At 44.8% G+C, this 144179-nt stretch overlaps 5 protein-coding genes across 7 annotated transcripts; 2 read left to right on the plus strand and 3 right to left on the minus strand.

The window, feature by feature from the left end:
- The first annotated feature begins 19839 nt into the window (after positions 1–19839).
- LOC137421869 (protein argonaute-1-like) lies at positions 19840–79821 on the plus strand. The gene is made up of 17 exons (XM_078773178.1): positions 19840–20002; positions 21043–21431; positions 21605–21741; positions 21911–22042; positions 22739–22826; positions 41788–41935; positions 61559–61678; positions 61885–62007; positions 70326–70453; positions 70579–70763; positions 71638–71797; positions 71961–72048; positions 72211–72405; positions 72578–72712; positions 76200–76301; positions 78330–78526; positions 78771–79821. The coding sequence occupies exons 2-17, from the start codon at positions 21232–21234 to the stop codon at positions 78877–78879; spliced, it is 2247 nt and encodes a 748-aa protein (XP_078629304.1). The 5' UTR covers positions 19840–20002; positions 21043–21231; the 3' UTR covers positions 78880–79821.
- Positions 79647–93114, minus strand: LOC137421868 (kelch-like protein 29). The gene is made up of 12 exons (XM_068108351.2): positions 92824–93114; positions 91051–91147; positions 90061–90915; positions 88846–88987; positions 87489–87691; positions 85951–86207; positions 82304–82502; positions 82011–82193; positions 81703–81883; positions 80916–81109; positions 80535–80679; positions 79647–80308 (listed from the first exon to the last, which is right to left on the minus strand). The coding sequence occupies exons 1-12, from the start codon at positions 92965–92967 to the stop codon at positions 80125–80127; spliced, it is 2784 nt and encodes a 927-aa protein (XP_067964452.1). The 5' UTR covers positions 92968–93114; the 3' UTR covers positions 79647–80124.
- Positions 93115–95757: 2643 nt separating this feature from the next.
- On the minus strand, positions 95758–100013 carry LOC144891020 (uncharacterized). The gene is made up of 2 exons (XM_078773180.1): positions 98513–100013; positions 95758–97002 (listed from the first exon to the last, which is right to left on the minus strand). The coding sequence occupies exons 1-2, from the start codon at positions 99745–99747 to the stop codon at positions 96909–96911; spliced, it is 1329 nt and encodes a 442-aa protein (XP_078629306.1). The 5' UTR covers positions 99748–100013; the 3' UTR covers positions 95758–96908.
- A 5192-nt stretch (positions 100014–105205) lies between these two features.
- Positions 105206–116657, plus strand: LDAH (lipid droplet associated hydrolase). 2 transcript variants are annotated; one of them, XM_068108348.2, is made up of 9 exons: positions 105206–105502; positions 106846–106882; positions 107558–107646; positions 110791–111003; positions 111110–111244; positions 112023–112186; positions 112391–112640; positions 114815–114897; positions 115042–116657. In XM_068108348.2, the coding sequence occupies exons 4-9, from the start codon at positions 110829–110831 to the stop codon at positions 115330–115332; spliced, it is 1098 nt and encodes a 365-aa protein (XP_067964449.2). In that variant the 5' UTR covers positions 105206–105502; positions 106846–106882; positions 107558–107646; positions 110791–110828; the 3' UTR covers positions 115333–116657. The 2 variants fall into 2 exon arrangements, with proteins under 2 accessions (XP_067964449.2, XP_067964450.2); XM_068108349.2 differs by lacking the exon at positions 106846–106882 and having other exon boundaries at positions 105214–105502.
- On the minus strand, positions 114475–139009 carry C2H8orf76 (chromosome 2 C8orf76 homolog). Of its 2 annotated transcripts, XM_068108346.2 has the most exons (6): positions 138823–139008; positions 136599–136691; positions 132225–132368; positions 131521–132011; positions 131044–131176; positions 114475–117547 (listed from the first exon to the last, which is right to left on the minus strand). In XM_068108346.2, exons 1-6 carry the CDS (start codon positions 138970–138972, stop codon positions 117353–117355), a joined length of 1206 nt encoding a protein of 401 aa, XP_067964447.1. In that variant the 5' UTR covers positions 138973–139008; the 3' UTR covers positions 114475–117352. The 2 variants fall into 2 exon arrangements, with proteins under 2 accessions (XP_067964447.1, XP_067964448.1); XM_068108347.2 differs by lacking the exon at positions 136599–136691 and having other exon boundaries at positions 138823–139009.
- Between the last annotated feature and the right edge of the window lie 5170 nt (positions 139010–144179).

Below are 144179 nucleotides of genomic sequence, written 5' to 3' on the forward strand. Positions count from 1 at the left end.
TTAATACACATCGTGAAAAGTAAATAATGATGGATGTTTTCTTTCACAATGTCGTGAGATTCCTGGAACTCTACGGACAAAGACCTTATAATGAGATGGGTGTTATGGTCCCTGGTCGAGTCTTTAGCTTCACATAGCATCAACGCCCCGTATGATTATTCATGGGACAATTGAGGGTGGAGTCAGGCCAACTGTCCAACCAATGGGTGAAAAGGAACCTTACGCACGGACGGACAGACGACCAAGCATTATAGAGATGTTGAACAACAAACACAAATGGCCGATGATTTTCTAGTGTTTAATCGGAGTGTATGTCATATACGGATCATTTTATTAGCCCCCTACCTGGGGTGGATATAGGCTTGCTGTCCATCTGTCTGTCCAGCTGTCTATCTATCCGTCTGTCTGTCCTTCCCACCTGTGGTTTTCTGCACATTTTTTCATACCCTTTAGCATATTCAACTGAAACTTGGTACATGGCTTTATTATGATAAGTTACAGAGCAAGTTTGAGATTCGGGGCGCTTCACCAATTTTTCATAGAGTTATTCCCTTTTTGGGCTTGAAAAATATCACATACAATCACGTGAAAAAGTAAGTACACCCCATGTAAAGTTTTGACTTTTTCAACATATTTCAACATACAGCTATTTGATCTTCATTTCAACAATATTGATAGATAAAGGTGATATAATATAACAAATATCATGAAACATTTATATTTTGTAGTCCATTGAATAATTTAAATAAACATAAATGCAAATTTCGCATGTGGAAAAAGTAAGTACACCCTTGGCTCTAATAGGTGGTATTGCCCCCTTTGGCAGAAACAACCTCAAGTAGGCCTTTCTTATAACTGTCTACCAGTCTCTGACATCGAAGGGGAGAAATTTTTGCCCATTCCTCCATGCAGAATTATTTCAGCCGTGCGATGTTTGAGGGGTTTCTTGCATGCACAGCTCGTTTCAAATCTCCCCACAACATCTCGATGGGATTTAGATCCGGGCTTTGACTTGGCCATTCCAGAACCCTCCATTTCTTTCTTTTCAGCCATTCCTTGGTGGATTTACTGGTATGTTTAGGGTCATTGTCATGTTGCAAGGTCCACCTTCGGTTGAGCTCCAACTTTCCGACAGATGGCCTCACATTATCCTCAAGCACCCTCTGGTACAATGAAGAATTCATAGTGGATTCTATGATGGTGAGCTGCCCAGGCCCTGATGCAGCAAAGCTGCCCCAAACCATAATATTTCCACCACCATGCTTTACAGTTGGTATCAGGTTCTTGTGGTCAAATGCTGTCTTTGGTTTTCGCCAAACATGTCTTCTGGTACTGTGGCCAAATAGCTCTACCTTTGACTCATCTGTCCAGAGCACATTGTTCCAGAAGTGCTGGTCTTTGCCGAGGTGTTCATTGGCAAACTTTAGTCTTGCCCTGATGTTCTTTCTGGACAGCAAAGGTTTCCTCCTGGCACACCTCCCATGTAGATCAAATTTGTGCAGCCTCTTTCTAATGGTAGACTCGTGCACTTTGACATCAACAGTGGCAAGAGCTACCTGTAGGTCCCGTGATGACATGCTGGGGTTCTTAGAGACTTCTTTCAGGATCTTGCAGTCTGCTCTCGGGCTGAACTTGCTGGGGCGGCCTGGCCTGAACAAGTTGGCAGTTGTTTGGAATCTTCTCCACTTGTAGATGATCTTCCGGACAGTCGAATGATTGATTTCAAATTGTTTGGAGATCTTTTTAAATCCATTCCCAGACTTGTAGGCATCTCTAACCTTCTTTCTGAAGGCCTCAGAGAGCTCTTTTGATCTCGGCATGGTGACGCCGCACACTTCAACAACAAAGAGCAAACCAAACTAAATGTCTGAGATTTAAATAAGACAGGTTCCTCCAAGATCCTCTCTGATGATGTTCTATTCATTTGCACCTGAGCTGGTGCACCTGATTCTAATTTTAGGTATTTGAAGTAGTAATAAATGTAGGGGTGTACTTACTTATTCCACATGCAAAATTTGCATTTATGTTTATTTAAATTATACAATGGACTACAAAATGTAAATGTTTCATGATATTTGTTATATTATATCACCTTTATATATCAATATTATTGAAATGAAGATAAAATAGCTGTATGTTGAAATATGTTTAAGAAGTCAAAACTTTACATGGGGTGTACTTACTTTTTCACATGACTGTATTATACATGGGTCAGTTTTCCAGACTTTTCCCCCTTACCCTTTGTTGCACATATTGAACTGAAACTTGGTAGGGGACACATACTGCAAAGCAATTCTCCCTCTTGTTCCTATCGCCTCCCAACATTCTCCTTTCTCCATCCTCATGCCCCCAACCACCCACCACATTCCTCCCAGAATAACCTGCTCATGTAATATGGCCAATCTTTCCTACCCTTCCCTCTTGGGGTTAGAGCAAGTGGTGCATCTCCATCTCATGCCATCCCCCATCCACACCGGTGATCTTTTCTAATCCCAATCCTGTTTTCTAACCCCCATCCCCCATCCCCTCTGTGCTTTCCTCACTTTGATGTCTTTCTTGGTCGAGCTGATGTCGGACCCAAGGTACTTGAAGTCGTTCTTGACTGCCAGGGTAGAACCAATGAGTGTCAAGATCCTGACCTCTTCTGTGATGTTGAAAGCCATCACTTCAGTCTTCTTCACATGCAGACTGAGGCCCACCTTCTTAGACTCATGCTCTACATTCAGGAGCAGTTCCTGTGCTTGTTTTATGTACATAGTTGGATACGAGGGCAATGTCATCAGCGAAGTCAAAATCTGTCACTGTCACCGGGCCGACTCGCCTGCTCTTCCTGAGGGTGATTGTAAAGCCACACACTTCCTCTCTTCCTGTGATCGCCTGACGTAGAGCACAATCCAAGACAATTATGAAAAGGTATGGTGCCAGTGTCCCCCTGTAGGACACCCGCTAGGATGGGAAAGGTTTCCCTCTCACCGGCAGGAGACAAGACCCTGGCTGAGGTGTTGGTGTACACATCACTGATGGACTGGACAATGGATGCTGGAATGCCATAAGCTCTGAGTATCCGCATGAGTTTTCCACGGTGAATTGAGTCCAATGCCTTCTTGAAGTCTATAAACGTCATTACAGTGGGTAGATGTTTCCTTTTCACTCCAGCCAGCCAGCACTTGCGAGGTTGTGGTCCTTTTCTCTCTAAACCCGTTTTGGTCGATAGGGAGTAGAGGGTCGAGGATGGAGCGGATTCTATTCAGAATCATCCTGTTGTATACCTTCGCTACAACTGAGCTGAGGCTGATTCCTCGATAGTTGTCAGTTTTACTGAGGTCCCCGGATTTAGGGATGGGTATGACATTAAGGATTGTCCAATGCTCAGGAAGCTCTTGATCCATATGGGCCTTGTTGTTGATGTAAAGTATGAAGTCATCAATTAGTATCCACTTCAACACCTCTGGTATGATACCATCTTCTCCACAACTCTTCCCTGCTTTGAGCGAGCCCATCGCAGCTTGATATTCTTTGTGAGTGAATGGCCCGTCATTGATTGGTAGATCTTCAAAGACTGGTTCTATCTCCTCGTCCTCATTTACTATCACAGGCGGGTTACCCAGAAGGTTCTTGATTTTCTTGGATCACAATGTCGGTGTGACCGCTCGTCAGAGAAGGCGTGATTTAACCATGCATCCCAGCATTCTTCAGCAGTCTTGCCTGCGATCTGACTTGGTTGTGAGGATTTCTTCCCAGATATTTCCTTAACAGTAAAAAAAAGGAATGGGTGGGGTGGGTGGGCTGTGGAGTTATTGCCTTTTATATTGTCATGTCCCGGGGTTAACACACCCTGGGGATGGATAGCCAATCGAGCTTTACACTCCGAAGCGTTCAATCCAATGGCAATGTGAATACGCACGGGGATGAGGGCAGCGAAGGATAGCAAAGTTCTTACCTGTACGGATCGCACTGGACGTCTTTGAACCTGGTAATCAATTCAAACCGACGCGGAAATAAAATGTACAATAAAAAAGGTTGAATAAAATAAAGGCCAGGAAACAAAGAAATGCACAGTAAACTAAAATTCCTAAATGGAGCGCTCCCATACAGACTCATATACAACACAAGGGGATGATAAAATAAACGAAAGTAAAAATGTAGAGCACTCAGCTTTGAGCGGCTCTTGAACCTTGTCGGAGATCATTGGGGCCCTGTGTCCCTGCGTGAGAAAACGCATTAACGCGCAGTTTGTCCACCCGCCAGCCACAGCATGGGTCCCTGAGTCTGTGCGTGGGAAAACAGGCCTAGTCACAGTTTGTTCCTCCAGTTGCCGAGCTTGAAGCGAGCAGGACACGCCCATCCACTCGCCGTCTGCTCCACGCAGCACCTCGGTCTCTCAGCATGGACATCCCCCCGCACCGTCAGCACCAACAAGACAGGGAAAGGAAAATGCGGCCGCTCGAACCGATCGCCTGGACCAAAAAGTGCCAATGTCCGACTGCACGACACCAATGTCCTTGGCTCAAGAGGTTGGAAAATGTAAATGTTCGCAATGAAATCCAGAACCAAGAAGATGACTAACTGTGACTTCTTTTCATCAACTCGGGACCCAAAGAGAGAGATATATAAAATGCCGACTGCACGCAATCAAATCCAGAAGCAGAGAGACACGAACCGTGACCGCCTTTCATCGAACTCCAAAGCCAAGAGATATTAAATGCCGACTGCCCGCGATCAAATCCAGAAGCAGAGAGACAGAGACAAAATGTCCGGACCCCAAATATTTTGTACCCAAGGGTCTTACGTCATCCGATGACCGGGACTGTCTGAAGTCCGTGCACGCTCCTATCAATGAGTGGCATCTCATCGCTCTATGGCCATCCTGACCAATGGTTTTTCGGGGCGTGGCCTCACGGCCACTTGCCGGATTTTGTGATCATCCAGTCAATGGTATCAGCGGTCGTTGAATGTTCGGTCTCCTGCTACTTTTATTTAGTGTCATTTCTAGGTGTGGAGTGCATGGCGGGCGCGGTGCGTGTGTTATAACGAACAAAGGAGAAACAACAGAGGCCATTTACATACAGGGAATTTACCATTAATCCTTAACTAATTAATATAACTCCACCCCTCGTCATGGGGACAATGATACACTTACACGACATCTGGTCTAACGGGTCCGTACTTAGATACATGGGGGGTTTCTTCTTCTTCATCACGACATTCGGACAATTCTACCAATTGTATAGCACACTATACAAAACAATTCTACCTGGACTAAGGTAATCCATTGCCTACCCCCTATAAACGGAACAATATGTTTGAACTAGAACGGCACTCTACCTCCACCAGGTTGAACAGTTTACGTTTAGTATCCCACTGATAGGCCGGATCTGGATTCGGACCTGAACCAAAAGCTAATCGGCTTGTTCTTGTCACCTAACCAACCCATTCACCAAGTTTTGTCATAAGTCTTCTGCAACATTTTGAAATATCATGCTATACATAGTTTTTGGTCCCATCTTTCATGAATGGTGAAGAATCACTTAAAATATTTTAAAATCCCATATCGGGATCTTCACAAAAATCTGACTTATTCGTCCTTGTCACAAACCCAACCTGTCCACCAAGTTTCGTCAGAATCTGTCTATAAACTACCTATGTTGCACGTACTTTACGTATTACCTGCAAAGAAAGTTACCCGCTCCTCCGCCCGTGGGCAGCGTGATCCGCAATGCAGCACCACCGCAGAGTCGCAGCAGAGATGAGTTATCTCTCCATTATTATTGGAAGAAAGGAACTAAAGTTGACATCTGCCCTCATTGATTAATCCCTGTTGTTGTGAATGTTCCATTCATTAAAAGTGTAATTTGGTTTATAATTAAGATGTATCGAGCAATTCAAGCGAACGTCAATAGCAATGCCCCTGGAGCGTCGCAGTGGCTTTAATGGCGATGTATATGTAAAGGGTGGAACCCGTAACAATTAACCCCATTAAGTCATAAAGAGGATCCTAATGGCTGGGCGGACTCGCACGTACCCGTGTTGGCCACACTCACGACCATGTTGGTGCCATTGAGGAGCCTCTCCTGCGCCGCCCGCAGGGGGGGAGCGACCTCACGCGGTGACGACCCCGATGCGCGGTACAAGGTGAGCATGACACCTGGAGGGTCTTGGTGACCCGGAGGGGGACGCGGTCTGCGGGACAAACCCAGAGCCGAGAGCACATCGCGCTGCAGTCGCCGTCTTTCCACCGGTCGCAGAGGACGATGCTCGGGGAGACCGCGACGCAGCGATGATGCGAGAGGGAGCAGGAAGACCATCATGGCGAAATGGGCGGTCCGTGCTGTGGGACAAAGGTCCATGACGACCTCATGAAACGGGGAAATAAGGCAATGATTATTTTACAACTTTGACACAATCTGCGTTCATCATTGTCTCAATATCAATAAGGTCCATGACGACCTCATGAAACAGGGAAATAAAGAAATGATTATTTTAAAACTTTGACACAATCTGCGTTCATCATTGTCTCTATATCAATAAGGTCCATGACGACCTCATGAAACAGGGAAATAAAGAAATGATTATTTTAAAACTTTGACACAATCTGCGTTCATCATTGTCTCTATATCAATAAGGTCCATGACGACCTCATGACACAGGGAAATAAAGAAATGATGATTTTAAAACATTGACCCAATCTGCGTTCATCATTGTCTCTATATCAATAAGGTCCATGACGACCTCATGACACAGGGAAGTAAAGAAATGATGATTTTAAAACTTTGACACAATCTGCGTTCATCATTGTCTCTATATCAATAAGGTCCATGACGACCTCATGACACAGGGAAATAAAGAAATGATGATTTTAAAACTTTGACACAATCTGCGTTCATCATTGTCTCCATATCAATAAGGTCCATGACGACCTCATGACACAGAGAAATAAAGAAATGATGATTTTAAAACTTTGACACAATCTGTGTTCATCATTGTCTCAGTATCAATAAGGTCCATGACGACCTCATGAAACAGGGAAGTAAAGAAATGATGATTTTAAAACTTTGACACAATCTGCGTTCATCATTGTCTCTATATCAATAAGGTCCATGACGACCTCATGACACAGGGAAATAAAGAAATGATGATTTTAAAATTTGACACAATCTGCGTTCATCATTGTCTCAATATCAATAAGGTCCATGACGACCTCATGACACAGGGAAATAAAGAAATGATGATTTTAAAACTTTGACACAATCTGCGTTCATCATTGTCTCAATATCAATAAGGTCCATGACGACCTCATGACACAGGGAAATAAAGAAATGATGATTTTAAAACTTGACACAATCTGCGTTCATCATTGTCTCAATATCAATAAGGTCCATGACGACCTCATGACACAGGGAAATAAAGAAATGATGATTTTAAAACTTGACACAATCTGCGTTCATCATTGTCTCAATATCAATGAGGTCCATGACGACCTCATGACACAGGGAAGTAAAGAAATTATGATTTTAAAACTTTGACACAATCTGCGTTCATCATTGTCTCAATATCAATAAGGTCCATGACGACCTCATGACACAGGGAAATAAAGAAATGATGATTTTAAAACTTTGACACAATCTGTGTTCATCATTGTCTCAGTATCAATAAGGTCCATGACGACCTCATGACACAGGGAAATAAAGAAATGATGATTTTAAAACTTTGACACAATCTGTGTTCATCATTGTCTCAGTATCAATAAGGTCCATGACGACCTCATGAAACAGGGAAGTAAAGAAATGATGATTTTAAAACTTTGACACAATCTGCGTTCATCATTGTCTCTATATCAATAAGGTCCATGACGACCTCATGACACAGGGAAATAAAGAAATGATGATTTTAAAATTTGACACAATCTGCGTTCATCATTGTCTCAATATCAATAAGGTCCATGACGACCTCATGACACAGGGAAATAAAGAAATGATGATTTTAAAACTTTGACACAATCTGCGTTCATCATTGTCTCTATATCAATAAGGTCCATGACGACCTCATGAAACAGGGAAATAAAGAAATGATGATTTTAAAACTTTGACACAATCTGCGTTCATCATTGTCTCAGTATCAATAAGGTCCATGACGACCTCATGAAACAGGGAAGTAAAGAAATGATGATTTTAAAACTTTGACACAATCTGTGTTCATCATTGTCTCAGTATCAATAAGGTCCATGACGACCTCATGAAACAGGGAAGTAAAGAAATGATGATTTTAAAACTTTGACACAATCTGCGTTCATCATTGTCTCTATATCAATAAGGTCCATGACGACCTCATGACACAGGGAAATAAAGAAATGATGATTTTAAAACTTTGACACAATCTGCGTTCATCATCATCTATCTATAATTCCACTAATCTCTGTGTGTATGTTTGTTTGTATGTTTGTATGTTTGTATGTCTGTGACCGCTGTTTCTCGACAACTACCGGTCCGATATACTTTAAACTTGCCAGGTATATTGCTGGGGACCCGAGGATGTGCCTTTTCAAGGTTTGAAATTAATCGGACAAGTAGTTACCGAGCTATGTCCAAAAACGATTCAACCAATCAGAGAGCAGCGAGCTATCACGTGTGCCGAACGTGGCGAACAGACTCTGCCTCGGACGGCACATTTGAGAGCGTATTCATTTATTTCACGTTGGAAAACTATGTTGCCGTTAAACTATGTTTTAAAACTAATAAAAACTAATTTGCGATTCATCGTATTCATCGCTTCACATTTGCGACAGTGAAGACTTCACTTCCGGCAGCCAATCACAGAACGCGTTGTTGCGAGCCCGAGAGCCTGCGCCATTACGGTTCGTAATTCGATTTCTTCCGGAGAAAATAATAATTTCTCGATTTCTTATGCGCATTATTTCTCCCAATTCAGTCAGAGCGAAGGGCGGAAGCGAAGAGCGTTGTTTTTTTTGTTTACGGGCGTACGGGCGTACGGGCGGGGTAGAGCGTACGGGTAGCGTTTTTTTTTTTTTTTGGCAAGGAACGGGCACCCACGTACGGGCATGCCCTAGTTGTCTCAATATCAATAAGGTCCATGACGACCTCATGACACAGGGAAATAAAGAAATGATGATTTTAAAACTTGACACAATCTGCGTTCATCATTGTCTCAATATCAATAAGGTCCATGACGACCTCATGACACAGGGAAATAAAGAAATGATGATTTTAAAACTTTGACACAATCTGCATTCATCATTATCTCAATATCAATAAGTATAACGAAGGTGTGTGTGTGTGTGTGTGTGTGTGTGTGTGTGTGTGTGTGTGTGTGTGTGTGTGTGTGTGTGTGTGTGTGTGAGTGTGTTTGTGTGTGTTTGTGTGTGTGTGTGTGTGTGTGTATGTTTGTGTGTGTTTGTGTGAATGTGTTTGTGTGTGTTTCTGTGTGTGTGTTTGTGTGTATGTGTGTTTGTGTGCGCTTGTGTGTATGTTTTGGTTTTGTGTGTGTATGTGTGTTTGTCTGTGTGTTTGTGTGTGTGTTTGTGTGTGTGTTTGTGTGTGTGTTTGTGTGTTTGTGTGTGTGTGTGTGTGTGTGTGTGTGTGTGTTTGTGTGTTGTGTTTGTGTGTTTGTGTGTGTGTGTGTTTGTGTTTGTGTGTGTGTGTGTGTGTGTGTGTACATGTTTGTGTTTGTGTGTGTCTTTGTGTTTTTGTTTGTGTGTGTGTGTGTGTGTGTGTGTGTGTGTTTCATCCATCTTTTGCAGAACTTTGGAGCCGACACAGGTTGCATTGGGTAGTTTGCCATTGCCTTCAGGGTTAAGAACTAGCAATTTTGCTTTAACTTACCTGCAGACAATATACTTTTAAAGAAAGTTGAGAAAAGCATCTTTACATTATTAACATTGGAGCTTTCATCAACAAAAAATGCGCTCGACCTCTGAACTGCTGCCGAAGCTCAAGGTGTAGGAAACTGTGTTCATACATGAAAACGAAGTTACACCACAAGCACAGCGGTGCTAGAACCAGCACCAACCACCACCAAAGTGAACATTTATCTCCAATGTTAACACACGACTTTTCTGACGCCACCATCTCTCATAAAGCTCACCTGAACGCGCCCGAGTCGCCATTAAAGGCCGTGCTGTGGGGTCACGCAGATCCCTCATATAATTACCCGTGATCGGGTCGCCATGAAATCCGACGCTTTGTCGTTCGCAGGTCGGCAGGAGCGCCCATCTATGTAAACCCGTTCCCATAAAGCGTGCGAAGGATTACAATGGGACGAAGAAAGCACGCGCGAGGCGTTCAAAAAGTTATACAAACGACATGCAATGTCAGCCATGTGTCGTTCGTAGAACTTTTTGAACACACACACACACACACACACACATATATATATATATATACGTTGGTGGTTGGTGCGGCCAAAAGCAGTTTCTTGGCCAGGGTTATATTGGTATACTGGGTGGTTTACCATTGCCTTCCCAGCGTTGTTTTATCTGTGCCCTATTCTTTAAACTCGAGCGTTAAGCTGTAAGGGAACGAGCGTTAAGCAAGAAAGCAGCTCATACCATTTAAAAAAGAGGTCATTGGTAGCCTATAACTCAGTCGGGTTTCGACTGACCTCCCAGACTCAGAGGGACGATATTATATATATATATATATGTATGTATATACAGTACATGTATATATATATTTATATATGTAAACATACTTCCAAACTTTACATGTACATATATAAAAGCTGAGCGAGCGACAGCAGAATTATTTTCCTGCGCTTGAAAACTTGAACAGATTTCCTAGAATCCAGAATTGGAGTGCAGCTGATATAATCCGGGAATTGTAAGTGTGTAAATACACCATGTACAAACTCCCAACACGTTATGCACGTTTTTTTAAAATCCCCTAAATATACGAGGCCCACGTCTCCGCACGTTGTGCATCATGTTATCCCATTGATACTTTCCAATGCATATCCAATAATCCCGGTTGGATGTGAACGCGTTTCTCCCAAGCGCACCCACTGGATACATGGTAAAGACACGAACCGTATCGAATGGCTTCAATGTTTGCGAATACAATTACATTTTACATACAGTGAAGCGTGTTCAAGGCATCAATAGAAAACCCCACGAGAAAATACACGGTTTAGAGCATTAAAATGAAACAGTTGAAATTTGAAACGTTTCTCCATCAGAATATTGATTTTTATTAAAAGTGGAGTATATATGATCAATATATGTGAATAAGAAAGTTGTTTTTTTATATAAATACCAAGTAACTTTTTCTCCAAAAAAATTATCCAATAATTAGATTCTGTAATGTTTTGTAAACACACTCTTGATGATACCACTAGTATATCCCAATAAATGTATCATAGGTGAGCTGTAAGTGTTTAGATATCCATATGTGTGATATACCGGAATGGGAGTGAAAAAGTCCTTCCCTTTTCAGAAAAGTTTCAAAACACCCCCAAAATAACATGGTTTCTGTTCCCATGGCAACAGGAGGACCCACCGTTGGAAGGACCATGTGACTGGCTGTAAGGTGTACAGAAAATGGACTCGCATCCGTGCCGAGTTTCCATGGTGAAGGAGGTCCGCGACCATTCCTTTATGATTGGGGGACCTTTTGACCTCTTGACCCCAGTAGGTTTGAATATTTTTCCCTTAACCTGTCGTGACCGGAATGTGCAGAGGTAGCGTGCTTACCTTTGTGGAGTTGTCTAGTCTGGGTTCGATTACCACCACGACTATAAAGTTGAATTGGTATTTGGCAGGCAAGGTGTTGGTTGCATCATGGAGTATGCCGTTCCTTGTGGGAATGTTAAGCTGGGTGCCCCATCTGCTAGCATTAATTGGTGGACGTCCAAGAAGCCATACCAGGGCGAATTTTATCCAGGACCCTGAACAAATTCCAAATTCCTGCCCAAACTTTAGGGGATACTGCATCAGGTGTTTCATTATTGTGCCCCGAACAAGCCCCCAGACGCAACCTGAGCTCGTAATGAACTCCAACCTAAACACCCGCACGACGAGACTAGACCCAGCGTTTACGATCATACCTGTGAGCAAAACGCGAGAAGGGCTGTTTTCCGTCCCGAAGGTATTCCCGTCTAAAGTGAAAATCGGCCGCACAAATGGCGAATTGATGCAATTAACATGGCCAGATGCAATTACAGGTAATGATAGTGAACGTAAGCGTGTGAACGAGGCAGTTACACCTTGTTTATCGTGTTGGTAAACGCTATGACTTGATGTGCTCGGAATTCCTCCCAAAAAATACACAACCAATGAAAGAAAAAGTCGTTTTTTCTTTCACCGGGAAAGGTGATGGGACTGGTGAATTGAGGAAATTTAATTAAATAAATTAATATATTTAAAGGGAACGAGTTGATTCCTCGAATGTGGCTGGAGCCTGCAGTTTTGTTGTTTTTTGTAGTTTTTGTTAGTCTTTTCTGAAGTTTTGTTGTAGTTTTTAAAAATATTTTATTAGTCTTTCTGAAGTTTTGTTGTAGTTTTTTGTAGTTTTTGTAAAGTCTTTTCTGAAGTTTTGTTGTAGTTTTTATATATTTTGTTAGTCTTCTGAAGTTTTGTGGTAGTTTTTGTTATAGGCTTTTCTGAAGTTTTGTTGTAGTTTTTTTGTGGTGTTTGTTATAGTCTTTGCTGACGTTTTGTTGAAGTTTTTTTTCGTTTTGTTATAGTCTTTCCTGAAGTTTTGTTGTAGTTTTTTGTAGTTTTTGTTATAGTCTTTTCTGATGTTTTGTTGTAGTTTTTGTTATAGGCTTTTCTGAAGTTTTGTTGTAGTTTTTTTTATATTTTGTTAGTCTTCTGAAGTTTTGTGGTAGTTTTTTGTAGTTTTTGTTGTAGTCTTTTCTGAAGTTTTGTGTAGTTTTTGTTATAGACTTTTCTGAAGTTTTGTTGTAGTTTTTTGTTGTGTTTGTTATAGTCTTTTCTGACGTTTTGTTGAAGTTTTTGTAGTTTTTTTTAGTCTTTTCTGAAGTTTTGTTGGTTTTTTTATATTTTGTTAGTCTTTTCTGAAGTTTTGTTGTAGTTTTTTATAGTTTTTGTTATAGTCTTTTCTGAAGTTTTGTTGTAATTTTTTGGGTAGTTTTTTGTAGTTTTTTGTAGTTTTTTGTAGTTTTTGTTGTTCTCTTCTGAAGTTTTGTTGTAGTTTTTTGTAGTTTTTGTTAAAGTCTTTTCTGAAGTTTTGTTGTAGTTTTTTGTATTTTTTGTGGTTTTTGTTATAGTCTTTTCTGAAGTTTTGTTGTAGTTTTTTGTAGTTTTTTTGGTAGTTTTTGTTATAGTCTCCTCTGAAGCTTTGTTGTAGTTTTTGTGGTTTTTGTTAGTGTTTTCTGAAGCTTTGTTGTAGTTTTTTGTAGTTTTTGTTAGTCTTTTCTGACGTTTTGTTGTATTTTTTTGTAGTTTTTGTTAGTCTTTTCTGAAGTTTTGTTGTAGTTTTTTGTAGTTTTTGTTAGTCTTTTCTGACGTTTTGTTGTATTTTTTTGTAGTTTTTGTTAGTCTTTTCTGAAGTTTTGTTGTAGTTTTTTTTATATTTTGTTAGTCTTTTCTGAAGTTTTGTTGTAGTTTTTTGTAGTTTTTGTTATAGTCTTTTCTGAAGTTTTGTTGTAATTTTTTGGGTAGTTTTTTGTAGTTTTTTGTAGTTTTTGTTGTTCTCTTCTGAAGTTTTGTTTTAGTTTTTTGTAGTTTTTGTTAAAGTCTTTTCTGAAGTTTTGTTGTAGTTTTTTATATTTTTTGTAGTTTTTGTTATAGTCTTTTCTGAAGTTTTGTTGTAGTTTTTTGTAGTTTTTGTCATAGTCTCCTCTGAAGCTTTGTTGTAGTTTTTGTGGTTTTTGTTAGTGTTTTCTGAAGCTTTGTTGTAGTTTTTTGTAGTTTTTGTTTGTCTTTTCTGAAGTTTTGTTCTAGTTTTTATATATTTTGTTAGTCTTTTCTGAAGTTTTGTGGTAGTTTTTTGTAGTTTTTGTTAGTCTTTTCTGACGTTTTGTTGTATTTTTTTTGTAGTTTTTTTAGTCTTTTCTGAAGTTTTGTTGTAGTTTTTTATATTTTGTTAGTCTTTTCTGAAGTTTTGTTGTAGTTTTTTGTAGTTTTTGTTATAGTCTTTTCTGAAGTTTTGTTGTAATTTTTTGGGTAGTTTTTTGTCGTTTTTTGTAGTTTTTTGTAGTTTTTGTTGTTCTCTTCTGAAGTTTTGTTGTAGTTTTTTGTAGTTTTTGTTAAAGTCTTTTCTGAAGTTTTGTTGTAGTTTTTTGTATTTTTTGTGGTTTTTGTTATAGTCTTTTCTGAAGTTTTGTTGTAGTTTTTTGTAGTTTTTTGGTAGTTTTTGTTATAGTCTCCTCTGAAGCTTTGTTGTCGTTTTGTGGTTTTTGTTAGTGTTTTCTGAAGCTTTGTTGTAGTTTTTGTAGTTTTTGTTAGTCTTTTCTGAAGTTTTGTTCTTGTTTTTATATATATTGTTAGTCTTTTCTGAAGTTTTGTGGTAGTTTTTTGTAGTTTTTGTTAGTCTTTTCTGACGTTTTGTTGTATTTTTTGTAGTTTTTGTTAGTCTTTTCTGAAGTTTTGTTGTAGTTTTTAATATTTTGTTAGTCTTTTCTGAAGTTTTGTTGTAGTTTTTTGCAGTTTTTGTTATAGTCTTTTCTGAAGTTTTGTTGTAATTTTTTGTAGTTTTTGTTGTTCTCTTCTGAAGCTTTGTTGTAGTTTTTTGTAGTTTTTGTTAAAGTCTTTTCTGAAGTTTTGTTGTAGTTTTTTGTATTTTTTGTAGTTTTTGTTATAGTCTTTTCTGAAGTTTTGTTGTAGTTTTTTGTAGTTTTTGTTATAGTCTCCTCTGAAGCTTTGTTGTAGTTTTTGTGGTTTTTGTTAGTGTTTTCTGAAGCTTTGTTGTAGTTTTTTGTAGTTTTTGTTTGTCTTTTCTGAAGTTTTGTTGTAGTTTTTATATATTTTGTTAGTCTTTTCTGAAGTTTTGTGGTAGTTTTTTGTAGTTTTTGTTAGTCTTTTCTGACGTTTTGTTGTATTTTTTTTGTAGTTTTTGTTCGTCTTTTCTGAAGTTTTGTTGTAGTTTTTTGTAGTTTTTTGGTAGTTTTCGTTATAGTCTTTTCTGAAGTTTTGTGGTAGTTTTTTGTAGTTTTTGTTAGTCTTTTCTGACGTTTTGTTGTATTTTTTTTGTAGTTTTTGTTATTCTTTTCTGAAGTTTTGTTGTAGTTTTTGTAGTTTTGTTATAGTCTTTTCTGAAGTTTTGTTGTCGTTTTTTTGGTAGTTTTTGTTAGTCTCCTCTGAAGCTTTGTTGTAGTTTTTGTAGTTTTTGTTAGTCTTTTCTGACGTTTTGTTGTATTTTTTTTGTAGTTTTTGTTCATCTTTTCTGAAGTTTTGTTGTAGTTTTTTGTAGTTTTTTGGTAGTTTTCGTTATAGTCTTCTGAAGTTTTGTGGTAGTTTTTTGTAGTTTTTGTTAGTCTTTTCTGACGTTTTGTTGTATTTTTTTTGTAGTTTTTGTTATTCTTTTCTGAAGTTTTGTTGTCGTTTTTGTAGTTTGTTATAGTCTTTTCTGAAGTTTTGTTGTCGTTTTTTGGTAGTTTTTGTTAGTCTCCTCTGAAGCTTTGTTTTAGTTTTTGTAGTTTTTGTTAGTCTTTTCTGAAGTTTTGATGTAGTTTTTAGTAGTTATTGTTATAGTCTTTTCTGAAGTTTTGTTGTAGTTTTGTTGTAGTTTTTGCAGTTTTTGTTATAGTCTTTTCTGAAGTTTTATTATAGTTTTTTTTGTAGTTTTTTGTAGTTTCTGTTAGTCTTTTCTGAAGTTTTGTTGTTGCTCTAGTTTTTGTATAGAAAAGTATAGAAAAGAAGGGTCTTTCAAAAAATATCATGTGCATGCTGTACTACCATTGTGTTCTTAGGAGGAACCAAGTAATGCTCAAGAAAAGTTCATATATAAAGGCGCCCTATATCTGGCAAATAAAATACATTTACTTCTTCGTGCAGGTGTATGAATCAAATTGGCGCCACTTTATATGAACTTTTCTAGAGCATTACTTGGTTCCTCCTAAGAACACAAGGGTAGTACAACATGCACATGATATTTTTTGAAAGACCCTTCTTTTCTATACTTTGCCACATGGCACAAACCCTTATATATAGGGGCCTTTTCTATGCCCCTAGCATTTTTCACAAGATACATTTTAAGTACGAACAAAATGCATTTGTTCATCGTGCAATACTTTATTCAAGACGATATAAAAGACTTTAGAAAGTAAGGGGAAAAAAAGTTCAAGCCAGACTGGATTGAAACTCACAATCCCCAGGTTGAGCGTGTGATGCCTTATCCATTAGGCCAGTGGACCAGCACGTTTATATATGTTTAAAAGCCATTAATTAGACCTATTGACCGATGTATATTCCAGGTTTCAGCTAGTTTCAATGTATAGCCTTTGATATATGAGCGCTAACACATTTTTGGCGGATGGACGGACGGGTGGACTGACAGACAGCAACGTTAATTCGAGGGTTTTCTTTATAAAACTCAAGAATACAGAAACAGATGTTGCTGAAATTTGGGACACTAGGGCATGCCCGTACTATATATATGCCCGTACTATATATCTATCTAAAATTATATCCCCCCCCCCTCTATTTACATGAAATGGTTTGGTCCATTCGCAACGCCAAAGCGAACGGCGAACGGCTTGCGAGTACAGTGACAATCCCCCCCCCTCTATTTACATGAAATGGTTTCGTCCATTCGCAACGACCACAGAACCCCCCCCCCCTCTATTTACATGGAATGGTTTGGTCCATTCGCAACGCCGGCACACGCGATCGTTCGCTGCTCTCTGATTGGTTGAATCGTTTTTTGGACATAGCTCGGTAAGTAATTGTCCGATTAATATGAAACCTTGAAAAGGCACATCCTCGGGTCCCCAGCAATATACCTGGCAAGTTAAAAGTATATCGGACCCGTGGTTGTCGAGAAACAGCGGTCACAGACAAACGTACAGACAGAGATTACTGGAATTATAGATAGACTAGGGCATGCCCGTACTATATATATGCCCGTACTATATATCTATCTAAAATTATATCCCCCCCCCCCCTCTATTTACATGAAATGGTTTGGTCCATTCGCAACGCCAAAGCGAACGGCGAACGGCTTGCGAGTACAGTGACAATCCCCCCCCTCTATTTACATGAAATGGTTTCGTCCATTCGCAACGACCACAGAACCCCCCCCCCCCTCTATTTACATGGAATGGTTTGGTCCATTCGCAACGCCGGCACACGCGATCGTTCGCTGCTCTCTGATTGGTTGAATCGTTTTTTGGACATAGCTCGGTAAGTAATTGTCCGATTAATATGAAACCTTGAAAAGGCACATCCTCGGGTCCCCAGCAATATACCTGGCAAGTTAAAAGTATATCGGACCCGTGGTTGTCGAGAAACAGCGGTCACAGACAGACAAACGTACAAACGTACAAACGTACAGAGATTACTGGAATTATAGATAGACTAGGGCATGCCCGTACTATATATATGCCCGTACTATATATCTATCTAAAATTATATCCCCCCCCTCTATTTACATGAAATGGTTTGGTCCATTCGCAACGCCAAAGCGAACGGCGAACGGCTTGCGAGTACAGTGACAATCCCCCCCCCCCCTCTATTTACATGAAATGGTTTCGTCCATTCGCAACGACCACAGAACCCCCCCCTCTATTTACATGGAATGGTTTGGTCCATTCGCAACGCCGGCACACGCGATCGTTCGCTGCTCTCTGATTGGTTGAATCGTTTTTTGGACATAGCTCGGTAAGTAATTGTCCGATTAATTTCAAACCTTGAAAAGGCACATCCTCGGGTCCCCAGCAATATACCTGGCAAGTTTAAAGTATATCGGACCCGTGGTTGTCGAGAAACAGCGGTCACAGACAGACAAACGTACAAACGTACAAACGTACAGAGATTACTGGAATTATAGATAGATAATCGCGACGTACAAAGCATTTACTGCTGAAATTTGCAGCCAATTTCGTCCAGTAGAAGCCGAGAAACGAATTTTTAGTCCCCATGATAAAGTTGCATGAAGAGTAAAGATCCCTTGTATCAAGGGAGGGGTGCTTTGCGCCTCCCTTTGATAAATTTAAAACAAATTTGTGTTTTGATGTTAAAAAGCCGACACTTAGATTCTTCTTCTTTAACAGACACAATTATTCCCCCGTTCTTGTGGGATAGGCCAGGGGGACGTTTCTGCTCCAAGTCTTTCAGGAACCGGCTGGCCAGGCCTGGCACTCGATTAAGTAGTTAGGACAGGAAATAGTAATTTGTTAAGGGTGCCGGCGATAGCTCGCCGACTATTCGTGAAGGACACCGTGGGAACTTTAATGGCAGCCCTGTTAGTATTATATGAAGCAATTATATATTCAATCCACTAGTCTGTATATAATATTGTGTTACAGAGGGGAGACGGTGCTTCAATTAACGGTTTAAAGCAGAGGCGTAGTTGGACTTCTCTATTTGGAGGGGGCATGGGCTTAATATTAATATTAATATTAGTAACTAGCAGAGTTACCCGGCGTTGCCCGGAAAATAAATAGTCAGTCACGTGTGTGTAGCGGCCATTTTATAGTTAGAGGAATCCCCGCCCCTTGGGCACGCCCCGCTACCACGCCACGCCCCTTGGGCACACTCCGAGTCTAAATCTGAAGCGCCCATGTTTTTCTCGTGAAAAGTTACCCCCCATGAACCTCCTCTTCCCTCTCTATGTCATTTCCTTAGGCTGTCCATGAGGCACAACGCACAACCGAACAAACAGACGTTCACAAATAGGGTTATAGATTTCCAATGGTGACAAAGATCTAGGTTGGATAAAACATCCCCTGGCCACGCCTTGATGTGGGCGTGGTTAGAGCGCCGCATGGCTTTAGAGGCGTGGCCAGAGGAGCATGCGCGATCGAAGCGACGGGAATTGGTTGTCACATTATGTGGTTGCCGCGCGAGGTGGGCTGCTTGTGCTACGTCGTGAACGCGGTCTCCGCTTGCGGTCTGCCTTTTTGATCTTTGTTACAGAATCGTGTTTCTCCCAGAGCGACTCACGTGATGTGCTCTCCCATAAACGCGGAATATCTGCCAAAATATCTCAATTAAATCCTCGGATTAAGTTGACTTTTTATCTCCGTCCCAGACATCTATCTATAATTCCAGTAATCTCTGTGTGTGTGTGTGTGTGTCTGTCTGTGTGTTTGTCTGTGACCGCTGTTTCTCGACAACCACGGGTCCGATATACTTTTAACTTGCCAGGTATATTGCTGGGGACCCGAGGATGTGCCTTTTCAAGGTTTCATATTAATCGGACAATTACTTACCGAGATATGTCCAAAAAACGATTCAACCAATCAGAGAGCAGCGAACTAGCGCGTGTGCCGAACGTGGCGGACACACTCTGCCTCGGATGGCACATTTGAGAGCGTATTCATTTATTTCACGTTTGCAAACTATGTTGGCGCTATGTTGGCGTTAAACGATGTTTTAAAACTAATAAAAACGAATTTGCGATTCATTCGCTTTCCTGCGCGTTTGTGTACGCGATGGCGATTTCTTTACCAAACTCCGGAAGCCGTTCGCTTTGGACCGAACCATTTCATGTAAATAGAGGGGGGGGTTCTGTGGTCGTTGCGAATGGACCAAACCATTCATGTAAATAGAGGGGGGGGATTGTCACTGTACTCGCAAGCCGTTCGCCGTTCGCTTTGGCGTTGCGAATGGACCAAACCATTTCATGTAAATAGAGGGGGGGGATATAATTTTAGATAGATATATAGTACGGGCATATATATAGTACGGGCATGCCCTAGTGTGTTCAATCTTGGAGGTGTTCGAGCCCCCGGCAAGACCGAGTGTGGGTGTCCTCGGAAGTAGCATCAGTCTGCGGACGAACCTCTTCCAGCTGGACATCCCCAAAGGCGTCATCCACAACTATGACGTGCAAGTCTGTCCCGAAAAGTGTCCACGGAGACTCAACAGGTCGTGTTGCAATCAAGACTACACCTGGTTAAAAATACCGTTCACATTGTGATACAATCCTAGAATTTGGTAGTGTTCTTTTTATATAGATGCTCTTTAAACATAGTCGATTAGCCAACTGGAAATTCAATAGAGAGACCATTTTATTCAAGATGGCCGCCAAAATTGCTAAAATGTGCCATGAACTCTTTAATATTGTATTTTGGACGTACGAGTATCGTTAGGTAAATGTAAAATTTTAACTACCTCATAGATAATATATAATTCTGTGATTTGTATATTTACACTCGTACATCCTAAATATAATATTACAAAGTTTATGGCACATTTTCCCAATTTTGGCGGCCATTTTGTCTTTTTGTTGCATTTCGAATTGGCTAATCGAGTGGACCTAACGCATGTCTATGGAAGAACATCAATGCAAAATTTTGTGCTTGTATCTCTAAGTGAACGATTCACACTAAGACCATTTCCTCTTATAGTCCATTTCACCATACCACGTGACTAGTTGTGAGATCTGAGGGCAAATTTAACTTGTTGACAAATGTTAACAACGTATAATACAATGGTGTGTTGTCTTTTACCGTGACTTGCGTTCAAGGAAAAAAAAATGTGAAAACTTTTCACCGCAGTGGATTCATTAGTTGTTTTCTTTCCGCTAGTTGGATTCCGGTCGGGTTGAACATCAGGTGTAATAAATATTTTAACAAAGGCAGAAGTATAAATAAACACGTGCTACACTGGGAAAACAAATCTGAGTTTCATAAGTGAGGATCTATTTATTACGTACACAAATATGGTGGAATATTTTGCACTCCACCCCATGCTCCATACATGCCTCTGTTTTTCCTTCCTACTTATTCTTTATTCCTTCCTCCTTCCAACCTTCTTTCTATCCTCCCTCCTGTACGTCATAAATCGATGACGGCCAACAGCACCGGCACACCTCGGATATAAAATATATACATTCATCATGTCACAAAGGGTATAAAATGACCTGTGAGATCTCACTGAACTCGTCCCTGCGGCCTGCTATGCAGAGAGGTCATCCAGCACATGATCAAGTCCTACAAGCAGATATTTGGCGAGACAATTCCCGCCTACGATGGATTCAAAAACCTCTACACTGCCACACCGCTGCCCATTGGATGTGACCATGTAAGTTACCAGAAGGTCGTCGACAGCTTTTACTTTCTCGTGCAGTTGACCGCACTTGCTCTGTGCTGGTGATGTTCTTCAAACAGGTCGAGCTGGAGGTCATCTTGGATGGGCACGTTTGGAGTAGTCGTAAGTTCTTGGTTTCTTTGCGTTGGGTTGCTGCCGTCAACTTTCGCCTCCTGCACAACTCTTTGGTCGGGCAGAGTGCTCCGGTGCCCCGTGACTCGATGATCGCTCTCGATGTCATAATGCAACATCTGCAGTCGATGAGGTTAGCAGTTTTTGCCAACATTTTTGTGCAAGTTCTTTTTTCAATATAATTTTGGCGTTCGAGTTCAGCAAAAGATTTCCTTTTCCCTTTTGCTGAAGCCGTGGAGAAGGTAAAATCATTTTATTTCTATACCCTGCTCCTAACTAGCTCCTCAATTGATTTTTGACCCTCAGGTACACACCTGTGGGGAGATCATTTTTCTCTGAATCCATGCATCATGTCCACCCGCTGGGATTTGGTCGAGAGATCTGGTTCGGCTTCCATCAGTCGTTACGACCAGCGATGTGGAACGTCCTGCTCAATGTCGATGGTGTATAATCCATGGTTTCTTATTCCAAGGGCTATATTTTATTTATCTTTCGTTTGACGGGGTGAGGAGAGATGCCATTGACCTAAGAGTGTGGAGCTAAGACCTGTATGGCCACTCTCTTCCTCTGTTCTTAATCCGACTATCAATTTTTCCCCCCATTTCCATGTAGTATCGGCTACAGCTTTCTACAAAGCACAACCGGTGTTGGACTTTCTTTGTGACGTTCTTGGTCTGTCATCTCCATTTAATCGGGCATTCCTCACAGAAGCTCAGCATGTCACCTTCAGCAGGGAGATTGCAGGTATGCCACCATCACTGTGACAATCTCTGCTGCGCATATCATGTTGATGCCTCTACTCGTTGTCATCGTAGAACGAAGGTTCACCCCCTGTAGATTACAGCAGGAATTTCTAATTTGTTCAGGTTGCCAGTCTCACCTACACTTTGTGAAGGACACATTGGGATCTTTAATACATCCGAGGGTCAGGACACATATTGATGCATCACCCTACCTGCAAAACACCAGGGTGGCAGTTTATAGCTGGTTCAGTATTCAAACTCAGACTAGACAGCTCAGAGGCTGTGCGTTCCTCTAGTCTAGGCTATCCTGCTAACCTGGTGCCCCTACTGCAGTCATGGAAAACAGCTTTCAACCTTGCAATGTCCTCTGTGGGATCAACACTCATTTTTTTTTACAGTTTGAGAAAAATATTGATCTCACTTGGACTGCAAATTACAGTGAGCGCAGTGTCTCTGCGGTTTTTAGCATTAACTGAACCGACTCAGGTAGAACATGTCCTAGGATGACAGACAAAGTGTCTGTAAATGATGCCGAATGTCCCCCCAGTAAAGTTAATGTTCATTTTGCACGTTTCTTCGTCAAATAAATGTTTTTTTTCATGTTTTCTTCATTCACACATGTTATTGTCTACAGAATGCTTTTCCTTGTTTGTTTGTTTCTAATCCTGTTCAATTCCTGTGCATGTTTGATTCTCAGGAATGAAGGTGGAAATTTCACATCGTGGACAGTCTAAGCGCAAATATCGAGTGTGCAGCCTTTCCCACAAATCTGCAGACCTCCAAACGTAGGGAGGGCAAGTCCAGTCGGGCCTCATACCATCAGAAGGGGGGCACACCCACCCTGTCCCCCCACAAATGAAAGAGGCGACAAAAACATTGCCTTCTTCTTCGTTCATCATCGATTAAGGATGCGGCTGTGCTGCTGATGCAATACCCTCTCCGCTGGTTGTCGCAGGAATTTGTAATTTGTTCATGAAGTCGGTGATAGTGCGCCAACTCTTTGCGAAGAACTCCGTGGAATCTTTAACTTCCACCAACTAATGTCGCAGATGGGTCGCTGTGACTCGTCCATCGGAGGAACGGCACACACATTGATGAATCACCCTGCCTCTGAAACCTCAGGATGGCAGCTTATAGGTGGGTCGGGATTGGAACCCAGACTAGACAGCTTAGAGGTGGGTCGGGATTGGAACCCAGACTAGACAGCTTAGAGGTGGGTCGGGATTGGAACCCAGACTAGACAGCTTAGAGGTGGGTCGGGATTGGAACCCAGACTAGACAGCTTAGAGGTGGGTCGGGATTGGAACCCAGACTAGACAGCTTAGAGGTGGGTCGGGATTGGAACCCAGACTAGACAGCTTAGAGGTGGGTCGGGATTGGAACCCAGACTAGACAGCTTATAGGTGGGTCGGGATTGGAACCCAGACTAGACAGCTTAGAGGTGGGTCGGGATTGGAACCCAGACTAGACAGCTTAGAGGTGGGTCGGGATTGGAACCCAGACTAGACAGCTTAGAGGTGGGTCGGGATTGGAACCCAGACTAGACAGCTTATAGGTGGGTCGGGATTGGAACCCAGACTAGACAGCTTAGAGGTGGGTCGGGATTGGAACCCAGACTAGACAGCCTAGAGGTGAGTAAAACATTGCCGATATACAAGGAAGGTTCAAATTTGACTTCGCCTTTTATTCACCCATGTCTGTAGGTCACGAAACCCACATTCGCTTCGCTTTTCAGTCGTTCAGAGTCCAGGTCAAATTGGAACGACCCCTAAAGTTTCACTCTGACTGTTGGAAAACAACTCATTTTGTCTTCCCATTGTGTTTTATTTAACACGTATCAATGACGTAAAGTTCTACAGTTATCCACGGCTAAATATGATCCCGTGCGAATGAGAACTGCATTAGGAATATTTGTGGTCTGGTGATGGCGTCTTTGGTGGCCAAACGCTGATCTGGGACAATCGACTCTTCCAGTCACCCCAAATCTTGCAGGGGGAGGGGGGGCGAGGGGGGGGGGTGGCATAGGGAGAATTGGGTGTTTTACTGTTTTTAAAGAGACTTTGACAACAAATCTGTTTTAACATTTTTCAGGTTTCAGTACTCTCTAATATTGCTCTCCTCATTGACAATGAAGGAAATGATATTTATTTATCTATATTTACCCTCGCCAGAGGAGAGGGTATTGCATTTGAGTCCGTTTGTTACTTGCCGGAAAAGATTCCGGCAAGTATGTTGATCGGTTGGTTTGTCTGTCTGTCTGTTTGTCTGTTTGTTCGCAGTACTACGTGTCTACACCGTTGCACATAGAATCGCCAAACGTTACATACATATTTGTCTTACCCTGGAATAGACTGTGCCCTGTGCCCAATTTATAACTCTCTCGGCCCAAGGCCTCCATTATATTATCATAATTCGATAATTCGACAAGTACAAAACTTCATCCAATCAAGATGCAATTTATTGAGCGACATGACGGCATAAACTGGTGCAGAAAAAAAATTAATGATGACGTCATCTGTCACGTGCTTCGGCCGCCATCTTGGAAAAACCGAAAAACTTTGCACCTCTATATCTCCGAAAGTGCTGAATAGAAAAAATTGAGACATAGCTCATCTATATAATAATACCGTAAGGATTCGACTTTGTTATCCCTTTTACACCGCACCCAGTGACCCGATGCCCACGGCACTAATGGATTTACGATCTACGAACCGTGCTCTTTGTTTATCACGTACAGCCATACTCGAAAAATCTGAATTAGCCGACGTTGGGGCCCAAAAGCATCCGATTAACGGCCGATACGACGCCATCTTACGACGCCATCATATTGGCGTCTGCTGGGTGAAGGCGCAGCAAGCCGTCCGCTGATTGGACAGTCGAAGGCGACAGCAAGCCGTCCACTGAGTGGACAATCCAGAGCATGCATTCCGCCATTTGTGCCGGTGTCATCGATCGCGGTGTACGCTAACCTCATCAGGTGGGTTTACCATAATTTATTCCATATACTGTGATTACGACGAAGTGAAACCGATCAGCAGCCCATCAGTATCATATAAAGCAATAAATACCAAGGCTTCAGCCTCTGAAAGCTTAAAACAAAGTGTACTTCGCCGAGTGACGAAACGTAGGCGTAGGCCTAGGCCCTACCTATCCAGTTGTGTTTCCGTTGTGGCCATGATCTCAACAAATGGCGTAGGCCATGTGGCGTAGGGTAGGTCATGATCAGCCCCCCCCCCCCCTCCCCCCTTCGTTTCACCAACTCCTGCATCTGCCACCGTTCATGATTATCAAAGTAGGCTTTACCCTGTTCACGATAAGGTAGAAATCAGTGAGTTGTATACGAAGAGATAAAAGGATGGCATTGACTTCGAGACGGTACGTGATATTTTCAAAAGTATATCGTAGCGTTGTCATTTAAGTAGATTGCAATAAATACGTTGGTCATATACGCACTCTTCATTCTCATCTTTCTTCCTAACTCTTACTCGGACAAGCAAATCCCCTATGCCATCCATAATGGTACACTCTATCCATACACCACATCCTCCCTTCCGTGGATGTTCCACGGGTTTCGGCTAGTTGTAAAGAACTCTCCATGGGGAATAAAATAGGTTAATGATGATGTCATTGGTGCCTCCATTATCACGTCATAATTCGACAAGTACAAACCTTCATCCAAACAAGATGCAATTTCTTTAGCGCCATGTTGGGAAATAAACTGGTGGAGAAAAAAATAATGATGACGTCATCGGTCACGTGCTTCGGCCGCCATCTTGGAAAAACCAAAAACTTTGCACCTCTATATCTCCGAAAGTGCTGAATAGAAAAAATTGAGACATGGCTCATTGTAAAGAACTCTCCATGGGGAATAAAATATGTTAATGATGATGTCATAGGTGCCTCCATTATGACGTCATAATTCGACAAGTACAAAACTTCATACGATCAAGATGAAATTTCTTGAGCAACATCAAGGAATAAATTAGTTTAGAAAACAAATAATGATGACGTCATAGGTCACGTGGTTCGGCCGCCATATTTGTCCAAAATGGCTGATAAAAAAGTACATTCCGGCAGGTCCTCGGTCTCTGATCGATTTGTCATCCGTTTGTCTGTCTGCCTGTGTGCAACACTACGTCTACACCGTTGCACGGAGAATCGCCAAACTTTACACACATATTTGTCTTGCCCTGGAATAGACTGTGCCCAATTTTTAACTCTCTCGGCCCAAGGCCTCCATTTTGACGTCATAATTTGATAATTTGACAAGTACAAAACTTCATCCAATCAAGATGCAATTTCTTCAGCGACATGTCGGCATAAACTGGTGGAGAAAAAAAACAATGATGATGTCATCGGTCACATGGTTCAGCCACCATCTTGGAAAAAGCGAAAAATTTTGCACCTCTATATCTCCGAAAGTGCTGAGTAGAAAAAAATTGAGACATGGCCCATTGTAAAGAATTCTCCATGGGGAATAAAATATGTTAATGATGATGTCATTGGTGCCTACATTATGACGTCATAATTTGACACGTACAAAACTTCATCCGATCAAGATGCAATTTCTTGAGCGCCATGTCAGCATAAACTGGTGAAGAAAAAAAAAAATGATGACATCATCAGTCACGTGGTTCGGCCGCCATCTTGGAAAAACGGGAAAAATTTGCACCTCTATATCTCCGAAAGTGCTGAATAGAAAAAATTGAGACATGGCTCATTGTAAAGAACTCTCCATGGGGAATAAAATATGTTAATGATGATGTCATAGGTGCCTCCATTATGACGTCATAATTCGACAACTACAAAACTTCATCCGATCAAGATGAAATTTCTTGAGTATAATCTAGGAATAAATTAGTTTAGAAAACAAATAAATATGACGTCATCGGTCACGTGGTTCGGCCGCCATCTTGGAAAAACCGAAAAACTTTGCACTTCTGTATCTCCGAAAGTGCTGAATCGAAATAATTGAGACATGGCTCATTGTAAAGAACTCTCCATGAGGAATAAAATATGTTAATGATGATGTCAAAGGTGCCTCCATTATGACATCAAAATTTGACAAGTACAAAAATCAAGATGAAATTTCTTGAGCATAATCGAGGAATAAATTAGTTTAGAAAACAAATAATGATGACGTCATCGGTCACGTGGTTTGGCTGCCATATTTGTCCAAAATGGCCGATAAAAAGTACATTCCGGCAAGTCTTTGGTCTCTGACCGATTTTTCATCTGTTTGTTACTTGCCAAATCGAAGATTTTTCAAGTATATTGGTCGGTTGCGTTTGTGGTTCTGTCTGTTTGTCTGTTTGTCTGTTTGTCTGTTTGTTTGTTTGTTTGTCTGTTTGTCACCGGCCTACAGGTCTCAATTCTAAACCGATTGTCACGAAACTTCACCAAGTTGTCTAGGTCGTCCCAATTGAGAAGCCTATTGATTTTGAGGTTCAAGATCAAAGGTCATTGGAGGTCAAATTTCTAAAATCGCCATTATAAACCCGATTGACTTGAAAATTTAATAACATTTGTATATTGAGTCAATAAATTGGGAAATGAACTATTTTTGAGGTCAAAAGGTCAAAGGTCAACTCAAGGTCAAGCTACCAAAATCATCAGTTTTCAACTGAAAACCCATCAATTATCATCCGATTGACTTGAAAATAGAACAGGATTTGTGCATTGCCTCACTGAATTGGGAAACCAACTATTTATGAGGTCAAAAGGTCAAAAGTCAACTCAAGGTCAAACTTCTAAAATCATCAATTTTCATCTGAAAACCCATGCATTTTCATCCGATTGACTTGAAAATAGAACTGCATTTGCATGTTGCCTCACTGAATTGGGAAACCAACTACTTATGAGGTCAAAAGGTCAAAGGTCAACTCAAGGTCAAACTTTTAAAATCATCACTTTTCATCCCGTTGACCCGAGCTTTGATCAAGATGGTAAATTTTAATCTTCATGAAATGGACAATTTGCTGTATCAATGGAAAACTTTGGGGGGGGGGGGGGGGGGAGGGCTATTTTGCAAGTATCGTGCTACGCATGACGTCTTCTTGTTTGTCTGTTTGTCCGCACAGAATAAATATGATTTTCTCTGCAACCGTTGGTCCAATCGACAGGAGATTTTCACCATACGTGCAACTCTACGTGTAGAATTTTTAATGATAATTATGACGTCATAGGTCACGTGGTCCAGCCGCCATATTGGAAAAACCGAAAAAGTTTGCACCTCTATATCTCCAAAAGCGCTGCACAGAAAAAATTGAGACATGGCTCCTTGTAAAGAACTCTCCAAGGGGAATAAAATATGTTAATGATGATATCATAGGTGCCTCCATTATGACGTCATAATTCGACAAATACAAAACTTCATCCTATCAAGATGAAATTTATTGACCGTCATGTAGGCATAAATTGGTGGAGAAAAAAAAATGATGATGTCATCGGTCACGTGGTTCGGCCGCCATCTTGGAAAAACCGAAAACATTTGCACCTCTATATCTCTGAAAGTGCTGCATCGAAAAAATTGAGACATGGCTCATTGTAAAGAACTCTCCATGGGGAATAAAATATGTTAATGATGATGTCATAACTGCCTCCATTATGACGTCATGATTCGACAAGTACAAAACTTCATCTGATCAAGATGAAATTTCTTGAGCATAATCTAGGAATAAATTGGTGGAGAAAAAATAATATTGATGACGTCATCGGTCACGTGGTTCGGCCGCCACATTTGTTTTCACACAAAAGCCTTAAACGCCACTGAAAACACATCCTGGCGAGGGTCTGCAATCTCTGATTGCTCTTTCTTGTTCTATTTATTATTTGCTTATCTATATCTATTTTTATTTATCGACAAGCCTGGCGTTGGCTTAACGATTAAAGTTTTAGGGTATTGAGTTTAGGCCCTGTTGTGCCATTAAATAACACCAGGTGGGTTGACTCGGCCTGTCATCCTTTCGAAGTCGGCAAAATGAGTACCAGCTTACTGGAAACTGGGCACTGCATCAGTGGCACAGCCGTACTGTCAGCAATGCTACAGCCCCAGGCTGCATACAAAATGGTGATATTTATCTATTTTGCACATTTCTTTCCATCTTTCTGTACAGGTGCGAGGCTCATGGAAGAGCAAGGTGGAAATGACAGTGGGACAAACATCAAGGGAATGAACGAACAGGAAAAGAAAGGGAGGAAACACTGAACCTAGCAAGTAACATTGTATGATTCGATTCACATGCAATAAAATAAATAAATAATACATTGATCAATACATTGATTATTTACACATTTTTTGGTTTGGAAGTAGATTATTGATGGGAAATAAATTTTGTATGAACAAACGTTGGTTCATGGAGGAGCTAAACAATGGAGAGCAGCAGGTTCGCAGACTTGCAGGGGATTCACTGGGAACAGGGTGACAAAGATGTCTCACATGAGGGTAATGAGTGGTAGGAAGGATTAGGGTGGGGAACGGGGTCAGTGGAGGTAGAAGAGAGCAGGAGGCGGCCATGGGAGAAAGCATGAGGTGACTATTGGCAGCACTCTTAAAAGACTGGAGGAACGGGCACGAGACTGTAGGCACAAGGTGTCGGTTCCACAGATGGGTATTCTCTAGCTTTGGATACCGTAAAATGGGGTGAATAGGGACAGCAAGGTGAATAGGGACACAAACTGAAAAAAAGTTCGGAAACTCTTTTCGCTGAAAATTGATAACCATACTGATTTGTTGATATTTGGGTTGAAAGTGTTCTGTTGTTTTTTTTAAAAGCAACTTATAGTCCCTATTAACCCCATATATGGGGTAAATAGGAATAAATAGGATTTTTATGGCTGTCCCTATTCACCCCGTTTTACAGGTGAATAGGGACAGTCACTAATACAAAAAAATAATAATCAAGAAATAGGGACAGTTTGGAGAAACTTTTTATGCCATTTTTTTTTTCATTGGCACTGTGGTTTATATTATGGGTGCATATTATGTGCATCCATCTGAGCTATCAATTTAGCAATAAGTTGGAAACTCAGGATTGTTTCTTGATTATTATTATTTTTTATTAGTGACTGTCCCTATTCACCCATAAAACGGGGTAAACCCGTAAAACGGGGTGAATAGGAACAGCCATAAAAATCCTATTTATTCCTATTTAACCCATATATGGGGTTAATAGGGACTATAAGTTGCTTTTTAAAAAAACAACAGAACACTTTCAACCCAAATATCAACAAATCAGTTTGGTTATCAATTTTCAGCGAAAAAAGTTTCCGAACTTTTTTTCAGTTTGTGTCCCTATTCACCTTGCTGTCCCCATTCACCCCATTTTACGGTACTTTGATCCAGACACGTCAAATCTAGTTGCTTTAAAATATGAAATGTAAAAATCTCTTATCTTTTTTCACTCTTTTTAGCATCGAGATCAAATTAATTGAGATATTAATCTTTCACTCGATCACCTTCTCCCCCTACTTTCCATCCACTGCGATACCTGTGCATTGTGAATGGATTCGTCGTGCCACAAGACTGAGCACGATGCAAAAGCCGCAGCGAGGCCCTGACGAATCGGGTGTCGCTTGAAACTCGAGCCTTGGCCTGCTCTGGGCTCCGGGCCGTCCTCGGGTTAAACAGACGGGTCATGGTTACAATTTTATTTAATTTTTGGTACAATTATTCATTTGGGCTGAGAATTGTGATCGTAAATCGATAATTTTGTGCGATGCTTGGAATGTTTTTTTTTAACGCGGAACGAGCATTAGGATGGGGTTTGGAAATGGAGCAAAAACACTTTGTGAGGGTGCCTTGAATTCCAGATTCTTCAATCAAAAGAATTTATGCGATCAACCTTTTTGTTTGCGTTGGAATTAGAATGGTCGGCCCCAAAGCTCTTTGGGTTGGTCGGTTCTAGTCTGTGGTTATGGTGGTTGCCAGCGCTTAAGGGTTCATAATCTTACATGAAGTTTAAAGGATGTTATTCCATGCTTGGGGAAACTGAGCTGGTTTCTGGAAAGTAAATGTTGTCCTTGGATTAATTATCAATCATAATTAACCATCTTCAAAGAAGGGGACTGCGGTTTGGTCTACATATGGCTCAAGTCCACAAATTGTGGTTCACTGTCTACCTGGGAATGGGTAAAAAAAATGCCCTCTTGATTCTACACGTGGCCCAAGTCCACACATTGTGGTTCACTGTCGACCTGAGAATGGGCACAAAATGCCCTCTTGATTCTACATGTGGCCCAAGTCCACACATTGTGGTTCACTGTCGACCTGAGAATGGGCAGAAAATGCCCTCTTGATGCTACATGTGGCCCAAGTCCACACATTGTGATTCACTGTCGACCTGAGAATGGGCACAAAATGCCCTCTTGATTCTACATGTGGCCCAAGTCCACACATTGTGGTTCACTGTCGACCTGAGAATGGGCACAAAATGCCCTCTTGATTATACATATGGCCCAAGTCCACACATTGTGATTCACTGTCGACCTGAGAATGGGCACAAAATGCCCTCTTGATTCGACACATGGCCCAAGTCCACACATTGTGATTCACTGTCGACCTGAGAATGGGCACAAAATTCCCTCTTGATTATACATATGGCCCAAGTCCACACATTGTGATACACTGTCGACCTGAGAATGGGCACAAAATGCCCTCTTGATGCTACATGTGGCCCAAGTCCACACATTGTGATTCACTGTCGACCTGAGAATGGGCACAAAATGCCCTCTTGATGCTACATGTGGCCCAAGTCCACACATTGTGATTCACTGTCGACCTGAGAATGGGCACAAAATGCCTTCTTGATGCTACATATGGCCCAAGTCCACACATTGTGATTCACTGTCGACCTGAGAATGGGCACAAAATGCCCTCTTGATTATACACATGGCCCAAGTCCACACATTGTGATTCACTGTAGACCTGAGAATGGGCACAAAATGCCTTCTTGATGCTACATGTGGCCCAAGTCCACACATTGTGATTCACTGTAGACCTGAGAATGGGCACAAAATGCCCTCTTGATTATACATGTGGCCCAAGTCCACACATTGTGATTCACTGTCGACCTGAGAATGGGCACAAAATGCCCTCTTGATTCGACACATGGCCCAAGTCCACACATTGTGATTCACTGTCGACCTGAGAATGGGCACAAAATTCCCTCTTGATTATACATATGGCCCAAGTCCACACATTGTGATTCACTGTCGACCTGAGAATGGGCACAAAATGCCCTCTTGATGCTACATGTGGCCCAAGTCCACACATTGTGATTCACTGTCGACCTGAGAATGGGCACAAAATGCCTTCTTGATGCTACATGTGGCCCAAGTCCACACATTGTGATTCACTGTCGACCTGAGAATGGGCACAAAATGCCCTCTTGATTATACACATGGCCCAAGTCCACACATTGTGATTCACTGTAGACCTGAGAATGGGCACAAAATGCCTTCTTGATGCTACATGTGGCCCAAGTCCACACATTGTGATTCACTGTAGACCTGAGAATGGGCACAAAATGCCCTCTTGATTATACACATGGCCCAAGTCCACACATTGTGATTCACTGTAGACCTGAGAATGGGCACAAAATGCCTTCTTGATGCTACATGTGGCCCAAGTCCACACATTGTGATTCACTGTCGACCTGAGAATGGGCACAAAATGCCCTCTTGATTATACACATGGCCCAAGTCCACACATTGTGATTCACTGTCGACCTGAGAATGGGCACAAAATGCCCTCTTGATTCGACACATGGCCCAAGTCCACACATTGTGATTCACTGTCGACCTGAGAATGGGCACAAAATTCCCTCTTGATTATACATATGGCCCAAGTCCACACATTGTGATACACTGTCGACCTGAGAATGGGCACAAAATGCCCTCTTGATGCTACATATGGCCCAAGTCCACACATTGTGATTCACTGTCGACCTGAGAATGGGCACAAAATGCCCTCTTGATGCTATATATGGCCCAAGTCCACACATTGTGATTCACTGTAGACCTGAGAATGGGCACAAAATGTCCTCTTGATTATACATATGGCCCAAGTCCACACATTGTGATTCACTGTCGACCTGAGAATGGGCACAAAATGCCTTCTTGATGCTATATATGGCCCAAGTCCACACATTGTGATTCACTGTCGACCTGAGAATGGGCAGAAAATGCCCTCTTGATGCTACATATGGCCCAAGTCCACACATTGTGATTCACTGTCGACCTGAGAATGGGCACAAAATGCCTTCTTGATGCTACATGTGGCCCAAGTCCACACATTGTGATTCACTGTCGACCTGAGAATGGGCACAAAATGCCTTCTTGATGCTACATGTGGCCCAAGTCCACACATTGTGATTCACTGTCGACCTGAGAATGGGCACAAAATGTCCTCTTGATGCTACATGTGGCCCAAGTCCATACATTGTGATTCACTGTAGACCTGAGAATGGGCACAAAATGCCTTCTTGATGCTACATGTGGCCCAAGTCCATACATTGTGATTCACTGTAGACCTGAGAATGGGCACAAAATGCCTTCTTGATGCTACATGTGGCCCAAGTCCACACATTGTGATTCACTGTCGACCTGAGAATGGGCACAAAATGCCCTCTTGATTATACATATGGCCCAAGTCCACACATTGTGATTCACTGTAGACCTGAGAATGGGCACAAAATGCCTTCTTGATGCTACATGTGGCCCAAGTCCACACATTGTGATACACTGTCGACCTGAGAATGGGCACAAAATGCCCTCTTGATTATACATGTGGCCCAAGTCCACATATTGTGATTCACTGTAGACCTGAGAATGGGCACAAAATGCCCTCTTGATTATACATGTGGCCCAAGTCCACACATTGTGATTCACTGTCGACCTGAGAATGGGCACAAAATGCCCTCTTGATGCTATATATGGCCCAAGTCCACACATTGTGATTCACTGTAGACCTGAGAATGGGCACAAAATGTCCTCTTGATTATACATATGGCCCAAGTCCACACATTGTGATTCACTGTCGACCTGAGAATGGGCACAAAATGCCTTCTTGATGCTATATATGGCCCAAGTCCACACATTGTGATTCACTGTCGACCTGAGAATGGGCAGAAAATGCCCTCTTGATGCTACATATGGCCCAAGTCCACACATTGTGATTCACTGTCGACCTGAGAATGGGCACAAAATGCCTTCTTGATGCTACATGTGGCCCAAGTCCACACATTGTGATTCACTGTAGACCTGAGAATGGGCACAAAATGCCTTCTTGATGCTACATGTGGCCCAAGTCCACACATTGTGATTCACTGTAGACCTGAAAATGGGCACAAAATGCCTTCTTGATTATACATGTGGCCCAAGTCCACACATTGTGATTCACTGTAGACCTGAGAATGGGCACAAAATGCCTTCTTGATGCTACATGTGGCCCAAGTCCACACATTGTGATTCACTGTCGACCTGAGAATGGGCACAAAATGTCCTCTTGATGCTACATGTGGCCCAAGTCCATACATTGTGATTCACTGTAGACCTGAGAATGGGCACAAAATGCCTTCTTGATGCTACATGTGGCCCAAGTCCATACATTGTGATTCACTGTAGACCTGAGAATGGGCACAAAATGCCTTCTTGATGCTACATGTGGCCCAAGTCCACACATTGTGATTCACTGTCGACCTGAGAATGGGCACAAAATGCCCTCTTGATTATACATATGGCCCAAGTCCACACATTGTGATTCACTGTAGACCTGAGAATGGGCACAAAATGCCTTCTTGATGCTACATGTGGCCCAAGTCCACACATTGTGATACACTGTCGACCTGAGAATGGGCACAAAATGCCCTCTTGATTATACATGTGGCCCAAGTCCACATATTGTGATTCACTGTAGACCTGAGAATGGGCACAAAATGCCCTCTTGATTATACATGTGGCCCAAGTCCACACATTGTGATTCACTGTCGACCTGAGAATGGGCACAAAATGCCCTCTTGATTCGACACATGGCCCAAGTCCACACATTGTGATTCACTGTCGACCTGAGAATGGGCACAAAATTCCCTCTTGATTATACATATGGCCCAAGTCCACACATTGTGATACACTGTCGACCTGAGAATGGGCACAAAATGCCCTCTTGATGCTACATGTGGCCCAAGTCCACACATTGTGATTCACTGTCGACCTGAGAATGGGCACAAAATGCCCTCTTGATGCTACATGTGGCCCAAGTCCACACATTGTGATTCACTGTCGACCTGAGAATGGGCACAAAATGCCTTCTTGATGCTACATATGGCCCAAGTCCACACATTGTGATTCACTGTCGACCTGAGAATGGGCACAAAATGCCCTCTTGATTATACACATGGCCCAAGTCCACACATTGTGATTCACTGTAGACCTGAGAATGGGCACAAAATGCCTTCTTGATGCTACATGTGGCCCAAGTCCACACATTGTGATTCACTGTAGACCTGAGAATGGGCACAAAATGCCCTCTTGATTATACATGTGGCCCAAGTCCACACATTGTGATTCACTGTCGACCTGAGAATGGGCACAAAATGCCCTCTTGATTCGACACATGGCCCAAGTCCACACATTGTGATTCACTGTCGACCTGAGAATGGGCACAAAATTCCCTCTTGATTATACATATGGCCCAAGTCCACACATTGTGATTCACTGTCGACCTGAGAATGGGCACAAAATGCCCTCTTGATGCTACATGTGGCCCAAGTCCACACATTGTGATTCACTGTCGACCTGAGAATGGGCACAAAATGCCTTCTTGATGCTACATGTGGCCCAAGTCCACACATTGTGATTCACTGTCGACCTGAGAATGGGCACAAAATGCCCTCTTGATTATACACATGGCCCAAGTCCACACATTGTGATTCACTGTAGACCTGAGAATGGGCACAAAATGCCTTCTTGATGCTACATGTGGCCCAAGTCCACACATTGTGATTCACTGTAGACCTGAGAATGGGCACAAAATGCCCTCTTGATTATACACATGGCCCAAGTCCACACATTGTGATTCACTGTAGACCTGAGAATGGGCACAAAATGCCTTCTTGATGCTACATGTGGCCCAAGTCCACACATTGTGATTCACTGTCGACCTGAGAATGGGCACAAAATGCCCTCTTGATTATACACATGGCCCAAGTCCACACATTGTGATTCACTGTCGACCTGAGAATGGGCACAAAATGCCCTCTTGATTCGACACATGGCCCAAGTCCACACATTGTGATTCACTGTCGACCTGAGAATGGGCACAAAATTCCCTCTTGATTATACATATGGCCCAAGTCCACACATTGTGATACACTGTCGACCTGAGAATGGGCACAAAATGCCCTCTTGATGCTACATATGGCCCAAGTCCACACATTGTGATTCACTGTCGACCTGAGAATGGGCACAAAATGCCCTCTTGATGCTATATATGGCCCAAGTCCACACATTGTGATTCACTGTAGACCTGAGAATGGGCACAAAATGTCCTCTTGATTATACATATGGCCCAAGTCCACACATTGTGATTCACTGTCGACCTGAGAATGGGCACAAAATGCCTTCTTGATGCTATATATGGCCCAAGTCCACACATTGTGATTCACTGTCGACCTGAGAATGGGCAGAAAATGCCCTCTTGATGCTACATATGGCCCAAGTCCACACATTGTGATTCACTGTCGACCTGAGAATGGGCACAAAATGCCTTCTTGATGCTACATGTGGCCCAAGTCCACACATTGTGATTCACTGTAGACCTGAGAATGGGCACAAAATGCCTTCTTGATGCTACATGTGGCCCAAGTCCACACATTGTGATTCACTGTCGACCTGAGAATGGGCACAAAATGTCCTCTTGATGCTACATGTGGCCCAAGTCCATACATTGTGATTCACTGTAGACCTGAGAATGGGCACAAAATGCCTTCTTGATGCTACATGTGGCCCAAGTCCATACATTGTGATTCACTGTAGACCTGAGAATGGGCACAAAATGCCTTCTTGATGCTACATGTGGCCCAAGTCCACACATTGTGATTCACTGTCGACCTGAGAATGGGCACAAAATGCCCTCTTGATTATACATATGGCCCAAGTCCACACATTGTGATTCACTGTAGACCTGAGAATGGGCACAAAATGCCTTCTTGATGCTACATGTGGCCCAAGTCCACACATTGTGATACACTGTCGACCTGAGAATGGGCACAAAATGCCCTCTTGATTATACATGTGGCCCAAGTCCACATATTGTGATTCACTGTAGACCTGAGAATGGGCACAAAATGCCCTCTTGATTATACATGTGGCCCAAGTCCACACATTGTGATTCACTGTCGACCTGAGAATGGGCACAAAATGCCCTCTTGATGCTATATATGGCCCAAGTCCACACATTGTGATTCACTGTAGACCTGAGAATGGGCACAAAATGTCCTCTTGATTATACATATGGCCCAAGTCCACACATTGTGATTCACTGTCGACCTGAGAATGGGCACAAAATGCCTTCTTGATGCTATATATGGCCCAAGTCCACACATTGTGATTCACTGTCGACCTGAGAATGGGCAGAAAATGCCCTCTTGATGCTACATATGGCCCAAGTCCACACATTGTGATTCACTGTCGACCTGAGAATGGGCACAAAATGCCTTCTTGATGCTACATGTGGCCCAAGTCCACACATTGTGATTCACTGTAGACCTGAGAATGGGCACAAAATGCCTTCTTGATGCTACATGTGGCCCAAGTCCACACATTGTGATTCACTGTAGACCTGAAAATGGGCACAAAATGCCTTCTTGATTATACATGTGGCCCAAGTCCACACATTGTGATTCACTGTAGACCTGAGAATGGGCACAAAATGCCTTCTTGATGCTACATGTGGCCCAAGTCCACACATTGTGATTCACTGTCGACCTGAGAATGGGCACAAAATGTCCTCTTGATGCTACATGTGGCCCAAGTCCATACATTGTGATTCACTGTAGACCTGAGAATGGGCACAAAATGCCTTCTTGATGCTACATGTGGCCCAAGTCCATACATTGTGATTCACTGTAGACCTGAGAATGGGCACAAAATGCCTTCTTGATGCTACATGTGGCCCAAGTCCACACATTGTGATTCACTGTCGACCTGAGAATGGGCACAAAATGCCCTCTTGATTATACATATGGCCCAAGTCCACACATTGTGATTCACTGTAGACCTGAGAATGGGCACAAAATGCCTTCTTGATGCTACATGTGGCCCAAGTCCACACATTGTGATACACTGTCGACCTGAGAATGGGCACAAAATGCCCTCTTGATTATACATGTGGCCCAAGTCCACATATTGTGATTCACTGTAGACCTGAGAATGGGCACAAAATGCCCTCTTGATTATACATGTGGCCCAAGTCCACACATTGTGATTCACTGTCGACCTGAGAATGGGCACAAAATGCCCTCTTGATGCTACATGTGGCCCAAGTCCACACATTGTGATACACTGTCGACCTGAGAATGGGCACAAAATGCCCTCTTGATGCTACATGTGGCCCAAGTCCACACATTGTGATTCACTGTCGACCTGAGAATGGGCACAAAATGCCTTCTTGATGCTACATGTGGCCCAAGTCCACACATTGTGATTCACTGTCGACCTGAGAATGGGCACAAAATGCCTTCTTGATGCTACATGTGGCCCAAGTCCACACATTGTGATTCACTGTCGACCTGAGAATGGGCACAAAATGCCTTCTTGATGCTACATGTGGCCCAAGTCCACACATTGTGATTCACTGTAGACCTGAGAATGGGCACAAAATGCCTTCTTGATTATACATATGGCCCAAGTCCACACATTGTGATTCACTGTAGACCTGAGAATGGGCACAAAATGCCCTCTTGATTATACACATGGCCCAAGTCCACACATTGTGATTCACTGTCGACCTGAGAATGGGCACAAAATGCCTTCTTGATGCTACATGTGGCCCAAGTCCACACATTGTGATTCACTGTAGACCTGAGAATGGGCACAAAATGCCTTCTTGATTATACATATGGCCCAAGTCCACACATTGTGATTCACTGTAGACCTGAGAATGGGCACAAAATGCCTTCTTGATTCTACATATGGCCCAAGTCCACACATTGTGATTCACTGTAGACCTGAGAATGGGCACAAAATGCCCTCTTGATGCTACATGTGGCCCAAGTCCACACATTGTGATTCACTGTAGACCTGAGAATGGGCACAAAATGCCTTCTTGATGCTACATGTGGCCCAAGTCCACACATTGTGATTCACTGTCGACCTGAGAATGGGCACAAAATGCCTTCTTGATTCTACATATGGCCCAAGTCCACACATTGTGATTCACTGTCGACCTGAGAATGGGCACAAAATGCCCTCTTGATTATACATGTGGCCCAAGTCAACACATTGTGATTCACTGTCGACCTGAGAATGGGCACAAAATGCCCTCTTGATGCTACATGTGGCCCAAGTCCAGACATTGTGATTCACTGTAGACCTGAGAATGGGCACAAAATGCCCTCTTGATTATACATATGGCCCAAGTCCACACATTGTGATTCACTGTCGACCTGAGAATGGGCACAAAATGCCCTCTTGATGCTACATGTGGCCCAAGTCCACACATTGTGATTCACTGTAGACCTGAGAATGGGCACAAAATGCCCTCTTGATTATACATGTGGCCCAAGTCCACACATTGTGATTCACTGTCGACCTGAGAATGGGCACAAAATGCCCTCTTGATGCTACATGTGGCCCAAGTCCACACATTGTGATTCACTGTAGACCTGAGAATGGGCACAAAATGCCCTCTTGATTATACATGTGGCCCAAGTCCACACATTGTGATTCACTGTCGACCTGAGAATGGGCACAAAATGCCCTCTTGATTATACATATGGCCCAAGTCCACACATTGTGATACACTGTCGACCTGAGAATGGGCACAAAATGCCCTCTTGATGCTACATGTGGCCCAAGTCCACACATTGTGATTCACTGTCGACCTGAGAATGGGCACAAAATGCCCTCTTGATGCTATATGTGGCCCAAGTCCACACATTGTGATTCACTGTCGACCTGAGAATGGGCACAAAATGCCTTCTTGATGCTACATATGGCCCAAGTCCACACATTGTGATTCACTGTAGACCTGAGAATGGGCACAAAATGCCCTCTTGATTATACACATGGCCCAAGTCCACACATTGTGATTCACTGTAGACCTGAGAATGGGCACAAAATGCCTTCTTGATGCTACATGTGGCCCAAGTCCACACATTGTGATTCACTGTAGACCTGAGAATGGGCACAAAATGCCCTCTTGATTATACATGTGGCCCAAGTCAACACATTGTGATTCACTGTCGACCTGAGAATGGGCACAAAATGCCCTCTTGATGCTACATGTGGCCCAAGTCCACACATTGTGATTCACTGTCGACCTGAGAATGGGCACAAAATGCCCTCTTGATTATACACATGGCCCAAGTCCACACATTGTGATTCACTGTAGACCTGAGAATGGGCACAAAATGCCTTCTTGATGCTACATGTGGCCCAAGTCCACACATTGTGATTCACTGTAGACCTGAGAATGGGCACAAAATGCCCTCTTGATTATACATGTGGCCCAAGTCCACACATTGTGGTTCACTGTAGACCTGAGAATGGGCACAAAATGCCTTCTTGATGCTACATATGGCCCAAGTCCACACATTGTGATTCACTGTAGACCTGAGAATGGGCACAAAATGCCCTCTTGATTATACACATGGCCCAAGTCCACACATTGTGATTCACTGTAGACCTGAGAATGGGCACAAAATGCCTTCTTGATGCTACATGTGGCCCAAGTCCACACATTGTGATTCACTGTAGACCTGAGAATGGGCACAAAATGCCCTCTTGATTATACATGTGGCCCAAGTCCACACATTGTGATTCACTGTCGACCTGAGAATGGGCACAAAATGCCCTCTTGATTCGACACATGGCCCAAGTCCACACATTGTGATTCACTGTCGACCTGAGAATGGGCACAAAATTCCCTCTTGATTATACATATGGCCCAAGTCCACACATTGTGATACACTGTCGACCTGAGAATGGGCACAAAATGCCCTCTTGATGCTACATGTGGCCCAAGTCCACACATTGTGATTCACTGTCGACCTGAGAATGGGCACAAAATGCCTTCTTGATGCTACATATGGCCCAAGTCCACACATTGTGATACACTGTAGACCTGAGAATGGGCACAAAATGCCCTCTTGATTATACACATGGCCCGAGTCCACACATTGTGATTCACTGTCGACCTGAGAATGGGCACAAAATGCCCTCTTGATGCTACATGTGGCCCAAGTCCACACATTGTGATTCACTGTCGACCTGAGAATGGGCACAAAATGCCCTCTTGATTATACATATGGCCCAAGTCCACACATTGTGATTCACTGTAGACCTGAGAATGGGCACAAAATGCCTTCTTGATTGGTATATTACAAACAAAGTACCCTCCCACGCCCGTCCCCGAAGGAATATCTTTATTTAGAAATTTGCAATGTTTGAATGCATTGAATTATAAATTATGGTCTTTTGCAAGTTAAATATGATATGCAGTGTCACAGTTCTCAATGTCCGGTTCAGGTTCCCTCTGCTAATGGCCAACGGACAACGAGTGGAGTGCTCGGTCGCGCGTTACTTCCGTGACAAGCACAAGGTGCAGCTGCGGTTCCCACACCTGCCCTGCTTGCATGTTGGCCACAGGGAAAAGCACACTTTCCTCCCACTCGAGGTAAACAAGGGCTGTTTGCACATCTTCCCTCCACAGAATTCACCTTCATTTACATGATTAAGCTGGGCTCAAAATGGGCTGACAGCAAATGTCGTCTTATTGAAACTATATTGCATCCATAACTATCTAAATGATAGATATTGGGTTTGAGGTCGTGCCTTGCTTTGATTCCCGACCTGGTGATTCATTTACATTTTGTACACAGCACGTGGCTGCTGGTTTGCATCATTATTGGGGGCGAGACTGTTGTCCTGAGCCCGGTTGCTAGAAGTCCGGATAAACACGATCCCGTGGATAAAATTTATCCTCAGGATAGGTTCTGTTGTTCAAGGCCTGAATAACTTTATCTGCTGCACAAATGAGTGACTTTTCCGAATATACTAACTTTATCTGCTGCACAAATGAGTGACTTTTCCGAATATACTAACTTTATCTGCTGGATAAATGAGTGACTTTTCCGAAGATACTAACTTTATCTGCTGCACAAATGAGTGACTTTTCCGAATATACTAACTTTATCTGCTGCACAAATGAGTGACTTTTCCGAATATATACTAACTTTATCTGCTGCACAAATGAGTGACTTTTCCGAATATATACTAACTTTATCTGGTGCACAAATGAGTGACTTTTCCGAATATACTAACTTTATCTGCTGCACAAATGAGTGACTTTTCCGAATATATACTAACTTTATCTGCTGCACAAATGAGTGACTTTTCCTAATATATACTAACTTTATCTGCTGCACAAATGAGTGACTTTTCCGAATATACTAACTTTATCTGCTGCACAATTGAGTGACTTTTCCGAATATACTAACTTTATCTGCTGCACAAATGAGTGACTTTTCCGAATATACTAACTTTATCTGCTGGATAAATGAGTGACTTTTCTGAATATACTAACTTTATCTGCTGCACAAATGAGTGACTTTTCCGAATATACTAACTTTATCTGCTGGATAAATGAGTGACTTTTCCGAATATACTAACTTTATCTGCTGGATAAATGAGTGACTTTTCCGAATATACTAACTTTATCTGCTGCACAAATGAGTGACTTTTCCGAATATACTAACTTTATCTGCTGGATAAATAAGTGACTTTTCCGAATATACTAACTTTATCTGCTGCACAAATGAGTGACTTTTCCGAATATACTAACTTTATCTGCTGCACAAATGAGTGACTTTTCCGAATATACTAACTTTATCTGCTGCACAAAATGAGTGACTTTTCCGAATATACTAACTTTATCTGCTGGATAAATGAGTGACTTTTCCGAATATACTAACTTTATCTGCTGCACAAATGAGTGACTTTTCCGAATATACTAACTTTATGTGCTGGATAAATAAGTGACTTTTCCGAATATACTAACTTTATCTGCTGCACAAATGAGTGACTTTTCCGAATATACTAACTTTATCTGCTGCACCAATGAGTGACTTTTCCGAATATACTAACTTTATCTGCTGCACAAATGAGTGACTTTTCCGAATATACTAACTTTATCTGCTGCACAATTGAGTGACTTTTCCGAATATACTAACTTTATCTGCTGGATAAATAAGTGACTTTTCCGAATATACTAACTTTATCTGCTGGATAAATAAGTGACTTTTCCGAATATACTAACTTTATCTGCTGCACATTTGAGTGACTTTTCCGAATATACTAACTTTATCTGCTGCACAAATGAGTGACTTTTCCGAATATACTAACTTTATCTGCTGGATAAATGAGTGACTTTTCCGAATATACTAACTTTATCTGCTGGATAAATGAGTGACTTTTCCGAATATACTAACTTTATCTGCTGCACAAATGAGTGACTTTTCCGAATATACTAACTTTATCTGCTGCACAAATGAGTGACTTTTCCGAATATACTAACTTTATCTGCTGCACAATTGAGTGACTTTTCCGAATATACTAACTTTATCTACTGCACAAATGAGTGACTTTTCCGAATATACTAAGTTTATCTGCTGCACAAATGAGTGACTTTTCCGAATATACTAACTTTATCTGCTGCACTAATGAGTGACTTTTCCGAATATACTAACTTTATCTGCTGGATAAATGAGTGACTTTTCCGAATATACTAACTTTATCTGCTGCACAAATGAGTGACTTTTCCGAATATACTAACTTTATCTGCTGGATAAATGAGTGACTTTTCCGAATATACTAACTTTATCTGCTGGATAAATGAGTGACTTTTCCGAATATACTAACTTTATCTGCTGCACAAACGAGTGACTTTTCCGAATATACTAACTTTATCTGCTGGATAAATGAGTGACTTTTCCGAATATACTAACTTTATCTGCTGCACAAATGAGTGACTTTTCCGAATATACTAACTTTATCTGCTGCACAAATGAGTGACTTTTCCGAATATACTAACTTTATCTGCGGCACAAACGAGTGACTTTTCCGAATATACTAACTTTATCTGCTGGATAAATGAGTGACTTTTCCGAATATACTAACTTTATCTGCTGCACAAATGAGTGACTTTTCCGAATATACTAACTTTATCTGCTGCACAAATGAGTGACTTTTCCGAATATACTAACTTTATCTGCTGGATAAATGAGTGACTTTTCCGAATATACTAACTTTATCTGCTGGATAAATGAGTGACTTTTCCGAATATACTAACTTTATCTGCTGCACAAATGAGTGACTTTTCCGAATATACTAACTTTATCTGCTGGATAAATGAGTGACTTTTCCGAATATACTAACTTTATCTGCTGGATAAATGAGTGACTTTTCCGAATATACTAACTTTATCTGCTGGATAAATGAGTGACTTTTCCGAATATACTAACTTTATCTGCTGCACAAATGAGTGACTTTTCCGAATATACTAACTTTATCTGCTGGATAAATGAGTGACATTTCCGAATATGCTAACTTTATCTGCTGCACAAATGAGTGACTTTTCCGAATATACTAACTTTATCTGCTGGATAAATGAGTGACTTTTCCGAATATACTAACTTTATCTGCTGCACAAATGAGTGACTTTTCCGAATATACTAACTTTATCTGCTGGATAAATGAGTGACTTTTCCGAATATACTAACTTTATCTGCTGCACAAATGAGTGACATTTCCGAATATGCTAACTTTATCTGCTGCACAAATGAGTGACTTTTCCGAATATACTAACTTTATCTGCTGCACAAATGAGTGACTTTTCCGAATATACTAACTTTATCTGCTGGATAAATGAGTGACTTTTCCGAATATACTAACTTTATCTGCTGGATAAATGAGTGACTTTTCCGAATATACTAACTTTATCTGCTGCACCTATGAGTGACTTTTCCGAATATACTAACTTTATCTGCTGGATAAATGAGTGACTTTTCCGAATATACTAACTTTATCTGCTGGATAAATGAGTGACTTTTCCGAATATACTAACTTTATCTGGTGCACAAATGAGTGACTTTTCCGAATATATACTAACTTTATCTGGTGCACAAATGAGTGACTTTTCCGAATATACTAACTTTATCTGCTGCACAAATGAGTGACTTTTCCGAATATATACTAACTTTATCTGCTGCACAAATGAGTGACTTTTCCGAATATACTAACTTTATCTGTTGCACAAATGAGTGACTTTTCCTAATATATACTAACTTTATCTGCTGCACAATTGAGTGACTTTTCCGAATATACTAACTTTATCTGCTGCACGATTGAGTGACTTTTCCGAATATACTAACTTTATCTGCTGCACAAATGAGTGACTTTTCCGAATATACTAACTTTATCTGCTGGATAAATGAGTGACTTTTCTGAATATACTAACTTTATCTGCTGCACAAATGAGTGACTTTTCCGAATATACTAACTTTATCTGCTGGATAAATGAGTGACTTTTCCGAATATACTAACTTTATCTGCTGGATAAATGAGTGACTTTTCCGAATATACTAACTTTATCTGCTGCACAAATGAGTGACTTTTCCGAATATACTAACTTTATCTGCTGCACAAATGAGTGACTTTTCCGAATATACTAACTTTATCTGCTGGATAAATGAGTGACTTTTCCGAATATACTAACTTTATCTGCTGGATAAATGAGTGACTTTTCCGAATATACTAACTTTATCTGCTGCACAAATGAGTGACTTTTCCGAATATACTAACTTTATCTGCTGCACAAATGAGTGACTTTTCCGAATATACTAACTTTATCTGCTGCACAAATGAGTGACTTTTCCGAATATACTAACTTTATCTACTGCACAAATGAGTGACTTTTCCGAATATACTAACTTTATCTGCTGCACAAATGAGTGACTTTTCCGAATATACTAACTTTATCTGCTGCACAAATGAGTGACTTTTCCGAATATACTAACTTTATCTGCTGGATAAATGAGTGACTTTTCCGAATATACTAACTTTATCTGCTGGATAAATGAGTGACTTTTCCGAATATACTAACTTTATCTGCTGGATAAATGAGTGACTTTTCCGAATATACTAACTTTATCTGCTGCACAAATGAGTGACTTTTCCGAATATACTAACTTTATCTGCTGGATAAATGAGTGACTTTTCCGAATATACTAACTTTATCTGCTGCACAAATGAGTGACTTTTCCGAATATACTAACTTTATCTGCTGCACAAATGAGTGACTTTTCCGAATATACTAACTTTATCTGCTGCACAAATGAGTGACTTTTCCGAATATACTAACTTTATCTGCTGGATAAATGAGTGACTTTTCCGAATATACTAACTTTATCTGCTGCACAAATGAGTGACTTTTCCGAATATACTAACTTTATCTGCTGGATAAATGAGTGACTTTTCCGAATATACTAACTTTATCTGCTGGATAAATGAGTGACTTTTCCGAATATACTAACTTTATCTGCTGCACAAATGAGTGACTTTTCCGAATATACTAACTTTATCTGCTGGATAAATGAGTGACTTTTCCGAATATACTAACTTTATCTGCTGCACAAATGAGTGACTTTTCCGAATATACTAACTTTATCTGCTGCACAAATGAGTGACTTTTCCGAATATACTAACTTTATCTGCTGCACAAATGAGTGACTTTTCCGAATATACTAACTTTATCTGCTGGATAAATGAGTGACTTTTCCGAATATACTAACTTTATCTGCTGGATAAATGAGTGACTTTTCCGAATATACTAACTTTATCTGCTGCACCTATGAGTGACTTTTCCGAATATACTAACTTTATCTGCTGGATAAATGAGTGACTTTTCCGAATATACTAACTTTATCTGCTGGATAAATGAGTGACTTTTCCGAATATACTAACTTTATCTGCTGGATAAATAAGTGACTTTTCCGAATATAATAACTTTATCTGCTGGATAAATGAGTGACTTTTCCGAATATAATAACTTTATCTGCTGGATAAATGAGTGACTTTTCCGAATATACTGTGGGAGCTGTGCTCGCACGATAAAGCCAGACAAAATGGACGACACAGGAACGAAGTTTCACCGAGCTATTTATTTAGCTCAAAACCAAAGAACTCAAAAGCACACTAAAGCTGCCCATCGAACGGGCGGCAATTTATATCGCAAACTCAACACACAAAAGCCACGCCTCTCAGGCGGGGCGTGGTATGCAAAATAGGTAAGTCACGCCTCTCAACGGGGCGTGGTATGCAAGGCAAGTGTTCGCCCGGGAAAGGCAAGTCTGGACATGCCCGGGCGAGTCCGGACACGTGACCGCTCGCTGGTTGCGTCATCGGCCGGTGCACGGTAATTGTGCCATGCTTCCGGTAACCGCTACATGCGCCCCCCCAGAATTAACCTGCACCGGGAGAGTCAGTTTGAGGGGGGTCATGATGACCCGGCCGAAACGACCCCTGGCGATTCGTGTGGGGGTGGTCGGTGGCGTGGCGGTGGATGGTCGGGCGGGGGCTTGGTTGACGGGGGACAGCCCCGTCGTGGAGGAAGGGCCAACCGTGGAGGTTGGTCAAGGTCCAAATGGGCTGGCTTGAGGCGGTCCACGGAGATGCGGTCCGGCTTGCCGCCGATGTCGACGATGAATGACTTGTCGTCCCTCTTCAGGACCCGGAAAGATCCATCGTACGGCGGCCGGAGCGGTCCCCGGTGTGCGTCGTGCCGGATAAAAACGTACTCCGCAGTGCGAAGTGCTTGGGGGACGTGGGGTTGGGGGCAGCCGTGGTGGGACGTGGGCACGGGGGCAAATCTCCTGGCGGCCTCCTGGAGGACCGAGCGTTGGCGAGACGCGGACCAGGGGCCGGTGGCATCAGGGATGAATTTGCCCGGGATGCGCAGTGGCTGGCCATAGACCAGCTCGGCGGTGGAAGCCTGGAGGTCCTCTTTAGGGGCCGTTTGGAGGCCCAATAGGACCCACGGGTGCCTGTCGGCCCAACCGTCATCCTGGAGGCTGGCTCTGAGAGCGGCTCAAGGTAGTAGGCCATGGTGCAGTGAAGCTTGACCCCCAAGGCCTGGGCGACCGCGCCCCAAAGCCCGGAGGTGAATTGCGGGCCTCTGTCGGAGGAGATGTCCGAGGGCGCGCCGAAACGGGCAATCCAAGTGCCAATGAAGGCCTGCGCCATGTCGGCGGATGTTGTTGATGCCAGCGGGATGGCCTCCGGCCACCTGGTGGTCCTGTCCATCATCGTGAGGAGGTGGGTGAAGCCCCGCGAGGAGGGAAGGGGTCCCACCAGGTCCACATTGACGTGGTCGAAGCACCGCGCGGGCACGTCGAATGGTGCCAACGGGGCCTGGGTGTGCCGGTGGACCTGCGCGCGCTGGCAGGTGACACAGGCATTGGCCCAGTCGCGGACGTCCTTACGGAGCCCGTGCCAGACGAACTTTGCTGCCACGAGCTTCTGTGATGCTTTTCGGCCCGGGTGGGAAAGGCCGTGGAGGGCGTCAAAAATGTGCCGCTGCCATCCGGTGGGCACAATGGGGCGAGGTTGGCCCAGGGAAACGTCGCACAGGAGAACTGTGCCTGTGTCCTCGAAGGGGACGTCGGCCAACCGCAGGCCTGTGTCCGCTGTCCGGAGGGCTTGCACCATGGGGTCGGCAGTCTGGTCGGCCGCCATGCGGGCGGAGTCCACACCCAGGTGGACGGCGTTCGCCCCGGACCGGGAGAGGCAATCGACCACAGCGTTGTCCTTGCCCGCGACGTGCCGGATGTCCGTCGTAAATTCGGACACGGCGGAGAGGTTGCGCTGCTGGCGGGCCAACCACGGCTCCGTAACCTTGGCCATAGCGAAGACCAGGGGTTTGTGGTCCACAAACGCCATGAACGGCGGCCCTTCAAAAGATGGCGGAAATGGCGAACAGCCAGGTAAAGGCCGAGGAGCTCACGGTCGAAAGCGCTATACTTGCGCTCGTTAGGGCGAAGCTGCCGGCTGAAGAAGGCCAGCGGTTGCCAAGCCCCGTTCACCCACTGTTCATGCACGGCACCCACCGCGTAGTCGGAAGTGTCCGTGGTGAGGGCGATGGGTGCGTCGAGCGCCGGGTGCGCCAGCATGGTCGCGTTGGCGAGGGCCAGCTTAGCGCCCGGGAACGCCGCGTCCATCTCTGTGGTCCAGGCGACGTCGTGCTTGGCCGGCTTGCCCCAGAGGGCGTCATACAGGGGGCGCATGAGTTGGGCGGCGCAAGGCACGAACCGGTGGTAGAAATTTACCATCCCCAAAAATTCCTGTAGGGCCTTGATGGAGCGGGGGCGTGGGAAACCTGTGACTGCCTCCACCTTGGTAGGCAGCGGGACGGCCCCGCGCTTCGTGATGCGGTGCCCCAGGAAGTCGACGGCCGTTACGCCAAACTGGCATTTCGCCAGGTTGATGATAAGGCCGTGCTGGCCGGGGCGCTCAAAAAGCGTGCGCAGGTGGATGAGGTGCTCTGCCCGGGAAGTGCTGGCGACGAGAATGTCGTCCAAGTAGACGAAAAGGAAGGTGAGGTCGCGCAGCATGCTGTGCATCAGCCGCTGGAAGGCCTGGGCCGCGTTCTTAAGACCGAACGGCATGCAAAGGAACTCGAAGAGGCCAAAAGGTGTAATTACCGCCGTCTTCGGCACGTCGGCCGGCCGGACGGGTAGCTGGTGGTAGCCCCGAATGAGGTCGACCTTGGAAAAGATCACCCGCCCCGCCAAACGGGCGGAAAAATCCTGTATGTGTGGTATCGGGTACCGGTCGGGGGTGGTGGCATCGTTGAGGCGGCGGTAATCGCCGCATGGTCGCCATCCGCCACCCTGTTTGGGCACGATGTTCAGGGGCGAGGCCCACATGCTGTTCGAGCGCCGCACAATGCCCAATCGTTCCAGCGTGTCAAATTCTGCCTTCGCCACGGCGAGTTTGGCCGGGTCGAGGCGGCGAGCCCTGGCGTAGACCGGTGGACCTGTGGTCGGGATGTGGTGTTCGACGCCGTGCTTGACGGCGACGGCCGAAAACGTCGGCTGTGTGAGGGTGGGAAACTCGGCGAGTAGGCGGGTGAAATCGTCCACGGCCGGGAGCACGCAGGCAAGCTTGGTCGGAGCGGAGCCGCTCAATGAGCAAGCGAGCGAGCTGAAGGTCTCCGCATTGATGAGCCGACGCCGTTTGACGTCGACCAAAAGCCCATGCGCACAAAGAAAATCTGCACCCAGCAAGGCCATGGGCACATTCGCCGTGATGAAGTCCCACCTGAAGCGCTGGCCCCCGAAGCAGAATGCGACGCTGCGCGAACCGAAGGTGCGGATGGAGGAACCGTTTGCGGTGACCAAGGCGGGGCCGCATAGCGCTGCCTGTTTGTCCTGCACCGAGGCGGGTATCACGCTCAGCTGAGCGCCGGTGTCACACAAAAAACGCGGCCTGGACTCCGTGTCCGTCATAAACAGAAGGCTGCCTGAATGGCCGACGCTCATGGCAGGCAGCGAGCGCCAGCCTGGTTGTTTCCCGACCTGCCGAAAGTGCATGGTGGGCAGCATGTTCTGGCCTTCTGCCCGAACCTGGCATGGTAATAGCACATGGTTCGCTCTGGTGGAGGCTCCGGCGGCCGCGTCGGGTTCGGTCGACGGGGCGTCGCGGCGGCCGCTGCCGTCAGTGGCGTGGACTCGGCCGGTGGTGGCGTCGATCGTGGCGCGGGCGTTGCCTCGGTCGGCCCAGGGTCCCAGGCGGCCGCTCCGACGTGTCGCCTGGCCGAGAAAAAATTATCGGCCTCCTTGGCCAGGGCGCGAGGGTCCGTGATGGGCGAGCTAGCCAAAGCAAATCGTACCTGCCCGGGTAGCTGCCGGAGGAACAGCTCGCGGAAGAGGAAATCTGGGCTGTGGTCGCCGAGTAGAGCAAGCATGTGGTCCATGCGTTTGGATGGATGGGCCTCGCCCAGCTCCGGGAGGTCGAGTAGTTCAGGACCCGGGCAGCGGTGGAGGCGGTGAGCGCGGAGACCACATGGTGGTAGCGCGTCGTGTCCTTCGTAATCTTTCGCAGGGCGAATTGAGAATCCGCTTGGGCAAACCAAACGGCCGCGTGCGACGCCCAGAAGCCCGGGAGCTTCAAAGCTGCAGCTGACTCCATCGCCGTGTTCTTAGAAAGGGGTCACCAATTGTGGGAGCTGTGCTCGCACGATAAAGCCAGACAAAATGGACGACACAGGAACGAAGTTTCACCGAGCTATTTATTTAGCTCAAAACCAAAGAACTCAAAAGCACACGAAAGCTGCCCGGCAATTTATATCGCAAACTCAACACACAAAAGCCACGCCTCTCAGGCGGGTCGTGGTATGCAAAATAGGTAAGTCATGCCTCTCAACGGGGCATGGTATGCAAGGCAAGTGTTCGCCCAGAAAAGGCAAGTCTGGACACGCCCGGGCGAGTCCGGACACGTGACCGCTCGTCGGGTGCGTCATCGGCCGGTGCACGGTAATTGTGTCATGCTTCCGGTAACCGCTACAATACTAACTTTATCTGCTGGATAAATGAGTGACTTTTCCGAATATACTAACTTTATCTGCTGGATAAATGAGTGACTTTTCCGAATATATTAACTTTATCCGGTCTCCTCTGGCCCAGATAACGCCTTATCCATGGTTTGTGACGCATACGTAGGTTTGTTCAATTAAAAATGGAGGACGATCCAGCTTTGTTCGACATCTGTCGGACGAACGTTGAAAGGAAATTCCACAAACGTGTTGATCCAATGTGTCATGTATGGAAGTCCAATGTGTCATGCATGGATGTGCAAACGAACCCGGTGTTCAAACGGGTCTCTTTCCATTACCGGAAGTTACGTCAGAGTGCAGATGGCGCGGACGTGAAATGGGCCTGCATCCTGTGAGTTAATACATGTACGACAATCGATCCTTGTCTGTCGTTATATTGCACAATGCGTGACCCACGGTTGGAGTTTCCCCTTCACTTCCTCCGCTGAACGATAGTTGTCTCTGATACTGATGAAGGCAGCCGTGATCGGCAAATACGCCTTCCTCTTCACCAGGGTGGTGGGTGCAGGGGTTGCAGGTGATGCACCCCCCCCTCCCCCTCCGCTCCCCTCGGATTTTCGATAATAAATTATAAGCTATGAATATCCTGGAACGACACTCGTGTCCAGATTATTTTGAATAAGGAACGTTTCAGGCAGATTACCAATGCGCAGAGGTTTGAAATCACTTTTGCTTTATTATAAAACACGACAAGTGTGACGGTAAAAAACCATGCTTTCGTCACATAAATTTCGTCACGGGAATTCTTCCGGATTATTTGTAGTTAATTAGCCTAATTAATTCAGGAGATCATCTATATATCTATATTGTGGCGGACACAAGGGACAATAATTCAGCGCACCAGCAGGTGGCGCGAACGTCCAGGCGGGGAACTGTAATGCATGCCCCGCCTATCGGCCGAACGGCCACGCCCATGGGCAAGGCGTGGCCTCGGGACATATATGCGGGCTCTAAGCTCGAGCCCGCCCAGTGCTGAAGTGCGAGCTTTGAATAAAGACTCTTTGTTGTACCAACGCCTTGTGGCCTACCTCTCTGGCAATCGAGTCGTGTGTGCGCAGCACCACACTGGTGACCCCGATTGGTTCAGCCGTTGCTGACCACCGAACGCGCCATGGCTACCAACGCCGTCGCAGTCAAACTCCTGGAGTTTTGGGAAGCGCAAGCCGACGTTTGGTTTTTTCAAGCCGAAGCTCAATTCCAACTCCGAGGCATAACGGCGGATGAGACCCGGTACCACCACGTGGTCGCCGCCCGAGTCGTGTCCATCCTTCGGCGCCCGCCGGGCGACAACAAGTACGAGGCGCTCAAACGTCTCCTCATCGCCACGTTCGGGCTCACGGAGATCGAACGGGCCGACTGCCTCCTGGACCTTCCCGCCCTCGGTGACACACGACCATCCGTCCGGATAGATTCCATGCTGTCCCTGCTTGGAGACCAGCCCCCGGATTTCTTATTCCGGGCGCTTTTCCTATGCCAGCTACCTGCACAGGTACGCCTCGCGCTGGCCGGTTCCAAAATAAAGGAACCCCGCGCCCTGGCTGGAGAGGCCGACAAGTATTTTGCGGCCTGCGACACGCGGTCGGTGTACGGTGCTGCCGTAGTGGATCCCGGCGCGGAGGCTCCAGCGCTCCCGACTTCCCTCATGGCCGCTGCTACGCCCCGTCCACTAACGCCGCCACCACCATCACCGCCGCCGGCACGGCCGCCGCGGCCATTACCGCCGCAAACCTAGTGCTACTACCATGCCAGGTTCAGCCGCCAGGCTAAAACGTGACGCCCGCCGTGCTCTTTTGACGGGTCGGGAAACGACCGGCGCTCACTTGCGGCCATGAGCATCGGCCATTCCGGCAGCCTCCTGTTCATCACGGACACCTTGTCCGGGCGCCGTTTCCTTTGCGACACAGGAGCGCAGGTAAGCGTCCTCCCCACCTCCGCATCCGACAAGCAAACCGCGGGCCGGGGCCCCGCTTTGCTTGCCGCCAACGGTACACCCATCCGCACATTCGGGAATCATTGCCTCTCACTGCGGTTCGGAGGGCAGCGCTTTCAATGGTCGTTCGTCACCGCCAGCGTGCCAATGGCACTGCTCGGTGCGGACTTCCTATGTGCGAATGGGCTGTTGGTCGACGTGAAGCGCAGACGGCTCGTCCAGGCCGAAATCTTCAGCTCGCTCGCTTGTTTGCTGAGCGGCTCGTTGAGCGGCACACTGAGCGGCTCACCGAGCGGCTTGCCAAGCGGCTTGCTGGAAGGTTCCGTCCCGGCGAGTTTAGTTTGCACGCTTCCGGCAGCGGACGACTTTACCCGCCTCCAAGCCAGTTTCCTGGCGCTCACGCGGCCCACCTTTTCAGCGGTGGCCGTTAAACACGGGGTGGAGCACCATATACCCACAGTCGGGCCGCCGGTCTACGCCCGGGCACGCCGACTCGAACCCACGAAGCTCGCGGTGGCAAAAGCGGAGTTCGCCACGCTGGAGCGGCTGGGGATCGTACGGCGCTCCAACAGTGCTTGGGCTTCCCCTCTGCACATTGTGCCGAAGCCCGGCAGGGGATGGCGGCCGTGCGGGGACTACCGCCAGCTCAATGATGCCACCACCCCCGACCGCTACCCGGTCCCGCATATCCAGGACTTTTCCGCCCGGTTGGCCAACACGACCGTGTTTTCCAAGGTGGAGCTCATCCGGGGCTACCACCAGGTCCCCGTACATCCGGGCGATGTCCCGAAGACGGCCGTCATCACCCCTTTCGGCCTCTTCGAGTTCCTGAGAATGCCTTTCGGGTTGAAGAATGCGGCCCAGGCGTTCCAACGGCTTATGGACAGCGTCTTGCGTGACTTACCTTTCCTCTTCGTCTACCTGGACGACATCCTAGTCGCGAGCGCGTCCCGGGAGGAGCACCTGCTCCACCTACACACGCTTTTCGAACGCCTGGGCCAGCATGGCCTAATCATCAACCCCGCAAAGTGCCGTTTCGGCGTCGCCATCATCGACTTCTTGGGGCACCGCATCACCAGGCATGGGGCCGTCCCTTTACCGGCCAAGGTGGAGGCGGTCAGGAATTTCCCTCACCCCCACACGGTCAAGGGGCTCCAGGAATTCCTGGGCATGGTAAATTTTTACCACCGCTTCGTGCCCCACGTCGCCCAGCTCCTCCGCCCCCTGCATGAGGCCCTCCGGGGCAAGCCAGGCAAAGGTGACGTCACCTGGTCGGAGCCGATGGCCATGGCGTTTGCGGGCGCAAAGCTGGCCCTGCCCAACGTCACCATGCTGGCGCACCCGGCGCCCAATGCACCGATCGCCCTCACCACCGACGCGTCGGACTACGCGGTGGGCGCGGTGCATGAGCAGTGGGTGCGTGGTGCTTGGCAGCCGCTGGCGTTTTTTAGCCGGCAGCTTCGCCCGCACGAACGCCGCTATAGCACCTTCGACCGCGAGCTTCTAGGGCTCCACCTGGCGGTCCGGCACTTCCGCCATCTGCTCGAGGGCCGCCCGTTCACGGCTTTCATCGACCACAAGCCCCTTGTGTTCGCGATGGCCAAGGTCGCCGAGCTATGGTCGGCATGGCAGCAGCATCACCTCTCTGCCGTGTCCGAGTACACGACGGACATCCGTCACGTGGCGGGTAAAGACAACCCGGTGGCGGATTGCCTTTCCCGGTCCGTCGTGCATGCGGTCCACCTCGGGGTCGACTATACCCGGATGGCGGAGGACCAGTCCGCCGACCCTGGCGTCCAGGCCTTGCGGACCGCCGTCACGGGCCTCCACGTCACTGAGGTGCCGTTCGACGCCGCGGGTGCGGCCCTCCTATGCGACGTCTCCCTCGGCCGGTCTCGCCCCATCGTGCCCGCTGGCTGGCGGCGCCCATTTTTCGACGCCATCCACGGCCTGTCCCACCCGGGCACGGAGGCATCCCAGAAGCTCGTCGCGGCGAAGTTCGTCTGGCATGGCCTCAGGAAGGACGTCCGCGACTGGGCCAGGACGTGCCTCACGTGCCAGCGCGCAAAGGTCCAGGCCCCGTTGGCCCCGTTTACGGTACCCGAGCGTCGGTTCGACCACGTTCACGTCGACTTGGTGGGACCTCTGCCCCCCTCGCGAGGGTTCACACACCTCCTCACCATGGTGGACTGCACCACACGGTGGCCGGAGGCCGTGCCATTGGCGGCGACGTCTGCGGCTGATGTGGCGCACGCCTTCATCGCCACTTGGGTTGCCCGGTTCGGTGCCCGCTCGGACATCTCGTCCGACCGCGGCCCCCAGTTCACATCGGAGCTGTGGGGCGCGGTGGTGCAAGGGCTCAGTGTCAAACTACACCGCACCATGGCCTAACACCCCCAGGCCAATGGCCTGTGCGAGCGCTTTCATCGCGCAATGAAGGCCGCGCTCCGGGCCAGCCTCCGTGACGGCAGCTGGGGCGACAGGCTCCCCTGGGTCCTGCTGGCCCTCAGGACGGCACCCAAGGACGAACTGCGTGCGTCCTCGGCAGAGCTGGTCTTCGGGCAACCACTGCGGGTACCGGGCGAATTTATCCCCGACTCCACGGCTCCTTGGTCCGCGGCGCAACAGTGCTCCACCCTGCAGGAGACCGCCCGGAGGTTCGCCCCGGTGCCGACGGCACACCACGGTTGCCCGTCTTCCCACGTCGCCCCGGAGCCTCGCACGGCGGAGTACGTCTTCGTCCGGCACGACGCCCACCGGGCACCGCTACGGCCCCCGTACGACGGGCCCTTCCGCGTGCTGGAGACCGGGGACAAATATTTCACCATCGACATCGGCGGTGCCCTGGATCGTGTCTCCGTGGACCGCCTCAAGCCGGCCCACCTCGATCTGGACCACCCCCCGCAAGCAGCTCTGCCTCCGCGCCAAGGCCGCCCCCCGGCGGTCAGACCCCCGGCACCCCCCAGCCCCGCTACCCCCCTGCTCTGCACGCATCGCCAGGGGGCGTTTCGGCCGGGTCATCTGTCTTCCCCGCAAACTCACCCTTCAGGTGCGCGGTAATTCTGGGGGGGCGCGTGTGGCGGACACAAGGGACAAGAATTCAGCGCACCAGCAGGTGGCGCGAACGTCCAGGCCGGGAACTGTAATGCATGCCCTGCCTATCGGCCGATCGGCCACGCCCGGGGGCAAGGCGTGGCCTCGGGACATATATGCGGGCTCTAAGCTCGAGCCCGCCCAGTGCTGAAGTGCGAGCTTTGAATAAAGACTCTTTGTTGTACCAACGCGTTGTGGCCTACCTCTCTGGCAATCGAGTCGTGTGTGCGCAGCACCACAATATAATAATAGCGTAAGGACTCGACTTTGTTATCCCTTTTACGCCGCACCCAGTGACCCGATGCCCACGGCACTAATGGATTTACGATCTACGAACCGCGCTCTTTGTTTATCACGTACAGCCATACTCGAAAAATCTGAATTAGCCGACGTTTGGGGCCCAAAAGCATCCGATTAACTGCCGATACGACGCCATCTTACTGGCGTCTGCTGGGCGAAGGCGAAGCAAGCCGTCCGCTGATTGGACAGGCGAAGGCGAAAGCAAGCCGTCCACTGAGTGGACAATCCCAGAGTGGTGCTATGCCGATTCCTATTATGAATCCATTCATTTTTCAAAAGTATATCGTAGCGTTGTCATTTAAGTAGATTGCAATAAATACGTTGTTCATATACGAACTCTTCATTCTCATCTTTCTTCCTAACTCTTACTCGGACAAGCAAATCCCCTATGCCATCCATAATGGTACACTCTATCCAAACACCACATCCTCCCTTCCGTGGATGTTCCACGCGTTTCGGCTAGTAATATTAATAATAGCGCAAGGACTCGACTTTGTTATCCCTTTTACGCCGCACCCAGTGACCCGATGCCCATGGCACTAATGGATTTACGATCTACGAACCGCGCTCTTTGTTTATCACGTACAGCCATACTCGAAAAATCGGAATTAGCCGACGTTGGGGCCCAAAAGCATCCGATTAACTGCCGATACGACGCCATCTTACGACGGCATCGTATTGGCGTCTGCTGGGCGAAGGCGAAGCAAGCCGTCCGCTGATTGGACAGGCGAAGGCGAAAGCAAGCCATCCACTGAGTGGACAATCCAGAGCATGCATTTGTGCCGGTGTCGGCGATCGTTGTTCATATACGCACTCTTCATTCTCATCTTTCTTCCTAACTCTTACTCGGACAAGCAAATCCCCTATGCCATCCATAATGGTACACTCTGTCCATACACCACATCCTCCCTTCCGTGGATGTTCCACGGGTTTCGGCTAGTAACAATCATTTCAGAAAAACTACACAAATCAGAAATTCTATATCTAGAAAGCTCCAGTAGAACTACACAAAAACATGCCACACACACACACACAAACAAACACATTACACACACACACACACACACACACACACACACACACATGCATACACACACACACACACACACACACACACACACACACACACACACATGCATACACACACACAAACAAACACACACACACACACACACAAACACAGACACACGCACATACAAACACATGCACATACAAACACACAAACACACACATTACACACACACACACATACAAACACACACACATACAAACACATACACACACACACACACACCCACACACACAGACATGCACACACACACACATGCATACACACACACACACACACACACACACACACACACATGCACATACAAACACACACATTCCACACACACACACACACACACACACATACACACACACACACACACACACATATACACACACACACACACAAACACACACACACGCAGACACATATAGACACACACACACAAACGCACACACACACACACAAACATGCAGACACATACAGACACACACACACACACACACACACACAGACACACACACACACACACACACACAGACATACACACCCACACAAAATTCATCAATTTATAGCGGAAGGAACAGCTGGGCAAGTCGTTTCCCCAGTTCCTCTATCTGACCATTAGTCATCACGAATCTGTTGAACTGTTGGACCAGGGAAGAACGCAAGGAACTGCAGAAACTTCCAAGAACACACGAGATGCCGTTTCTGACGATCAATTGAAAAAATTTCCCGGGGAGGACCCCCAGACCCCCTTAGCCCCCCCCCCGGCTCTATGGCTTCGTGCACTCCTCCGTCTTGAAATTCTTGGATCCGCCCCTGTAATGATCCTTATATGATCTTCTGCCACCCGACACAGCATATCCCATTCGGTTGGAGTAAAATTTGCCTTCCTCTTTCTACTATGACTGACCCTAACACTCTCCTCTTTCTACTATGACTGACCCTAACACTCTCCTCTTTCTACTATGACTGACCCTAACAAACTCCTCTTTCTACGATGACTGACCCTAACAAACTCCTCTTTCTACTATGACTGACCCTAACAAACTCCTCTTTCTACTATGACTGACCCTAACACTCTCCTCTTTCTACTATGACTGACCCTAACAAACTCCTCTTTCTACGATGACTGACCCTAACAAACTCCTCTTTCTACTATGACTGACCCTAACAAACTCCTCTTTCTACTATGACTGACCCTAACAAACTCCTCTTTATACTATGACTGACCCTAACACTCTCTTCTTTATACTATGACTGACCCTAACAAACTCCTCTTTCTACTATGACTGACCCTAACACACTCCTCTTTATACTATGACTGACCCCAACAAACTCCTCTTTCTACTATGACTGACCCTAACACACTCCTCTTTATACTATGACTGACCCTAACACACTCCTCTTTCTACTATGACTGACCCTAACACACTCCTCTTTATACTGACTGACCCTAACAAACTCCTCTTTATACTATGACTGACCCTAACACACTCCTCTTATACTATGACTGACCCTAACACACTCCTCTTTATACTATGACCCTAACACACTCCTCTTTATACTATGACTGACCCTAACACACTCCTCTTTCGACTATGACTGACCCTAACACTCTCCTCTTTATACTATGACTGACCCTAACAAACTCCTCTTTATACTATGACTGACCCTAACACACTCCTCTTTCTACTATGACTGACCCTAACACACTCCTCTTTATACTATGACTGACCCTAACACACTCCTCTTTATACTATGACTGATCCTAACACTCTCCTCTTTCTCCTATGACTGACCCTAACAAACTCCTCTTTATACTATGACTGATCCTAACACACTCATCTTTCCACTATGACTGACCCTAACACACTCCTCTTTCTACTATGACTGACCCTAACACACTCCTCTTTATACTATGACTGATCCTAACACTCTCCTCTTTCTCCTATGACTGACCCTAACACACTCCTCTTTCTACTATGACTGACCCTAACACACTCCTCTTTATACTATGACTGACCCTAACACACTCCTCTTTCTACTATGACTGACCCTAACACACTCCTCTTTATACTATGACTGACCCTAACACACTCCTCTTTCTACTATGACTGACCCTAACACACTCCTCTTTCTACTATGACTGATCCTAACACTCTCCTCTTTCCACTATGACTGACCCTAACACACTCCTCTTTATACTATGACTGACCCTAACACACTCCTCTTTATACTATGACTGATCCTAACACTCTCCTCTTTCTCCTATGACTGACCCTAACAAACTCCTCTTTATACTATGACTGATCCTAACACTCTCCTCTTTCTACTATAACTGACCCTAACAAACTCCTCTTTATACTATGACTGATCCTAACACTCTCCTCTTACTACTATGACTGATCCTAACACTCTCCTCTTTCTACTATGACTGACCCTAACAAACTCCTCTTTATACTATGACTGATCCTAACACTCTCCTCTTTCTACTATGACTGACCCTAACAAACTCCTCTTTAAACTATGACTGATCCTAACACTCTCCTCTTTCTACTATGACTGACCCTAACAAACTCCTCTTTATACTATGACTGATCCTAACACTCTCCTCTTTCTACTATGACTGATCCTAACACTCTCCTCTTTCTACTATGACTGACCCTAACACTCTCCTCTTTCTACTATGACTGATCCTAACACTCTCCTCTTTCTACTATGACTGACCCTAACACTCTCCTCTTTCTACTATGACTGATCCTAACACTCTCCTCTTTCTACTATGACTGATCCTAACACTCTCCTCTTTCTACTATGACTGACCCTAACACTCTCCTCTTTCTACTATGACTGATCCTAACACTCTCCTCTTTCTACTATGACTGACCCTAACACTCTCCTCTTTCTACTATGACTGACCCTAACACTCTCCTCTTTCTACTATGACTGACCCTATCACTCTCTTCCCTCAATTATCTCGCTCACGATTCACAGCTGAACTATAATAACTGATCTCGGTATACAATGTATATCTATACCATGATATCAGATGGTTATACTGTATATCAGAAAGGCAACACAGTCAATGCCCAATTCAACGTTATGCCATGAATTCGAAAGGCTCACACAAAACACGTTTCAGGTGTGCAATTCCGCGGTCCTTTTTGAGGTGTGCAATTCCGCAGTCCTTTTTCAGGTGTGCAATTCCGCGGTGCTTTTTCAGGTGTGCAATTCCGCGGTCCTTTCTCAGGTGTGCAACGTGATGGCTGGCCAAAACTGCATTCGTCATCTCACCGACAGCCAGGTTTCTGTGATGATCCGTGCGACCGCTCACTCGGCGACTGATAGGCAGGAGGAGATTGCCAAGCAGGTGAGATCACCTTGATGTATTTTTGATCCTGTATTTCAGGATTTTAGATACTGTATTTACTTTTTGCATCTCCTGATTAATTAATTATTTTTCTAAGCATCTGCTTATTCACAACGACATATTCAAGAGGTGCAATCTGAGTTCGTCACGAGCTCGAGTCCTGTTAATGCCACATTTGTACCCATGAAGTTTGCTCCCATCTCCAGATGAAGACCCTCGATTTCAAGTCGGATCCTTACACAAGGGAGTTTGAGATTCATGTATGTGACAAGATGACTGACGTGATCGGCCGCATCCTTCCAGTACCTGTGCTTCAATATGGAGGCAAGGTGTGGCTGTAATGTATCACAGGATATAGGTATGTTCTCTCATGCCACGGGCCAAAATGACCAATTTTCTGGTTGTGGTGATGGTGTTGTTCAACAACTATCTTCATCATAGCTGCCAAGTATTACTTGATTTTTAACAGAATGTTTAGGGTCTTGAGTATGAGCCCCTGTCATGCTGTTAAATAACACCAGGTGGTTGACTCAGCCCGTCATCCTTCCGAGGTCGTCAAAATGAGTACCAGCTTACTGGAAAAGGGGCACTGCATCAGTGTCACAGCCGTGCTCCCAGCAATGATGCAACAAGCAACCTCGGGCTGCATACAAAACTGGATGCTATTCGTAGAATACTTACCCTTGGTGCAACTTGTTGCGAGCCAACTCTTCTGTTTTTGAAGATTTTTTTTATCACGTGAGCGATTACATCATAAATTTCAATTCTCCAATTAAATACAGGGTGTCAGAAATATGGTTATTTTTAACACTCGTGTAAAAGTAATAAAAAGTTGTATTTCAAAACAAATTCTTACAAGAAAGTGAAGTACATAACATGTGTTACGTATTACCTCCCCAAACCCCGGTTACGGTGCACCTCAGAGTCTGGAGCGGGAACACGGCAGAAAGATTTGTTATTTTGCGTTTTCTCATAAACCATGGTAAAACCACACCAATGCAATTGTAGAACAAAAGGGATGTGTTGGTTTGGCAGACGTGTTGGTTTGGCGGATGTGTTGGTTTGGCGGATGTGTTGGTTTGGCGGTTGTGTTGGTTTGGCGGCTATGTTGGTTTGGCGGATGTGTTTGTTTTGGCGGATGTGTTGGTTTTGCGGATGCGTTGGTTTGGCGGATGTGTTGGTTTGGCGGATGTGTTGGTTTGGCGGTTGTGTTGGTTTGGCGGATATGTTGGTTTGGTGGATGTGTTTGTTTTGGGGGATGTGTTGGTCTGGCGGATGTGTTTGTTTGGGGGATGTGTTGGTTTGGCGGATGTGTTTGTTTTGGGGGATGTGTTGGTCTGGCGGATGTGTTTGTTTTGGGGGATGTGTTGATCTGGCGGATGTGTTTGTTTGGGGGATGTGTTGGTTTGGCGGATGTGTTGGTTTGGCGGATGTGTTGGTTTTGCGGATGCGTTGGTTTGGCGGATGTGTTGGTTTGGCAGATGTGTTGGTTTTGCGGACCTGTTGGTTTGGCACATGTGTTGGTTTGGCAGATGTGTTGGTTTGGCGGATGTGTTGGTTTGGCGGATGTGTTGGTTTGGCGGATGTGTTGGTTTGGGGAGTATGTTGGTTTGGGGAATGTGTTTGTTTGGGGGATATGTTGGTTTGGGGAATGTGTTAGTTTGGCGGATGTGTTGGTTTGGTGGTTGTGTTGGTTTGGCGGATGTGTTGGTTTGGCGGTTGTGTTGGTTTGGCGGATATGTTGGTTTGGCGGATGTGTTGGTTTGGTGGTTGTGTTGGTTTGGCGGATGTGTTGGTTTGGCGGTTGTGTTGGTTTGGCGGATATGTTGGTTTGGCGGATGTGTTGGTTTGGCGGTTATGTTGGTTTGGGGGATGTGTTGTTTTGGCGGATGTGTTGGTTTGGTGAATGTGTTGGTTTGGCGGATGTGTTGTTTTGGGGGATGTGTTGGTTTGGCAGATTGGTTGGTTTGGTGGATGTGTTTGTTTGGAGAATGTGTTGGTTTGGCAAAGTTATTGGTTTGGTGGATGGTTTGTTTGGGGGATGTGTTCGTTTGTGGGATGTTTTGGTTTGGCGGATGTGTTGGTTTGGTGGATGTGTTGGTTTGGCGGATGTGTTGGTTTGGCGGATGTGTTGGTTTGGCAGATGTGTTGGTTTGGCAGATGTGTTGGTTTGGGGAATATGTTGGTTTGGGGGATATGTTGGTTTGGGGAATGTGTTAGTTTGGCGGATGTGTTGGTTTGGTGGTTGTGTTGGTTTGGCGGATGTGTTGGTTTGGCGGTTGTGTTGGTTTGGCGGATATGTTGGTTTGGCGGATGTGTTGGTTTGGCGGTTATGTTGGTTTGGGGGATGTGTTGTTTTGGCGGATGTGTTGGTTTGGTGAATGTGTTGGTTTGGCGGATGTGTTGTTTTGGGGGATGTGTTGGTTTGGCAGATTGGTTGGTTTGGTGGATGTGTTTGTTTGGAGAATGTGTTGGTTTGGCAAAGGTATTGGTTTGGTGGATGTGTTTGTTTGGGGGATGTGTTCGTTTGTGGGATGTTTTGGTTTGGCGGATGTGTTGGTTTGGTGGATGTGTTGGTTTGGCGGATGTGTTGGTTTGGCGGATGTGTTGGTTTGGCAGATGTGTTGGTTTGGCAGATGTGTTGGTTTGGGGAATATGTTGGTTTGGGGGATATGTTTGTTTGGGGGATGTGTTGGTTTGGGGGATGTGTTGGTTTGGCGGATGTGTTGGTTTGGGGGATGTGTTGGTTTGGCGGATGTGTTGGTTTGGCAGATGCGTTGGTTTGGCGGATGCGTTGGTTTGGCGGATGTGTTGGTTTGGCGGATGTGTTGGTTTGGCGGATGTGTTGGTTTGGGGAGTATGTTGGTTTGGGAATGTGTTTGTTTGGGGGATGTGTTGGTTTGGCGGTTGTGTTGGTTTGGCGTAGGTGTTGGTTTGGCGGTTGTGTTGGTTTGGCGGATGTGTTGGTTTGAAGGTTGTGTTGGTTGGGCGGATATGTTGGTTTGGCGGATGTATTGGTTTGGCGGATGTGTTTGTTTGGCGGATGTGTTGGTTTGGCGGATGTGTTTGTTTGGAGGATGTGTTTGTTTGGGGGATGTGTTTGTTTGGGGGATGTGTTGGTTTGGCGGATGTGTTGGTTTGGCGGATGTGTTGGTTTGGCAGATGTGTTGGTTTGGCGGATGTGTTTGTTTGGGGGATGTGTTTGTTTGGCGGATGTATTGGTTTGTCGGATGTGTTTGTTTGGCGGATGTGTTGGTTTGGCGGAAGTGTTTGTTTGGCGGATGTGTTTGTTTGGGGGATGTGTTGGTTTGGCGGATGTGTTTGTTTGGCGGATGTGTTTGTTTGGGGGATGTGTTGTTTTGGCGGATGTGTTGGTTTGGCAGATGTGTTTGTTTGGCGGATGTTTTTTTTTTGTTTTTTGTGGGTTTTTTTTTGTATACAACATCGAGGCTCGTGAGAGAGCCAACATTAATCACACAAAAAGTCAACCCGACACAAACCAACACATAAAACACAAAATAAGGGAAGTGGTAGACAAGATGGGGAGGGAGGGCGAAGGACACAAACAGAACATTTGAGAGCAGGGACACCGAGAGAACTGTGGGAGGGAGAGGGCTTGGGGGGAGGTGGGAGAGGTATAAAACATATGGACACTGCAAGGACTTTTAGGAAAGAAGTTGGAATTTCGAAAAAGTGTATCTGGGGTGAATTAGTGGGGGTAGAAAAGATCAAGGTTTTGGATGGGGGAAGATAAGAGATGGTGGTGAACAGCTGTTTTAAAGACCTGGAGGGAGGAGTGGGATTGAAGGGAGTGGGGGAGTTTGTTCCAGAGGTGGGGAAAAAGGGGAATAAAAGAGTGAAGGTGAGCAGAGGGCCTTGATTTTGGCAGTTTAACCATAAGAGGGTTGCTGGCAGATCTTGTGCAACCTGTAGGAATATTTGGGGGACAAAGCACAGAGAGAGCTGGGGGAGCAATGCCGGAGAGGAGTCGGTAGAAGACAGAAAGACCACCAACCTGCCTGCGGTGAGTGAGTGAAAGGCCCTCGGAATTAGCTTCATCGCAGGAGATTCCAATGATTCTGAAAGCTTTGGTTTCAACAGCGTGAAGTCGAGCAAGGTGTGAGGCAGGAGGGGGGAGCATTATTCCATTGAGCTGTGGATGAAAGCCTTGTATGTGGTGAGGAGCTCAGGTGTGCCAAGGAAGGACTTTGCACGACGGAGGATGCCCAGTCTGTTTGACCAGACTGGCTTTGGAGGCCAGCTTGGAAATGTAGTTTTCCCAAGAAAGATCATGGCAGATAGTGAGACCCAAAAGCTTGAGTGACGGAACTTCTTGGAGAGGATTGTTGAGAAAGTAGATGGGAGGGTTTTCCAGTCTGTCTTTTTGGAGAGACATAGTAAGAGTGTGAGATTTGTCAGGATTGAAAGACATGTTCCACTTGTTTGACCAGTCTGTGATTTTGTCCAGGTCTGCAGAGAGTGAAGTGGCTGATGCCTGCCGATCTGGGGGTTGAGATATGGAGCGGTAGAGAGTGGAGTCATCAGCAAGGAGATAGAGAGGATTTTCCAGAGAGTCGGAGAGATCATTGATGAAGACCAGAAAAAGCACAGGGCCCATCGTCCCTGAGGGTCCTGTGATGATGAGATATAGGTAGCCCCGCCTGAAACAGTCCGTTGTCAGGCCCATCCCCGAATGTTGGCCCTTCTGCCTGGCTCGCCAAAATGTTGCATTTGTAGGGGTTACCCCATTGGGACATAAGTCACATAATCCATAGGCACGGGCCAGTGGGGCTATTGATTGTATGGGCGTGGCGTGCTCTCGGCTGTTGGAGCCACGCCCCCTTAAGAGTGAGTTGTGTAATAAAAGATGCGTGAGTTCCGGTATGAGTTTAGTTCTGTTGGAATAAAGGAGCTTTGATCAAGCTACGAAGTGTCTCACCCTCTCGTTATCCGCAACTCCTACACATTAAACTGTATTATTGTGTGATGGTGCAGAGTGATGAGGTAGATGGATCAGAGCGGAGTCACCATTCCAATTCCAAGTTCTTTTCCTGGAATAATATTATCAAAGATACAAAATATGAGATGCAGGCTTGGCGCATTCCAACACACTGTTCGTGGCAACCGGAAGTGCTGTAAGAGCGAGATGGTGTTAACGCCAGGTGGTCAGAGGCTGCATCTCCACTTATTATTATTATTATTATCATTATTCAGGCTGGCTTCTGAGTATTAATATTAATCTCGTCGTTATTCTGAATTTTAATGGGGTGATAGTAATTTGAATGGGGTGGTAGTTTTTCTCCTAACATTTATCCAAGATGGCGTCTGTACCACGTGACCTATAACGTCATGATTATGCCTAGAAAATTCTACAGGCGGAGGCGCTCCTTTGGTAAAATTTCGTGCCAATTCTAGCAACGGATGCTGAGAAAATGAATTTTGAAAATGCAGACACGAATGTCCGCCACACGTACACACCCAAATGCCTAACCCTGCTTTTCGCTTCGCGAGCGCAGGGTAACCGATGGTATTCATTAAATACTTACCCTGCCAGTGAACTTGTTGCGAGCCAATTCCTCTGTTTTTGAACATTTTTTTTCCTTTGATCCAATATGGCTGCCAGACCACGTGAGCGATGACATCATAAATTTATATTCTCTAATATAATTGTTGCATAGATCTTGCTCAATGCATCTCAAACTGATCAGACTAAGCATTGACCCTGACGAATTATGACGTCATAATTATGGCACCAATGACGTCATAGTTAACAACACCTATTCCCCATATGGAGTTCTTTACAATGAACCACGTTTCAGTTTTTTCCATGCAGCAGTTTTGGAGATATAGAGGTGCAACGTTTTTCGGTTTTTCCAAGATGGCGCCTGTAACACATGACCTATGACGTCATGATTATCATTAAAATATTCTGAAGGGGGAGGCGCTCCTCTGGTGAAAATTGTGTGTCCATCAGACCAATAGTTGCTGAAATTTTTTTTCATAATGATCGGCTAGATAAGTGTTGTATTTGACGAATTATGACGTGACAACGAAGGCACCAATGACATCATCATTAACATATCTTATTCCCCACAGGGAGTACTTGATAATGAGCCAGGTCTCTTTTTTTCCATGGAGCGGTTCCTAGATATAGAGGTGCGAAGTTTACCCAAGATGGCGCCTGTTCCACGTAACCTATGACGTCATAGTAATCATTAAAATATTATACAGGAGGGGTCCCTCCTATGGTGAAAATTTTCACGTCAATCGGACCAACGGCTGCTGAGAAAATGAATTTTTTAAATGCAGACATGGCACACGTACGCACAAGAATGCTTAACCTCGCTTTCGCTTCGCGAGCGCAGGGTAATGATGATGACAAACAGTATGTTTTTTTTTTTACCTCTGCGACCAAAGGTGGATGGAGGTTATGTTTTCACCCCTGTCTGTCTGTTTGTCCGTTTATCTGTCCGTTTGTGAACAAAATATCTCAAAACGTTGTGGACGGATTCGGACGAAATTTGGCAGAGATGTTAATGTGGCATGTGACAAGGACGGCGTATGTGACAAGGACGAAATGATTAGATTTTGGTGAAGATCAGGATTCGGATACAATTTTTTTTAGTGATTCTTCACCTTTGGGAGATCGGGCCAAAAACGATACATCGCAGGATATCTCATAAAGTTGTGGACGCATTTGGACGAAACTTGGTGGACCGGTTGGATGTCTGACAAGGACAAATAGATTCGATTTTGGTGAAGATCTGAATATGGATTCAGATATGAGAATTATTTCATTTCTAAGTGATTCTTCACCATTGAGAGATCGGGCCAAAACGATACATAGCGGGATATCTCAAAAGGTTGTGGACGGATTTGGACGAAACTTGGTGGACTGGTTGTGTGTGTGACAAGGAAGAATCGATTCAATTCTGGTATAGTTCGGGATCCGGATCCAGACAGTAGAATTTTAAAGTGATTCTTCACCATTGAATGATATATAGCTTGAAATCTTTCCTCTTCTCCAATGGCTTGATCTCTGATCATCAATTTGGTTTCAGACCTGGTCACTCTATTCTGGACATGCTGCTTCTGCTTTCTCAACAATGGATGGAGGTCCTCAACACCAAACAGGAAATTAGAGCCGTCTCCCTTGACATTTCATGTGCCTTCGATACGGTCTGGCACCCTGCTCTGCTCACCAAACTATCCTCCTTTGGTATCCATGGAAATCTCCACGCATGGCTGGCGGACTTCCTCTCTGGTCGTAGTCAACGTGTGGCCCTGAATGGGTTTCTCTCATCTCCTCTTCCTGTTCAGGCTGGAGTTCCCCAAGGTAGTGTTCTGGGCCCTGTGCTTTTTCTGGTCTTCATCAATGATCTCTCTGACTCTCTTGAAAATCCTCTCTATCTCTTTGCTGACGACTCTACTCTCTGTCGCTCCATTCCTCATCCCTCAGATCGGCAGTCTGCAGCCTCCTCACTCTCTGCAGACCTGGACAAAATCACAGACTGGGCAAACAAATGGCACATGTCTTTCAATCCTGATAAATCTCACACTCTTACGATGTCTCTCCGAAAAGACCGACTGGAAAACCCTCCCATCCACTTTCTGAATAATCCTCTCCAAGAAGTTCTGTCACTCAAGCTTTTGGGTCTCACTATTTGCCATGATCTTTCCTGGGAAAACCACATTTCAAATCTGGCCTCCAAAGCCAGTCGCCGACTGGGCATCCTCCGTCGTGCGAAGTCCTTCCTTGGCACACCTGAGCTCCTCACCACATACAAGGCTTTCATCCGCAGCTCTATGGAATACTGCTATCCCCTCTGGTCTGGTGCTCCTGCCTCACACCTAGCCCGTCTTCACGCTGTTGAAACCAAAGCGTTCAGAATCATTGGAATCTCCTGCGATGAAGCTAACTCCAAGGGCCTTTCACTCACTCATCGCAGGCAGGTTGGTGGTCTTTCCGTCTTCTACCGACTCCTCTCTGGCCTTGCCCCCCCAGCCCTCTCTGGGCTCTGTCCCCCAAATATTCCTACAGGTCGCACAAGATCTGCCTGCAACCCTCTTATGGTTAAACTGCCAAAATCAAGACTTTCTGCTCACCTTCACTCCTTCATTCCTCTTTTCTCCCGCCTCTGGAACAAAATCCCTCACTCTCTTCAATCCCACTCCACCCTCCAGGTCTTTAAAACAGCTGTTCACCACCATCTCTTATCCTCCCCCATCCAAAACCTTGATCTTTTCTACCCCCGCTAATTTCGGTCCCCTTGTGTTTTATACTTCTCCCACCCCCCCCCCCCCCCTTCCCACGCCTCCTGCCCCCAAGCCCTCTCCCTCCCACACTTCTCCCTGCTCTCAAATGTTGTGGTTTTGTGCTTTCCCTTCTCTCCCCATCTTGTCTTCCGCTCCCTCTTTTTGTATATTTTGTTTGTCTGGTTGATTTGTTTGTGAAATAAATGTTAGCTCTTTCACGAGCCTCGATTCAGTATACAAAAAAATAAAAAAAATAGCCAACCAGGTGGAGGTATGCTCTCCACTGAGTGCCGTTCCAGTTAATAAGTTGTTTAAAAAAAATCAATTTGATCAATAATTCTTGACTCCTCACAATTTCCTTGCCCCATCCTTTTTATGATTTACTACAAAGACCACAGTGAGGCCCCACAGAGGCATTTGGGACATGCGTGGTAAACAGTTCTACAGTGGCATTGAGATCAAAGTGTGGGCCCTGGTTTGCTTCTCTACACGAAGATACTGCAGTGAGCAATGTCTGAAGTACGATGTCCGACATCACTTGTTTATTACATGGTCACACACGAACTAGCCTATTCAACCTTCCTGTGCTTTTTGGACAGGAAATGGCAAAATGATCTTTCTCTTGATCGTCATTAAACCTGCAGGAGCTTCACAGATCGGCTGCAGAGGATCTCAAAGGATGTAGGGATGCCTGTCGAAGGTCAGCCATGCTTGTGCAAGTACTCGCATACCCTCGATAACGTGGAGCTTCTCTTCCGACACATCAAGGAGGCATATGCCGGCTTACAGCTTGTCCTTGTGGTTCTTCCAGGAAAGACACCTGTATACGGTGAATATTGCACTTTTGACTTTGTATTATTATTTATTACTTGCAAAATCGAAGATTTTTCAAGTATATTGGTCGGTTGCGTTTGTTATTCTGTCTGTTTGTTTGTCGCCAGCCTACAGGTCGCAATTCTAAACCGATCGTCATGAAACTTCACCAGTTGTCACAAAGGAGAAGCCTATTGATTTTGAGGTCAAAGGTCATCTGGAGGTCAAATTTCTAAAATCGCCATTTTGAATCCGATTGACTTGAAAATTGAATAGCATTTGCATATTGAGTCACTAAATTGTAAAACCAACTATTTGAGGTCGAGGACAAAGGTCAACTCAAGGTCATACTTCCAAATTCATCAATTTTCATTTGAAAAACCGTCAATTTTCATCCGATTGACTTGAAAATTCAACAGCATTTGCACATTGAGTCACTGAATTGTGAAACCAACTACTTTTGAGGTCAAAAGATCAAAGGTCGACTCAAGGTCAAGCTTTCAAAATCATAAATTTTCATCTGAAAAACCGTCAATTTTCATCCGATTGACTTGGAAATTCAACAGCATTTGCAATTTGAGTCACTGAATTGGGAAACCAACTATTTTCGAGGTCAAAAGTCAAAGGTCAAACTTCCAAAATCATAAATTTTCATCAAAAAATCGTCACTTTTCATCCTATTGAGCCGAGCTTTGATCAATATCGTCAATTTTGATCTTGATGAAATGGACAATTTGCTGGATCAATTGCAACCCTTTTTTCGGGGGGTGGTGTGGATTTTGCAAGGATCGTGCTCTGCAATCTTCTTGTTTTATTATCCTTAAATATAACGAAGGCACAGTTTGGGGGGCATACCATAGCGGTATTCTGCATACCTGTGTTCCCGACAGCCGAGGTGAAACGTGTGGGGGACACGTTTTTGGGAATTGCGACACAGTGCATCCAGACGAAGAACGTGACAGGTACATCACCTCAGATTCTGTCGAACCTCTGTCTGAAGATCAATGCTAAACTCGGGGGAGTCAACAACATTCTGCTTCCACATCGGTGGTGAGTTGGTTCCATCATTGGCCATTCATGGTTCCCGAACGCTGTTTGAAGTTTCATAACTTTTACTATTTTCCACGGTCAATGGGAAGACAAATTATTGTTGTTAGTTCTTCAGCAAAGGAACAAACATTCAAATTTCTTCCACCTCCCCCCTTTACTTTAGCACATCGGTGTTCAAACAGCCCGCGATCATCCTTGGAGGATGTCTATTGCACCCACAAGCCAGAGACGAGCGATCTGCCATTGCCGCAGTATGTGCCACACCAGAACAAGTTGCAAAATACGACAGAGATGAACTCTAGTTTAACCTACATTTGCATAGAAGTATGCCCTAAGGCTGAAAATAAAATACCTTTACACCTGCACTAATGGAAGGCCGGAATTTGATGGGTTGCATCCGTTCTGGTGCGCAGGTGGTGGGCAGCATAGATGTGTACCCGAGCCGTTACTGCAGTGCAATTCGATTTCAGCAACAGGGACTGGTCTATGTCGTGGATATGGCACCGATCATGCGTGAACTTCTCGTGCAGTTCTACAAGGCAACACACTTCAAACCAGCAAAGATCATTTATTACCGCAAAGGCGTGGCTGAAGGGCAGGTACCAAAGGTTCACATGGGCAAAGGGTGCAAAGATCAAACTACAAAATGGTGATGTTGAGGAGACATGTTCAACTGTAGCTTTCTCTTAATTCTGTTTTCTGAAATTTGAAGGTGGTCGTCGAGACGAGACCTTCTTGACTGTACATCTCCCCTAACCCCATTCATTCCTGGCTCGTCAGGTTCTCTACCAAGAGCTCCTGTCCATCCGTGAAGCGTGCATTGGTCTGGAGGAGGGCTACAAGCCAGGCATCACCTTCATCGCTGTGCAGAAATGCCACCACACACGTCTCTTCTGCTCGAACAAGGCTGAGCATGTATGTCCTGATGATAACAAGGAGAATAAATAGCACAGCAAAGCGGGCATAACCCCTCAGCCCATGCATGGTGAAAGGAAGCCGTGGCGGCCATATTGAAAATCGCAGCGCGCCCATTTTCGAAAGGCACCTTCTTCTACTCAACCCCAACACACACCGCAAACATGGATTTAATCGGACAAGCCGTTCTGCTCGAAATTGACGGAAACCAATTTCAAGATGGCTACCGTGGCGGCCATATTGAAAATCGCAGCGCGCCCATTTCCGAAAGGAACCTTCCTCTACTCAACCCCAACACACACTGCCAAAATTGATTTAATCGGACAAGCCGTTCTCCTTGAAATTGACGGAAACCAAAAGTTGATGGACGCCCAGATGCCCACCCACCTGCCCGGACGACATCCGTGACGACAATACCCCTTAGCTCAATTTGGGTTGAGGGGTGAAAAGACATAAAATGTAATAGTCCCCAGATTTTTAGTAATTTTGCTGTTTGGAGTTAAAGGCCACCAGTCGGCCATCTTTGTTCGGATTACAAAACAAAACATTGCACAGACAATACATGAAAGTATATATATGATTACTGCATATGTATACTCTCATGTATTGTCTGTACAATGTACAAAATTGTTCAATGCATGTCCGAGAAATGGTTGGGGACACGTTTAAGTAACAAAAAGGCCTCCAGTCGGCCATCTTGGATCTGATCTCGAAACAAAATGATGTGCATATGTAAGCCATCATTCGTTATCTTTGTGCCAAGTTTGGACAACATTGGTAAATACATCTCTGAGATATGGTTGAGGACGTTTGTTTTCAATATCGGTTTTTTTTACAACTAAAATGGCTGCCAGTCAGCCATCTTTGATCGCATCGTGAAACAAAATGATCTGACGCACGGACGGACGGATGGACGAGAACCAATCCATAAGCCCCCGTTTCGGACTAAGTCCAGCGGGGGCTAAGAATGCAAGCATTAACTAAGGTATCATAAAGGAAGCGTGCTGAGAGGAAACCTTCGACCGTCATGTCGCACTTGTAATGTCAACAAATCCAAGATCAGACAGCCAGCTCAATTATACAGTCACGTGAAAAAGTAAGTACACCCCATGTAAAGTTTTGACTTTTTCAACATATTTCAACATACAGCTATTTGATCTTCATTTCAACAATATTGATAGATAAAGGTGATATAATATAACAAATATCATGAAACATTTACATTTTGTAGTCCATTGTATAATTTAAATAAACATAAATGCAAATTTCGCATGTGGAAAAAGTAAGTACACCCTTGGCTCTAATAGGTGGTATTGCCCCCTTTGGCAGAAACAACCTCAAGTGGGCGTTTCTTATAACTGTCTACCAGTCTCTGACATCGACTGGGATAATTTTTTGCCCACTCCTCCATGCAGAATTCTTTCAGCTGTGCGATGTTTGAGGGGTTTCTTGCATGCACAGCTCGTTTCAAATCCCCCCACAACATCTCGATGGGATTTAGATCCGGGCTTTGACTTGGCCATTCCAGAACCCTCCATTTCTTTCTTTTCAGCCATTCCTTGGTGGATTTAATGGCATGTTTAGGGTCATTGTCATGTTGCAAGGTCCACCTTTGATTGAGCTTCAATTTTCCGACAGATGGCCTCACATTATCCTCAAGCACCCTCTGGTACAATGAAGAATTCATCGTGGATTCTATGATGGTGAGCTGCCCAGGCCCTGATGCAGCAAAGCTGCCCCAAACCATAATATTTCCACCACCATGCTTTACAGTTGGTATCAGGTTCTTGAGTTCAAATGCTGTCTTTGGTTTTCGCCAAACATGTCTTCTGGTACTGTGGCCAAATAGCTCTACCTTTGACTCATCTGTCCAGAGCACATTGTTCCAGAAGTGCTGGTCTTTGCCTCGGTGTTCATTGGCAAACTTTAGTCTTGCCTTGATGTTCTTTCTGGACAGCAAAGGTTTCCTCCTGGCACAACTCCCATGAAGATCAAATTTGTGCAGCCTCTTTCTAATGGTAGACTCGTGCACTTTGACATCAACAGTGGCAAGAGCTACCTGTACGTCCCCTGATGACATTCTGGGGTTCTTAGAGACTTCTTTCAGCATCTTGCGGTCTGCTCTCGGGCTCAACTTTCTGGGGCGGCCTGGCCTGAACAAGTTGGCAGTTGTTTGGAATCTTCTCCACTTGTGGATGATCTTCCGGACAGTCGAATGATTGATTTCAAATTGTTTGGAGATCTTTTTAAATCCCTTCCCAGACTCGTAGGCATCTATAACCTTCTTTCTGAAGGCCTCAGAGAGCTCTTTTGATCGAGGCATGGTGACGCCACACACTTCAACAACAAAGAGAAAACCAAACTAAATGTCTCAGGTTTAAATAAGACAGGATCCTCTCTAACGATGTTCTAATCACTTGCACCTGAGCTGGTGCACCAGATTCAAATTTTAGGTATTTGAAGTAGTGATAAATGTAGGGGTGTACTTACTTTTTCCAGATGCGAAATTTTCATTAATGTTTATTTAAATTATACAATGAACTACAAAATGTAAATGTTTCATGATATTTGTTATATTATATCACCTTTATCTATCAATATTGTTGAAATGAAGATCAAATCGCTGTATGTTGAAATATGTTGAAAAAGTCAAAACTTTATATGGGGTGTACTTACTTTTTTACGTGACTGTATGTTAAGGAAATGTGAAACTCGTGTTTATGAGCATTTGATTTAAGAGCTATACCTGGTGTTGGCCTTATGGTTAGGGTGGTGGGCTTGGGATCCTAAGGCCCTGAATCCCGTTGAATTAACGCCAGGTGGGGTTGACTCGGCCTGTCATCCTCCCAAGGTTGGAAAAATGAGTACCAGATAACTGGTTATAGAGAGGCATTGCATCAGCGGCAGACGCGCCCACAGAAATGATGCAAACAGCAGTCGGGTGGCTGCACACGAAGAACCCACCCATTTAAGAGCAGGCAACAAGTGAATTGGGGTACAGCTGTTTTTAGCTCACCTGGAACAAAGTTCAGGGGAGCTTATGGGATGGAGCGTCGTCCGTCCGTCAGTCCGTAAACACTTGCAACTTCTTCTCCGAAACCGCTGATGGGATTTGGGCTGATGTCCAAAAGAGGTATTTTTTGTTTAAAGTCCTATGATTATGTTGGTATGATTCTACATGCTGCCCTGTCTTCGAGCAACCATTGAAATTGGTTTAAAATACCTTTAGTCAGTGCAGTATACTGTTTATTATACCAGGTGAGCGCCAGGGGTATTGCCCCGATGTTTTAGTTGCCGTTAGGGGGCATCAGTGGTTCCCCTTAATGGGGAGAGGTTGGGGGAGATCACATCACACAATACCAGTCAGTCCAGCAGGTTAACAAACTGGATTGTTCTGTTGTATTTCAATGTTTTTGTTTCTCTATCCATCCATCCCCACTCTTGATTTGGAGAAATCTTGTAATTGACTTTTTCTGCTTTGCCGCAGGTTGGGAAGAGCGGAAACATTCCAGCTGGAACTATTGTCGATATGAAAATCACTCACCCCACGCAATTCGATTTCTACCTGTGTAGCCATTTGGGCATCCAGGTATCAAGCATCCAATGCAATCTAATCATTTTCTGCTCGTAGTGATGATGAGTAAAAAAAAAAAGAAGATTGTATTTGCAAAGTTTTTTAAGCCAGCTGGTCTTTATTTAAACATAAAATCTTGTCAACTGTCTTCAATCACCAACTTTCTGGGTTTGCACCTCTATTCTTTCCATGCTTTGTCCCCTACAGGTTTCTGCAAGACACTCATGGTCCACCATCAACTCCCTTCTGGTGAAACTCCCAAAATCCAGAATCCCTGATCATCACCACTCATTTATTCCTTTTTTCCCCATCTTTGGCATAAACTTCCACATCCTCTTCAATCTCATTATGCTCTCCAGGTCTTCAAGACAGATGTTCCCCGCCATCTCAGATCATCCCCAATCCAAAACCATGATCTTTTCTACCCCCGTTAAACCCCTCCCTCCCCCCCTCCCACCCAAATTTCAAGTTTTTCTTTCCTGAGAGTCTTCTTCTGTACTCATATTGTCCACCACTGTTTTCTCCCGACTTCCCTTGTTTGTCCAAATCAATGGGAAGGATAAATTAATAGATGGTTCGGCTATGGAGAGAACAGCTATGTCAGGATTGACAGGACACATCATGCATTCAGAAAACACGTGTGGAGAAGTCAACCATGTTGGGTATTGTTGAGAGAGAAGAGGAAGGAAGACCTTATAAGTGTGGGATGGAATGGGGAAAAGGCTGTCTTGCCAGATCTTCCGGAAGCAGTACAGGATAGGGATTTTTGGAGAAACCTGATCATGAATGTCACCAGAAGTCGGATAAGACTTGACGGAGGAACTCAATAAGATGAAGCTGCAACTAGAAAATCTGGAGATTAGTATTACTAAGGCTCGAATCCCATCTGCAGGAAGTATATGGATATCTGAATTCCACCCAGACATGTTCTTCTCTCTCCCTTAAATATCAGGCATCATTAAGAGAATGTGATTGCTTTATTACTGTAGAATCACGTTTTTCATTAAATGTCCAATTTGGGGTGGAGTATCAAGCCTAGTTATAATTATGATAGATCGTGTTTAATTTATTTTATATGTACACAGGTTGAGGCTGAGGCTTATGGAATAGCTGGGTGCAGAGGTTAAAGGTCAAAACTGATTGAGTAAGGCAGAGGGGAACCAGAAGACATGGGACAGAGGAACATGAGTGAATGTAGACGACAAAGGGAATATAGTTCATGAGAACAGAAAAACATGGGGGGTGGTAGATATGATATGGGAGTGGGATGCTATCTTGAAAGACGAGAGGGAATAATTGGGTTGGGGGTAGGAGGGGAGGGTCGAAATTTACAAACTCTTATATAAGGATGGGGGTGACAGGGAAGGGTAAATATGGGAAACTAAAATTGAGAGTAGGGGAGCATGTCGGGATAGAGTAAAGAGATAATGTAAATGGCATCAAAAGGTGTGTTTAAATTTTGCATATGCAATAGGATGGTTCAAGACTGGATTCCTTTCTGGGAAAGGAAATGGAGGTAAACAAAGCTTGGATTTGATAAGGCATTTGGTTGTTGGAAGAGTATGGGTGATGTGATGGGGTTTGGGGTTGGCAAACAAAAGTAAGTGTTTGCTGATCCTAAACCCCTAACCTCTCATAGGATGAAAGATGGCAGACGTCAGCGATCGACTACTATTCCATCTGCTGTGATTGAGCTGGTCTCATTTTCATTCGTGAAATGCCAAGGCCTCAGGGCCTAATATTCCAATGATACAAGATGGAATGCAGGAGTACCAGCTCAGTGGAGAGCCATACTCCACAATACTGCAAGTAAACATCTTGTACATTATTTGGAGGAGAAAACAACAAGTCATCTTGGATATGGAAATATTCCAAGGCAATATCTGCCCCTGGAAGCAAAATTGGAGATATTTGAACAAAGATTTGAATGGGCACATAAATGCTGAACGTCTAAGTAGTTCCACGTAATTGAAGTAATACAAGTTGATTTGGGGCACCTGCTTACAATAAATTGACAGCTGAGTTTAGCTACCTTTTTTGTAGGGAACGAGCCGCCCATCACACTACCATGTACTCTGGGATGACAACCGCTTTACAGCAGATGACCTGCAGCTGCTCACATACCATCTGTGCCATACTTATGTGCGTTGCACACGCTCAGTTTCCATCCCTGCGCCTACCTACTACGCACAGCTTGTGGCCTTTCGTGCTCGCTGCTACCTCATGGATAAAAAAAACAAGTAGGTTGGTCAAGGAGCTTTGGGATGTTTTTGTAAACCATGGAAGAGGAAATAATCACGGATGTTGATATCCATTCGATCTGAATGTAGATGGAACACCAAAGGTATTTTTTGGGAAGAATGGATCTCCAGGCTGGCTGAAGCCTAAAATGCAATAAAGAACACAGGACCTCATAGATCAAGGCTGTAACTATTGAAATAAATAAAATATATTTCCTTGTAACACCAAATCTCTTCTCTGCAGTGATGATAGCAACCAGGTCAAAGGTCAAGGCAATGGAAGAGGCTTGAGCGAGCTTGTGAAGAATGCCCAACTACATAAAGACACTTTAAGAACAATGTACTTCGCCTGATTGGACACGGCAGGGTGGTCAACAAAGGACATCGGACGGTCGTTGCCTTCCACTACGACGAAAAGCAAGCTCCTCCGCATGTTGATCACTCGATCAGTTCCCAATTATTATATCCATGTGACATTCCATAAGTTTATGCAATTAAGGCAGGTAGTGAAAAATCAATCAGGGTTCATATTTATCAGTCACTTCCCTTTACCCCTGCACTTTAAATGAGTAAGGAGCTAGACGTGTAATTTACATCAAAAGGTGTGGTTTAAATTTTGCAAATGTAATATTTGGATGGTCCAAGACTGGATGCACTCGAGATAATTCCATTTTGGAAAGGAAAAAGGTAAACAAAGCTTGGATTTAATACGGCATTTGGTTGTTGTAAGAGTATGGGTGATGCGGTGGGGTTTGGGATTGGCAAACAAAAGCAATTGTTTGCCGACCCTAAGCCCCCACCACCTCATCGGTTCGCATCCATGGGGAGGAGGAAAATTCCTCCTAAGGAAATGCCCTGCTGAGAGGTGAGAAAAGCAGCGGCATTGTTGTGACGTCGCTGGTACCAAGTATCGTCACTGGCACCATCGTATCGTAGGAAGTGACGACACTTGGTTGTGTTGACCCCCCCCCCCAAAACCCCCAAGCTGAGTGGTTGTGTTGTTTGTCGTGTGTGTGTGTGTCAGCACCATTACAGGTCTTAGGCCTTGTATATAAAAAAAAAAACCCCCCAAAAAAGCAAAACAGTCGAACCGCTAATGTCACTGAGCACTGCTTCAAAATAATAATTAATAAAAGTACTTCGTTTTATTTTCCTTTTCTTGAATGAGGTAAGTCAGACAAAAAGGTTGTTAAATATACAGGATTAGGACTACTCACTTCAACAAGAAAGAAATGCACTCAGCTTAACTCGAGTTGGCTTTCTTTTTAAACAACAAATATGGACCAAAGGACATTCCATTCGGGAATTCAACATTCAGCATCCTCCACAAAGGCCTGTGAAAGTGTACATACAGCAAGTCGGGGCAACAGAGCTTTCGAAATGCTCAGTGATGGCTCGTTTGTGTTTCACTGCAAATTGTGTTCAACTTAACCTTTATAATAAGGTGTTTTGTGGAAGTGAAAAGAAAACATCTTAAATAACCAAATTAATCTTCTCCACCCCCTGATGGATTTGCCTCCTTTAATTATTTTAAAACACCAACTTGAAGCTCCACTGGAATACGAAGAAAAGGGATTTGGGGTGGGGTGCGATGGTAATTATGACGAGGGAAGGGACTTGCGGATAATGCCACAGCCGTGACGGTAGACGGCGCAAGGAAGGTCATGGTGGAGAGTCCAGGTGTTGGTGCTGGGATCAAACATTTCTGTTGTAGCCAGAGCTGGACCTTCAGGGTGGGCCAAGCCTCCCATGACGTACACCTTTCCATCATGGACCACAGCTCTGCACGTGGAAACCAAAGCGATACAATCATGTCCGAGGGGAGAAATCGTGCAAAAAAAACCTCAAAATATAAAAATCTAATTCTTGAAAAGCAATTCATTGTTATCAAGCTCAATGAACCCCATCTCCAACTCCTACAAGGAAATTTCAATAAACAACAACACTCGACTTCATTGCCGACAGTACTCGGCTTTTAAGGAAACGTAACCCCCACGCGTGCCATTACCCGCAAAACTGCCGGCTGTAGTTCATGTCCGGACCCGACTTGATGTTCTCCTTTTTAGGGTCGTAGATGGTGGTGGCCCGAGCATAGGTGCCGCCCAGGATGTAGATGAGATCGCCAACAACTACTGCTGGTGTATTCTTGTTGTCTGTGCCCCAAACACCCACCCCAAAGTACTCACATGAACCATGGTTGGACAAATTGCAAGCAGCCATTTAATCCACGCGAAGAAGGCTCTGGTTAAATCTCCTTCCCAAAAGTGAAAAGAAAATTGGAAATTACGCACGTTCCAAAAACGAGGACATCCATTAACTGAGTCTTTTTTAAATACTGAGGTGCAAACAGCTAAAGAGGAAAAGGATAGTGGGAGCCAAAACACCACACCTATCATTGGAGTCTCTATGTAGCTCCAGGTGTTGCAGTGTGGGAGGTAAGACTGCATGATGCAGGCAGACCGCCCTGATTCATTGACACCTCCGAAGAGGTAGATTCGGCCCCCATAAGTTGCAGCCGCGGCTGAATGCACCGCTCTCGGCAACATTGCAATGTCTTCACGCTGGCTCGTTACTGTGTCGAACCTTCGAGCGGGAAAGGAGGACGTCAACATTTGTTTGAATCACAAGTATTGGGCTGCACAATACATTTCGCATCTCTGACAGCATCAAATTACTGCGGGCACAATTTGGCATCAAGCAGGCCCTGCGGAACATAATGGATGATGAAATATTTACCACCACCGGCCACGAAGGACGAGAAAGCAAGAATTCGTGACGAGCATGACAAAACTTCCATTTGATCTGTGAACAGACTGACCTTTTACCTGCAATATGACAAATTACACGGAAACCAGCCCCATTGCCAACAATATGTTTGTCAGCACTGATGTTGCATTCAGCCCAAATGCCACTGGTGTTGAATTACGCATCAATAATGAAATAAATAAATAAAAACCTCTCGGAAATACGAGATCAAGCTATGAACAATAGATGGTGGAAAACGATGCGCGTCAAAAGGCAGAGAAGCTTAACGTAAAAGCACAAACATATGACTGGATTAATTGGCAAAAGCCACAAGAAACCATTGATGCATCCTGAACTAACAAAACAGCCAGGTTTGTACAAGCTAATCACATTCGGTCAAAACAGGCAGTCGGCCATTGCAACAGACACACCTCTCGGCGTGATTGAGATTGCCGGCCACTCCCAGGCCACCGAGAGCGTAAATCTTGCCGTCGAGGGCAATATTGTTGTGTCGGCAACGAGGCAAGGCCATGCGAAGCGCCAGGTTCCACCTGTCCGCAAGCGACGAATAGCACCAAATATCCGAAAGAATCAGACCTCCCTCCATACCACCTGTAGAAGTGCATGCAATACCAAGATAGCTTCACATTCGGTCACACAATGAGGGGGATCTCCACAAATGATTAGTCTCGATTAGTGCACAATATACTGGTGGAGGACACAAAGGCAGGGTTCATACCTGTGAGGTACATGTTGTCACCGGACGCAACCACGCTGTAGAACTCTCGGTCGAAGAATGGCAAACTAGCGAGCGGGAACCAGCGGGTGTCCTGCGGGCGATGGCAGCTCACAGCTGTCAGGTTACGCTGACTAGAGGTGTCAAAGTGCCTCCCACCTACAACCACAATCACCTCCACCATGCCTGAACATTGAAGGGGGATCCACACGGGCAAAACGTGACATCGTGCATTGTGGCTGAAAACGTACAAAAGATGGCTACCCGTAAAAACGACTCGCGATTTAGATACCCACCAGCCACTGTGCGAGGTCGTGTCTGTGGTGTTTGCATTTCCTGACGAGCATGAGGCAGCATGTGATAGCGCTTGGCTTCGTTCACAAGTTCACGGCACGTCTCTGCACTGCGAACAATCTCGTCTTTGTCCACAGTGTCAAACAAATATGAAGGGTGGATGAATGGCAGGCGGACAGAAGAGACGACATCAGCGGAAAACTATTGGGGAGAATGAGAAGGAAGAGGAGGTCAAAGTTTTACTTATTCAAGCATACAAAGACAAGCAAAATGCAGGCCTGGGGATTTCAGATCTCATCGGTAACCGTTTTGCAGTTCCGTGATTTAAGTTTATGGGAACCGATGGGAAACAAAATTCCGGTTCCGTGCCCACACCTAATGGGAAACGATTTTTTTTTCCTTTAGAATTTGTAAAGCAAAACATTTGTAATACAAAATTAAAAATGTAGTCTCCTATTATAAATCCTGTCATTTACATGTATGCAATGTAATTAACGCATGTTCATTATTGAGGTTGATGTTTATTATCAGAGAAGAGCAAATTCTGTCAATTTGATGGGCTTATCCTGTTTTAAAATTAATAAACTAATATTGTTAAATTTTCGTTCATTTTTAAAATGTCAATGATATTGTATTTATTTATTATTTATGGACTATTGTTGTTGTAAACTGTTATCAATCTATATGTTTTAATATTGAAATTATTTGCATTTAGCAAAGTAATATAGGCCTACCCAGTACTGAAATAGGCCTAAGTATTTGTTAAATAAATTCTGGATTGGAACAAATGTACTGCAGTAGGTTCGGTTGTCAGTGTCTCCCTTTACATTGTGAACATAGGTCACGCCGTTCACGTAGTTTACAATCGCTGTCAGTGGTGGACCGCTGATGCCCCGGCGCGATGCCTCCTTCCGAATGTCTATGTAATGAGTAGCACATACTTTGCAGCGAAGCAATGTGACCAAGCCTTCCCCATCGCATTCCGCTTCAAAATCGTCGCTGAACGACCATTTGCGTAATGTTTTTAAGGCGACATTTTCGGGTTTTTTTCACTTAGCAACGGATGCCATTTTTAAAAGGAAGTCCGTGATTTAGACCGATGCGCATGTCCGTCAAAGCGGAAGTCATATCGCGAAGCTGAATGTGGGAAACTACATGCTATCTGCTTTGCCAACCTAATTTTGTTGGAAATAAAACTCAACTTCTAAAATAGTTAACTGCAAATCACACGTGAACATCACAGAAATCAGTCACAGACTGGGCAAACAAGTGGAACATGTCTTTCAATCCTGACAAATCTCACACTCTTACGATGTCTCTCCGAAAAGACCGACTGGACAACCCTCCCATCCACTTTCTGAATAATCCTCTCCAAGAAGTTCTGTCACTCAAGCTTTTGGGTCTCACTATCTGCCATGATCTTTCCTGGGAAAACCACATTTCAAATCTGGTCTCCAAAGCCAGTCGCCGACTGGGCATCCTCCGTCGTGCGAAGTCTTCCTTGGCACACCTGAGCTCCTCACCACATACAAGACTTTCATCCGCAGCTCAATGGAATACTGCTCTCCCCTCTGGGCTGGTGCTCCTGCCTCACACCTAGCTCGTCTTCACGCTGTTGAAACCAAAGCATTCAGAATCATTGGAATCTCCCGCGATGAAGCTAACTCCAAGGGCCTCTCACTCACTCACCGCAGGCAGGTTGGTGGTCTTTCCGTTTTGTACCGACTCCTCTCTGGCCTTGCCCCCCCCCCCCCCCCCCCCCAGCTCTCTCTGGGCTCTGTCCCGCAAATATTCCTACAGGTCGCACAAGATCTGCCTGCAACCCTCTTATGGTTAAACTGCCAAAATCAAGACTCTATGCTCACCTTCACTCCTTCATTCCTCTTTTCTCCCACCTCTGGAACAAACTCCCTCACTCTCTTCAATCACACTCCACCCTCCAGGTCTTTAAAACAGCTGTTCACCACCATCTCTCCTCTTCCCCCATCCAAAACCTTGATCTTTTCTACCCCCGCTAATTTCACCCCAATTCCACTTTTTTGAAATACCAACTTCTGTCCTGGAAGTCCTTGGTGTCCTTGTGTTTTATACTTCTCCCACCGCCCCCCCCCCCTTCCCACGCCTCCTCCCCCCAAGCCCTCTCCCTCCCACACATCTCCCTGCTCTCAAATGTTGTGACTGTGTGCTTCCCCTTCTCTCCCCATCTTGTCTTCCGCTCCCTCTTTTTATATATTTTGTTTGTCTGGTTGATTTGTTTGTGAAATAAATGTTAGCTCTTTCACGAGCCTCGACTGAACTGAAAAAAAAAAGCTGAAACGAAAAAAAGCTGAAATTTCTGAACTGAAAAACTCTGAACTGAAAAAAAATAAATTCTGAACTGAAATTCTGAACTGAAATTCACTGAACTGAAACGAAAAAAATCTGAAATTCTGAACTTTCTGAACTGAAAAATTCTGAACTGAAAAAAAAAAGAAAAAAAAAAAGCCTTTCTGCGATGGGAAACGTACTTTCGGTTCCGTATTTTTACTATCACGTTACCGACACACTACCGGTAACGATCGTTTCCGTGAAATCCGCAGGCCTGAAAATGGCAGTTTTACCGGGGGTAGAAAGCGTCCTAAAATGCAAATCCCACCAAATTTGGTGAAAATCCCATCACTGGTTCACAAGTTAGCTTGGTAGCAGAACTTTTATTTAACCGGACGTCTGACCTTTGACCCCAAAATCTAATCAGTAAATCCTTACATCATTCTACATACTTGCTCTAAAGTTATCGCGGAAACGAAAACCTATCACGGACGGATGGATAACCCGCAAATATAATGCCTCCGGCAACTGTCGGCGGAGACAACAAAAAAAATTGTACATTTTATTAATTAGTGTTCTCCATATTCTCATAATAAAGTTTTGTTGAAGATTTGATGACAAAGGCTCAGATGGTAAAAGAGTTATGGCCTGGACAGACATACTGAAGATCAATGGAAAATGAATAAACATGGAAGGAAGCAATTTTAAAAACTGGCTGGAAACAGCTATCGTTATGCACCATTATCGTCGTGCACCATTATCACTATAAAATGCACCATTATCATCCTGTGGTTATCGAAGAAGCCCTGAACACTTTCAATCGTTTTCCCTACAGATAAATAAACTGTTAAAGGGATTGGCTTCCATGTAATCAGCCTTTCTCCCAGCAACCATATTCCCAGAACACATCTCAAAGGTGAACAAAACCCCCGTGGTTCCTTGCTGCAGCCGGACTGATAACGGATATAGATATAGATATAGATATAGATATATATATATATATATATAATATATATATATATAATATATATATATATATATATATATATATATATATATATATATATATATATATATATATATATATAATTATATATATATATATATAATTATATATATATATATATATATATATATATATATATGTATATATATATATATATATATATATATATAATTATTGTGACTTTGACCTTTCTCATTTTCATGCAATTATTAAAAATTTGATGACAAAATCTCAAGTGGTATGGGACAGACAGACTGAAGCAAATTCAAAACCCTTTGTGTCTCCCATTGTGCTGGGGTAGGTGGGGAGGGAGGGGGAGGAAAGGGAGTGAAATACCTTCATTCGTCCATTTTCGTGTCGAAGCCAGCGGATGGCCACCTCATACACGGGCTCTTCGACTCGTGCATTGAGGTCATCAGAACTCAGGTATGAGACAAGCTCATTCTTATTGAGGTGCAATATCTCGTCACTTGTACAAACCTCAGGGAAGTGCTGCAGTGCAAAGATGCGTGCAGTCTCCTCCAGCTCAGGGCAACTCATCGCCTTTGCCAAGGACTGGATTCCGAGACAGTTTCTGACACTAATCTGCTTCTCTGTGTCAAGCAGGTCAGATAAGGGGAAATTATACACTTAAGGCTTTCAAACCCATGGCCAAAGATAAAGCTATCAATAAAATCTGTCTTAATGAGTGCAAAGACAACCAAAAAAATTGAAGTGAAATGGAAATGGGAGAAAGATAAAGAGGCACAACAGGGCAGCGCGCGAGAAAGGGAAAGGCAAACAATAGATAGAGTGTGAGAAGAGGAAGGTGGGGAACAGGCAGAGCGTGAGAAGGGGAAGGCGAGGAACAGGCACAGCGTGAGAAGTGGAAAGGCGGGGAACAGGCAGAGCGTGAGAAGGGGAAGGCGAGGAACAGGCAGAGCACGAGAAGGGGAAGGCGAGGAACAGGCAGAGCACGAGAAGGGGAAGGCGAGGAACAGGCAGCGCGTGAGAAAGGGAAAGGCAAACAATAGGTAGAGCGTGAGAAGGGGAAGGTGAGGAACAGGCAGAGCATGAGAAGGGGAAGGCGAGGAACAGGCAGAGCACGAGAATGGGAAGGCGAGGAACAGGCAGAGCGTGAGAAGGGGAAGGCGAGGAACAGGCAGAGCATGAGAAGGGGAAAGGCGAGGAACAGGCAGAGTGCGAGAAGGGGAAGGTGAGGAACAGGCAGAGTGTGAGAAGGGGGAAGGCGAGGAACAGGCAGAGCGTGAGAAGGGGAAAGGCGAGGAACAGGCAGAGCGTGAGAAGGGGAAGGTGAGGAACAGGCAGAGCGTGAGAAGGGGAAGGTGAGGAACAGGCAGAGCGGGAGAAGGGGAAGGCGAGGAACAGGCAGAGCGTGAGAAGGGGAAAGGCGAGCAACAGGCAGAGCGTGAGAAGGGGAAAGGCGAGCAACAGGCAGAGCGTGAGAAGGGAAAGGCGAGCAACAGACGGAGCGAGAGAAAGATAAATGTGCGGAACAGAAGGTTAAAGGTGTAGAAGAGGCATAAAGCAAAAAGGGTAATGGCATGGAACAGACGAATTGTGAGAAAGTGAGAGGGTGTGACGGCAAGAGCAGGTAATTGCAATTTAAATTTTGTTTTTGTTGAAAAAGGCAATATATGCCTGACCCACAACATGGATAGATTAGCTTGTGGCGACTCGATTTCCAATCTGCTGTGGATAAACCCATCATTTGTAATGTGTACTTGTAACACCACTTACTGCATATACCTATGAGAAATGTTAAGTTTATAGAGGAAGTGCAATGATAAATGATTAAGGTTAGAAAAGATTGAGGTGGATCCGTCGCAGTAAAGCCATTTATATTGCCTTAAGTGCCAACCAGCTCTACCTACCAAAGAACGAACTGCAGACTTGGCAGAAATTGTGGCACTGGAACTTGCTGGCAGCCTCCAGGAGGGGCTTGGTGTTTGTTGCATTTAACATGAGTGAGCCAGTGTACACAAAGCCCAGCAACAGCTCCATGGCCTCCTGGCTGACGTCTGGTATGAACAGCTCCAGTTTCACCGTGCTGTCACCTCCGACCTCATCCAGACCACTGCATCACAATTCGGTACAATTAAAGAAATACCAGCCGTTATCCCCAGCAGAATCTCCCGCCCCCTCCTACAAACCTTACGAACCAAACCACCCCCGCCTCGCAAATTGCTTTGCGTCACGCCATCGCAACATGCACGATCCAGACGAGACTCTCCGACCCTGTTTTTCCTTTATGAAAGAGAACTCAACACAGGCAATGCCATGTATCAGAAAAAAAGAAAGTGTCCTGAGTTAATGGAAAGAGAACGACGATGTGTAGCGATCAATGTCCAAACTGCCGATGAAAAGTTTTTTTTTTTTTTGAAGGGCCTGCTAGGAATAAAAAGTTCATTATTGGTCTTTCCTTGCAGATTAAAAAAAAGCATTTGTCTGCTCAAATGACAAGGAGGGAGGAGTGGGGGAACACACCCAGACAAACACGAATATTTGCCTCCTTGACTGATTAGCCAGCAGAACAGGAGGCACAGTACCCAAAACATGGGGATGGGCCTTCGGCGAGATGTTTAACTCGGCACTTATTCTTCGGCAAATTCAAGTCTAGTTACATGGGATGAAATGGGATATCAGTTGAGATTAACAGCTGTAGCCTTTAGAAAAAGAGATGTGAGAAAGTTGTGAAGAGTACAACATCTTGGTCTTTGTCGTCTGGTTGTGCTTACACCAATACCATTGTCGTTTCAGTACTATTCGACTGCCGTCACCTCAGACAAATTACCTTCTTTGTTTGATTGCAACTGCTGCTAACGGCAAACACAACGATGAAAGCCATCTTACGAAACAATAAAGGTACACGCGAAAGGAGGAAGAGACGATAACACAAGACATACAAACGTTGAGGCTGCCAGTCAGATTAACCGCACTAAACGTAAGGATTTCGCCACGGAAAACCCTCTGCCGGCACAGGCTGAAAAGGCACATGTCTCATTCAAAGGCAAAGCAAGACACGAGAAGCATGCAATTGGAATACGTGTGGGAAAAACAAGAAGGATGGTGATGGAAAGTAGTAACTTGTCACTTTTTGTCTCCTTTCTCCTCCACCTGGACAGTGTTTCCGGGGAAAGCAAGGATTGGGAAGGGGAGGAGGATGCCAAAACATGAGGGGAAGAATGGATTGTGTTTTTATTATTAATCTTTCGGGAGGGAACAGCAAACCTTTTTATCATCTCCTTGAAAAAGGGAGAGCAGGAGGATAGCACATTACGGTGGGCATCCAGAGAGTGGCCTCCTTGCACTGATAGAGTCACATCAGTGAACTCGCCCGCCAAGCGCTGCCGGTTTAACTCCTTGAGCAGCTCTGTGGAGCAGTGGAGTGGGGGAGAAGGATCGGGGAGGGAGAAGGGCAAAGTAGGGGGAGAGGAGAGGGACGGGAGGGTGGGGCATGAGGGGAAAGAGAAGTGCAGATTGGATGGGTAGAGGTGGAGGTAAAATTAGATTTGAAGAAAGCAAAAATGGGTGGAAAATAATTAGGGGGGAAGGTTGAAAGGGAGGGGCGGGAATAAGGGGAGGGGGCAAACAAGGGGGGCATCGACACCATCATATAAGCTGTATCGAACTGGAAAGCTTCTGGGAAGTGCAGAAGATAAAGCAAGAAGAGGGTTTTCTGCAAAACACCAGAGAATGGACCTGTAGCTGAGAAGGGAAGGAATAATTAAGGAGGGTGATGGTAGCAAAAGCATATGGAAGGAACCGAGTCAATTTTTCTCCGCTCACCACTTCCCACACTCTTGCTGTTTACACGTGCTCTGAAAGTCAAGATCTTCCTTCCCCTGGAGTAGTGTCATGGGTGGTAGAAAGGGATAGGAGGGGGTGGTTGATAAAGGCAAAAAGAAAACCTCACAAACTTCGTTAGGAGCCCTGAGCATCACGCAACCAAGCTTGCCACTGATGTGCTGAGGGACATGACAGCACTGGTACTGGTACTGGTTGCACGGAGACACTCCGTGGGTTTACCTATTTGAGACCAGAGCAAAATCATTACTCTGACAAGCTCCTGATCCAGAACCTGTAAACATTCAGTTAAAAAAAAACCCTCATGGACATAAATTTCCAAAGGTCTGCTTCAGTTGAGTCTTGCTTTGCTGACACACACAAGCAAGAAGTCAGCAAATCTTCGCCCAGCTTCAATGCAACTACTGATGCAAACACGGCGTACCTCTCAAGGCTAATCTGCAAAAAAGGGAGAAATCAATTCAAGCTTTGTGCACTACCAGTCTGGAAACTGTGCAGTAACTTCTCAAACACAAGCGAAAGCCGATTGGTCCACTGAACTGCATCTCACGTCTGCAAACATGTTGATAAATAACTGGACCAACTGAGATGCAAAGTGTATCAAGTACCAAGGTGAGAATGGGAGCTTGGTCAACATACCATTCGGGTGGCTGCAGTCGATGTACTCGTATTCCCCGTTTCCAACCACCCGCAGTTTTTGATCCCCGCCATCACTTGACATCCCGTTCATCGTGATATTTGTTTCGGCCACCGCTGGAGTTTGCATCGGCGCACATTGCTGAAGCTGTAGCTGTGCTTGAATCTGAGACTGCAATTGAAACTGGGACTGAGACTGAGGTTGAAGCTGGAGTTGGGTTTGAACCTGGGTATGAGGATTAGGCTGATGCTGCATTTGGTGCGGTTGAGGCACATTTGATGCAAGAGAGAATGCCACCGGTCCCATGGCGATGCCTGGATGTGCAGCCTGGCTCACAATAGGGAAGGCAGACATGGAAGGTAATGGAAGTAACCCAGCAGAGCTGGGAACCTGCATGGGAACGGCTAAAGTGGGACCTGTCTGGAGTAGTGATGTGCCGCTCGGAGCGACGGACACCGGAAGAAGTGCCGGTTGCACGGTTGGTGCAGATAGGGTTACAGCTTGAGGAAATAAGGGTGAGGTCTGTGGCTGCGACTGATGCGGTTGCGGTATGTGTTGTGCACCAACATTAATGCCAAGACCTTGAGCCTGTGGTAGTGGCTGCTGAATCTGCAGCAGGGAAGGCAGGAGGGAAAGAAACTGCTGGTTCAGGGCAGTGGCACCACCCGCAGCTGAACAAGTGATGAGCGAATGGGGAGGAGGTACAGGAGGTGCTAATTGAGCACCGTGATGCGGTGCCGTCTGTGTTGATATGGCTGTGATCATGGCGGAGGCTGTAGGAAGGGCAATTGGCCCAGGACCTGAAATCCGAGAAGACTGCAACATCCGAGGAATGCTTTGGGCCCATTGAGACGTCACTGCAGCATGTGAACACAAAAAAAAAAAGCGATATCGAAATAAAAACGAGAACAACACTCAATTTGTGAAACAATCTTCCTTATATTCCAGCAAGCATGTCAATGCAATAACCTTGAAGCAAGTCTCACCCTTACCGCTATCTTTCATTCTCTTCGAAGGTGGTTGCTCAGACTTCCAAGGCATCCGGCCGAGTTGTCTAAGAATAGAGGCTTCCGAAAGCAAGGAAGGAGGCTGAGGAAAAGAAAACAAGACCAAAAGTCTAACAGCGGCGTAGCCAGACTTGTAAAATATTATAAACCACAAACACATGTGATTAGCTTTTTAAACAGTCTCTAATGCTGTTTATAACATTAAAGAAAGAAATTTGGAGGAATCCCGACATCCGTGAGGTACGTTTTACTTACAAAACTGAGGGAAGATCTGCTGTAATCTATATACCACACAAGGGTTGGAGGTGTGCTCATTTACCAAGCTGCTAGCTAGCGCTTGCCAAGCCAGCCATTCCTTAACGGTTTTGAATGGAGTGCTTGCTCGGATGCTTAAACCACATGGCGATCTCTCCACAAGAAACTTGGTAAATGAACACACACCCAATGTTACTAAGACCCGACGATAGATCAACTGTAATCTATAACCCCCAAAGAGGAATTACCTTTCCTGCCGCTCTCATAGTGAACGGGTGTTTACGCCATAATGACATCATATACGTAATGCCGTAGCATGACGGCCGGACACAAAACTGCCGCTACTTTAATATATATAAGATATATATATTTAATCTCCAGTACGTTTGCAGTCACTACAAAGGAATTAGTGTTACGATTCGATTTACTATAATAATGTTACGTTACGTATATGATGTCATTATGGTGTAAACACCCGCTCACTTCACAGGTGTTTACGCCATAATATAATAATAACGTAATAACGTCACGTTATTATTACAAAAATTATATCATTTAAAAAAAACTGAGGTGAATTCTTTACTTCCGCTTTTACACCGCTTCAATCCATCAACTTTGCATTCACGACATTTGGATTAAAGTGTTATGGTTATATTTACTATAATATTATTATTACGAAAACGATACTACTGAAACGATACCTCTGTATTAATAAACCTGGGCTTAATTCGTCCGAAGCGGATGGTCAGTCATAACGCCTAAGGCCTATACGTACCGTATTGTTGGAAGAGACGTACTGCCGAAGCTTTTGATATTTGATGGTCATTTTAAAAATCAGTTTGTTTGTGTTTCACACAGAATGAAAAACGTTAAGGTAGAGAGCATGGCAATTGTGATATATGACAGGTTCAACGATATGTTCGGCATGAATGGCATATAAATCAAAATAGCAGAGTGGGGAGAGTCAGCCAAGTACGCCGTAATGACATCAGACGTAATCACATCACCCTGTCATGTGACCAGATTCTCAGCTCTGATTGGTATACGTTTGAGGGGACATACATACATACATACATACATACATACATAATACATATACATATACATACGTACGTACGTACATACATCAGACCAAGCAAGTCAGACTCCAACTCCAAATTCTCAATTTCCTAATTCTTATATTTTAAAGTTTTTCCAATTCATAAAGCTTCCCTCTACGCTCAAAGATGGTCTTCTGATGAGCAATGCCAACTTCACAGATTCCAAATTCTTGCCTTAAAGGCCTAACTAGAGCTGGGAAGGCAATGGCAAACAACCTAGTGCAATAACAACCCTTGCCAAGAAACGTGGAGATTCTGATATCGACCAAGAATTTCAATGCAGATATTCGTGAAAACTAACAATCAATGGGAGCATCGTGTTGACAAAGACTCAGATTGGAGTCTTGATGAAACGTAGTTGATGACGATTTAACATGTGCTACAAGCAAGTTGAATCACGAACCTTAGAGACAAAGGGCGATGCACTTCGGGCCTTGTTCATGCCCATCATGACCTCAACCCCTCGGTTAGGCCCCCTGAGTCCCGGGCCTTGTCGAGACATGCCACGGTAATTCCTCTCCACACGGCCTTGCGCCGACCACGACATTACTCGGATACTGTGAAATTCTCTCTTTCTTTGTTTTGAAATTTCTGAGAGGATTTTCAAGCCTCCTTAGAAGAGAAATGGACGGCGCCGGAAAACAACAAGCATCCTCCAAAATGTTCCTCTTCTTCAAACGACGATTCTTTCCCTTACTCAGGCCGATTTATTAATGGACGTAGAATCCGGCTGATTCATCCTAAAAAAACCAAGGAACGGCAAAACACCGAGATAAAAAAAAAAATTGGTATTGTTACACAGTGAAAGAAAAGCCAGGTACAATTTCTAAACGCTGATACTTACTACATCGTCATGGCCATTATGGCAGCAACCTGACAAAATGTTCTTTCAGGTCATTTTCATCAAATTCGACCAATTAACCTTGATTTAGTTCGCGCTTTACCTCATATGCGCTCTTTCCTAAACCTTTCCTTATTAAATAACGAATTATTAGTCAAATCGTTTTCATCCTTACAGGTTATAAATTCATAATCGGATGTACCGGTAACTATATTTATTCATCTCATGCTGTACCCGAACCTTTGGGTTGTTACCCTGCGCTCGCGAAGCGAAATACAACGTTAGGTATTCAGCATTCGGTTGCGTAATCATCACTATTCATTTGCGTACGTGTGGCGTACGCGCTTGCGTAGGTGCTCACGTGTGTTGTGATTGTAATTGATTCCGTGATTATGTTGTGTTGTGATTGGTGTTGTAATTGGTCAATTTCAATTATCGAGTTAATTGTTGCGAGCACACCGCATGATGATTTTCAAAAGCATCTGCTCGACCAGGAGGTCGGGTACGACATGGACCTGGTTTTAAGTGAGGGACGCAAGTACGAAGCAATGGTAATCGGAAAGCAGGACCATCCAGAAGATGGAAGGGCCTTCATCGTCTGTGAATGCCATGACACATCGACAAAAGTGCAAAAGGTGTGGACTATCACATCCACCACGGAACTGCCCAGCATACAATGATTATTGTAAGTATTGTGGTGAACTGGGACACTGGGCCCGTTGTTGTGAAAATCCCAAACGAAGCACGAGATATGCTGATGGATACGAGTGGAGCCGCCGTCCTGCCAATAGGTGGAAGAGGCCGTCGAGTCAGCAGAAGCAAGTTGAGAGGTATACTTCAGGGAAGTAACAATAATGGGACCTTGGTGAATGAAGTGTCGGGGTATTGTACTGAAGGCGATAAAGACAGTTACGAAAGTGACACTGACACATATGAACACACCAAGCCGTTTCATGTGATCAGGGTATCCGCACTGTGTATGAAGGAGACGAGGGATGAAGTGTACACATTGTTGAACATTGTATGCCCTGACATGAAAGGTGTATACAAACTGCAGTTGAAAGTGGATACAGGTGCGTCAGGGAATACTTTGCCAACGCGTATTGTGAAGGACATGTATGGAAACAAATGCATGTCAAAACTGACTCCGCTTTGTGGGACCAAGCTCACTGCTTACAATGGCAGTGAGATCAAGTGTCACGGAATCCTAAAGCTCTTGTGTCGATATAAAGACTCAGATTGGTTCAAGTACAGGTTCTATGTGGTTGAAGTACCTGGACCTGCAGTACTTGGACTACCAGCGTGTGAACGGCTCAACATCGTCACCATAAACAGCATTGCTGGGCAACGGAGGACATTGCTGAAGGCTGCACCTCCAGCATCAAGGATTGCGAAACCTAGGCGCCACGAGGAACAGGCCTACAAGGTGAATTCCGTGGATGATTTGAAAAGGCTGTTCCCGGACAGGTTTGACTGCATTGGGAATTTTAAAGGAAAAGTGAGGCTTCATCTAAAGCCTGATGCAAAGGCATCGATTGATGCACCAAGGAAGTGTAGTGTTCACATCAAAGGGAAGTTGAAGGAGGAACTAATGAAAATGGAAAAACAGGGTATCATCAGGAAAGTGGACTATCATACGGATTGGTGCTCTTCCATCTGTGATAGTGTAAAGAAAGATGGGAGCTTAAGAGTATGTCTCGATCCGAAACGCCTGAACCCTTGGCTGAAGAGGTGTCCACATAAAATACCGACATTAGACGAGCTGAACCCAGAATTTGCTGACGCCACGATATTCTCAAAATTATATGCTCGGGCTGGCTATTGGGCTGTGCATCTGGATGAGGAAAGCCAGGATTTGACCACATTCCACACACCTTTTGGGCGCTGGTGCTTCAAGAGATTGCCTTTTGGGTTATGTGTCAGCCAGGATCTGTTCCAGCGAGCCATGGACCGCATACTCGAGCAAACACCAGGCTGTATTGGTATCTCTGATGATGTGGCAGTATCAGGACGAACTGAAGAGGAGCATGATCGTAATCTTCTGAACCTGATGAAAGTAGCACGAAGAGAGGGTCTGGTTTTCAACTCTTTGAAATGTATCATCAAGACCGACCGTATCGACTTCTTCGGCTCGATCTACAGCAAACAAGGAATCTCACCTGATCCTGGGAAGATCTGCGACATCCGGAAGATGCCGTCACCGCAGGATAATAGGTGAGCAGATAATCATAACAATTGTGCAAATTATGACTAAAGCATGAAATTTTTACCAGTGTTAGTACATACCATAAGCTTCATTTTAAGATCGGGAGGTAAGTCAGATTTGACCTCTGAGGATAGTGAGAGGTCAATGACCTCAATTACATTTAAATTGTCATTTTTTCATGATTCTGGTGCAGTTTGTCTGTTTTGGGAATCATTAAAAAGGTATGTTGCCATGTGTTGGTCCCTTTATCTTCTGGAGAGCCTTTATACATAATCACAGGATGCAACCATGACTGAACAAGTGCTTTAAATGAGGTCAGTGACCTCAGAAAACAAATTTATTGAAATACACATTTAGGTTATTGTGGTGTCCAGAACAGCTTGCATGAAATCGTGTTGTAAGATATAGACGCATAAATATAAAGGTGTCTGATTGCACCTAAGTCTCCCGAACATGCACATAATGCAGTGCACTTGAGTGCAGCCTTAGTGCACTTGCAGCGGCCGGTACATCCCTTCTTGCAGCCGCAGTGGATCAGTTCGTGGCAAGATTTTGATGCCTCTGGCAGTGTCGTCCAAAGAGGCTGCCACCCAGAGGCCTCCTTTGTCCAGCCCCAGTCAGATGGGATTGGTAACTCTGGATTCAGGACCAGAGTTTGGTTCCAGCAGTTGCCCTGGAGAGATGCACGCTTGATGTGCTGCTGGAGTGCTGCCTGCGTTGGGGGAATGTTTTCTAGAGCCCTAGACTTGTGTGCGAAGAGCTGTTCCCTAGCATCGTTCACTTCCATGGTGTCACTGGTGCGGTCATACATCAGCACAACGAAGCGCTCCAGCAGTGACATTGACTCCTCACTGACATCACTTGGCATGCGTTCTTCAAAGGCATCAGTCACCTGTGGGAACACTTTCCAAATCTCCCAGGCAGTCTTCTTCCCTCTGCCAGCGAAATAAGACACAGTGTCGCACCCTGTGAGGGCATGGAAGATGGGGAGAGTAGCACATTGTCTTGGGTTCATGGCGGCAGCCAGTTGGTGAACAGCTATGTACCATGGAATGTCTTATCATTGCCACCGAGTGTGCGCTGTCTAGGAACAGAGGCAACAGTGCATTGATCGCGGCAGGTGGGATCACTGCTTGCTGGACATCGGCATGGTAGGCAGACCATGACACCCATTCATCTATGGATTGCTTCTCTAGAGCTGTCTTCACTGTCCTCAGCCACCCATACTCTTCTTCCACGGCAGCTTTAGCAGCCAGGAGGTCGGGAGGCCTTGCAGGACGTTGTACAGCCGGTGCAGTGAAGTGCTTCGTCTTCATGGCAACAGGTGGCACACTTGTGTACACTGATGGCAGAGGTGCTACCGACTTGGCGGAAGAGATGTCTTGCCCAATCACCACTACACCATGGTCGAGTCCGCCATTCGTGTGTGATGGATGTTGCATTAGGGAGATACCTGTGCCATGAAAAGAATCCTTGGCTGTCGCAGAGCTGGGGTTATGGTCAATATTATCGACAGCCCCAGTAGTGAACAGTCCCTGTAGTCTAGTAGGAAGACTAGGTCCCCCTGCACCCCCCGGAGATATACTTCTAATCAGTGTTTCTAGATTGGAAAAAATGTGTAGAAAATGACTAGCTATGGCCCCAAGCTGAAAAAATGTCCCACATACCATTTTTATGCAAATTACTGCTGCAAATTTTATGCAAAATTATGCAAATTTTATGCAAATTTTTGATGAGGAGTAGAGTTGAGGGGTCTTTGAGGGCTTCATCGAGGTGCTCTCGGTTGCAAGACTGGGTCATTCTGAGAAGCACAGCAGGGTCAGAGATCATGATGTTCTCCTCCTCAGTGAATCTCTCCATCAACAGCCTCTCCATTGCCTCACACACTGTTTTGAGGCAAAAGAGGGACTTTGCGTAGGCCTTTCCACTGAGAACACCTTTGAGAGATCCACTTGTTACTAGTTGTGCCTCAAAGAGAATCTCTGCATATCCAGAACCACGCATCTTGTGTCCAGTGAGCATCCCGATGTAGTTCATGGATGTGTGGAAGGGTCCAATCGTTACTACATGACTAGCAAATTCATTTGGCCAGCGCCAGATGATGGGAAGGGCTTTCATGCAGACACCCAGATCAAATGTATTCAGGACCCATCTCTGACCCACCTCAGCAGTTGCTGCCTCGGAACGCTTCAGTAGCTCACGAACAACTGCGTTGTCTGTGATCGGTTGGTGGATAGGCGTGCAGTAGTCGACTGTTGATTTGCTGGGTGGGGGAGAACCAGTTGCAGAGGTGAAACCCCCTAGCCCAGGCACAGGCTGCAGGCCATTGCCATGCCATGCAGGCACCAGGCACAGACCGATCACAGACAACGCAGTTGTTCGTGAGCTACTGAAGCGTTCCGAGGCAGCAACTGCTGAGGTGGGTCAGAGATGGGTCCTGAATACATTTGATCTGGGTGTCTGCATGAAAGCCCTTCCCATCATCTGGCGCTGGCCAAATGAATTTGCTAGTCATGTAGTAACGATTGGACCCTTCCACACATCCATGAACTACATCGGGATGCTCACTGGACACAAGATGCGTGGTTCTGGATATGCAGAGATTCTCTTTGAGGCACAACTAGTAACAAGTGGATCTCTCAAAGGTGTTCTCAGTGGAAAGGCCTACGCAAAGTCCCTCTTTTGCCTCAAAACAGTGTGTGAGGCAATGGAGAGGCTGTTGATGGAGAGATTCACTGAGGAGGAGAACATCATGATCTCTGACCCTGCTGTGCTTCTCAGAATGACCCAGTCTTGCAACCGAGAGCACCTCGATGAAGCCCTCAAAGACCCCTCAACTCTACTCCTCATCAAAAATTTGCATAAAATTTGCATAATTTTGCATAAAATTTGCAGCAGTAATTTGCATAAAAATGGTATGTGGGACATTTTTTCAGCTTGGGGCCATAGCTAGTCATTTTCTACACATTTTTTCCAATCTAGAAACACTGATTAGAAGTATATCTCCGGGGGGTGCAGGGGGACCTAGTCTTCCTACTAGACTACTGGCGCAGCTTGGGTGGGCAAACAACTTCTTCCATGTTGAAGCGCTGGCAGACACCATTGGCAATGTCTGCTGTGAGCTGTAGGAATCTATCATATGACACACACATCCCTAGGCTGAACAGTTTGTGAATCAGACCTCTGCTCCTGGTCACAGCGTGAATCTTGAGGGACAAGTAGAGTGGGAGTGGGGTTTCTCTCTCGCGGCTGTGGCGCACTGAGGTTGACTCCACACTGCGTGCATGCTTTACACTGTTGAACACCAGTAGCTGCGATACTGTAAGAGCAGCAGTTGTGGTGATTGTGTTGGCCAACTGAGTCTGGTGCTTGATGTTCGCCCCATCGAGGATCATGTTCACTAGAGCAAGGAGGGATGGTGTCACAGAATCTTTCTGGCAGTCAGCTTGGAACGCACCGTCAAAGGTGAACCTGGTCTCAAACATTTCTCTACGTACTACATGTGCTGCTCTTACTAGGTGCATGGCATCACTGTCATGATCACAGGCCTTCTTCAGGGCGGGACCTATATCTTTCTCAAACAAGAGAAGTGTGTCTCGGCCCTGAGAGTGGGCTCTCAGATCAGGAAGCACAGAAAGAAGTCTGTCCTTCAGTCTGGTTGTGTGTATTCTGTTGGTTGCCGTGGCACCCAGCTGCTCCAGTCTCGTCTTGTAGAGGTTAGCCACGTCTGAGAGTTTAAATACAGGCGCATTGTCCTCATCTGCATGCATGTCCTCCATGAATACCACCAGCTCAGCAAAGGCTATGCCATGCAGACGATCCGCATCCTCGTCCTTGAGTGCGGCTGGTCTGATTTTGTTGTATAATGCACGGAGACAGTTGCGATGGTATTTTGCCTCGATGGCAATCATGTCTCCTGCAGACAGCTTGGCCAGCAGTTCAGTGTCCCCCAATTCAGTGGCACATCTCCGAACGTTCTTGTCAATTTCCTTTGTACCTGCTCCGTGCAAGTCTGCAGTGCCAGCTGGCTTATTGCAGAAGAAACAGATAGACTCGGTTGACTGTGGAAGCCTGTGGGCAGCTGCTGATCGTGTGTGCACGGTTGGAGTACCGGTACTAGATTGCTGTCCTGAAGCTGATTCTGCTCTGCTCTGCTGGTTAAACATTTTTGTGTTAAACTTTAAACGACATTTCTTGTGCCACTGAGCACTGTGTGTCCTCAAGGTAGCTTCTACGCCATCGCCATCATCCAGTCTGTTCACGTTGAGTTCCATTGGCATGTGCCGAAGTCCCTTGAACTGGAGTCTTCTGTCAATGATGCATAGCCACTACCACTCGGTTTCATGGTTGATCTTAGTGGGCACTGCAAAGGTTCATCTGTCTCTGCTTGGCAAAGAATACAAAGCTCCCAGTTAGTTCTTGGGGGTGGTCTTGATTGCTTGGACGTAGAGGGCTGGGCTGGGTCTATGAGGATATGACGCTTTGCCATAGTGACGATCAGGTCTGGGATGCTTGTATCTTGGCTTCGATCATCAGGCAGGGAATCCTGCAACACACAAGTACAACAATTGTGTTAGTACCAGCCACCACAGTTTACATTCATTGGCATCAATATTTGATATGTTGAGGTAATTGACCTCTCCCTGTCCTCAGAGGTCAATGCTAGACATCTGTAAATAACTACCAACACTGTGTGGAATATGTAGACACTTTTATTGGAACACAAATGCATGGTTTGTACATCATAAACATGTTTACCATTAACGAATGAAGCCATACATCAATATTTTGCTATTTTGAGGTCATTGACCTCTCACGGTCCTCAGAGGTCAAATCTGCCTTACCTCCCAATCTGAAAATGAAGCTTATGGTATGTACTAACACTGGTAGAAATTTCATGCTTTAGTCATAATTTGCACAATTCTTATGATATGAGAGATTATCAGCTGTACTATAAGGAAGATTTGAGCCGATTCATTGGACTGATGAACTATCTGTCACCACATATTCCCCACTTTGTGGATAAAGTGGCACCCCTCCGAGATTTACTGAAGAACGGAGTGCCATTCATGTGGCAGGAAGACCCTCAGTTTGCATTTGAACAACTGAAACAGAGTGTTGATGCACACGCCTGTCTAACATACTATCATCATGACAAAGAGACAGTTTTGGAAGAAGATGCGTCACAGAAGGGACTGGGTGCATGCCTTTTGCAGGATGACAAGCCTGTTGCTTTTGCGTCACGAACTCTGACACCCACTCAGTCTGCATATTCAAACATTGAACGAGAAACCCTGGCCCATGTTGCTGGCATACAGAAGTTCCATACTTACGTGTTTGGGAAACGTTTCAAGGTATACACAGACCACAAACCATTGGTCATGATCATCAGCAAACCGCTTACAAGCGCCCCTCCACGGCTTCAGCGCCTTCTTGTGAAAATCCAAGGCTACGATTTTGATCTGGAGTATAAGGCCGGCCGTGAGATGATGCTATCAGACACGCTGTCGAGGCTACCAAACCCAGAGAACAATCAGGACCTGCAGTTGGACACACGTGTAGATGGTATTGAGCTTGATGATGTGGATGATCATCATCGCTTTGACCTTATTGATTTCAGCTCAAGGAAACAGGACCAACTCAGAGAGTGTGGAAAGGCTGATAGAACCTTTCAAGCATTGCAGCAGGTTGTTCATCGAGGATGGCCTGCTAGGATTACAGAGCTGCCTGTGGACCTACGTCCGTACTGGCCATACCGTGATGAAATTGGCATTTGTGACGGTGTTCTCTTCAAAGGTCGACAGGTACCAATTCCAGAGCAGCTACGTAAGGATATCCTCGACCAGCTCCATGAGGCGCACATGGGGATCGAAAAGACAAAACGTCTAGCATGCGAATGTGTTTACTGGCCAAGCATATATGTTGGCATTGATAGAGTTGTCAGAACATGTGAGGCATGTCAAGAGAACCAACCAGAACAAAGGCGTGAGGCTATGATAGCTCATGAGATACCAGCAGTACCATGGACAAAGGTAGCCAGTGATATGTGTGAGCTACACGGGCAGACCTACCTCTTGGTGATGGATTATTACACCAAGTACCCAGTTGTGAAGAGAATGAAATACACGACGAGCAGTGCAGTAGCCAAGGTCACATCTGAATGTTTCAGTATGTTCAGCCCACCTCTGGAGGTCATATCGGACAATGAACCTCAATATGTGGGTAAGCCATACCGTGATATGTGCACCAAATGGAATGTAAAACACACGACAACATCGCCGAGGTATCCACGCAGTAATGGATTGGCTGAGAGACAAGTTCAAGCAGTGAAGAACATGATCAAAAAGTGTATTAGATCGGGGAGTGACATAGATATTGCACTACAACACCTGAGGTGCACACCTGTAGATTCCCACCTCCCAAATCCAAGCGAAATGCTGTTCAACCGGCCCATACGCACCAACCTACGAAGTCGTCTGTTGGTTCCTGCACAACAAAGGCATCAGGAAATTCAGGAACGATTGAAGGAACGTGGAGACCGGATGGCGAAGCAATACAACAGAACGGCTGGGCCGCAATTACCTGAATTGGCTATTGGACATCGGGTTTGGATTCTGAACAAGGACACGCACCAATGGTACCCCGGGAAAGTTGTGGCCCGCTGTAATGAACCCCGCTCGTATATAGTACAGACGCCTAACGGGACGCGTCTTCGAAGAACCAGGGCACACTTGCGTGAACTTCATCCACCCGATTGTGGTGCCAAGTGGAAGGACGAACCGACCCAACCAACACATCAAAGTCTACCAACTGCTCGACACGTACCTTTCAACAACGACGCTTCAGCAATGGAAACTAACGGCTGCTCCAGCTCCAAGGATGACAAGAGTGCTGAGACAACAAGGCCGGACAACTCTCCGTACTCGACCAGATCAGGCCGTGTGATTCGAAAACCATTGAGATATCGTGATAGTGAATAACGGCAATCAGAAATCAGCCCTTGTAATGTTAGTGCAGAGACAATGCGTTGATTGGAATGATTCTGTGTTTTCTGTGTTTTAGCTAATCATACTGAGCAGTAATTACATTTTGGTTAAGAGTTATAACAGTAACCCCATATCCCATCCATGTGTGGTTCAACTTGTGTCTGATTGTGTTTATTATTTTGATTTAGTTTAGAGTTTAGTAGTGTTTTGTTGCATACAAACATAATAATTTCAATGAAAGGGAGATGTTGTGATTGGTACTACGTACTGCGTAGTGACGTCCAGGGGCGTGGCTTCGGTGGTTGATGGCGGCTCGTCATGATGGCCGTGTGCTCTGTGAGAGCTTGGTATTGAAGCTGCGCGTCATGATGCTGCGCGCGCTAATGCTTACGCAAGGAGCAAGCGGACAACGCGGTTCATAAAAGAGTCTTTATTGAAAGTACTCAAACTGCAGCACTGAGCTGCTCCGGGCTGCGCGCCCCGTGTATATCTTGAGGCCACGCCTCTCTCTGGGGCGTGGCCGCCGCCCACTTGGTGCGCGGAATGATGTCACCACGCCAGTGGGCTTTCGTGTCCGCCACAGTATCGTCTTTAATAAACCACTTGATTAAAGGAGATTCCTGAACTTACTTCAACGTGGGCGTACGTGTTTGCGTTTTTTAAATTTATTTTCTCTGCAACCGTTGGTCAAATTGACAAAAAGTTTTTAATATGACCCTACTGCAAAGCTGCAATGAGCCGGCGAAGCCAAAGCCTCCATTGAACTTTTTAGCAATTGTTTATGCATACTTCCGCATCCGCAAGATGGCGGCCTCCATGGAGCGATTTGGTGCGTCAAAGCTTCGAAATTCTCAAAGGATCCAGCAAAATCTGGCTTTTCAACATAATACGTGTTCATTCACAACACCGGCTTTGCCGGCTACAATATGAGCGCCTCCGCCTGTAGAATTTTTATTCATAATTATGACGTCATACGTCACATGATATGGACACCATCTTGGAAAAACGTTTAAACCGTTCAATGGAAAAAAAAATTGAAACATGGTGCGTTGTCAAGTACTCCCCATGGGAAATAAGACATGTTAATGATGTTATCAGTACCTTACTTATGACGTCATAATTATACAAGTACAACGCTTGATCCGATCATTATGAAGTTTTTTTTCACTGAAATTCTTGGTCCGATTGACAAATTTTTCAAAAAAAATATTGACAAAAAACTCCTACTGCAGAATATTTTAATGAGAATTTTGACGTTATAGGTCACGTGGCACAGGCGCCATCTTGTAAAAACTGAAAAACATTGCACTTCTATATCTCCAAATCCACTCGATGGAAAAAATTGAAACGTGGTTCATTGTAATTTGTAAAGAACTCTGCATGGGCTATAGGTGTTGTTAACGATGACGTAATTGGTGCCTTAATTATGACATAATTCGACGGGGACGCTTTGTCTGATCGGTTTGAAATTCATTGAACGTGATCTACACAACAATTATATTAGAGAATATAAATTGATGATGTCATCGCTCACGTGATCTGGCAGCCATATTGGATAAAAGAAAAAAAACCTTCAAAAACAGAAGAGTTGGCTCGCACCAAGTTGACTGCGCAGGTAAGTATTCCATGAATACCATCTCGTCATTTATTTTTAATGAAAACGAATGAACATCTGTACATGAATCGTAAAGATTCTTAAATGATAAACAATTCAATAACCTAATCAAATCAATTCATGGCAATTGCAGTGACGTCACACATCAACTTTGTTGTCCGAATGCTTATTATCGTTGCAGTTTACGTATAAAAATTGATTTGTTATGATCATTGTGCCCTTTATTTAATTATATGCAATGTTTGCCTTTCAGTCAATTGGATTTGTATCACGAAACAATAATTAAAATAAATGTTGAGTTTTGAGCAAAAGCTTTTTCACCAGAGTACTTATTTTCAAGTGTATTAGAGCATTCTTTGTTTATATTTAGAAATAGTCTCTAGAATTTATGACAGAAAGAAACACCCACAAAAAATATGGAAAATACCTTCTCAGCACGTTCCACAAAATCTAATTGGGGCATTGCTCTACCTGGAAAGGTGTACAAGACGACAGGTAAACTGAAATCATCAACTTTATGATACACACTTGTACTAAAGCCATTCTGTCCAACTCCAACCAACACGTCCAGATATACAGCAACAGTACAATCATTACCACTCTTGTTTGTAATCAGACTATCTGGATAAATATTATAAAGCAGCTTATCAAAAAAAATTAGTTATTAAAACCACACAAATAAAAACGATATAACAACATGTAAGAGACAATATTTTAGCTAAAACTAAATTTTTCTCCTTCATCAGTTTCTCCATGAATGAAAATTCACAGGAAATAATAAATTGTATTTACGATTTAATTGTGTTTAGTGTTCCGGTACGCATAAAATTATACCCCACGTACATACTGCCAAAAGAATAAACGCAGGTTTACAAGTTTTACAATCTGTATTAAACTGTCACTTGAATGTGGAATCGTATTATATTAGAATCAATTATTTTCCTTGAATACCGTGTGATACGCGAAGCTAAAAAGACAGTGAGAGCGAGAGCAATTGTGGCAGTGTATAAATCTAAAGCGGTGTTCACATCGTTCGAATTCTTCTTCTTTTTCAGTTTATTTGCGTACATGGCTCGCGGTTTTGTGAATAAGTAAAATGTCGTACGTGGTATTAGTGCATTAATAAAATAGCTGATCGATTGAATAATGTTCCGGGAATTAAAACAGCATTCTTCTTCTTCTTCTCCCCCAGCTTTGCCCGAATGGCCGAATGTGTTGCAATCTTTCGATTCGGTCGTTATTTTGAGGTCTCGGTCCAGCGAGGCACGTGAGGGTACTAAAACCGTAAAAACACTAACATACCATCCCACCCTCCCACCGACGCCGCTGTCAGTGTCACCTACCGACCTTTGATTACGGCGGATGAGCGGCCTTGCTTGAGTTTTGGACTTTAAATTTACCTGGATTGTGCGTCAGTGACCATACACCATACAGGTATAATGTAAACTTTTAAACCATTTAGCTTCGTTCATTTTGAATGCTTTTTTTTCATCGTGTCGAAAGGTCACAACCCGGTTGGTTTGGCGTGTGCACTTTTCGAGCGTGCCGTGAGCGGCGTCGCCCCGACTTGCGCAGGCACTGTGCTCGACAAGAGTAACAAACCAGGAGTGTGCACCATTACCAATCAGCTAGCTATCGCTCGCCAAGCCGGCCGTTCCTTATGAAGTTTGGGGGGTTTGGGGGATTCAGGGGGTAACCCCCCTCCTCCCCTCTTGGAAACCCCATGATCTGAAATTGAAAAATCAAAGACAAAGCGATGAGCATGGGACATAGTAAGCTGCAAGTAATGGGGTTGGGTTAGGTCGAGGATTAATGTGGGCAGAAAAGATTGCAGGTAGGGATGGGGGATGACACTCTTCCCTTCAGAACCTCAAGCAGGTGGTGAGAAGAGCAGCATTGAGCAACTCCAGGAAGGTGCTTCCACAAATAGGAGAAAAATGTTGAGGTGTGCGCTCAGCCTGGATTTTAGGAGTTTGAACAGAAGGGGGTTACTGGAAGATTGTGTGCATCCTGGAGTTCATGGGTATGATCAGAGCAGGTGGAGCTGAACCAGAAGAGATGGCGTTAAAAATAGAGGCAAACGACGTGCCTGCAATGCGAGAACAACAGCCAACAGGCCATGTGCTTCATCCTCTATTTTGGAGATGCCAATAGTGTTGAGAGCTTTAGATTTTACAGAATCCACGAGACAGACGTGATGCTGGTGCGCCAGCCCAGAGGGGAGAGCAGTGCTTCATGCTTTTTTTTTTACGGCCTAGCCCGTAGAGCAATGCCGTCTGGAACGTCTGTCCGTCCAGTGTATGTATGTATGTATATGTATATGTATGTATGTATATCCCTCACAAACGTCCACCAATCAGAGCTGAGGATCTGGTCACATGACAGGGGGACAGCATTCAGTAATCATTACAGTTGCATATTTCACGAAAAGGAAATATAATAACCTGTGGAACGTTTTGAGGTTCCAGGGGATGTTTTAAGGTAGGTACGTTTCAGAAATTCCTTGATACAATTATGATTTTGAAATGCAGTCGACACAGGCCTTGCTCCCGAATCTGGAAGTGAACAGATGATGGTTCGCTGTTTTGATATTTCAATACAATCATGATTTAACATTATATTTTGACATACAGTATTAACACTATGGTATTAATTTGTGATTGTAATAATGAATGACGCTGTTTGGAATGTAAATATAGAAATATTGAGTTTAAAGCAGAATGAGGAAATGACGCAAGGGTTTCTGTCTGTGACATTCGCGGATTCCCCATTTGCAGATTCGCCATTGACTGGATATGGCAACATTCAGACGAGGTACGTCTTTTGTGTCAGTCCTTCACAAACCCGCTGCTAATGCCTGACGTTCGACTGAATGCGGCACAGGAATGTGGAATTTATTGAAAAAAAATAAATTAAAACTTAAATTATTTGCTGACTGCCAACTGGTATCACCACCCAGGTCATACTATCCTCTTAAATTAAAGTATCAAACAAGCCCGGCTACACCATTGTTAGGCCATCCGTCTTGTTTTAAACGTAAGCAGTCAGTTTCATGGGCTGGCAGGATGGCCGAGATGTATGCACACTTGCCAGTGAACTGTCTCGCCTGGGTTTGAATCCCGGCTGAGCTATAAACTGTCATCCTGGTGTTTCACAGGCAGATAATAAATTTATCAAGATGTATGCTGTCCATCAGATGGACGTTAAACTGGGTGTCCCATCTGCCAGCATTAGGTGGTGGACGTTAAAAATCCCACGGTTTCCTTCGCAAAGAGTAGGTGAGCTATCTCTTGCACCATGAACAAATTCAAATTCCTCCTCTAACCCACAGGGAGCACCACATCAGTGGCACAGCTTCGCCTCCAGAAAATGATGCTACCCGCAGTCATGTGCCGAATACAATTAGTTTCATGAAAGCATGTGATTCTGGTTGAAATTGATGCATCAGGAAGTCAGGGGTCATTTGTTGATCAATCTTTGCCTCCCTAGAATACCAAAAAATTGAGCTATGCTGAAAACATCATGGCGTTCCTTTTATGTGGCTTCTGACTGAAAACCCTGACACCTTGCATTACCAGGTACTGTATATTGTTTTACAAGCTTTTTGATAATTATTCTGCATGTACCAGGCGGGCATGGTGTTGGTGTCCTGTTTTCTGAGGAGTTTGTAGACAGTGTGGTGTGTGTGACTAGAGTGAGTGATAGGTTGATGATGGTGAAAATGATGATTGGAAAGCTCTTGGTGAACGTCATCTCGGGATATGCTCCGCAGGTCGGTTGGAGCGATGAAGAGAAGGACCAGTTCTGGTGTGTGAAAGATGAGGAAGTTGTTGTGGTAGGAGGAGACTTAAATTGACATGTGGGAAGGAGTGTAGATGGTTTTGAGGGAGTCCATGGGGGTTACGGATATTGTGTGAGGAATGGAGAAGGTGAAAGGATTTTGGAGTTTGCTGATGGAGCTGGTTTGTTGATTTGTAATACTCAGTTCCAAAAAGCGGATAAGCTTGCTACGTACACGTCAGGTGGGTCGACGGCAAACGTTGACTACCTGATGCAGATAGGGGAACCTCCGGGACACAACGGTGATCCCGGGGGAGGAGGCTGTTTACTTCGGGTGGAGGAGGAGGTAGTTTCACAGCACCACTTGGTTGTCTGCGACATAAGGGTGAAAGGTGCGAGGAGAGCTCGGCGGGTGAAGTACCAACCGAGAATGAAGGTGTGGAGGTTGAAAGAGGTGACAGTGAGGGAGGCATTAAAAGCGAGGCTGAGTATGGTCGAGGATAATGTGGTTGAGCTTGAAAGTGGTTGGATGTCAATGAAAGATAGTCTGTTGGGAGCCGTTGGTGAGGTATGTGGATGGACAAAAGGACCACCGAGGCACTCGGAAACATGGTGTTGGGATGATGAAGTTGGAAAGAGGATTGACGAGAAGAGGAAAAAGTTCAAGGAGTGGCAGAAGGCGAAGGGTACGGGGGCAGAAGAGGCAGAGCATGAAAGTTATAAGGCAGCTAAGAAGGCTGCAAAGAAAGAGGTAGCAAAGGCGCAGGAGGCATGCAGGAAAATGTTCGGAGAACGCTTGGATTTGGAAGAGGGTCAGAGCGGTATTCAGGATTGCAAAGCAGATAGCGAAAGAGAGGTGTGATGTGATGGGGGTGAGTTGCTTGAAGGATGAAGTGGGAAAAATCGTTGTGGTACCCAGATGGAATTAAAGGAAGATGGAAGAGATATATGGAAATGCTGTTGAATGCAGAGAATGAAAGGGACGGCAACAGATAGAGTAACCCAGTTTTAGGACCGGCAGAGAAGATAACCGAGAAGGAAGTTGAGGAAGCGATAAAAGCAATGAAGAGTAGAAAAGTGGTAGGGCCGATGGGAGTTGTGGGAGATATGTTGAAGGCAGCAGGAAATTGGGGTGTGAAGAGAATGACAGAGATCTGTAATCTGGTGGTGAAAGAAGGCCGCATTCCAGTGGATTGAGAACCGAGTACCCTCGTCCCTCTATTCAAGAGGAAAGGTGACCCTCCGGTCTGTGGCTCGTATCGAGCGATAAAGTTATTGGAGCATGGAATGAAGGTATTGCAAAGGGTGTTGGAGAGGAGGATAAGGAAGAAAGTGAAGATCGACGAAATGCAGTTTGGATTTATGCCAGGAAGAGGAACGACAGACGCACTTTTTATTGTAAGGCAGTTGCAGAAGAAGTACATCAAGAAGAGGAAGAAGTTGTTTCTTGGGTTTGTTGATCTGGAGAAAGCATTTGATAGGGTTCCACATGAAGTAGTGGCATGGGCATTGAGGAAGTTAGGAGTGGAGGAATGGTTGATCAGAGTAGTGATGGCAATGTACGAGAGAGTGCGTACAGCTGTAAGAACGAAGGACGGGAACAGTGGTGAGTTTGAGGTGAAGGTGGGAGTGCATCAGGGGTTGGTACTAAGTCCACTACTATTTGTAGCTGTGATGGAGGTGCTGGCTCGGAACGTAAAGGACGGTTTACCATGGGAGTTGTTGTATGCAGATGATCTGGTGTTGATGCGGAGAGTATGGATGGACTGAAGGAGAAGATTAACAAGTGGAAGGAATGTATAGAGGCGAAAGGTCTGAAGGTGAATATCAGAAAGACGAAGGTGATGGCAAGTGGTAAAGCATGTGGTGAGGTGGAAAGAATTGGGAAGTGGCCGTGTGCTGTGTGCAGGAAGGGTGTCGGACTGTCGGAGTGAACTCCATTCAATGTACAATGTGCGCTGAGTGGGTTCATCGAAAATGTAGTGCTCTGAGAGGGTCATTAACCAGTGTGGCAGCTACATTCAAGTGTAAGGTGTGCATAGAGGGAGTTGTAGATGGAGGAAATGTTGAGTTGGATCTTGGAGACGGCATGAAGCTGGAAGGTGTGAAAACATTTTGCTACCTCGGAGACATGCTGAATGGAGAAGGTGGATCAGACTCGGCGACGGTTGCTAAAGTGAGATGTGCATGGAAGAAGTTTTGGGAACTGAGTGGCGTGTCCTTGAAGCTGAAGGGAAAGGTGTATGCTGCATGTGTGAGAAGTGCTGTGATTTATGGGAGCGAGACATGGGTAATGAACTTGGAGCAGCAACGAAGGTTGGAAAGGGTGGAAATGCGAATGGTTTGGTGGATGTGCGGAGTATCATTGAGAGAGAGAGGAAGACAAATGATGAATTGCGAAATATGATGGGAATATAGCCTGTAAAGGACGAGGAAGACCGAGAAAGACTTGGCTAAAAGTGGTGGAAGAAGAAATGCAGGCAAGGGGGTTAACAAGGGGAGATGCAGAAGATTGGGCAAAATGGAGAAGATTGTCATGGGGCCCGCAAGGCTAACCCCTCCCCTCCCCCCAAACCCCCCTGCCTCACCCCAGCTCCAGCAGGGAAAATGGCATTAAAATGCCTGTTGTTGTTTGTTGTATGTAACAACCATGAATTGATATTGTATTCTACCATACCAGTCATAATTGAGCATAATTACCTCCGCCACCTAAGGTGGACAAAGGTTATGTTTTCAGGCCTGTTTGTCTGTGAGCAGGATATCTCAAAAAGTTATCGACGGATTCAGAGAAAACTTGGTGGATGAGTTGGTTGGGCGACACGAACAAGCTGATTAGATTTTGGTTCAGGTCCAAATCCAGTCTATCAGTGGGATGCAAAACGTATACGGTTCAGCCTGGTTTGTAATGTAATGTATCGTCTTCACTGCATTACCTTCCCCAGGGATTTTGAAAAGTCACTCAACCTCCTATTTAGCTGAAATGTCATCCCAAGCAACAGAAAAGACAGATTCCAGGTCACTTCAGCCTGGTCCGGTGCCCATTTGCGAGTTCATATTCTGTAACGGGGCTGCCACTGAGCTCATTAAGTTTGGTTGCATTGAGCTTCGCCATGCAGTTCCAAGTGCTTTGTCCACACTTTTTCTCATAATTCCCGGTACGTTGGTACTTTCACTGGAATTAAATTAGGTACCATCTACATGGTACGTTTGCAAGAACGGTGGAATTGTTTTTTATTTTTTTCCTTTCCTTCTTCGTTGCAGGAAATCCAGGTGTTGTTCAGTACTACAGGCCATTCTTAACAGCCCTTTACCAGGCATTTAAGGGTCGCTACCCTGTGTGGGCGATCGGCCATGCCGGGCACTGTGATCCCCCACGAGGCATGCCAATGTCAGATGGTGAGTATCTACAAGGTTCTGAAATCTTGAAGTTTTACACAAGTCGTTGGAAATGAATGAATGAATGAATGATCGTTTTAAGGCCATTTTCCCCGCTAGAGCGGGGGTTAGCCTTGCGGGCCCCATGACAATCATGGTTCCCTGTTTGAAGCAATGTTTTTATGGCCGGATGCCCTTCTTGACGCCAACCCTTGGTCACGCTCTTACGATGCGCAGGGATACGGTGTACCTATTCTAAATCGGGGTACACACACGTTGGAAATATTGGGGTTTTTTTTAAACCAGAGGTCAAATATATTGGAAGAGAAAAACACCATGGTATAAGCCAACCAGTTGACAATGGAGGAACATGCAGACAACTGGTATAAATGATAGACAACATAAAGCGACTGTCAAACAGCACAATGACAGGCAGATGGAATGACAGACAAAGTTACGGGTTGATGAAGAGGAAAACTCGGTGAGAATGGAAAAGGTCATGGATCAAAATGGAAGACAACACAAGATGGTAGCGCATCTCAAAAGACCGCAAGGAAGGGCAAGACTGAATGGATGTGAGGAGCTAAATCCACAAATGGGAGAATTGAGGAAGAGGGAGGCATCTAAAAGTTAAAAATTTTTACCTTCCAATAATTCTTATGAAGTCAAAAGGTATTTTTTATATTTTATTTCTTGCTATTCCAGGAATGTTGATGAAAAAAGTGACATCTTAATTTTGGGTTACATGCAGCAAACCCTCCTTTGACTACGCTGCTGACCCAGCTGCCTGCTTTTCCAGGTCCAAAGAAAGACCATGATATTTTTGGACTGGAAGGGCAGATTGATCACAAAATTGCCTTCCTTCATGAACAAGTTGACCCTTCTGTAAGGGTAGTTCTCATTGGCCACTCCATTGGTTGTTACGTCATCTTGGAGATGATGAAGCGTGAGCCACGACTGAAGGCAAGTTGATGCTTCACAGATCAGTTGAGAATCTACTAATCTGAAGTTGAGAATCTACGAATAATGCCATTGGTGGATTTCAATGATTAAAATTGGAGTGGATGGATGAAAGTTGCACACCGAATAGTTTTCAGTAGATGTGATTGTTAACTGCACATCCCAATAGTACTCAAGATGAAGTATAGCTTTGTGCTGTGTGTGCAGGTTGCTAAAGCTGTGCTGCTCTTTCCCACCATTGAGCGAATGTCTACGAGTCCTCAGGGCCGGTATCTCTCACCTGTGCTGTGCAATCTTCGTTATCTTTTATACCCTTCCATTGCCATACTGTCTCTACTGCCCAAGCACCTGAAGTCGATGCTCACCTACTGGGCATTCCGCTGCTTTTCACTGGGTGGTGTTCCTGATTCGAATTTTGTGAAGGCCTCCCTTTCCCTCTTCAATGTTCATTGTGTTGGTAATTCAAACATTTCTACTGTCATTTCTTACCATTAATAATAATATAATATGTGAGTTCCCTTGCAAGGAACTTTGATGCAGGAGGAGGCCATGAGACCCATGAAGCCTGCATTAGTGTTGCCAATTTATGGTTGTTTGTCCATGCTTTATCCTTTTTATATCCTGAGCGTCAAGCAAGGAAGGGCACATACCATTCCTAAAGTCTTTGGTATGACTTCTGGGGTCGGGTTTGAACCACAGACCTCCCAAGACTCAGAGCGGACACTCTAACCATTACGCCACCGAGTCAGGTTGAATTGGAATTCTGAATTTGGTCAAAGATGCATGGATGTACCTGTAGCACAAGTATGTAGAAAAGGGAGAGATCATAACGTGATTGGGTAAGAAAGCAGAAGGAGCACGGCCAGAAGAGAGCTGGTGAAAGATTGCAACATGACAAACTTGCATCTGGTGAGTGAGAAATGGAGATGGTTCCAGTGCCCATTTGCGAGTTCGTATTATATTGCAGAATATGAACTTGCAAATAGCCATTGGACTTGGTCTTCTGTCCTTGGATGGCATTGGCACAGAGGGCCTAATAATCCAAGGCCTCAATGGAGTTGCAGGGGGTGGAGGGGATTGATCCCAGATTGCCATCTTTATGAATGCTGGCATTTAAGAGGAAGAGCATGTGAGAGAAGTCTCTTCAAAGTAGCATGGAAGAAATGTGGTAGCCAGCCCTGAAAGAGTTTGACCATAATATATACCATAAGGTTGACTCACATATTTTATTCTCCTGCAGAAAAAAATCGACATGGTCTCTGCAACTTGGAGCCATTGTCTACTTGTGAATTTTCGATTTTGTCTTCATCTAATCTATGATATTCTGCTTCTTACAGGTTCTTCAAGGTTTCCAGTTTAAGACCTTTGCCTTTTCTCAGACAGAGTTACGGCAATGCGTTTTATCAAATGACTATGCTTACCGCTGTCAGAAACGAGGTGTGTCTGATGTTGAGTGTTAGTCCTTCTTCTTCAAGGCTAAATTAAGAAATGTGGTTGGAGGGATGAGAAAGTCAGGTGCTGCATAAAAAAACGAGGGGTGAAAGATCAAAATGTAGAGACCAAAGGCAATTGTACCATTAAGAGCTTATAATAACAGACACAAAAGGGCAGTATGTACTGTTTGCTGATGGATGGAGAGGAGAATGTTGAGAGTCCAAGGCACAGATCAGTCCGTGGAAGAGATGGTGGACTGTATGCCAGACCAATTGCCTGATTAAAAGGTGGTGCTTTGGCAATTCCTTGAAGACAACCAAAGATGAAGACATATTCAAGAGGACCTGATCTGAGGAGTCGAGAGGAGCCAACCAAGAGTAGAGGGGAAAGGAGGAGTTTGAGTGGAAGTTAGAGACATGATCATATTTACGGAAAACAGGAGCAATTACAAGAAATATTGGGAATATGACCGATTGAGTAAGACTGGCAGTATTGCAAAAGGACTTTGCTGCATCACCATGAACCATGGTTTTATAACTGATTCAAAGCCAGTGGGAATGGTGACAATTAGTCACTGCAGATTACAAACAGACTTGGGTTGAAAGGATATGAGGTATTTGAAAGTAGGGCCAATGTAAATGGGCCTTCTAAACATGGTTCCCCTCACTGGGAGGATGAGATGGTAGAACGAGCGCATACACACACACACACACACACACACACACACACACACACACACACACACACACACACACACACACACACACACACACACGCTCAGGCAGGTGCCTGGATAGAGGAAGAAATTAGCTCACAAATGAAACTTTTACCTTCATAATTGACACTTTTGTTTTCAGTAATGTGGAGAATTTGTTTAATGATAAATTACATTGTCATCACAGCAGTGCTGAAATACATCCATCCAAAATGCTAACTTTTTATAGAACAAGGTTGTTGCATCATTTGAAGTTTGTTGCACAACACCACCAATGGCTGCAGGCTTAATAAACTCTATTTTGGCTTGGCTGCCTATTACGTCGTAACCACAATCTCCATCCTTCAATGGGAATTTAATGTTAACAAGGGATGAGATTCAAAATGGAGAATATGAGAACTATAGGTTCAAATGTAAGGTCAAACTGCTTAACGTCTGTAGGAAGGCACTAACGTATTGTGGTGATCTGTGTATGGTTTCAGCAAACGGCATGTTCATGGCAAGTCAGGAAATGACGACGGTGTTGCAACGAGATGACGAGACCATTAAAAAACACCTGCACAAGGTAAGGGGGCCTGATGTTTACATAAATGGCACAAAATGCAAAAAATTATGTTTTACACATTCAGAAACTTTTCCTTTGGGATGAAGCCTGCATTAAAGTGTCGAATCTTTGACTTCCAATCCCTTTGCACCAATACACCTTCAGCTGCTGTTTTATTATGGCACCAATGATCAGTGGTGCCCAAAGACTTATTATGACGACTTGCACCGAGACTACCCATGTGGAGACATCCGCCTTTGTACGAAGGGAATGAAACATGCGTTTGTCCTCGATGCCAGTGTCGAGATGGCTTGGCTTGTACATGGCTGGATGGAACACATTGTCTCTCAAACCCAAGGTGTGGAAGAAAAAAAACTGGTCTTAAAAGCTGCAGTTCATTGCAATAAACGAGATATAAATACTGTTTGCACAGGAAAGGGTGAGGACGGGGAATAGGTTGTACATAAGTGTAATTTCCAGGAAATGGCGTCGAGTTTTGTGCTTTCCGCTTCATTTTTGTAGGCCAGGGCATTGTAACCATATGCCTGAGGCTACATGCCAATCAGTAAGAGCTGTAAGGAATCTCATAAGCCTGTGCCTCCCATCTACACCCTGTCCCATCATTTTTATGATTAAAAACACCCCGATCTCCAAACCCCACTATCTGTAACTGCCAATCCGTTTCAGGTTGGCTTGGCAGGTGTGGAATTTGAAAGAATTATTTATTAAGTTGTATGGACATTGTGTCTGGCAGTGTGAAACTCTGCCCTGCAGGGTAGTGAAAGGACAAGAAGTAGAAGAACAGAGAATAATAAGATAAGATGAAGGTGAGCTCGTGTTGGTTGGATACGAATGGAAAATGAGACGGGAGAGCGGGACCAATTGTCACAGAGCACATGTCCACCGCTGGCTGACCCATGCCAATTTCCCCTGCTTCTTTTCTTCTGACCTGGCTTCAGGTTTATTTTATTCCTTTGCAAATCCTATCTTTCCCTACCTATCCTTTGTTGTTGCCAGGTTTGTGGAAATCGTTCGAAGATCGACACGAAGATGATTACGCGTTTTGTGTTTGTCTTGTTGAGGTTAGTACCCAAGTCATCAAGTATGATTGCCAGACTCGGCAATGGTTGCTGGAGTGAGATGTGCATGGAAGAAGTTTCGGGAACTGAGTGGCGTGCTGATGAGGAGGGGAGTGTCGTTGAAGCTGAAGGGAAAGGTGTACGCTGCATGTGTGAGAAGTGTTATGATTTATGGGAGCGAGACATGGGTAATGAATGTAGAGCAGCAACGAAGGCCGGAAAGGGTGGAAATGCGAATGGTTCGATGGATGTGTGGAGTATCGTTGAGAGAGAGGAAGACAAATGACGAATTGCAAAAAATGATGGGAATAGAGCCTGTGATTGATGTTGTGAAGAGGAACAGGTTGAGATGGTTTGGTCATGTGTTGAGGAAGGATGAAAGTGACTGGTTGAGAAGAGTGATGGAAATGAATGTAGAAGGAAGTAGAGGACGGGGAAGACCGAGAAATACTTGGCTAAAGATGGTGGAAGAAGAAATGCGGGCAAGGGGGTTAACAAGGAGAGATGCAGAAAATAGGGCAAGATGGAGAAGATCGTCATGGGGACCGCAAGGCTAACCCCCGCTCTAGCAGGGAAAATGGCCTTAAAATGCATGTTGTTGTTATTGTATTGTATAGTATAGTCATTTACTGTCTTGCTGTGCTTTGTTTTTAATTTTACCATTTTTGATTATTAAACTTTAATAAAGCAATAGTGTCGGAACATCTCTTCCTTCTATCAAGTTGTTATGTCAGCAGGCAGTGGTTGGGAAAAGGACGGGACTATTTCCAATGTGTGGCTTCACAGGACTATCAGCCAATCACCATTCACCTATCCAGGGCCACATTCTACATGTACAGGGTGGGTGAGCAAGAGTGCTCAAAACAATACATTTTCAATCTCTGATTTCTGTCACTCATGAAAGAAGTAGAGATTCATTTTTATGATTGTACATCTTAAAAACTGTTTTAGCATGAAATAGCACAAGCAACTTTGCCATACATTGGTGTTCACATCCACAATTATTTTAAACTCTAAAAACATTAATGTTATAAATTAGTTTTTTGTTCATAATAAAATATTTAACGCTGGCATGATAGTTGAGAGGTATGCACACTCACCTGTGAGCTATAGAGCCCGGGTTCGAATCTCAACCCCGCCATAACCTTTCATCCTGCTGTTTCGCATAGTGTGAGGCATTGGTGTGTGTGCCGTCCATCAGAGGCATCTGCCAGCAATGGCCAGTAAACGTTGAAGATGCCACACTATCTTTCACGAAGATTTGGCAAGTTATAGCCAACACCCTGAACAAATAATGTTTCCCGAACTGACTGCTGGGGAGGCAACGGCAAACCACCCACCATAACCGTTGCCAAAAGACTGCTTCAGTAGCCCCGACACTCTACAAAGAGTATGGTTCATTGATGATCAAAATGTTGATGCTTTGAATTCATGTCCAACTCCATGTTGCAGACGCTGCATCTATTACCAAGTGGCAGCAATTTCTGGAACCACTTTAAATGGAACTCACGTACGCTGCAAGGTTTGGGCACAGTCTCTGTTGCATCAATGTCCTTGCTTTCTTTCTGCCAGCCAAGGTCCATGGACATAACCTGTAAAAAAACAAAAATACACCTTTATCAAGATTGCGCCGTTTATGCAGTGTCTTATACACCACCTTATTTAACATGTCGAAGTACTGCTAAACGGAAGTGTTTTTGAAAGTGGCAAAAGGGCGATTTGTGTTTCACTGTGTTCAAGTAAATAATTCAATTTAAACTAGAACCGCACTCAGTAGAGCGCATACCTCTGCCAGGATAAACAGTTTACGTTTTATATCCCACTGATAGGCCAGATCTGCATCCGGACCTGAACCAAAATTTTCAAATCGGCTTGTTCTTGCCACCTAACCAACTCATCCGCCTCGTTTTGTCATATCTTGTCCCCAACGATTTGAGATATGCTATATGTCGTTTTTGGCCCCATCTCTCAATGGCGAAGAATCACTTGAAAAATTATAAAATTCGCATAACCAGATTTGGATCTTAACCAAAATCTAATCAATTTGTCTTTGTCACACACCTAACCTGTCCACAAATTTCGTCCCAATCCGGCCACAACTTTGAGATATCCTGCTCAACCAAACAAACAGACAGACATGGTTGAAAACATTACCCTCTGTCCGCCAAAGGTGGTGGAAGTAATAAAATAGAGACAAGGTCGTAAAAGAAACTATGCATACTTCGACATCGCAACATCGACCGATATGCCTTCGCCCACATTAATTATTTGCTTACTCTAACTTTTGACGTAAAATCTCAAGACCATTTGAGCTCAATATCTAATCTGTACATATGTATCATGGTACATGTACTTAGTTTAATTCAAATCCCATAGCCAATGGTATCACATTAACACGAGTTTCCATGTGATCTCTGACCCGTGACCTTTCAGGAACAAATAATCTATCATGGATGGATGCACTGACGGAGGTTTGTACATACTTGCACCAAGTTTGATTGAAATCCCTTCAGCTGTTCTTAAGTATCACATTTTTACCTGACATGACCTATGACCTCTTGATGCCAAAATATAATCGGTTCATCTTCACGTCATAATATTGTCGTGTTCCTGGTAATTAAAATCTTTCCAAGGAACGGATAGCCGAACAAGCTGTTACTCCGAGGCATTCAGTCGAATGGCGGAGTTAATACGCATAGGGAGCGAACGCGGGAGAAACCGGAGCCTTACCTGAATAGCTTCCACCCGACGTCTTCACACCTGGATAAAGTAACTCAAACGAAAACGGATTTAAAATATACATATACAGTATATAATATATACATATACAGTATATATATATACCGGTGTGTACCCCGGTTTAGAATAGGTACACCGTATCCCTGCGTGTCGTAAGAGGCGACTAAAGGGGTTGGCGTCAGGAAGGGCATCCGGCCATGAAAACATTGCCTCAAAAAGAGAACCATGACAATTACGACGACATATGGGCAGGGTTACAGCCCGAAGTACCCCGTGGGGGACCCCACTCCCTCTTGTCAAAACTCAAGGTGGGGAACCCGATCGAAGCAAGGGTGGAAATCATTCCATTTATGACGACGAAACGTCTGATGCCTGATGTGCAGATCGGTTTCTGAAGTTTGGGACATGGAATGTAAGGACAATGACAGGGAGATCAGGAGAAGTGGTGGAACTATTGGTCAGAAGAAGAGTGGACATATGTTGTGTGCAGGAGACGAGATGGAAGGGAAGTGGTGTGAGAATGGTGAAGGGTAGGCAGGGACAGAAATACAAGTTTGTGTGGCAAGGGTGCCCGGAGGGCGTGAATGGTGTTGGTGTCCTGTTTTCTGAGGAGTGTGTAGACAGTGTGGCGAGTGTGACTAGAGTGAGTGAAAGGTTGATGATGGTGAAAATGATGATTGGAAAGCTCTTGGTGAACATTATCTCGGGATATGCTCCGCAGGTTGGTCGGAGCGATGAAGAGAAGGACAAGTTTTGGTGTGCTATAGAGAAGCTGATGGAAAACGTGAAAGATGAGGAAGTTGTTGTGGTAGGAGGAGACCTAAATGGACATGTGGGAAGGAGTATGGACGGTTTTGAACGAGTTCATGGGGGTTACGGATATGGTGTGAGAAATGGAGAAGGTGAAAGGATATTGGAGTCTGCTGATGGAGCTGATTTGTTGATTTGTAATACCCAGTTCCAGAAAGAGGATAATAAGCTTGTTACATACACATCAGGTGGGTCGACGACAACCGTTGACAATCTGCTGGTGCGTAGGCGAGATAGGGGGCACCTCCGGGACACAAAGGTGATCCCGGGGGAGGAGGCTGTTTCACAGCACCACTTGGTTGTCTGCGACATAAGGGTGAAAGGTGCGAGGAGAGCTCGGCGGGTGAAGTACCAACCGAGAATGAAGGTGTGGAGGTTGAAAGAGGTGACAGTGAGGGAGGCATTAAAAGAGAGGCTGAGTATGGTAGATTGGTAGAGGATGATGTGATTGAGCTTGAAAGTGGTTGGATGTCAATGAAAGATAGTCTGTTGGGAGCCGTTGGTGAGGTATGTGGATGGACAAAAGGACCACCGAGGCACTCGGAAACATGGTGGTGGGATGATGAAATTGGAAAGAAGATTGACGAGAAGAGGAAAAAGTTCAAGGAGTGGCAGAAGGCGAAGGGTATGGGGGCAGAAAAGGCAGAGCATGAAAGTTATAAGGCAGCCAAGAAGGCTGCAAACAAAGAGGTAGCAAAGGCACAGGAGGCATGTAGGAAAATGTTCGGAGAACGCTTGGATTTGGAAGAGGGTCAGAGAGCGGTATTCAGGATTGCAAAGCAGATAGCGAAAGAGAGGTGTGATGTGATGGGGGTGAGTTGCTTGAAGGATGAAGTGGGACAAATCGTTGTGGACCCAGATGGAATTAAAGGAAGATGGAAGAGATATATGGAAATACTGTTGAATGCAGAGAATGAATGGGATGGCAACATAGAGAGTAACCCAGTTTTAGGACCGACAGAGAAGATAACTGAGAAGAAAGTTGAGGAAGCGATAAAAGCAATGAAGAGTAGAAAAGCGGGAGGGCCGACGGGAGTTGTGGGAGATATGTTGAAGGCAGCGGGAAATTGGGGTGTGAAGAGAATGACAGAGATCTGCAATCTGGTGGTGAAAGAAGGCCGCATTCCAGTGGATTGGGAACTGAGTACCCTCGTCCCTCTATGCAAAGGGAAAGGTGACCTGCTGGAGTGTGGCTCGTATCGAGCGATAAAGTTATTGGAGCATGGAATGAAGGTATTGGAAAGGGTGTTGGAGAGGAGGATAAGGAAGAAAGTGAAGATTGACGAAATGCAGTTTGGATTTATGCCAGGAAGAGGAACGACAGACACGCTTTTTATTGTGAGGCAGTTGCAGGAGAAGTATATGGAGAAGAGGAAGAAGTTGTTTCTTGGGTTTGTTGATCTGGAGAAAGCATTTGATAGGGTTCCACGTGAAGTAGTGACATGGGCATTGAGGAAGTTAGGAGTGGAGGAATGGTTGATCAGAGTAGTGATGGCAATGTAGAAAAGAGCGCGCACAGCTGTAAGGACGAAGGACGGGAACAGTGGTGAGTTTGAGGTGAAGGTGGGAGTGCATCAGGGGTCGGTACTAAGTCCACTACTATTTGTAGCTGTGATGGAGGTGCTGGCTCAGAACGTAAAGGAGGGTTTACCATGGGAGTTGTTGAATGCAGATGATCTGGTGTTGATTGCAGAAAGTATGGATGGACTGAAGGAGAAGATGAACAAGTGGAAGGAATGTATGGAGACAAAAGGTCTGAAGGTGAATATCGGAAAAACGAAGGTGATGGCAAGTGGTAAAGCATGTGGTGAGGTGGAAAGAACTGGGAAATGGCCGTGTGCTGTGTGCAGGAAGGGTGTCGGAGTGAATTCCATTCAATGTACAATGTGCGCTGAGTGGGTTCATCAAAAATGTAGTGGTTTGAGAGGGTCATTAACCAGTGTGGCAGCTACATTCAAGTGTAAGGTGTGCACAGAGGGAGCTGCAGATGGAGGAAATGTTGAGTTGGATCTTGGAGATGGCGTGAAGCTGGAAGGTGTGAAAACATTTTGTTACCTCGGAGACATGCTGAATGGAGAAGATGGATCAGACTCGGCAACGGTTCCTCGAGTGAGATGTGCATGGAAGAAGTTTCGGGAACTGAATGGCGTGCTGACGAGGAGGGGAGTGTCGTTGAAGCTGAAGGGAAAGGTGTATGCTGCATGTGTGAGAAGTGTTATGATTTATGGGAGTGAGACATGGGTAATGAACGTAGAGCAGCAACGAAGGCTGGAAAGGGTGGAAATGCGAATGGTTCGGTGGATGTGTGGAGTATCGTTGAGAGAGAGGAAGACAAATGATGAATTGCGAAAGATGATGGGAATAGAGCCTGTGATGGATGCTGTGAAGAGAAACAGGTTGAGATGGTTTGGTCATGTGTTGAGGAAGGATGAAAGTGACTGGTTGAGAAGAGTGATGGAAATGAATGTAGAAGGAAGTAGAGGACTGGGAAGACCGAGAAAGACTTGGCTAAAGATGGTCGAAGAAGAAATGCGGGGAAGGGGGTTAACAAGGGGAGATGCAGAAAATAGGGCAAAATGGAGAAGATTGCCATGGGAACCGCAAGGCTAACCCCTGCTCTTGCGGGGAAAATGGCCTTAAAATGCCTGTTGTTGTTGTTGTTGTTGTGTGTGTATATATATATATATTCATTTATTAATTGTGTTCATTACTCATTAAAAAATATGACTAAAATGTGTTTGCAGTGTTCTTTAAGGTTTAGCGATATATACTTTCGCGAGTTATTTACTCAAGTTTTATGGTGTTTGTCTTCATTTTAAGGCTTTTTTTTTTTTGGGGGGGATACAAGATCGAGGCTCGTGAAAGAGCTAAAAGGCATTCCGCCCGGTTTACGTCAAAAACCGAGTTATGTCACGGCTTATGGAACCAATTAATGACGTAGGCCGGGGTATTACTGTATATATATATATTGTTGCGGTTTTTAGAACCCTCCACTTTGTAAATATCTGTAATATTCCCTTATAAATAATCCCCTGTAAATATTCCCATTTTTGTGTAAAAAGGTCAAAGGTCACACCCTAGTTAGGTCATATTGGAACACGTCGGACCCCATAGGCTTCTTCTTTAGTTATCTCATTAGTATGTGTTCTAGTTAAGGATCTGTTCCCAATTGTTGAATCTGCGTTGCATTAATCAAATAACCTAGGCCCCTTCAATTACCCCCAATCTCTCTCTCTCCAAAGTGCCAGTAGCACCTACAGACGGGGGTTTTCCTTCCCAATGCTCTCACATAATCTTATTGCCGTCGTCGCTGCCTTAGCGCTCGCTCCAAACACCATTGAACATGCGGTCGGCTCGAGGAAAGAAGGGGCGGAGCCACGGGAAGAGGTGTGGCCTCGCCCACGAGCCGTCGAGGGTGAAGCCAGTGAGCCCTCGCTGACCAGCCAGGGCTGAGGTGAGCTCGTTAGTGGGTATAGCCCTATGAAGGTGGCTTGATTTCGACGCGCGATGATATAAGCACGAGCGCGAAGCCCTTTGACGGACTGCACCGGGGGATGCTGATTGTAACGGACTGTGCCGGAGGATGCTGATTGTGAACGAACTGCGCGGGGAGTGCTCGATTGATTGTCACGTTGCTGGAGCAACCTGCGCGAGGGTACCCTCTGAGACGAACGTTGGGCGAGAGAGAGTTGGCACGAAGATTACGTACGCGGCATCCCAGTCCCCCGCATAATTATAAGGTCCGGTCACGCGCCAACGACACCAGCTGCCTGCCATTCTTCACGGCGGACCCGGAGCCTGGAACCATCTGCTTGGACCCTTCTCTTCCTTCCCACCACCACCACCCCATTCGTGTAAGTGTGTTTGTATTGTCCTGGGCGTGTTATATAAGAGTGTATAAGGTTGCCCTGTGTCCTTTTATTTCCTTCTTTTGTATATTCTTGCCTTTCGTTTCTTCTTTTAGTGTAGTTAATAAATCATATTTGTTCTTTCCTTACCTTTTGGTTTCCTCTCGTCCGATCGTCTTTGTCTTTTCCCCATTGAGTACCTGTGGCACGATTAGAACCGCTCAGAATCGGGTTAGTTTTATTGCTAACGGCTCGAGCTTCGGATTGCTAAACCGCTCGGCAATCTTCCATCTTGTCCGTGGCTCGAGCAGAAGTATCGTCCTGCTTTGCGGAGAGGTTGGCAAAGGTATCTGGGAACCCGTTGACCAGTCACCCTGGTCAATCTCAACCCCGCAAAGGGGCGCGATATCTTCTAGGACTCGGACGGCCAGCTTAATAGACGAGGGGATTAAACCTCCCTCGGTAAGGGGAGCGCCGTAATTCGATATTCGCAACAATATATTGTTGTGGATATGAGAATGGTTTGTTTTTTTTGTTGTTGTGTAAATTGTTGTAAAATATCGCCCTCCTTACTCCAGTGTTGTATAAAGGTCAAAGGGCGTTCCCGTAGTTAATTCCATAAAGCATACACGAAGGACACCATATATCCCTGTTCAGTAGTTTATTTCCTTATTCTGTGTATTAGGTTAAGGCTTTGTCTTCCATTAATTAATACTTCATTGCACCGAATTCAAATAGATAGATCCCCTTTCATTCCCATTCCCAAAACCTCCACTGCCAACTGCATTTGCCGCCATTACGGCGTGGTCAGCTCGGGGAAGAAGGGCGTGCCCGCCCATCGTCATCAAGGGCGGAGCCAGAGGGCCGTGCCGACCAATCAGGGCCGAGGCGAGCTGACCGATGGGCGTGTCCTGGACACCAGCGGCTTGATCGCCTGAGGCGCTATAAAGCGCGCGCGCGAAAGCCGAGAAGTTGTTGGACTAAGCAAGAGAGGGAGAGGTGAATTACAAGAGTTGCGCCAAAGGTTCCAAGAAGGAGTTGCGCCAGAGGTTCCAAGAAAGAGTTGCGCCAGAGAGGTTCCAAGAAAGAGTTGAGCCAGAGAACCAGCAGCTTTGGGCTCCACAAGCAGCGTTGACTCCACCAGGCAGCTTCGACCCGTTACCCCGCGGGAACCAGATTGCGGTGGCATCGGTGGCCATCGAGGTCCAGCCCGACGTCCCGTGCGGCATCAAGCCCGAACCATCTGCCCCAGCTGAACCTTCCCATTCCTCCTTCGAGCATTCATTCCTGCCTTTCCATCCTTCTTGTGTACGTGAGTTTGTTTTGTTTGTTCTGTCCCTGGGTTAAGTTAAGCTTGTATAGTTAAGCTAGTATTTTCACTGTGTCACCTGCTTTTTCCATTTTCCCTGTATATAACCTTGACTGCTCCTTTTGCTATAGTGTGTGTAAATAATAAATCCTGTTATTCTTCTGTACGTCTTCTTCTTCCTCTTTACATTCGGTCGCTTTAGAGGTTTCCATATTGAATATCTGTGGCGCGATTTTGGCCAACGTCCAGGAATCGGGTTAGTCGGGGTAACTGTTCGGGCGCGGCGGCCATCCGCTCGGCCAATCAACATCCTAGCCGTGTCCGTAACAATATATACCACCTTTAGAGGCCATTTTTCCCCGCAGAGCATGAGTTGGCCTTTTTTCGGGCACCGTGGTCCCCTTTTTGAAGCAATGTTTTATGGCCGGATGCCCTTCCTGCCGCCAACCCTGTTAGTTGCCTCTTGCGACACACAGGGAATTACCAGTGAACTGGTACTCAATTTGCCGACCTCGGAATGATGACAGGCTGAGTCAACCCCCCTAGCATTAATTCAGCGATTGACCGGGATTCGAACCCAGGATATAAGGATCCCAAGCCAGCACCCTAACCGCTAAGCCAACACCAGGCTAATGTACAAAAAATGTACAAAAATAAACAGGTTTATTTAATAAAATGCCGGTACAAAGAAAACGCACGAAAAAACTAAATTCCTAAATTGGGACGTCCCACAAACAGACTCGAAAACAGACGATGGGATAAAATAACTAAAAATAAATATGCGTCTGTGTGCACTTAACTCAACTTGGCCGGTGGGGTCTCATCCGTCCGTGAAACGGGTCCCAGAGGTCCGTGCGCAGGAACACACGCCTTGGCGCGAAGTCCGTGCACGGAACCAGGCCTCAAAGCGCCCTTGTTCACTCGGTCGCGCTCGTGGGCACGAAACAGGCCTTACGCCCGAAGCGAACGGCAGGCGTGCAGCCCGCTCTTCCACACCGTGCTCGTCCACCCACCCACTGCACGGAGAACCGCAGTTCCCGGGCCGTGGCTTTCGCCTCCCCACCACAAGCAAGTTCTCGGAACACTGCCGGTCGGCGATGAGCTTCCTTGAGCCAAAGAGCAAAGTCCCCCATTCATTCAAGGTCCAGTGCGACCGTTCGCTATTGGCTTCAGAACGACAAGGCACAAGAGACTAAATGTCGGTCAGAGCGTTCTGAACTCTCCATGCGTAAGAGGACAAAATGTCAGGAACACAGTCTTTTGTTCCTCAGGCTCTGACGTCATCTCAATACATCTCCGTCCCGACCCTATCAGCGAGTTCCATCTTACCCGCCCTTTCTGTCAATCAAACCCTGCCCAATCACGGCTCCTCGGGGCGTGGCCTCACAGATCTTTCGTCCTGTGTGCTTCCAAAGTCAGGGTTATCAGCGGCAGTGCTTCATGCCCGACTTCCGGTGGTTTTATTAATTAGGGGTGTTTAATGGGCGATTTTGGCTGTTGTCTATGGTGTGGTGCCAAAAGGGACATAGGAATAAAGTACAGAGGTAACGACATACAGGGCATAAATTACCCATAATCCCTGAACTAATTAACATACCCCACTCCTCCCATGGGGACGAAAAATGGCCTCTAAAGGTGGGTTTTTTTATTTATTTATTTATTTTTATTTTTACTCCTCCCATGGGGACGAAGATACACTTAACCTGAACACACGGAGCTGACTTATTTACATCAAGGTTTCTACACAACATTCGGAGCACCGACCAACACATTTTACCTGGTTCTAAGGTAATCATTGTCTACCCCCTAAAAAACGTAACAATATATACTCATACCAAGTTTGGTCAAAATCCCATCACTTTGTTCATAAGTTAGCGTGCTGACAGTATTTCATTTAACAGAACCTCTGCCTTTGACCCCTTGGCCCCATAATCTAATAAGTTAACCTTTGCATCATTATACATACTTGTACCAAAGTTTGACTTGGATCCCTTCAGCCGTTCTTAAGTTATCGCGTACGGACGGACAGCCGGATGGACAACCCAAAAACATAATGCCTCTGGAAACTTCATCAGCCGAGGCATAACAATGTAAGTTTTCCGGTGTTCATGCAGTATTTTCGACACTATCTTATTTAACACGTTACATTAGTTCTTCGTGCCTGTTGTACGTGTCCTTTATGACGTTCTTAAAAACAGTAAGTTGCCTGTTTGGAATGATTTTCAAGTTTGTTTGCTTGCTCGGCAGACAAAAAAAAAATTATCTCACTCCTCTGCACGTGTGCAACTCAAACTCAGAGCCAAAGTATTGCGAGACTCCAGGTTTGTTTTCCGATTCATGTTCTGATTCGTGCTCAAAATATAACATTCGATTTAAATAAAATTAGTCCTTGAGCCAGACCCCAAAAAGTCTTTTTTTTTTTTTTTTAAATACAACATCGAGGCTCGTGTAAGAGCTAACATTAATGACAAAAACAAACGGACGGACACATAAGACAAAATAAAGGGAGCGGTAGACAAGATGGGGAGAGAGGGGTAAGCACACAAGTACAACATTTGAGAGCAGGGACATCGGGAGATCTGTGGGAGGGAGAGGGCTTGGGGGGAGGAGGCGTGGGAAGGGGGGAGGGGGGAGAAGTATAAAACACAAGGACACTGCAACGACTTCCAGGAAAGAAGTCGGATTTCAGAAAAGTGGATCTGGGGTGAATTAACAGGGGTAGAAGAGATCAAGGTTTTGGATGGGGGAAGACAAGAGATGGTGGTGAACAGCGGAAGCCTCTCCTCAGTGAAAGACACATGAAAGCCCGCTTGGAGTTTGCAAAAAAGCACCTAAAGGACTCTCAGACTGTGAGAAACAAGATTCTGTGGTCTTATGAAACCAAGATTGAACTGTTTGGCTTCCGTCTGGCCACTCTGCCATAAAGCCCAGATCGGTGGAGTGTTGCAGTGATGGTTGTCCTTCTGGAAGTTTCTCCCATCTCCACACAGGATCTCTGGAGCTCAGCCAGATTGACCATCGGGTTCTGGGTCACCTCTTACCAAGGCCCTTCTCCCCCGATTGCTCAGTTTGGCTGGGCCGCCAGCTCTAGGAAGAGTCCTGGGAGTTCCAAACTTCTTCCATTTAAGAATTATGGAGGCCACTGTGCTCTTGGGAACCTTCAATACAGCAGATATTTTTTTGTAGGCTTCCCCAGATCTGTGCCGCGACACAATCCTGTCTCTGAGCTCTGTAGGCAGTTCCTTCGACCTCATGGCTTGGTTTTTGCTCTGATGTGCATTGTCAGCTGTGAGACCTTATATAGACAGGTGTGTGCCTTTCCAAATCATATCCAATCAATTGAATTTACCACAGGTGGACTCCAATCAAGGTGTAGAAACATCTCAAAGATGATCAAGAGAAATGGGAGACACCTGAGCTAAATTTCAAGTGTCATAGCAAAGGGTATGAATACTTATGTCAATGTGATATTTCAGTTTTATCTTTTTAATAAATTTGCAAAACTTTCTAAAATCCTGTTTTCTCTTTGTCATTATGGGGTATTGCGTGTAGATTGATGAGGGAAAAAATGAATTTAAACGATTTCAGCATAAGGCTGCAACATAACAAAATGTGAAAAAGTGAAGGGGTCTGAATACTTTCTGAATGCACTGTATACTTGAAGGAATGATTCAGAAGTCATCGTCCTCATCATCACATGGCTCATCTTTGGCAGAAATGTCATCACTCTCAACAGCTGTTTGCTGATTGTCACAGGTGCTGAGTTTGCACATTTCCATGCAATTGAGGCCACTGGCCATGCCTACATATTTGGGTAGCTTGCAGCTTTTGGGACAAGTACAAGACAGTAGCTCCAGCACAGCTTGAAGTGTGGGTTATCTGTCCATCCAGTCTACTGCCAGCTGTACATGTCCATCCTGAGTCTCCCAGCCAGCACCAGCCTCTCCCAATTGGACTAGGTACCTTTGGGTTCTTCTACAGACCCACCTTCCAGATGGCAGCTTGAACGGCCCATAGTGTATGCTTGCACAAACAATCTTTGGAAGGTGGCAGTTGCTGTCTTGCTGTCTCTCGATGTCACATTTTTGGCACAGAATAGGTAATATCTCAATCGTTCATTTTGTTCCACCAGATTTAGCTTCATACTTAATCTCTTCATACTTCATACTTAATTTCGTGAATTTCTCCAACTTAATTATGAGCTTGTCACTAACATCCCATTTCTTTCCCAACTGGGTGAAAGCGTTCTGTATCTCGATGTTGGTACTGATGATTTTGAGTGCACTTCGTTTTCCTATGCCTGAAAACGTGCTGACTGTATCACATCCTGTAGAGCACGCATGCTAATGAGAGGCTGACAAACATGTGTGCCAACTGACTTTGCTATTTTCCCGATGTCTATTCCTCTGGCACATGCTTTCGTGCCACATTTCTGGAATAATGTGGCCTGTATGTTATACTGAAATTCGAAATACGTGATGAATACATGATGTTTTTGGGACAAATGATTGATGAACGATGCTATTTGGGTGCATGATGTTTTTGAATAATTAAATATAAACTATACGACTGAAAAAAAAATCATTTTGAGCGGCTTTGGGGCACTTATTTCTATAACATTTGAAAATTCATTGTGGCCATTATATTTATCATGAGTGCATAGTTTTTATACCATTGTATGAGGAATTTAATATCCTTGCCAAGAAGATGGAAATATTTGGTAAAAATATGTGTATACATTCTTTATACACCATAAACTGACAATGATCCTACCTATTTTGGGTGAAAAATCTGTTACGGGCAACCTTAGGGGTCAGATTGTATATTGAGTGATAAAACAGAGAAAGCAAAGGGCTACACAATGCTATCACACATTTGCAATCTCTCGGAACACTGGCCTTGCTAAAAATCACAATTAGCCTTGTTTCTTCTGACTGATACTGACCAACACCATTGGCTCAACCCTAGCTTTGTGTGCGTGGGGAAAAAATGTATACACCTGAGAGGCATTACAAAGCATGTGGGTAGACCTAATAATTACTCAGGGATGCCTTGTCTGCAAGAGAATTTCTCCAGAGTGCACCGCATATTCGTGCGGATGGCAACCACTTGATAGCATGCAACCACACCCATGTGGTTACCGCTCATCACTCACGATCTGACAGCAAGCGGTTAATGTCGGTCTGTATGCTTTGATGGGATGCAATACTTCACAGGTTATGAAACAGGATTCCTTTTAAATGAGCCTTTCAGGCAAACCCAATTGTTGGTGCGGCAAAATGGCAGCGACACAAGGAAGTTCTAAAGAAATAAATAATATATTATTTATAAGAAATAAATAATAAATTTCTTCTTAAGAAATAAATAATATATTCGTTAGAACAGGGATATTATAAAAAATATCTCAGAAATAAGAAATAAATATTATATTTTATTTAGAAACAAGTCAGGAGACGACGATGGTTCACGAGCGAGCGGTATTCAATGACAAAGGACGGACTATCAAGTCGATCGTCATGATCGTCGTGATCATCGACGATTCATGCATCAAATCGGGACCATAATCAGTTATGAGGTTAGTTATCGACACAATACCGAAAATTCGGTTCGATTCCGACAACTTTGAAAATTTGACCTTTGTGACCTTCAAAGGTCAAAGGTGGAAGATTCTGAAATTTGTTGGAAAACTTGTATTTCATGATGAATGTGATAATATAAGATCATGTACGACATTTCACCCTATCAGGAAGCGAACGATGTAATAAAACCATCAAAAATCGACTTTTCTAAATTTTGTGACCTTGTGACCTTGACCTTGGGGCGAAAATGAAAAATCGAGCTCTGTGGGGCTAGACACATGACATTGGCCTAACCAAATATCGAAACCCCTGTCAGATTCCACCAACTCCCTCAGAGAAGATGTAGCTTGAAATTGATTACCCCCTAAAAAGACATCTTTTTCGGGCGTGGCTCCGCCCACAATGGGCGCAATACGCCCACTCTAGGCAGGACACAACTAGATCATGATATCAACCTCCCACCCAAGTTTCATCAAGATCGGATGATATCATCGGGTAGTTATGCTGCAGACAGACAGAGACGCACAACCATGATGAATATAGTTGTCACTTGATAACTCGTGAACCAACAAACATACAAGAAAAGCTAACCCAACTATAGTACCAAAAAGAAATGAAAGGCAGGGGATGGAGAATCCCCAAGTTGGTGCATGACCCAAGAGCGAGGCTCATAGAAGAACGCTATTTGCTTACGCATGGTTAAATTGAGAGAAACTGAGCAGCAAAGGAAGAGGGAGAAAAGGGGAGGAAGCACTGAAACCATCAAGTAAGAGGGTTTCGACACAATCATAAAAATGTCTTACCTTTCCAACAGCTGTCCTTGCGCACATACACATGGTGGATTGCATCAGCATAGCTTCAACTTCCTTCTGCAGTTCCAAGTTCTTGTCGAGCACAAAAGATGCTTGCGATTGCTCAATTTGACGCAGGAGCAGTCTAGAAGGACGCACAATACTCAAGGACTGCAAAATTACAATTCACCAGGAATTGTGCAATGGAAATTTTTAACAGTGTTAATTCATAGAACACCAGTTGTATTTGAGCTGTTCAATATTACGAGACATTGCAAGAGCAAACTTTTTTTTGCACTTCACATCTGGTTAAAAACCTTTGTTGGAGATCATCATAATATCCTCCAAGTTAAGAAGTAAAAATGCACAATGACTGAAGTGTAGTATTTATACTGTACAATACAGTACAAGTTCACCTCATAGTCACCATATTCAAAATAAATTCTACCATATTGGTGTTTCACATAGAAAAATGACTCAAGTACTCACTTTACTCGAACCACACATGCATAAGCAAATAGCCTCCATTGGTCCACAGGTCCAGGTTCATTGTTTCTATATTCCAGCCAAATGTCAGAATCTTCAAAGCTGTTCTGGAAGCAAAGCTGTCCAGAAAGTTTGTTTCCAACTTTGACCAGTTTCTGACTATCACCTTCGAGATGTGGCGCTGGCACTTGGTCACCGAGGTTTGCCGAGACTCTGTCGTCGCAATTACGCACCAACCCCATGTGCAAGTCTACACGACGAGTTGAGTTTCCTTTAGCAAGGTTTTCATTTTGCTTGTATCGACAAGGAGATTCTTGCGACAGATTCTGGTACACATGTGCCAGGTGTACCCACAGCCAAGGGCTGGTCGAGTTCAGTGAGATGAGCTGCACCAGGTCAAACAACTCTGCTCGCCGATTACCGGACTGCCGATAAATATCGACTGAAAGACCCAGTGCGGAGATGATGTGCATCTCGCAAGTGGCATCTGCACGCTGGACCAAGTACAACATTAGCGGTGTTAGTCACAATAATAGTGATTGTAAGGCAATGTAAGTTGTATTAAAATTCCATCTTGCATCTTGGCTGTTCAGGTGTAAGTTATTATTTTTTAAGTAGTGGACGAATAGGACTCACGTTTCAAGACAAGAAAAATACACAGCATTAATATGAAGACTTTTGGGAATTCAGTGGTGGCTTTGACATACCAATGATGCAACATCTTTCAGAGCTTTCTTGTAACAGCCAAGTTTGACCCAACAACGGGCCCTACCCTCAACCATGTCTCGCCGGACCACACCATTCGCGGCAGGCGCAACACGGATGCAATCGGTGTACCATTTAAGGGCCTCCTGCACAAGGAAAATGCAGCATTCAGCTTGTAAAATCAGACTCGTTTCATTGACCATAATGTGAGAAACATCTTGTAAATGCTTCACGGTTAGACGATGATGGACTAGCATTCTCGGTTTTCATCAACATTTTCAGGCATGAATATAATTTTCTTGTAATTTTGCTTGTACATTGTATGATACAAGAATGGTTACACGATGTAAGATCTACGAGATCTGTGAGCAAGTAAGCTGCTAACTGCAAACTGTCTATCATTGCTACAATTCGACCATGCAATGGCCTGCATCGGGGTTTAGGCAGATTGTGTTTACCAAAACATGCTTGGCCTATTTAGTGTTCTCATTTGAACTGACAGTTCATGATGATGGGAAGTTTGGGACCCCAGGTTCACATCCAATGTACGATAAATGTATTTGTTCAACATTTTCTAATGTTTTTGTAATCTATATACAGTTTTAAAGTATCCGGATTTTTCCATCCATCTGTCTGTCTGTTAATAATCACGCTCTTTTCACTGGGACATCATTATGGCATGAGGTCTGGAACGTCATTACGGCGTTACGTCTGGGACGTCATTACGGCATTACGTCTGAGACGTCATTACGGCGTTACGTCTGGGACGTCATTACGGCATTACGTCTGGGACGTCATTACGTCTGGGACTTACGTCATTACGGCGTTACGTCTGGGACGTCATTACGTCTGGGACGTCATTATGGCGTTACGTCTGGGACGTCATTACGGCGTTACGTATGGGACATCATTTACGGCATTACGTCTGGGACATCATTTACGGCATTACGTCTGGGACATCATTAAACGGCATTACGTCTGGGACATCATTTACGGCATTACGTCTGGGACATCATTTACGGCATTAAGTCTGGGGCATCATTTACGGCATTACGTCTGGGACATCATTTACAGCATTACGTCTGAGACATGATTATAGCATTACATCTGGGACGTCATTACGGCGTTAATGTTTGGGACGTCATCATGGCGTTACCCCTGGGATGTCATTACGGCGTTACCCCTGGGACGTCATTACGGCGTTACCCCTGGGACGTCATTACGGCGTTACCCCTGGGGCGTCATTACGGCGTTACCCCTGGGACATCATTACGGCATTACGTCTGGGACGGCATTACGTCTGGGACGTCATTTACGGCGTTACGTCTGGGACGTCATTTACGGCGATACCTCTGGGGTATAATTAAGGCATTACGACTGGGACGTCATTATGGCATTACGCCTGGGACGTCATTACGGCAATAGGTCTGGGACGTCATTATGGTGTTACGTCTGGGACATAATTATGGGTTGTCGGTGTTATGTGTGGCACGAGGCTATGCCTCTACAGACGTGCACATCATCCTGGCATCCAGCATGCAACCCTTTCTATCGCTGTGCTAACGGCAGTTGAACACAATAACCCATATATCTGACTATCTGATGTATGTAGGCGACGGACATTAACGACAACATTAATGCCAGATGCTCGGCATCGGGATGACAGATTTAGTAATACAGCGTTATGTCTGGGATGTTATTACAGCGTTACGTCCAGGATGGGCTCGGCCTTTACAGCGGTATATTATTAATGACTGCGAATTTCATTTTTCAACTTGGAAAAAAAAACCCGATGTAATGTCTCATCCTTGGGAACATAAAATGAATTCATAATATTGTTGTTGTTTTTTTTACCTTAGTCGCACATTACACTTAATTTTATCATGTTTTCTCCTATATGTTTTAAGGTCAAATAAATCCTGCCTGATTGTATGCTCATTTTGACACTTTGGAGGAAAGTAAAAATACATTAACTAATATCTCCCTTTTGGGCACAGAGAAAGACAGATTGATTAGAAAACTGAAACATTATGCTTCATGGACAATGGGCACAGGTTCAGTGCGCCTTGCTCGATGGGAACAAAATGCCTTCACATTACAAGTTGTCACTACTCCTTGTATATAGGGACTCTAGGTTGGGGCAGGTGGGAAGGATCCCATCTGGAAAGCCCACCTAAGGCCCCTAAGATAAGGAGGAGAGCAGTAGATTGCCAACAGTAAACTTCATATTGCTCGTTTGGTGAAGAATCAAACGGCCTTAAAAGTACAAGATAATTACATAGTTACAAATGGTTATGCTGCTACAGGCCAGTAGGGTTACAAAGGCCATCCCAAAGATTCTGTCACCACACTTACAAAATAACCAGAGTGACACTGACAAACTTTATGCATGCCACAGTATTCTACATAATCTCCATTCTCTTCAAAGCACTTCATCCAATTGTCAATCAACCCTTTGATCCCAGTACGGAAGTCTTTCCTCTGTGATGTCCATGAACACAATGGATATGGTCTCTTTGGCAGATCACGGAGTGTAGTTCTTTGATGGATCCTGGAGTTTAAAGATGTAATCAATAATTCTTTCTTGAAATTCCCTGTGCAAGTTAATTATGTCGAACATTTGATACTGTGTCAGATCACTTTATTTTGTGGGATTTAACATTGTGTTCAATTCATTATAATACATGCAGTATATTGCTCTTACGAGCAGAGTACCTACCCACGGGCGATCTTGTTCCAAGCATGCAACACATTCTTGACACATACCTTTATTTAGGTGGTGTATAGGCAACTGACAGCTCCCTCAATCGCTCCCGAAAATATTAAAAAATAACCTGGGTTATGTGCATGAAGCAAAATTATGCCTACTGTTTATAATTCAAAACACCTTACGGCACTGGAAAACGTGGGGCCAGAAATACTGTATGTACTGTAATGGATGCGACTTGTAATACCCTCTCGCACCTGTAGGCAGCGCTACATGATACACATTTACATAAAGAATTTGCATCATCTTCCTCCCCCTTTCCCTCCCACCCCAAGACCACGGGAAGAGATAAAACACCCCTATACACTAATTGTCGTCATGCTGATCTGATGTAGCAAGTCTGGATGTAATCGAGCCAGAAATGTAGTAGTGCGACACACAAAAGCAAACAAACAAATACAGGGCCTATGAATGACAGTAAGGACCTAGAGCTTTACTATCATTTGGGCACAGAGAAGACAATTGGCTCTGTTGTTTTCCCTAGAGCAAACCTTTAACCTTTCCACCATTAACCTAGAGCAAACAATTGTCTCTGTACTTAGCAAATTCGAAATGTCATTAATTTCAAATTTTTCTTTTTCATAACCGGTCCTTCTTGTCGTTCCTTGCCAAATTGAGTCAGTTGCATTCACAGGATTGGCCATTTAGCCAAATCACACTTGGTTATTGTAAAATATTCTGCTGCTCTGGTATTCGTTGGGGTTGCAGCGAACCTGGTCCCAAGTCAGGATTTGTGACAAAGGTCGGCCGAGTCATGCAAAAAGAACTGTGTTTTGACAAATGGAGGAAACCCATGCACGAAATGCACATTTAATTGGCAAATAACTTGAAATGCCTGAAAAAGGCTTCATTACCTCAGTCACCGAAGGTGGACGGAGGTTATGTTTTCACCCCATCTGTGAACAGGATATCTCAAAAGGTTGTGGACAGATTTGGATGAAACTTGAAGAGGTTGGGTGCATGACAAGGACATGTTTAGTAAATTTTGGTAAACATCTGAATCTGGATACGATAATTTTTAAAAAGTGATTCCTCACCATTGAGAGATGGGGCAAAAACCGATATATAGCATGCTATTTCAAAAAGTTGTGAACGAGTTATGCCAAAACCTGGTGGATGAGTTGGTTAGGTGACATGGACAAGCCAATTAGATTCTGGACCAAGTCAGGATCAAGATCCTCCAGCATATCAGTGGGATACAAAACGTAAGCTGTTCAGCCTAGCGGAGGTATGCACTCTACCAATTGCCACTCTTGTATTCCCTCTAGGGCTTCAAAAGCAGGTACTACAGCATCAATTCATGTTACCCACCACCCCCCACATCCCTACCTGCAACTGATGCTACCCCCATTAACACAACCGAATCCAATCATCAGGTTTTGTCTCCTCTTCTCTCTCTCATCTTTCCCTGTTCATTCATTCCCTTACGTGTTACCCCACTCTCCATCCGTTTCCTTTCTACCCTGTCACTTCATTCTCTCCATGAGCCTCGATCCTGTGTACAAAGAAAGAAAAAAACATCTCATGAGATCTGATTTTCTTGCTCATCAGGATTTCCCAACAACAAAATTTCTCTGGTTTTATTTGAATATCTGAGGAGCATTCTCACCTCGTATTTCTCCTGCCTGTAGCACACATCTCCACGATATTTCAGGCGTTTCACCCTTTCCACCTCGTCCTGCTCACCATCTTCAAAAAACCACTGCCATCAAAGATAAAACAGTACAGGGCTTCACCATCACCATATATACCACCGCACTTCCCATGAAAGTGTCCATATTTACCTCCTTCACTAAAGACAGATGAAGGTTATGTTATCACCCCGGTCTGTGAACATGATATCTCAAAAAGTTTTGGATGGATTCGGACGAAACTTGGTGGAGAGGTTGTGTGTGTGACAAGGACGAATTTATTCAATTTTGGTGAATATTTTAAATCTGGATACGATGATTTTTTTCAACTTTTAAAGTGATTCTTTGCTATTGAGTGATACGACTATAAACGATATATAATCTCACTATAATTCACCAAATGTCCGTCCGTCCGTCTGTCTGTCTGTTCGAAGGTACCGTAAAAACTGCTGAACCGATCTCAACAATATTTTGGGTGGATAATCCTGGGATCTCCAGGAGTAAAATAGGCTATTTTGTTTTCCCAATTTCAACTTTAGTCTCCAGCATTCTGAGGTTTGGACTCACGCATAACATTCACGTTCGCATAACGTTAATTCTTCTCATTGTGACGATGTTGTTTTCCTGGGTGCCGCACAAACGGCTGCACCGATCGCTGCACAGCTGCACCGATCAAACTCGGTGACCTCGGACAAAGACCTTTTATAAGGACACGGGTTGAATCCCTGCTTGAGAGAATTCTAACCCATTTCAACTGAAGAAACACATATCGGGAGTACATACGACATAGCGATTGTGAACACGATTAGTTTAATCTCCACATGAGAATTCCACATAGCTATTTGGGCAGTGAATATGCTAACAGATCGCTGTCTCCATCGATCTTGCCAAGGCCGTAACAGCAATCGGCTCAAAATCCTTTTAACTGTTGATTTGGAAGTTTTTACAATGAAGGAAACACGTATCGGGAGTACATACGACATTGGGAGGACGAACTGCACGCGTCTTCAGTATCAAGCTTAAATCTGTCATGGCGGATCTGAAGAGCGGAATGCTTGGAGAAGTGGTGGGCTACTTCGGCATGAAGGAGGATCAGAAACGTGGACTCCCACACTGCCACATCCTGCTGATACTTTCTCCCGCATGACGTTATTTTCCCGGGTGCCGCACAAACGGCTGCACCGATCGAGATTTAACGGATGTTTATATAAATCGTTTAAAAGAAAAAAAGCCTTCAATTTCTAATATTTAGCCTTTTCATTTGGGCCTCCCTCCCAACGGGTACCGTTGCTCGTATATAGAATGATATTTACCTCCGCCACCAAAGGTGGATGGAGGTTATATTTTCACCCCTGCCTATTTTTTCTGTGAATAAAATATCTCAAATATTTGAGGACAGATTCGGACGAAATTTGGGAGAGATGTAGCGTATGTAGTAACAAGGAGAGATGTAGTGACAATGACGAAATGATTAGATTTTGGTGAAGATCTGGATTCGGATCCGGCTACTAGAATTTTTAAAGCGATTCTTCACCATTGCATTGGGAGATAGGGCCAAAAACTATGCATAGCAGGATATCTGTAAAAGTTGTGGACAAATTTGGACGAAACTTGGCGGACAGGTTGCGTGTCTGACAAGGACGATTCGATTCGATTTTGGTGAAGATCTGCGTATGGATTCGGATATGAGAATTATTTATTTTTCTAAGTGATTCTTCACAATTGGGAGGTTGGGCCAAAAACGATACATAGCAGGATATCTCAAAGTTATGGATGGATTTGGACGAAACCTGATGCACAGGTTGTGTGTGTGACAAGGAAGAATCGATTCGATTTTGTTGAAGATCCGGATCCGGATCGTAGAATTTTAAAAGTGATTCTTCACCATTGGCAGATAGGACCAAAAACGATACAAAGCAGGATATCTCAAAAAGTTTTGAACGGATGATTTTGATTAAATGTGATTTTGTGTTGTGATTTTCTGGTCTACTCTGGTATACAAAACCTAAACTGTTCACCTGGCGGAGGTATGCTCTCTACCGAGTGCCGTTCTAGTTTGTTAATGGGAACATGTAGTATGTACTCCCATCGCGACGGCTCCAAAAACCTCCAACAACCGGGAAACCAAAGCACATCGGTGGATGAACATGAAGCGAAAAGCAAACGAGCGGCGGATGAGTGTCTCATCACATTCACCCTCACCTCCGGTTCACAAAACTTCGCGTTGTACGAACGGAGTCTGTCATCGGTCGCGTTTTCCTTTTTTGCCTCGAACAAAGAATCATCGAAACATCGCAAGGCTTCCATTGAAACGAGATTCTTGTGGGTTGCGTTTATAGCGATCACTAACATATTCAACAAAATGCAAATCTCTATTGTAAATGAGTGTGCTTTTCCCAGAAGGAATTTCCGCAAAAATAATAATAATAATAATAATATGCAAACAGTACTCTACCTATACACCGCCCTCCTTTTCTTATCAGGAATTTCCGCAAGAAAAATATTATGCAAACAGTACTCTACCTATACACCGCTCTCCTTCCCAAGTACTATTGATCGTAACAGTAGTAACGAGAACGCCACTTAGTAGAGCGCATACTCCCGCTGTGGGACAAGTTGGAATAGTACGATTTCACAAAAGTTTGAGGGAGTAGTTCAGTGACACAAGACAAGACAACACAAGTCACAAGACAGACACTGCACAGATATATATTTAGAATATATAGAAGATAATGTTAAAGAAAAAAACAAGGCAATTTCACTTACATTTTCGGATTCAGCGTTCAATTCCATATAAGTGAGTGTATTTTGAGGCATGTGTGACTTCAAATAAAATTGTAAGTCAGGAAAACGTTCGTTTCATTCCTTAGGGATACAACACGTAAAACTGGCCCAAACGTGAAAACAAAACTCGCTCATTTTAAGTCGTCAAGCTAATGTGACCACTCATTCTTCTGGGAAGAATCGCGTGCACATGCTTGTCACACTTATAACTCACCTAAGTCATTTATAAGTTCAAGCCTACAAGGACCACCTACAACACTACAAAGATGCCCTCTCCCGCGCCCGCTCCGCCTACTACTCTCAAATTATCCACTCTGGCTCTGGAAACCCAAAAGCACTCTTCTCGACAATAAACAAACTCCTCAGCCCCCTGAACACCACCACCCAGTCATTCACAGTAGACAACTGCATCTCCTTCCTTTCATTTTTCCAATGCAAAATTGACAACATCTACAACAGCTTGACCACCGCCGCACCCACTCCCCCTCAAACCACCTGCCCCCCCTTGTCCTGCCATCCCCTGTCTCAATTCTCCCCGGTCTCCCCTACTGACCTCTCTGAACTCCTCAGAGGAATGAAAACTGCCACCTGCTCTCTTGACCCCATCCCCTCCAGCTTTGTCAAGGCCTCCCTTCCTGCTCTCTCTCCACTTATCATTGCAACAATAAACTTCTCCCTGTCTACAGGCATCGTCCCACCATCCCTCAAAATTGCTGCTGTTACCCCCATTCTGAAAAAAACCTGGACTCAACCCTGACACCCTAAATAACTTCAGACCTACCCATCTCCAACCTACCCTTTCTGTCAAAAGTTTTGGAACGCGCTGTAGCCACTCAACTCAAACATCACCTCTCTGCCAATAACCTGTATGAAACATTCCAATCCGGATTCCGCTCCAACCACAGTACTGAAACTGCTCTCCTCAAAATCACCAACGACCTTCTCCTCTCCTCTGACGCTGGCAACCTCAACATTCTCATCCTCCTCGACCTCAGCGCCGCCTTTGACACCATCGATCACACCATCCTCCTCACCCGACTTGAAACCACCTTTAACATTACCGGCACTGCCCTCTCTTGGATCAAATCATACCTCTCCGACAGACGCCAGTTCATCTCCATCAATAACTGCAAATCCCCCACTGCTCCCCTCCCCCAAGGTGTCCCCCAAGGTTCAGTTCTTGGCCCCCTCCTCTTCATCCTGTACCTGTCCCCCCTTGGTCACTTAATCCGCCGTCATGGTCTCCAATTCCACTGCTTCGCCGATGACATCCAGCTTTTCATCTCCACCAAGTCCATCTCCACCGACACCCACTCTATCCTGACAAACTGCATCACTGAAATAAAATCCTGGCTTCAAATCAACTTCCTCAAACTTAACTATGATAAATCTGAAATAATCATCATTGGCCCAAAAACGCTCACCAAATGCACCCATAACTTTTCCCTCAACATCGACGGTTTCCGAGTATCCACCTCCCCTCACATCCGGAATCTTGGCATCATCTTTGACCAAACCCTCTCCTTCGACAAATACACTAAACAGATCACAAAGACAGCCTTCTTTCACCTAAAAAACATCGCCCGTCTCCGTCCATCCCTCTCCTCCACGGCTGCAGAAACCCTCATCCACGCCTTCATCACCTCCCGTCAAAAATCACCAATAAACTCCAATACATTCAGAACTCCGCTGCCCGTCTACTCACCCAATTCCCGGACCCGTGACCACATCACCCCCATCCTTTACAAGCTTCACTGGCTCCCCATCCCCCAGAGAATCCAGTACAAAATCCTCCTCTTGACCTACAAAGCCCTCCATAACCTGGCCCCATCCTACCTGACTGACCTCCTCTCCAGACACACTCCCACCCACAACCTCCGCTCTGCTGGTACCAACCTCCTGGCCCCCCCCCCCCATCCGGACCAAATTCAGATCCTGGGGGGACAGGGCCTTCTCCATCGCTGCTCCCACCCTCTGGAACTCACTACCTCACACCATCAGAGGCTCCTCCTCACTCACCACATTCAAAACATCACTCAAGACCCACCTGTTCAACACTGCATTCAACATTTAACCCACAGCATTTAACCCCTGACTATCTCTTCTCCTTCTCCTTCCTTTTGCTTTGATTAATTAACGCACAGGTTGTAAACCTGGTGCGTTATAGCGTTTGCCTGGGAATTTCGGGCGCTCAAAAGTGAAGCTAGTTTCTGTCACCCATTTCTGTCGCTCATTTCTGTCGCTCATTTCTGTCGCTCAGATGTGTAAACATGACGTCATCAAATCTATATTTATAGGATAGGTTATAGGAGATATATATGTTATAGGATAGGAATATAGGACCCAAATGACCCAGAGGACCCAAATGACCCAGAGGACCCAAATGACCCAGAGGACCCAAATGACCCAGAGGACCCAAATGACCCAGAGGACCCAAATGACCCAGAGGACCCAAATGACCCAGAGGACCCAAATGACCCAGAGGACCCAAATGACCCAGAGGACCCAAATGACCCAGAGGACCCAAATGACCCAGAGGACCCAAATGACCCAGAGGACCCAAATGACCCAGAGGACCCAAATGACCCAGAGGACCCAAATGACCCAGAGGACCCAAATGACCCAGAGGACCCAAATGACCCAGAGGACCCAGAGGACCCAAATGACCCAGAGGACCCAAATGACCCAAATGACCCAGAGGACCCAAATGACCCAGAGGACCCAAATGACCCAGAGGACCCAAATGACCCAGAGGACCCAAATGACCCAGAGGACCCAGAGGACCCAGAGGACCCAAATGACCCAGAGGACCCAGAGGACCCAGAGGACCCAGAGGACCCAAATGACCCAGAGGACCCAAATGACCCAGAGGACCCAGAGGACCCAGAGGACCCAAATGACCCAGAGGACCCAAATGACCCAGAGGACCCAAATGACCCAGAGGACCCAAATGACCCAAATGACCCAGAGGACCCAAAATGACCCAGAGGACCCAAATGACCCAGAGGACCCAAATGACCCAAATGACCCAGAGGACCCAAATGACCCAGAGGACCCAAATGACCCAGAGGACCCAAATGACCCAGAGGACCCAAATGACCCAGAGGACCCAAATGACCCAGAGGACCCAAATGACCCAGAGGACCCAAATGACCCAGAGGACCCAAATGACCCAGAGGACCCAAATGACCCAGAGGACCCAAATGACCCAGAGGACCCAAATGACCCAAATGACCCAGAGGACCCAGAGGACCCAAATGACCCAGAGGACCCAAATGACCCAGAGGACCCAGAGGACCCAAATGACCCAGAGGACCCAGAGGACCCAGAGGACCCAGAGGACCCAAATGACCCAGAGGACCCAGAGGACCCAGAGGACCCAAATGACCCAGAGGACCCAGAGGACCCAGAGGACCCAAATGACCCAGAGGACCCAAATGACCCAAATGACCCAAATGACCCAGAGGACCCAAATGACCCAGAGGACCCAAATGACCCAGAGGACCCAAATGACCCAGAGGACCCAAATGACCCAGAGGACCCAAATGACCCAAATGACCCAAATGACCCAGAGGACCCAAATGACCCAGAGGACCCAAATGACCCAGAGGACCCAAATGACCCAGAGGACCCAAATGACCCAGAGGACCCAAATGACCCAGAGGACCCAAATTCTATGTATGTTTCTATGATGATGTATGTTTTGGTGAAAGTACATAATGTGAATACTAGTAGCAATTTTACAAAAACCATGGCATAATTTCAAATCTTGACCCGAGATGATAATTATGCTACATCATAATTTCCATGTGCCAACCTGGGCGGAATCCAAGTGGATTCACTTGACTTGTTTACCTATTGATTTTTGTCTTTTTGCACTTGTTTTTTGTACTCTGTCAAAGCGCCTTTGGGCTTCTTGAAAAGCGCTATATAAAATAAATGTATTATTATTATTATTATTATTATCAAATACTGACACTGCGATTGACATTCGCAGAGGTAAATGTTGATATCTCTTCTGAGGTAAAAAACAAAACAAAACAAAAAACAGTTTTAAAGCATTATACGTATCAAACGATACATTTTATGAAACGGGGAAACCTAACACACACTTTGGTGTTTTTAAAATGACAGAATGTCTTTATTAGAAAAAAAAATGAACATTGAAGACGACGCTGCTAAAAAATACACCGCTCTAACGCATAACCACGAGTTTAAGCTACATATACAACAAATATGAAAACTATTTTCATATCACAATGTTAATTAAAAACACCTCACAGCCACGTGATTTAAAAACACCTCACCACCACATCATTTTACACCTCACCACCACATAATTCAAAATACCTCACCACCAGGTGATTCAAAACCACCAACACGTTATTAAAAACACTTCACAACCACGGAAACAAAAGTATCAGGGAGTAGTTCAGTGACAACAGACACTGCCCAGATATGTAGATATACATATATAGATAAATAAACCTGAAAATCGCAGAGCCAGAATTATTTTTTGGTCTGGGAAGCCCATGCGAGGTTTCTTCTTCTGTGGCCTCTCACAATCCTGGGTGAATATGCGATAAAAAATTTTTGAAGTTCGAATTTTGCCAAATCTGTTTTATTTGTTTGTTAATATACCTCAGCCATTGACAATCTGGCATTATAATTTTATTTGAGGTTCAAATTAACCCGGGACATTGTGTCAAACGATGCCTGCATGTCTGTACATGTGATAAATAAAATTAATCGTCCACAGTCGAAGACTTCTTCTT

The sequence above is a fragment of the Myxine glutinosa genome, chromosome 2 (assembly GCF_964187855.1).
Source record: "Myxine glutinosa chromosome 2, kmMyxGlut1.1, whole genome shotgun sequence".
Classification (NCBI taxonomy): domain Eukaryota; kingdom Metazoa; phylum Chordata; class Myxini; order Myxiniformes; family Myxinidae; genus Myxine; species Myxine glutinosa.

Bases quoted from the DNA above. Each gene is read 5' to 3' on its own strand.
- LOC144891020 (XM_078773180.1), bottom strand. From the start codon at position 99,747: ATGCCAATGGAACTCAACGTGAACAGACTGGATGATGGCGATGGCGTA. The intron at 97,003-98,512 runs GTAGTCTAGTAG...ACTAGACTACAG, and splicing joins TGCCCACCCAAGCTGCGCCA to GGACTGTTCACTACTGGGGC.
- C2H8orf76 (XM_068108346.2), bottom strand. From the start codon at position 138,972: ATGTTAGTGATCGCTATAAACGCAACCCACAAGAATCTCGTTTCAATG. The intron at 132,012-132,224 runs GTATGTCAAAGC...TACTTGGTCCAG, and splicing joins TGAAAGATGTTGCATCATTG to CGTGCAGATGCCACTTGCGA. The intron at 131,177-131,520 runs GTGAGTACTTGA...GCGTCCTTCTAG, and splicing joins GCATGTGTGGTTCGAGTAAA to ACTGCTCCTGCGTCAAATTG.
- LOC137421868 (XM_068108351.2), bottom strand. From the start codon at position 92,967: ATGTCGTGGTCGGCGCAAGGCCGTGTGGAGAGGAATTACCGTGGCATG. The intron at 91,148-92,823 runs GTTCGTGATTCA...TCTTTTCCTCAG, and splicing joins CATCGCCCTTTGTCTCTAAG to CCTCCTTCCTTGCTTTCGGA. The intron at 90,916-91,050 runs GTAAGGGTGAGA...CACATGCTGCAG, and splicing joins GAAGAGAATGAAAGATAGCG to TGACGTCTCAATGGGCCCAA.
- LOC137421869 (XM_078773178.1), top strand. From the start codon at position 21,232: ATGTTCTTCAAACAGGTCGAGCTGGAGGTCATCTTGGATGGGCACGTT. The intron at 21,432-21,604 runs GTTAGCAGTTTT...TTTGACCCTCAG, and splicing joins CAACATCTGCAGTCGATGAG to GTACACACCTGTGGGGAGAT. The intron at 61,679-61,884 runs GTGAGATCACCT...TCCCATCTCCAG, and splicing joins AGGAGGAGATTGCCAAGCAG to ATGAAGACCCTCGATTTCAA.
- LDAH (XM_068108348.2), top strand. From the start codon at position 110,829: ATGTCATCCCAAGCAACAGAAAAGACAGATTCCAGGTCACTTCAGCCT. The intron at 111,004-111,109 runs GTACGTTGGTAC...TCTTCGTTGCAG, and splicing joins ACTTTTTCTCATAATTCCCG to GAAATCCAGGTGTTGTTCAG. The intron at 111,245-112,022 runs GTGAGTATCTAC...CTGCTTTTCCAG, and splicing joins AGGCATGCCAATGTCAGATG to GTCCAAAGAAAGACCATGAT.